Below are 114705 nucleotides of genomic sequence, written 5' to 3' on the forward strand. Positions count from 1 at the left end.
TTCTATCACTTTTTCTTAGTCATTAGGAAGGAGTAAATTCTTAACTATCAGACTTCTCAATACTTGATACTTAGATAGTCACGTTAGTCCAAACTGATAAATTCATGATTAATGGAAAAGATTCTTTGCACATTTAGAGGAAGCTGATTGCTTTAGAGGAGCCTTTACATTATTAATATATGTATTTGTGTAGAATTGTTAATAAGAATATCATGCTTAGTATAGAATGGTTATTAGGAAGATGTTACCTGCAGTATCAAAAATGTGTGAGAAGTCATTTTTTGTTAGTTGCTAGCCCTGTAAATCTAAAACTTCGGGAGTATTAAAAATACTTACCAAGCCTGTACGCATACATACAGGCATATATACACATATAATAATATACTTACAATATGGAAGTTTAAAAATAGATAACTGGCTGTAGGTAGCAGATTGCATTTGTTGAATTTAAGAAAGCATTTATTAGGCCTCAGCAGCAAACAGTCTAGGATTTGAAGAGAAAGAAAGGTACCAGACAAAAGAAACTTTGCATACAGCTTTGATCCATTCATACTACCGTATGTTATCTATCTTACGGTGATGGGTGAGTGAAAGCCTTGGAAAGAACTTAGATTTTAGTTAGGAGAAAAATAATAGGTGTTCATTGCTTTCATTTCATCATTTCTTGTTGCTGCTTGTTTTATAGAAGTGCAACACCAGTCGTTTCAGTGAGATACTCTGGTATAATCTGTAATGATGGAGAGGGTCCTCAACTGCATATTGTCTTAGAGACAGCAGTTCTGAAGGTTGAGATAATGGGTGAAGATAGGGATTTGTATGTTATTATTAGATGTTTGACTTCTTTGTATGAACTAGACAATACGAACTCATGGCAAATTTGCCAAGCAGAATTCCTCAACAGTGCCATGGTTGAGTTACTTCACAGGAACTGCTGTATCTCTTCATAATGATGGCAGCAAGGAAAACACAGTGCACAAAAGTATTTTAAAGATCTGAGAAAAGGAAATGATTCAGAACCACTTCAGAGAGAGAAATTGTAGATTGTACTATCGTGGTTCTGCAGAAGGTGCACAAAAAATAGTGAATGAGTGTTCATAAGCACCACTGCCATAGCGTAATGCCATAGCGTAGTGCATGTGGGCTCAAAAACACTCATAGTTCAAGAATAATTTGCATGTTTTAAGGATTCTAATTGAGTCATTAAAGCTATTCCAGCTTGCCAAGAGAGAGAAGACTCCTAATTTTTTACAGGAATTTGTCTGTGATTACTAAGAAAACAAATTTAGTTTGGGTGAAAACAAAATATTTTTGGAAACTGGGGGGGGGGGGGAACAGGTAAATCATATATTCTGGTGCTTAGCTTCATGTATAATGTGCAATAGGGAATGCAATAGGAAAAAGGCTGATGAAAAGTGTAGTGCTGAAGAAAAGCTGCTCAACAGACCACTTAATATTCCATGTTTTCCTTCTCTTCTATTTTTCATAACAAATTAAATTCACCAAGATAAAGGAACTGTTTGGCTCTTGCTAAAATGGCTAGAGGCATTGTTTTCTTTTAGTAACACCTCAGCCACCTTCTTGAAAGACATTACGCTATGGCAGTGGTGCTTATGAACATTCCTGGTTCTTTCTGATACTTTAAATCACAGAAACCCTTGATTACATATGATGCAAACATCCAAGAATTACAGCAACAAAGAGTGGTATGCAACTGAAAACTAACAAGTGTTTTTTCTGTAGCAAATGAAGGGTGAAGAGCATGAAAGGTAAAGGAAATAACTGAGGGAGAAGGATGCCAGAAAACAGGAAATAGATAGTGATGAGTTTGCTAGGAGGTGCATATATCCATATTATCACATGAATAGAATGTGGTGTGAAATAGAAGCTTAGTAGATTTTGCGATATACCAGTGACAAGAGATAAAAACAATGATCCAAGGAATATAATTGATGGTTATGAGAAGATACGCAGCAGCTTCTGATGAGGCTTTGAATACCCTTCAGAGTAGGAGCATCTGAATTAAAATTGATTGGAAGCAGTGACAGATGACAAATACTGGTTTGGTCAGATGCAGTATGGGACAGGTATGGAACACAAATGCTTATAGATAGATATGCCTGAACCTCTTAGTATTTAACTGTTATTTCATGGCAGCAGGTAAAGGCTCAGCGACATGTCTTCCCACATCAATAAGCAGCTATTTAGCTGCTAGTTTTCTGTAAGATGAAAGGGGCAAAGTCTCAAGACCTTTATTTTGTTGTCACTTGGTCCAGCTGACAGTGAAGCAATCTCAGTCAGAAACGTTCATCCCATCCTTCTCCTGTCACACTCAGACTGAGAAACAGCAAGCAAAGAGCAGTATCTGCAAAAGCAATCCTGGCTCACCCTAATTTCTGCAACGGAGTTCACAGGGGAGATAGATAGGAGACAATATCCTGTCTTTAACCACAGGACAACTTTGAATTATTCTTTTGAGATTGTACAGCAAACCTGAGAGCACTACAGCATACTGAGAGCACTTGCTTTTTCTTAACACAGCCACCCTAGAAAGCCCCAGTTTATAATGAGCGTATCAGTAGCAAACAACATCATCTGGTTGTGTTTTTATGACAAACTGTTAAGACCTGAATAAAAATAAGTAAGACCTATGTTACAAAACAATTTTAGCTCCAAGTCCTTCAGAGAGAAGAAAATATGTGAGGTAAGAGTTCCTTTAGGAATTTTACCACATGCAGGTTTACATACAATTGCATCCCCTTTTTTATTTCAGCACAATTAAAAACAACAGGTTGTCTCCTTTACATAAGTAATTTCCAAACGTTCTCCGTAGGGTGGCCTATGATAAAGATTCATCTGTTTTCTTAGTCTTTCCTCCATATACTAATCCTTCCCTGCCCGTTCCCTCAAAGGCCAAATGATGCTACGGCCTGTTAATTAAGGAACTTGCTGAAGCAGAGCAGTATTGTGAATTTGTTTAAGCTAAACGTAAGCTTGGCCAGCAGTGGTCTTTCTCCATTTCTGCTGCTGTCTGACAGAAGGAAGAAGGCTGCCAGCAGCCCTTTTCTGGGGATCCTGCTGTTGTAGGAGGAGGATATCAAGATTGGAAGCACTAGCCTCTTCCTGAAGGGCTCTGTGGAAGAGTCTAACAGTAGTTGTTCAGGTTCTGTTTTTATGTTTTGTAGAGTTTGAGAGCATATGGGAAGAGATAACGTCCTTTTGTACAATACCAATCCTACTTGACTGGCATCCAGCCCCTATCATACTTTGTTGTTTTTCTTAGTAGCTATAAGGACTGTGGGTGAAGACTCTCCCTCATGTTAATACAAAGCTGTGCATAATGGGGCTTTTAGATATATTAATATAATTTAGATAATTAACAACAGTAGAACAAGAGTGATCAGATCTCTTGTAACCGTGCTCTTGCCTCCCTCCCACATGGTAGCCGAACACTTGCAGGCAGTGGCTGCAGGCAGGGATGTGCTCCTGTACTCATACTGCTTTAGTGTTCCCTGCTCTGAACATGTTCCCTCATTTCAACATTTAAATGGTTTGTTGCATGCTTAACTTTAAGCACAAATTCAGTTACACTGAAGTTGATAGGCTTCTTGAGGTTTGCCATCTGCTTTCATTAGATCAGGATTTCATCCAATGCAACTATGTTTAAGTTTTGTTTTGTTTGGGCCCAGTAACCGTTTCAAGAATTCATTTAAACATTTTACTACTCAAACCTATTTCTGCAAGATGCTGAATGCCCAAAATGCTTCTGCAAATGAGGTTTTCTTTGGACAATTTGAAACTAAACAAGTAAATAAATTGCCACATGCTCAAGGAAAGAAACTTTGAATGAGCAACTAAATGGACTTGTCCTGGAAAGCTGAATTTTGTGTTTGTGTTCATCTGTGGCCAGGCAATGAAAGTAATTCATCAAAGCATCAAATGTTACATGCCCAAAGTTTTGTTACATTCAGTTTATATCAAATTGCCTATTAGAGTTATCAGTAACAGTCAGAAGAAACTTGGCCACAAAGATCTTGCAGACTAAAAAAGGAGCAAATTCAAGTTGTGTATGAGAATTCTTTTGATTACATAATTTGACTGCATTTTAAGAAGCACTTTTATAAATAAAAATCTGGGGGAAATACCATAAAGAGGTTCTGTGAAAATAGAGAAGCTGGTAACACCTGTTAACATTTGTATTTTTGCTGGTGAACTGAAAAGATTTTTTAAAGATATTTTTAATATAAAAATACATACTACTTTAACAGGATGGTGTCTTTCTGCAGCACTTGATTTGCATGTGTATATAACTGTGCACTCAGTAAAACATCACCACCTCAGCTCAAATCCTGTCCGTGAGCTGGTGGAGGTTTTTGACAACTTCCTGCTCTGTTGGTCTATATGTTATTGGAGGATCAGTTGCTTCCTGTTTGGGCACCCAAAAGATAATGGTTTGAGTAGGTCATGTGCATTACAAAAAGACTGATATACATACAGATTAAAGTAGGCAACTGCTTATAAACCATGCAGTTTATTAGGGAGACTAAATTCATAGGCAGTGTAAAAAAAAAAAAAAAAAAAGAAAAAGAAAAACAAAAAATAACAAACACACAAAGTTATTCAGAAATACAGTGCTCATGGTGGAAGAATGGCTACAACTATATAAATTAACATCACTGAGGATTAAAATGCAAAACTCCAAAATAAACAGTTCAAAAAAATCTACAGATTGAGATTTTGAAGAAAATCTATCATTTCCTCTTTTTCCCTAGCTCTCCCACGATTCTTCCAAGTAATGTAGATCTACTCTTACGTACATGTATATTTAATAAATCTTCAAACATGTCTTTCTTCTTCAGAACTGGTGACCTCTGAATATGAGAAAATGTCCCTGAAAAGTGACATGAAAACACATATAAGTAATCAATTTACAAATGGCAGAGTCTCAGTTTCCCACATTCATGCTTCCCCCATCTTTAGCTGCTACTGTCCCTATTTTATCAGCAGTAAATGTCCGTCACGGCCCCAGACCTCTTGTTTTGATGATAAGCTATGTCCTTCCATTTGCAAGTTGCCTTTCATTGACAAATACTCTGGTCTTTCCCCCCCATCACAGACCTTTTCCTTTTCCTTCAGCCGTCCTGTAAAGCTTTTCCACGTGTAATTAATGGGGTCAGAACATTTGTCTGTCAGAGTCTGCTCAGTCTTACAGACTTAGTTGCTTATCATTGTCTTTGCACAGTGAATGAGATCTCCCAAACCATTTAGCGGCATGTTGGGGATTTCCTTGAGGGAACTCTGTGGGATATTTTCTTAGCAATTCCTCTTCTCAAAAAGTAACATTTTAACATAGTGTACATTTAATTATCAAGCTAAAAAAGCTTAATACAGCAGCCTTTTCCCCACAACCCTCCTTGGCACCCTGCAACCCTAGCAGAACTGAGACAGCAAGTTGTGTCTTATCCCTGGCAGCTGGGCCATATACAAGAGCTGATTTGAGCCCAGTTCCTGCACCTGTGAGGGGAGGAGTGCACAGCTGTTAGCACTCTTAGAGGGCAGACTGCTGGGGCAGGAGAAGAGAGGTAGAAAGGAGGTAGAGGGCTTTTTGTATTTGTATTCTTCAAACACTAATGCTAGGGTTGTGGTATGTGTCTTCTGGAGGAAGACCTTCTACAATTACTCTTCAGGAAGATTTGCTGTGAGTACGAAAGTTATGTTTTTCTTGTGTTTTTTTTTTTTTTAAGTCTAATTTTGGCTCATTGAGAGTTGTTACAGTTATGATGCATCTAATTACTCTGTTGTGATATGTTAGAAGTGCTTTTTTGAAACCTGCTTTTTCACAGTGTCTAAGTTCTGGTAGGGGGAAGGAATGGATGACTAAAGATGCTTTGGTCAGGTAACTGTAAAGGAGTTTTCCCCACTTGTCTCAATCTAAAGCTGACTAGCACTTCTCTGCAGGCTGTCTAGGGGATTAAACATGTTGTTATACTGCTAGGTTAAGTGTGGTGTTAGTGAATGGAAGCAGTTTGTCAAGTAACTTGGATAGCACTTCTGATTTTGTTGTTTTTCATGGATTGTGTAGAGCTTGAAGAATATCTTTGGACCTGTTGGTAACTATAATCAAGAGCCTAGCAGGACTATATTGATTCAGAAAACAGTGTTTAAAGCTATAAGCCTGGACCTCAGATACTTCTACTGCTGTTTTGGTGTACAGTCAGACAACCTTGTTTCCTTAAAATGCCAAGTCTGAGGGAACTGTAGGAGGTGTTTCTTCAGTGTGATGGGATAGTTCTGTTCAGTACTACCTAGAAGCTTTACTAAGGACTACTGTTTTTTTGTTGCTTTTTGGTTGGTTGGTTTGGTTGGTTTTGGCTTGGAGGGTTTTTACATTTTTCTTAGGCAAGCTCAGTTTCTGCTACTTGGTTATCACAATGACCTCATGGGATTTATCCTTTAGTTCTGAAACCTGATACTGTTGTAATAAATTCTGTGTTTAAAGTATTATTATTATGTGCCATGCCTAGGTCTGTCTTGATTTTTCTATTCAGTATGTTTACGGAACTGCAGTGAATACAGCTTATAGATCACCCCTGATTCGTGACATCTTGACGTTCAAAAAAAATTGCAACTGTTGTAAACACTTGAGAGAAAAACTTGAAATAAAGACGTTATGAGCAGTTGTAAAAGTCATGATATAAAGAAAAAAAAATAATTGCTTTACTGTTTGACACCTTTAAAACAAGCCTACTGAAAGCTATTTGTACCTGCTCGTGTAGATGTGGAATAGGAATAGAGTATTAGGTCATTTAAATGCTGTTAATGTTTCTCTTTGGCCTATGAAAACAAACTTGTATGTCTCTTTATGCTTAAGGAGCAGTAATCCAATTCCTCATTATCTGCTAGGATGTGATTTCTATCTGCTATTATTAACAATTGATTTCTGCTTTTACTGACTAAACAAGGCAGTAAGGTCAAGGGTTACAAAGATTTAGCAGCTGGCTTTGTTAAGAAACTGGGAGACTTGGAGAGGAGGTTACATAGTTCCTCCAAGAAATAAAGTGTAGTCTGTCACTGCTATAAGCTGCCTGCTACCAACTGATGTTAATCAAAGGTACAGAGAAACCAGATGAGCTGATTGCAAGTCACCAAACGGATGTAAAAGAGTGTGTGTGGGGGAAGGGGGGATTGGAAATCCTTGTTTCTCTTAAAGTGAGAATAAGTAGTAGTGTCTTAAAATCTCTGCGTGTAGGAGTAAATGAAAGTCAGTATTAATCACAAAACAAAAAAAAAATGGTACTTTGAAACACATCATGTTGTGACTCTTAATCTTGACTATTAGTCTTTGAAGAGAAGTTGTTTGTTTAGGAAAATCGCTGTGTGATATGGATGTTAAGAACTAGTTGCAAACAAAAGGCTTAGAGGGAATTTAGGCAGCAACATATGAAAATATATTCTTTGGGGAGGGGCGGGAGGGGTGAAGAAAAGCGTCTGGTGCTTTAGCATGGTGGTCCTTTTAGTTTTGATATTACTTCTGGCCTGTGTGTGTAAAGCTGTGTTCTGCTTGCACCCAGAAGTTCATTAGCCTGGTCAAGACTGAGCAGTTTATTGCATTTGTGATATCTAAGGCCATTTAAAAATGCACCTGGGGTGATTTGTTCAGTTTAGAATCTGTCACTGCATGAGTTCCTTTTCAGTCTGGGAGATTGATTCAAGTACAACTCCTAGCTTAATGGCTAAAATACCCTGCAGAGAATGGGTGTAAGGACCTCTTGATCCTTCCTATCGAGTCCTGTCTTCCAGTGTACACAAAAAATCAGATATATATGGGTAATAGCTGGACTGGCCAATGATACAAAGTCCCCGGGGCAGACAAATCCTGAGTTCATGTCGCTTCTTCAGAGACACCCTAATGGGTAACTGCCCAGAGAGGTTCTTCAATATTCCATAGACACTGTCCCCTAAATCCTAGTAACTAAAGCTCTTATCTAGGAAGTAGAGATAAGGGTCTGAATCCTTCTAAGTGGAAAGGCAGTTCTACCTTTTGTCCATAGGCCCTATGCACTAAACTGTTGGTGATAGCAGCAGCACTCCTACCCTTCCATCAAAGCATAGCACCTGCCTCTTTTTGAGATAGGATATTTTCTAGGGAAGGATGCATTGCTAGTAGCAGGGTTAGGACTGAAGCCTTGGAGAAGACTAAGGCTTAGTAAAAGCTATGCTGTATCTTCCTGCTGGGAATGGGGAGGCTAAGTGACATGCTACCTTTTGTACATCCTACTGTGAAGTACCAGCTCTCACCTTACTGCGTGTGGGGATGCTTTAACCCTACGTATTCTGCTCTGGGGCAGGGAACCTGGCGGTGAGGAACTGCAGCACTTAGTTTCATAGGTCCTGTTCTTCTTCCTGAATCCGTAGCTGTCCCTGAAACCATGTTTGCACCTGAGTCCTTTGTGTGTTTGTGTGTTGGAATAAGTTAACAGAACTAGGAACCATCTAGTGGTTGACTACCAGATGGCAATTAAACGTATCCTTACTCTTCTGCTAAAAGAGTGCCACTCTCCCCTGCAGCACTGGTGTGACTGTTCCTGGGTTAATTCAGTCCTCAGAATGGAGAATTTGGAACTAGCCTGTCCATGGCACAACAGCGGTTAACTGTTAGTGTTGAAGAATATCTTTTGTATGTTCAGCTGCTGAGCTGTCATGTTTGTTTGAATCTTCCTGTGTTTTACTTTCTACTCCTGCTGCCTCTCCTGCCCTCCATCTCCCAGCCCACCCCCAAAATAAGACTTAAAAGCTGTCATTAGATTTCATGTTATTTGGAAGTCAAATTTTGAATATTAACAAGAGTCACCTTGCATATTAACGTGAGTTCTGTACTGGACTGTGTGGCACTGACTTTCAATGTTGTTACACATAGTACAATAAGCCTGTGCCTCCTTCCTTTCCTACTAGACACCATTGCCTATGAGATGTGTATTAAACAAGTAGTAACCTTGGTTTCTCCTTGTGTACTGGGAATGTAGAGTAGTGATCTTCTGTTCAGCTTCTGCAAGCTGCCTTCTTCCTAGACCGTGGGTTCTGGAAAGCACACAGTCCACATAAATATCCCAGAAGAGCTGAGCCAGGTCCCAGAACAGAGCCCCATGTTTCAAGTTCTCTGATGATTTCAGGAAGATCATGAAGTCCCAAAAGCCACTGACAGAGTCAGAAATACGAGGCTTCCTCATTTCCAGTAAGACCGCTGAGGAGGATTCCCAGCATTGAGGATCTGCTCGCCCTAGAGCCAGTGGGTCAATTTGGCTATGGCAGAGGAAAGGTGTCACACAGAACACTCCCATGATTAGCAGAGAGCAGGTGAGCCTCATGTTGTAGTGGATTCTCCTCCCTCTGTTACCAAGATCCATTGTGTTACTGAAACATAACAAAACCAATATAAGCTGAAAAACTGTTCCTGCATCACTGTTAGGTGCAGGAACAGAACCCTAGCATCTTACATTATGTAGAAGGCACTAGATGATGCCTTTTTTGATTTGCAGATTCTTGAACTTTTCCAGTAAATATCTTTTTTCTTTTTTTTTTTTTTCTTACAGAAAATTTAAGCCTTTTGAAAGTCTTGCTTTTCCCCAATTTTTATGAGCCCTTTAAAATACTCTGCATACTCCCAGGGATCTGCAGGCAGCAAAGAGAAAACTATTTGTTGAAAGTGTGTTCTAATAAATTAATGGTAGCTTGTAAAATCATCCATTTACCAGGAGTGTTTTACCTGCTAAAATGCAGAACAATTCTGAAAAGAGGCATAACAAAGCCACAGCGTAACACCTCTATTGTACATGCATATATACATGCTGTATATAGATGTATGGATGCTTATCAGAGAGAGCTGTTACGTTAACATTGTGAAACTTGATAAGTAGCTGCAGAGGGAGAAATGTGGAGAACAATAACCTTTTGGGGACAGAAAGGCTCAGTTGCCTCCATCAGACTTCATTTCTAGTACATGTTGTGTATTTTCTAGTGTTTGCAGTATATTTCTGATACGCCTTTCTGCTGTGGACCAGTTTGGGAGTTTAATTTTAGTCTAGATCATGGTGTGTGGAGAACTTCCCATTTGTAGAAATCAGAGACATCCAAAATGAGCTTTTAGGACAAACAACTCTGTTTAAAAAGCAACAGCTCAGCACACGTGTTGTGGTTGTTTTGTGTGTGTGTCCTCTTTTTGAGGAAGAAGCTACCTCTCAATTAGACTATCTTAATAAGCAACTGGCTCTTCATGTAGAAAGCCTCCTCCATAAGTGCTCATCAAGAGCAAAAGCAACGTCTCTATGTGATGGAAAAATGTCCAAGGCAGGAGGAGGTGTGTGTGCAGAGGTACTGTGTGTGAAATACAGCCCAGCCACAGCCAGTGTGTGAGACCAGGGAGCGCTAGGCTGCTTTTAGGAGTGTGTTTCATTGCAGTTCTAAAGAACTTTTAGGGATTTTAGTCCTCACAGTGATATTCTTATCTGGCCCCCTATGTGGCTACATGGTCAAGTTTTAGGAACATTTTGGAGGCTTTTGACTGTAAAGCAGTTGGAGAGTAAAGTCTATATTCAGTCTGAATTAGAATCCCATGAGGAATGGTGGCTTGACAGCCTCGGATCTGAGCCTCACATTTAATCAAGGGGGACAGCACACACTTCCCACGCTGCTCTGCTTAGTGGGCTGTCACTCACAGCAGCGGTGGTAGTAATGGGGCTGTCCTTGTGCTGCTACCAGGATCTCCAGAAGCGTCGTTCTTCTGTACCCTGCTGCTGAAGGCAGGCTTTGATTGCTCTCTGAGAGGCGAAGCTGAAGCCCTCCTGTGGGTCACTGCCCCGTTCCTCCTGCCTGGTGCATCACAGCCCAACGCTGGGCAGCAGGCGCCTGTGCATAGATGCTGGGCAATGCGCACCTACATCTGCTTACCTTGACTCTTTCAAGGGGTGTAACTAACTTTGTTCAGCAAGCTTAAAGTCTTCAAAACAACCTGGCACTCTCAGGTAGAGGATCATAGGGGTGGGAGGGAACCCAAACAAATAGTTTGAACTAAGGAGTCTTACTAAAACTGGGGTTTAAGGAGGATTCTGCCACTTGGGTAGGGGTTATTTGGTTTCCCCTGGTTAACAGCTGAACTGGTCACTTTACTTTCTCTGCCTCCCCAGCCCCCTTTTGGAAACTCCCTAAGTTACAAAACTCTGTAAGACAGGGAGGAGGGATTCCGGACCTGTCAGAGGGGTGGATGGAGGGGCTGCTCCTGCCGAGGCATTAATAAGAGACTGTCCTGCTTCAGGCACTGCTCGGGGCCAGCAGCCACGACTCCTGGTCCTTACAATCTGCTTGAACACGGGGAACACTTCGCTTCAGCCTTCTGCAAGCCACGGGCTTTGTTTCAGCGGCCAAGAGCCGGGGGAATGCCCAGGAAATCTCGGCTTGCGTTAGTGCCCTACTGGTGCTCGTGCTGAGCGCTCCCATCGAATCCCACCCCTCGCGCACCAGTTCTCAGGGTCAGTCCCCCCATAAACTGAAGTTCTCGTGTGTGTGCGCGTGTTATTTGCACCTCGTGGCTCCGACTCTTTTTCCTCGCCGCCGTTGGACCCCCCAGCATCCCTTCTCCCGTAACGAGCGCAGCGCCAACCCCAAAAGTTCACCGCCCGCTCCCCGCCGCGGCCGGCCCCAGGGGCTCCCCCTGCCCGTTCCCCCCCCCTCCGACCCCCGTCCCTTACCTCGGCGCTGTGGCGTGCGGGGCGGGCCGGGCAGGGCAGGGCGCTCTCCGCCGCCGCCGCTCTCCTTAAGAAGCCGGGGCGGGCAGCCCCGCTTAGTTTCTACGTCAGGGCTCGAGGAGCGGCCCCCACCCCCGGGCCCCGGCCGCTGCTCCCCGGCGCTCCCTGCCTCCCGCTCCGCTCCCGTGTCCCCTCCCGGGGGCTCGTCCGGCGCCGGCGGTGGCAGAGGAGCCGGCCCCTCGCGCCCTCTCCTTGCCTGCCGCTCAGAGGGGCAGGGTAAAAGCAAGTCCCCGTGCTGGAGCTCCAGGGGTCCGGGCCAGGCTCGGCCACCTGGCACCGTCCTTGCTGTGCCTGGCTGCTGGAGGCGTCTCCTTTCCATCCTCCACTCTCCCCTGGAGAAGGGGTCTGTGTGGCAAAGCTAGGGGTATTCGCTGGTCAGGCTTCAGCCCATACAGCAGCGGCAGGACCAGCTCTGCTGGCCACTGAGGTGGAGACCCGGGAAAGAATGGAAAAAAAAGGAAAGAAAGACCCAGTGAAGGAATTAACTGCGGTTGTGGGGCTGAGCTGTTAATTGCAGCTCAATTCACACAAGGCAAGGCAGAGGAGAGCCACATGCAGGCTGGCTGTGTGCCCTCCAAAAAGGCTACATTTCTCCCACAGAAAGTTGACGTGCTCTGTTACTCCTGCACTTCCTCTCTGTGAGGTTCTCCGCTGCATCTCCTTTCCACTGCCCTCCACTTGAAATGGCTGCGAAATCTTGATGCACCTGCCAGAATAGGCTGTGCTAGTAGGCAAATGGAAGGAGGGCACTGGTGAAAAGGCCTGTGCTCAGCTCTGTAAGTGGCAACTCTCCCTGTGCTCAGTGTGCCCCATGGCACGCATAAACCATGCAACCAACCCAAAGAGCCGGGGCTCCAGGAACAGGCTACTAACCAGTGTCCAGCATAACTTTTTTTAACAGTAGCTATTTGAAGCAAATAGGGCAGGTGAGACCATTCTTCATAACTCTAGTCTGCAGGCCAGATTACGTAGCACACTGCTCTGCTGAGCACCTGAAGTCAGTGCAGCTGCACCAGTTCATACCAGCTGAGAAGTAGTGTCCTCCCCCCCCCCTTTTTTTTTTTTCCTTTTCAAGACTACCTTGCTGTTCCCTTCTGTCTTTGTACTTCTATCTGTAATCCTTTCCCCTTGAGGAGGTAACCCTGCTTTGTAGTATCAAGATTTTCTTTGTTAAAGTCAGTGGGGCCACACTAGCGGGTCTGCTGACAAGTTAGCCTAAAACACTGGTTCTTCTGTTAGCCATCTGTATCTTTTTAACTTACATCTTCCTATGAGCTCGGTCCATGTAGGAAAAGAATATGCTTCTTCACTTAACTAATGATCTTAAAATGTACCCATGGCAATAAACAGTTATTCTTTTCTTCCAATGCTTTATTTCTTATTGTCTATGGCAATCCATGTAAAAGTGTTTTGTGTCTGTAGTAGTACTTTATAACAACAGGAAAAGGAACTTAGGGAGTGTGAGAGAGCATCTGACCTGAACCAATAGGTAACTCTGTTTTAGGGCTTTGGCAAGTTTGCAGATGTTCCTTTTATTCCTCAGAAAGTGTGGGGTTGGGAATGGTGAGCACCAACTGCAGACAGAGACTGCAGGAGGAGCTGAAGAGTGCAATGGCTTGCCCTTAAAACATGGCAGAGCGAAGCCTCATTCCATGTAGGAACTCCAACCTCTTTTCTTTGTACTAACAAACATGGGCTATTCCAGTACCCTGCCTTCTCCCAGGCTCTAGGACTAAAGGGATGCTGAAGCATGTTTAAGTCACCTCCTTAGGAGCTGATTTGGGGCCCTTATGCTATCTGGGGTGCCCTTAGCAAGAGGAATAGTTGAGTAACCAGCCTGCTTCTCTTAGCCTTGGTGTTTGGGGGTGGAGTGGGGTGAGAGGGAAGGGAAGGGAAGTGCTGCTGTAAGACATGGGTGTTGTGGTTTAACCCCAAGGCAGCTCGAAAGTAGAAAAGGCTCTGTGTGTCTTTCTTTTTTTTTTTTTTTTTTGGCCTGGGCACTGAAGGCCAGACCGGTGTAGGACTAAGGCGCCATAGCAGTGTTTTTTCTTAATGTTGCTGGGTCTGTATTGAAGTGCTCTAAGGAATCTGCTCTGTACTGTTAAGTGTAGAGCAAAAGGCTGCAACTGGAAAGGAAAAGGCAAAATGTTTCTTGTGAGTTGATACATGTCTGCCAAGCTGGAACATTTCTGGATTCATTGTTAAGAAGTGAGTTTATTTAATTGAGTCCCCTTCTGGGGAGCACTTTATCTGGTTTTGGATCAAGAACAACATCAGTTTCATTCCACTCAGGATCCTTCGGGTAGACCCAAGGGTGCTGGACGAGGGGTTCTCAGAGAAATGAGAGTCACTGCTCAAGGGAAATACTGCTACAGATAAAATACTCAGCTCCACAAATACTTCCTGAGCCTCTGTTCCCTCTGAACCAGAGCACTCACATTCTATTTCTGGGAAAGACGCTTTTGTTAATTGGATTCATCACCTCAGCCTTCTAGAGGAGAAGAAACATAGAAGGGTGGGCCCTCTCATTCAATTCCACGAGCTCAGTAAAGCTCTCTGTGTCCTTTTTAGGCTATGAATAATCTTTACTTCACTGTACTGCATGATGTATTCCCCTGACAGCTGATGTTCGTGTCTTCAGTGGGTCTCCGTATCTTATGAATGGATTTAATTCAGATGGGCTGTAGAACAGATCAATGGACATTTGCAAAAGCAGACTTTTATCAAGGAAAATTTATTCTTGAACTCATAGCTGCGAAAGATATTTCAAATAAAAAATAGTTGTGGGTTTTTTTGTTTGTTTGTTTTACCAGAAAAAAATACCGACAAAATATAAGCAAATGCTGAGATTGTCGGGCTATAGGAATAGGGAGTAAGAAGAGAGAAAAGTTGAATGGTATCTCATGGGTATCTCTATTTTGAATAAAGGCATAAACATCTGTGCAGAGTTGCTCGCTTGTATTTGCTTCCTCAAACTCTCCAAAGTGGTTTACCTGGTTTACATTAACAGTTAATAGGCACTGGCTTATAGTTGCTCAGCAATGCAAGCATTTTTACGGATAAAAATTAAGTTCAGCATTGAAACTGAGAGGCAGCAAGGTATGATGGTACTTGCTGCATATTGCTTGCCTGTAGATTCCATGGGCACATGAATGCAACATTAAACTTGCTAAAATTATCTGCATGATAAAGGAGCTAAAAAAAAAAAAGCTTTTAAGGAATACTCTTAGCTGAAAGTTTGTTTTGCTGAATTGGGTTCTAAATTATCCCAGCTTTGTATGAAATCAAGCCAAGTGACAGCAAAAGCAAAACTTAGGATCCTTGAGGGGGAGGGTGGGAATCCCAAAGGTCGGTTAGTTTGTAAGTCTGCTTTACATGGGAGAGACTTGATTTATTTATTTTTAATTATTTTTTTCTCCTTCAAAATCCACAAAGGTAAAATGAAGATCTAACTCCCACTTATACCTTTGCAAATTCTCTTTTAAGCAGGAGATTAAACTGCTTAAAATTGGCTCCCTGACAAATATACCTAAGAGCTTCTTGGAAATGAAATACTTACGCTCAATCCAAAGCCTGTTTGTGGATATTTTTTATTAATTTTTAAAATGGTAGTTAGAGGGCTTTGAGTCAGAACTCTGAATTTCACTACTGCCTAGTAAAGGACAGTGAAAGCCTCTGAATACAGAAAGTATATGAAGAGTACACTAACTATTTCAAAAAATTAATTTCAGCTGGCAAGTCATATGGGCTAGTGAGCAGTCTGTATCCCATCAGTAGGAACTTGATATTCTGTAAGTAGAAAGAGGGGCAAAAGTGTGTGGGGGAAAATCTTCACCAAATGCTTTGCTCGCACCTATACCTCCACCCAGGCTGGCGTGTGTAACTTGATAAATAGTCTGTGACAAAGTGCTAGTGTTGTAACAAAGCGTGGTTCTTACACTTTCAATGTCAAATGTATTTTGTTTTTTCCTCTCTCCTGTGTCTGCTTTCAAAATGTGGGCAAACATGCATGACATATGCAAACGTGGACAGCCTTTAGAGAGGACTGTGCTTGTCCTGCTTGGCTGATTACATCTGTGTGCAGCAAGATCTCTTGTTTTTGGAGGATGCAGGTATCACAAAGATGCCTTGCCTTCCAGCCCTTTTAGCTGAGGGATGGAGTACATACTGCAGTGTCCTCCTGAGCAATGTAGGTGTTTGTCCCACTATACCTATGGCATTGGATGCAGCAAGAAACCCAAAGATGAAGTGTAATAAAGTTGCGAAGACCACGTGTCTGTACTTGCCAGCAGAGTAATGAGAGCTCTAACTCTATTTCCACAGAGCAAACCTCCAAGCAGCCTGTGTTTCTCCTTTGCTACAGGTCAGTCTCCTGCACAGAGCAGTGCTTTGTTTTCCTGCTCTCAGCTTCCACTTACTGCGTCCTGGTTTCTGAGCAGTTTTTCCTGAGCCCACAGCTGTAGCATGAGTGCTCTGCCTTCCTTGCTGAGGGGTTCTTGCAAGCTGCTCACAATAAATAGTTTATGTGGCTGCTGAGGATAGATAGATAGATGTTCATATTGGCAAGTTGTGGAGGGCATTGTTGTGACTTTGTCTGGGAACCTGCCCTAGCTAAAGTCAGCAGCCAAATTCCCAGGATGGATTTTACCCCCTGTGCTGGGGTTTTTATTGGAATAACTTGAAGCTGATGGCTGAATACTGGTGGGTCTACTGAAGCACTGGTTGGGTGGTTGTGTTTAGTTAGTTTGTTTGTTTGTTTGTTTTTGTTTTTTGCTGTTGTTGTTTCCAGCTCAGTTTGCTTAGAGTTGCATCCTATCTTTGACTTCATAGTGCCATTCTTGCTGCTCAGGTGGGTCATCTGAAGGCAGCAACTCTTTCCTAGTATTGTACAGCTTTGGCAGATCACACCAGGGGCTTAGTGCCTACTCAGTGCCCTGTTTCACAAGATCATTATTTAAGCCCATTAGCGATGCTAGCCAGAGGAACTCTGGAGGCACAGCCTTGAGGTTGTCCCTGTCAGCAGATGACATGGGCTAGGATCCCCCACATCTACTTAAGCTCTCCTGTTAATGTCACACTCCTAATCAACTTCTTAGTTTCTCCTGTGACACAAGCTGGTGGGTTGAATCTGCAAAAAGTATTTGACCCTGCACTGGTCTTCATGATCCTCTGGACTTTTTACTCTGATTAAATGGCCAGCAGGAAATGTGGTGGACAATAGTTTGTGGTGGGTGGAAACTTAACCAGTTCTAACTAGTGGAGATATATTTGCTTAAATGGAGATGTCTTCAGTGTTATACGCTATTGGTGATGACCTGGAATGTCTTCGTAGAGCTAGCAGACACAATATGGGACCAGCAGGAAGCCTGCGTACTTGTAGGCCAGGAACTGGAGCCCTCTGGGACTCTCTGGGATGGCCCTGGCCTTGCTTGAGAAGTGGACTCAAGCCCCTGATGGCTTATGCAAGGTTTGTGGTGCTCTGCTTCTGCTGTTTTCCTCTACCAGCACATGGTTCTGTGCTCTGCTGGATTTGATGAAGTCTGAGAACTGTTGGTGAAAGCAGTCCTGTGGAGGTCTGTAGTTCAGACTTTGACTTCAGGCACATCTATTACCAGCACTAGATCAAGTCAGCTGTGCCTTTTTCTAGCCAACTCTTGAAGGCCTCCAGGAATGATATTTCAACAGTCTCATTGGCTACCTGTTCCAGTGCCATACCGTGCTGCTGGTGGAAATTTGTTTTCCTACTATCTAGATTGAGTTTTCCAATTTGTGACTGTTGTCCCTGTATAGCAAGAAGAATTTGGCTGTTATCTTTGCAGTTAAATGAACAGATGTTACAGACATCTATTAAATCATTCTTCAGTGTCCTCTTTGCTAGACCCAACCAGCTAAGCTACCTCAAACTGTCTTCACATGCTTTAGGCTCCTGTGTGAACGTTTAATAGTGCAGTCAACAAAGGGCTTCAGTATCTCACCTGACAGCTTGTCACCTTCTTTGGCTGCACCTTAGCCAGTTACAAGCTGCAACGCTCAGGTATTTCTTTCCTGGTGCACCCTGTATCTCTCCTTGCCTACAACTTTAGAAGGCAACATTTTCATTCCTGATAAATCCTGTCTTTAAAACTGCCTAGAATGTGAAATCTTGTAAAGGATGATTTGAATGCATGGACTTGTGGCTGTTCTGGAGTTTAGAACACAGGGGCTTGTGGTATTTGTCTGGAATACCTCTGTGTTTTGCCTGTTGCTACTAATTGGTACTTGCTTTTGAATATTCAGACAAACACGCATGCAGATCTGTGAGCCGGTGTGCAGGTAGTACTGCACGTAAGCAAATTGGGTCAAAGTCAATCTGATGTTTTATATTTCTTGATCTGCATCAATCTCATGCTAGGTGACTAGTGGAGTAGCATGCAAGCAATTCAGTCTGTTTTGTTTGTTTTCCCCATTTGTCATCAAATCGGTTTAACTCCTGTTCTGCTTTTTCCACTGTGGCAGATAAATAGATCTTAGCCCTTAGAGGTTTAATTCTTATTGCTAGATCTTCTCGTCCTGTTCCAGGAGTGTGAAGGGACTCTGGGTATTAAGGTCTTTTGAATCACTGGTAAATTTTGGACTTACTGTAAATGGGTTGAGTGTGCATTCTTCTCCGTGGGCTTCTGCTTCCACTAGAAGGAGTGAGGAACTGCCGAGGAGCTGCAGGTCACTTTATTAAAAATGATCTTTAATAAAGAGGTTGTCTTATCTCTTCTTGTCTACCAGCTGCTAAATGTGAGCAGCTCTGTCACCAGTAGCATGTTTGGGGCCTTTTCCCAAAATTAAATTAGTCATGTTTGAAGTGGCTTCATCAGTGACACTGATCTAAAATAATCTGTGAAAAAGGTAATATTTCTTGCATCAAATGTAGTTAACACAAATTTTGAAAATACATCCAGAAGAGGTATTTTTTAAGTGCAAACTCAGGTATGTTGATTAGAAAATTAGTGTATATTTTTTTGAAAATATAGTTTGGTGACATGACACTAAATGCAAATGACCTTTGTAAAGAATATGACTATAAATATCCCATATTTTATCTAGATATGCTAAAACATTCCAGGAAAATAAAAATAAACCCCTTTGGTTAAGGAACACGTTAAAAGCTCACTATTCTTGTCTTATGGGCAGGTTGTCTCCCTTTAACCATTCAGTGTAGTTTTTAGAGAAACATTCTTTAATTTTAATGACATTCAAAATAGTTATATTCATACAGCTATTAGCTTCTGAATGAAGAGATGTCCCTGTCATTGAGTGCTGCTCTGATACCTCCATGGTCAAGAATAAAGGCATTAGTTCTCCCTGATTTTCCTCTCTCCTTCCTCAAGTATTCTCAGGCACTAAAAAAACCCACAACTCCAGGAGTTGTAGTACAAGCTCTGTTAGTCAGAGTAGTTAGACCAGACAAAAAAAAAAAAACAACAAATTTTCAGTAAGGAGCAGTATGATAGAGGCAGATGAAGCGTTGTTTTTTATTTGTTATTACTTAGTAGCTCAGTTCACTCTGAGAAGGCCTTTGAAACCCCTCTTTCTTTCACAAACATCCTTTGAAACGTATTCTCAAAGAGATGTTACAAAGGTGATACTAGAGTGGAAATTCTATGTAGCGAGTTTATCTTTAAATCAGCTCTTGAGCATCTGGAGAGATTCTACTTTTATTTAACAAGGTCTTCTTCATTAAACATGCCTAAAGAGCAGCATACTCTGTGAAAAGGTATTATTTTGAATGCCTCTGTGCAGGGTTGTGAAAACCGTATTAGGCAACTGGCTCTGCCTAAAATCAGAGCTCTCTGGTCTAGGTGCTAAAGATCACGTTTGAGTAATGTGGTTCGTGTCAAAGAGATCTTGTGGTTGAAGTGGGGAACACCCAGCCAAATCAGGAAAGAAAACTGAAGCAAAATAAAATGGGACCTGAATCTTTTGCCTACCTGTCAAGCCCTCTGATCCAACAGCTTGTAGTCAGGATCCTGCTATGTAAGGGAATTGTTCCCTACTTCCCGTGAATGAGGCAGTTTTGAGTCTTTGAGTTCAGGGCCTCCTCATTAAACAAGGGAGAATTTAAAATCTTTAATTTCCTGAAGCTTTTCAGTGAATGCTGTAGGGTACTATAATAGTTCCAGTTTCTTGGAACTGCTTTCTCGTTACACAGAAATCCTAGTCAAGCATGTATTGTCTGTAAACTATGCCATTGTTAACAGTAACTTCATAATGGAGCAAGTCTTGCAATAGCAATATAGGGTTCAGATGTACCTGAAAAGAAATAGGGGAGAAATGAATGATTTCCAAACAAACAGGCTTGCTTGTGCACTATGTCTGCATCCATCTGATTTCATTGTTGTGCCACCCTTACTTTTAGAGCGGGGCACATTGACAAGGGAATAGGTCTGGGGAGGAAACAGATGGTCAGAATATGTCAAATGCCTACATAAATGTCTAAGTGGAGTACTGAGGCTTAGACTGTTGTCCTTGTATTATGAAAGTAACTTGAGCTTTCTCTTTGAAAGTGCTGATCGATACTGCTTAACACTACTGCAGGCACTGCTGTAGCAAGTTCTCTAGAGTCATTCTCTATATAGTTGTTGGTGTGTTTGGGAGGAAACTAGACTGCTCTAAACAATAATTTGGGAAGAGATTCTTGTTAGGAAGACAAACACGTCTCTGTTTACATAAGCTGCAGAGATGGCTGGAAGCATACTTTGTGTGGCTGCGCTAAGGCTGCTGTTCAGGCCTTGCCAAACATAAGTGCTGCAGACAGATGGAACTCAGTGTCCCTAATGCTGCTGCCGTGCAGCTTGGCACAAGCACCGGTGGAAAGTAAGGTGGGTGTTGTGCCAGCACAGCCCGGGCTCTTCCTTCGGCTTGATAGCAAAAGGTGTCATTCAGCACAGGCCCCGTTTCCATTGTGCAAGGGTTCTTAGGACGCTGTCCAAGGTGGGTCAAAGCTGCAGTGTCAGAAAATCAGCTGCTGCTTCTAGTGCCATTTTCTTCTGCAACCCCCTGGGCACCCCTGCAGCACTTCTGCTGGAGCAGGCCTGTAGCTCAGGTAGCCCCGAGGCTGGGGAGGAGTGTGCTCATTGCCCCAGGGAGTGTCACGTCTCCTGTCTGAGCTCCTCTGTGTCAGCTGGGTGACAAGGAGGGTTCTGGCAGTGAGCAGGGGGTCCTGCCCTCCCTCCTGCCTGGGTGAGGCCCTGGCGCTTTGCCAGCAGCACAGGAAGGTGGTCTTGCACGGGGCTGTGCCCAGCAGCCTTCTGGTGCACAGGGCTTCTTCCTCTGGGCACTCGTTGCAGGTCTGTAGCAACTGGGAGCGCCTCCGGGAGCTCTGCCCCCTGTGAGCTCACACAGTTAGCTGGGGGTAAAAGTTCTCTCTCAGTGAAGAAAATGCCTGTGCTGTTACAAGTCCTGTCACTTAGCTGTGCTGCAGCTCCACGAGGCGTCCTGCTGCTGTTGTTTGCATTGGACACTGGTGGCTGATCTGTTCTGGAATACTGGATGTATGTCTCTGGGAATACTGGAGCTTTCATGTAGTAGTTAAGAACGTTTCAATGTTCTGGAGCATCCTAATGTGTATTGAAGAGTCTCTTCTAAAGAGTGGATACATGGTGGATATTTAAAACCTCAGCCTCGATGGTCCAGAGACCAAATCAATGGGAAACAATCTTGAATTATTAAGGTCAGTGCATATTCTGTTTCTTGGAAATTCTCACAATTATACCTCGGATCTAATGTGTGAGGGCAAAATGCTTGAGGGTATGTGGAAACAAGTTTAGCACAGCTGCCATGAAGTCCTTGTTTTTCAAATTCTCCTGTATTCTCTGAAACTTAAGCAATGCAAACAGCACTAGGTTTGAGTTAGCCAGGTGCTTTTAATTCCTGAGAAGGAAGTGGTCATCATTTAAGCTGGAAATGGGAAACCAGTCAAAAATGCTGTTCGCTTGTGTCATTACTTAGCTGGACGCTGTCCAGGTTAGACTGCGGAGACTCCTCCCTGCAGGAGAGGGGAAACTGATGTTAGGGACCCACAGCACACAACTAGCCTGCAAAGTGAGGTGTGTGCCATGTGCTCATTCCTTGGTCCTCAGTTAAAAGCATGGCTTTAATAAACTGCCTTTCTCTCTGGACTTTTCTGTGTTCAGGAAGTTCTGTGCAGGACTGCAAGCAATAGACAAAACCTGCAGATTAAAACTTACTACTTCTCGGTCCCAAAAGCAGATTCAAAGTTCATAAACTTTGGTCTGATGGCTGAGGAAATCAGTAAATGTATGATATGTGAACAGTTTGGGGAATTTTTTCAAGTGGTGCAGTGTTGTGCTTGTGAAGCCTGAGAACTGGACTTGGACCAGGAGAGTTGTTCTGGTTTCTGCCTCTGCCCAGTTAAGTGTCACGTAAAGGGGACCGATTTCCCTGGGTCAGTGCATCTGGCTAAACCTGGCCTCTGGGGTTGCAGGAGACTACTGGGGGATGGGGACACCTCCCCAGGCTGTGCGATGGGAGCTGGGTACGGCTGTGCTTGTGAAATGGAGGTAAAAACCACAGAGTTGTTTCATGCTTTGAGTTACCAGGCTGGACAAGGCACGTACTACAGCACAGCTTGACATGCTACTAGTGGTAAAGTTGGGGGGCATCCTGCAACTTATGAAAAAAAACAAGCTATTTTAAAAGACAATTGTAACAGGGATTTTAAGCAGACTGGTACATGATTACTGTGTTTCTGCAATCAGAGTATTCGGAACGATGTTGCCTTCAGCAGTGCGCAGTTGCTCAGAAGTAACACATGAAGGGGATGCCTGCACTAGCCTGATAGAGTCCTTGTACTTACCCAGAAGCCATGTTATCTTCTTGCATTACATGCTTCCACTGAATAACTTTTTCCAAAAACCAAACATCTGCAGATGCGCTGCTTTGCTTGCTGAGCTCTGAACATAACTGTAGTATGTGCAGCTTTAAGATAATCTCATTGTGTGACCTTTTGCTTTCAATAGTGTTGGTTTTAGCATTATTAGTTAATAAAATTTCTAGTTATTTCATTTTTTTTCTTGAAGCTTTCTGGAGGCACTTAAACAGTCTCTATTGTATTCCTGATGAATCATGTTTAATTATTTTTTCAGCTCTTGTGGGTAGGAATCTATAATAAATGAATCTGGAATAAAAGAGGGTTTTTCTGCTTTGTACAACATGACTTGCTGCTGCGTTTTGTTGGTTTGTTCTTGACAGTAAGATCACTCTTCAATATTTCTTGGTGTATTAGTGAAAGGTTTCTAAATTTTAAAGAACAATTCATGTTTCTTGCAAAATCAAAAGCATTTATGAATCTCTGTTATTGCTTTTGTGTTTGTATGCTGCAAAGGGCTTAACTCCTATCTTAGGACTGACTGTCTACTGTAATTATAGCAAGAATGTCTGCATGGTAATATTGTTCATAGACAAATCCTTCTATGTTCAAATGACAGGAAATAAAAGTGGATGATAGATCCATTAATGATAGTTTTCCCTTGCTCTGCACTTCTAAATGAGCGTGCTTCCGTATGTAACTGTGGCAGGACTAAGACAAGAGACTAATTTGTTTCCCTGTCTGGAGCTGGAGAAAGCAGAATTAGTCAGGGGAGGGGAGATGGATGGATGGACGGAGTTTCTTTCAATAATCCATTAAAATTATGACCATAGTATCTACCGAGGCCTTTAAAACATTTTTTTTTAAATTGCTTCATTTAGACTTCAATTATTCAGATTTTTTGAAATGTGAAAGGCTCTCCTCAACTAACTAATGCATACAGCTTTCCTTCAACTCACTCACTGAAGGGGGGCCTGAAGCAGGCACAAAAACCCCCCTTCCCTGCCTGCTCAACACTGTGCTCTGAGGCTTGAGCCCCACCTGTGTCAGAAAGCGTGTGCACAACATCCTCTTGCAGAGGGACCCTTGCTGTGAGATGTGACAAAGTTTGAGATCTTCAAGTCAAAGTAAATTCCTGTCAGTTTCCACTGCTGTAACTGTAATGTTATAAAATTAAACAAAAACTGAGAGAATAAATAAGGAAAAAGTGATTGAAAATTAAAAACTCCTCCATTCCATGTTCATGATGTTTTTAATACTCATCTTGCTAAGATGCAGAACAAAGACTATTGAATTTCCATTCGTTAGCAGCCAACAAGATATGAATGAGTATTAACCGCAAACAAAAAATGATTTATAACATCAAGTTGTGCACTAAAAAAAATAATTACAAATCACTTTTAAAAAAAGAATAACCGTGGAAGCAATAATGAATATAAAACATGATTAAGTAGGCTTAAAACATAACTTCAAGTATTCTATGGCATTTCCTCAGACATTTGTCTTGAATTTGTTTGTGCAATACCCATCTTTGCATAGTAAAGAAAAATTAGTTAAATTCCAGCCTTAAGTAATCTGTTTCTTTTAACATGCACCTATACGTCTGTTAATTTGCCTAGCAGACTTCTCTTTTAGGAGGGTCAGATCAATTCAGTGAGATCATGCAGCAAACTGGAATGAGCTATAGTTACCAGTTTTTCTGTTCATCTGGAGAAGAAATAATGAAGCAAATGTACAGTGGGCAAAATGCAAACATTGCTGACCATGTCTTCTTTTGATGGCGCTGTGATGAACAAATTAAATGTGTATATACTTTCCAAAGCACAGCAAAGACATGATGTAGAAAATCAACACCTAGCTAAAACAGCTTTTATTGTCTAATACCGCAGAAAGCACTTCAACCTGGACCCACTCTGTGCCGTGTTATCACTTACATTCTGTACACACGGGGCAGAAAGCGAATGTGTTCTTCCACATACAGGCAACGGCTGGTGAGTGGAGCATAAACTAGGTCAAGAAATCATAATTCCTATGAAACTGCTGGTGTAAATTAAAAGTTACTCCAGCACTGAATATATGTACATAATATTTGGGGACCACTGTGGTCTGATTTAAAACATCACATCGCACATTTACAATGTTGTTTGTGAAATGCTCCTCAAAGGTTTATTACACAGGTAGCTTACATATATATTCAGTTGATTTATTTCATTTTTGGTAACAATTGATATTTCAATTGCGGTTACACCTACTCTGGGAGCAGAACTCTTAAAGTTGGGGATTATGTTCCCAACAAAACTAAGTTTAGAGGCCGTTAATATATTTGCAAGTATTTTTGGTTTGCCATAGAATTATTGTTACTAACTTAATTCTGCTTGAAGTCAGGCAGGAATTTTTCAGAATATGATTTATATTATATGTCAATATTGACTACCTGTGTGCAGCACCTTTAATCCATAATGTAGTAAGTGTTTAATGTGATTATGTTAAAGCTGTTTAGAAACATTTAATAATAACTGTCAACCAAAACAATACATTGTAGTTCTCTTGTGAGACTGTTGGATCCAACATCATAATAAGAAATATAACTGAAATGAGAAAGGTTTTCTTCTTTATTTTTTTTAGTAAGTCACAAGAAATCTGCAGCATTATTTCTGACTGTTAAAGCTTACTCAAGAGAGATTTTCACTGAACAAAGATGGAATATGTTGTAAAAGTGGACTTCCATAGTTACTAATATTCAATGTTTAAATAAAAAAAATACAGAAGAATCTTTAATTCTGATTATCTGTTATAGCAATTAAATTTTCAGGCCACTTCACTTACATAATTTATTTCATGTAAGTTTTAAATCAAGATAAAAAGGGTGAGCCAGACCTTACAGATCTGTGCTTTAAGGGAGTCCTAAACTAGCTCTCTTCATACCTTTCTCATGTCAGATATACCCAGGGTAGCCTGGTTACTACAGGAGCAGTACTGCTGCTCTGCAAAAATCTGTTTGTACACAAGGTATACCAAAAAAAAAATAACAATAATTACAACACAACCTCCCCCTACAATTATATGGGGTTTTTACACATTTTGTTACTAAGTATCAGTAGCAAAGTGTCAAAATGCTAATTTTGCATTATACCTGGAAAAACGGAATGCATCAAGGAGATACAGGGAGTGAGTCAGAAGCGTCAGTCATCTTTGCAAGTTGGTTTTGGTGGGCAAAAGGGAAGAGAAGAATAACTTGCTCCAAGCTGTTCATATTTTTAGTGTTTTAAGGCTTATTTAAGTTTTTATTTCACAGAATCTAGACAAAAACACACAAAGCTATAGTTTAAGAAAAAAAAAAAAAGCTTGGCACTTCTGTGATTAATTTGAGGGTGTCACTTTCTGACATGGTATTACGGAAGATCTGTCAAAAAACAGCCAAAATAAGAAGTAATCCAGACTTATAGTCAATACATAGATATGCATTTACACACTTTCATTGTTTTTGGTTTCAAGCATTCAAACATTAGACCATGTATGTTTGGTGTCACAACTCCCTGCATCTGCATGCTATTCTCTGCCTTTTTTGAGCAAGCCCAGAACACTTGCTGTACAACATGCTACAGAAAAAAGGGGGAGCAAAGAAAACAAAAACAAACCCAACATCAAAAATAGATTTACGTAAAGAATAGAACCTTTTTATACGGAAATCCTTTTTCTCTCTGTATATATATAATCTGTGAAAATGATACATCAAAATCTTATTTCCATATTTACACTTTTTCCTTCTTGGAAGAACTACATCCACCACTCAATAGCTTCTGTACCCAACAGGCTCCTGGCCCAGGAGACCAAACAAAGCAGACAGCGAGCTCATAGAGCAGGGAGCTCTGAAGTCCAGTGACAGAGCACACCGTATGGCTGTGAGGTTTGCCAGAGCCTGGTACCATCTTTCCAGTGTTTGGTATTTATCGGGCTGCAGATTCTGCTTGGGGTCAGCTTGTTATGTCAGTTGTTTGTGATGTGAGCCATGCAGGTTACCCTTTTGTAATTAGCTCCTCATGCCACTGGAGTTTGTTAAGAAAAAGGAAGTCATGCGAACTCAGGTGAAGTTAGAGTGCCAGCAGGCTGGGAAAAAAATCTTTCGCTATTTCATTATTTTGGAATAGTTCTCTTATTGTACTTGGTCTGTGTGTCTCCTCCTTTGTTTGAGAAAAGGAAAAAAAAAAAACAAACTGATTGTGAAACTGCTTGTAATGCTTATCACTTAATGTTAACAAGAGAAAGGTGAATGGAGGAATTATTTTGAACTTATCTCCAAAAAGGACAGTTTTTATCTTCTCATTTCCTAACATCCCAACATTGTGGTTGTAGCTGTTGTTTTTTTTATGTTCTTCCATATTGATTTAGTTCCTGCACAGCCACAGCAAAGATACCATACCCAAAATCCGGTAGTGCAAGAAGCAGCTTTTTGAATTACATTTCTTCAGATAGGGCCTTGTTGACTTGGATCGAACCTTCGTTTTTTGACATTTCTTCCAGGTTGCATCAAAAGGAGTAGAAAAGAGGGGTAGGAAAAAAAAAAAGCAAAACATTAGTTAGATATTACATGAACAAAGCCAACGCTAAGGTCATAGTAAAGTAAAAAGCTCACACTGTGTCAGCTTAACAAGTCACCTTTCCAAGAGGTAACAATTCAAGGAATTTGGTTGCAGGCTTCCTGTAGCACAGTATCAACTATTAATTTCCTTGTGAAGTTTGAAGATCACACTGGCATATGGAATTCAATTTTTTTTTCTGTAGCACTTCAATGCTCTAAATTTGTAGAAATGTTCAGACCATAGTAATGTTTGTCTACTAGGCCAAGAAAGCATGCATATACCTAAGTGCAATCAAGTCAATAGTAAATATGTAAGCACACAAAGACTTTAGTTCTCATAGCAGGTGCCCATCTTTGGTTATTCCAGAATTTAGTTTGCATGTTCTCATGCAAGGAAAACCTGAGAACCTCTGTGAGCATTTACCACACTATTGACCACAACTGCTGAGAATCTCAGTAAGGTGCAAAATATAGCAGACATTGCACTCGAAGGAGACTGGACAGCTTTACACATTGCACGGTCAGAATTTAATGTTAATAGTGGATAGCAGCCTGGTAGGTGATATCCAGTCTCCTACGATACTTGATATCCTATGTCAAACAGCAAGACACCACAAAGCAACAATAAAAGTTAGGTGCAACCTCCCCAGTATCTGGCTTTATGTGGGGCATCAAGCAAGGGGCTCATGCATTTAGTTCTCACATTGGGCATATGCACCACTACCGCCACCAAACTGACATGCAAAAAATATGAAACAGGAATTCATTAATTCCCTAAAAGCTACATATCATCCCCAGGATTTTCTAGTTTCTTCAGCCCGCTAGAAAGGCAATTTCAGCATCACTGCTGTCACATTAAATATACAATGCACAAAATTTTCCTAGTGGATTAAGACACTAATGCATGCTTGCAAAGGCAACTTCTTTTTGAGAAGACTGTCAAAGACTAGTAGGCATCCTTTGTTTTGTATTTTCTTTGGGTACCAGTGCCTGCATTTTTGTAAGGTGCATGCTTTGTAAGAATTGTTGGCTTTTGAGATATCACAATATTCATTTTTATTTTTTTTCAATCATTTCTCCTCTAGGAGTACTGTACTAACACTTCATTTGATTGAAGTTGACTTTACTTCAATACCTCAATCCATCCTCCTCTGTACTACAGTTAAATCTAAGGTAAGTTTTTGTTTTTATTTTTTTCAGGCCATCTTGTAGAAGCTGCATGGTAAGTAGTATGAATACAGTAACTTGGTTAAACGTGACTTAAAATGTGTTTTGCATATGCTTATCCTGCCTGTTTCAATGTGAGAAGGGTATCTGCTTCTTTTTCCCCGTCCCCCCTTTAAACACTGTCTAGGATACCCAAATTCAAACACTAGTGATGACCAACTAATTAGTCAATCCCTTAAAGCAAATAATCAATGCATGTAAAAAATCTGGATGACATAATTTGTCCTCTTACTCTAGGGAAAGTATCATGTTCTGGTTAGTTTTAAGTGCACAAGTCATTAAAACCTTGTACCAAATTACATTCTGTTATCTGAACTTATTTTAATTAAATCAAGTAAATTTTTTTTAAATTCTTAGAGCAAGCTACAGAGGCCAGATCTGTATTTCATCCATCTGAAATACACATCTCAAGGAATAAGATACTAATCAAATTATTGCCTTTCTTCACTTTGGATATTCTGCTATGAATGTTGTAAGAGGGGGAAGAAAAAAAACAACACCTGATGAACCAAAAGAACACTGAAGACATTAGCCTGAAACAGCCTCTGAAACACTGAGCATCACTTACAGTGCCTATATGGCAGCATAGTACATGTGCAAAGCATTAAGAACTTGCCACAGATCTCTGCTGCAGTCTTAGTACTTCACAGAAGTAAGCAGTCAGGTGCTTCCCTGACCTGCCTTAAAATGGCTGATGATTCAGGATGATTTTAATGCTACAATGAAGGCAGCAGTGTTTCTTAAATCAGCAAATAGAACCAGTTGCTATCTTCCCTAAGAAAATTAGAACGAACAGAAATGGAAATAGGTGATTTTCAAATCCTGGATATTTGCAGCCCACACCATTTTATAGCTATGTATTATAGTAGCAAAAGTTCTCACACAGTATTAAGCTAAACTTCAAGTAAGCTTCAGCAAAATCCTTTTGACTCTGATTCAATCACATTATCTAACTAGACACATCTCCAGGGCCTGTTTCATACACGTTGTTTTCTTGGGCCCGTGTCCATGCCCAGTCAGACAACAGGCAACTGTAGAATTTGTAGAACAGAGACTGTGAGTACTTGGCCCAGGACACAAGTGGCGCTGCTCTGCACTAGTGCGTGCTGAAAGCTGTTTCAAGCATAGTACTGATAGAGCCCAAGACACAAGTAAATGGATGTCTCCCTTAAAAAAATCAGTGGGGTATTTCAATGTATGACAGCAACTATCTGTGATACACGACTCCAACTGATTACTGAACTAAACTCCTTTTAAAATTCTTCCCTCTATCTGAAAATAAAACAAGTTTGCTGTCTTTAAACAGTGTATTCCGAGCAAACTGGGGCCATCTGTGGGGAAACCAAATAGCAGGGCAAGCAGAAGAGACCTGTAGGGAAGGCCACATAAGAGAATGATGCTGTTTCCTAGTTTGTTGTTTCATGTGGAAAATCTTTAAGCGTATTAACTACTTTTTGCATTTAACATTTTAATGCCTAGTTAAATAATGATAGTCAGACTTCCAGTCTGTAATCTGACCAGAAAAAAATCTCTAACAAAAACAAAATCATAGATGATTCTGAACCAAAAAAACATACTACACTGTAATATGATAAAGCATTACACTGCATAATATGGTTATTGTTACAAAGGAAAAAATATTTCAGAGAAGAAAAATGATTTTAAAAAAGGCTGGATATATGCAATAAATACCTTTCTGTAATCCTCTGCATTTCTTTTCCCCACTAATTAGGCATGTGGTTACACAGTCTATTACTTGCAAATCCTCTACTGAAGTATTTAAAGATTTGTCCCAAGCCAGTATTTTAATCATTTAAAATAGCCAATGCTTTCATAAGCATTCTTAAAGCATGGTTCAAATGCTGGTCAAGAAATTAAATAAATGACCCTTTTGCTATTAAAAAAAATAAAATTGAAATTAACAAAATGAGAGGCTAATATAAGTAGCTTAGAATAAAATGCTGACCTGCTGTTTATTGTACTAGTTTGGAAAAAAAATGTGAGAAAATACATAATTTGATTCTGATGCTGATGTTTATGTAGGTAGTGGCTGTATCTAGGTCATGATACATGCTTTAAGGCAGTGCTGCATGAAACCTACTTCCTCACAAGGTCTCCAATAGCATTCTTAGCACCTTACCTTGCATAAGCTTTTGGGGTCTACATGCATCTGCATGGACCAGACAAAAATATGGCATCTCTAAGGGCTAAGCAAGTTTTTAATTCAACCGTTAATGCTCCATTTAAAAAACAGAAAAACCTGGAGCTGTTTAGCTACGAAACAATTGCTGGAACTACACAGAATTGTACTTACTATCAATTCTTCTCTATCAGCCACTTACGCCTTGTGATATAACAAGAATCAGTTTTTCCAAGCACATTTACATCACTTTTACTAGCATTGATTCTTAGCACCATTACTTTATTACTAAAAACCGTCTTATTGTTAAAGTTGATAACAAAAGCATTTAATTGGCTTATATTACTGCAGTAGCTTTGCAAATGTACATGAATATATGCAATAAGCATATGTTCCTGAAACTGACATTGCAGCCAATGCAGAAGGCCCACATAAAAAATACTCTCATCATAAAATTGCCCTGTGTCGGTCCTGTATAAGATGCCATATACTGAAATCTTGCACAGACTTGCTACATCAAAATCAATGTCATGTTTCATTAATGCCTTATTTCTGTATACTGCCTAGCAGAGTTCCGACAGAAATATATAGGACTTCCTTTAATGCAGTCTAAACCCCAGCAGCTTTAAAAGTACTATGCAAAGCTCAACCGAAATAAAATCTATTTCCTAACAAGGTTTCCACTCACAGCTCTGCTTGGAGTTGCCTTTAACTCCAAACAACCAGAAAGGTTCAGTAAGGCTCTATGCACCCAAAGATGGTCAGACTTTTTTTTCCTTCCCTATTGCATCCACATGTCGACTTCATTAGAAAAACTAATCTAGAATTCATTCTTATAATTTGACTGTAAATTTTTACCTAATTTCTCTAAACTTGAATCAAGCCTATTTTTATGCTTCCCTTGCAATCCTCCCCCCCGGCCCAGTTCATGAACAAAATTTGCTTAGTTGCAGCTTACGTTTGATTTGGACTTGACACCACAGTACCGTATGTTCATATGAAAATCTGATAACCTGTGAAACAGAAATCACATCTCCCAGTTTGTAAAGCATTAGCTACCTTCTCTCATATTTGCATATCACTTGCTTAAAAAGGAAAAGTTAAAGTCCTTTATTATCCTCATCTGTCCCTCCAGATATATTTAAAGCAAAGTATCAGAGGGTCTGCATATGCAAGACCTCTTTCATATACAAGTTGAAAAGCCTCCAACCCCCAGAAGAAACATGCACTTCAAGCTGTGAGCTAGGCCAGGCCAGTGTTTTTGAGGTTCTGCTACAGAATGAATGCTTGTATTTGGTCTTTTGAGTATAGCAACTTTGAGACTTTTCCAATACAGATCCTCTATAGGTATAATGAGCTTTATATTTGGGTAAAAGATTGACAGCAGAATGCAAAGAAGAACAGGTGCTACAGTGCTGATGAAAAAGAGCTTCAGTCCAGGCCAAAGGCTGGTAAGGCACAAGACGGATAAAAAAAAAAGTTTAGAGTTTACCTAAAATTCAGAATCACCTAAAGCTTTTATGTTTTAATAGCTTGTACTGTGTTTTAAACAAATAATACATTTGTAATGCAATAAGTAATTTAGGGATAAATACTCTGTCTAGAAACTATATGACTTCTTGTTAAGCAGACATATGTCTGACGGCATAATACTAGCCCAAAAATACTTCTCAACAAACTATAGTTTGGTTAATTCCCATGGGAAGTTGCAATAGTGGTGACTCTGAGATTATCACGTTAGAAGTGCATACATTGTTGTTCTCAATTTAAAAAAAAAAATATTTTTACACAAGCCTTGCAGAAAATTTGGCTGTATTTAGTTAAAAAGGTAACTGCAGTAAAATGTAAAAATAAAAAACAATCAGTTCTTCATCTAACCTGAAAACTTTCTGCACTGCTTATATGACTTATTTAGGTAAAAGGACAACTCTATCCTATAGTTCTGCATTTTATAGGTTATGGTTGAAAAAAAATATATCTGTTAATACTACAGAGTATACTTGATATGTACAAAAAGTTTGTAAAAAGCTTAAGGTACAGACTGGACCTTTAGACATGAAATCTTTCGATCCACCAAATGGGAAGAATCCAAATTCCTTAATTTGCTAACACCGAAAAAGAATCCGAATCTGTCGCTGCATGTTCTAAAATACATACCTCATTTGCATCTCTCCTTTTGAACACAAATTTGATGTAGAAACACAATAAAAATGCATAAATACTAAAAACAATTATTTAACTATTTATAAATATGGAAAATATTTATCTGTCATAATATGAGACACAATGGTAAAGGTATGGGACTATATTAAAGCTACATTGTTCTGAGATGTCCTGTGGTAGCTTACAAATAGTGGAGACTGAACCAGGAGTATTTATTGTACACGAAAGTGGATTTAATTTATTTAACTGAGAAACTGTAAAAACAAAAAAAATAAAGCAGCTCAAGGTAAGTCTATCAGCAGGTATTAAAAAGGCTTATAAAGATCATATATATACACCCAGGGCTAAAAATTGACTGATGTTTTTATACATTTTTGTATTTAATCTTTTCTTACTGAAGTAAATGAGGAGCACCGAACACCAGCGCTCTGAGTCCTGCTAGGGACACACAGAGTTCTGCAGCTTGTGCCAGTGCCACGGGAAGCGCAGGGAGCACCAATTTCACCTGCTCCAGGCCAGCTCTGGGTGCGAGGCATGAAGCCCTGAGCAAGTGTTTAGAGAAATACTAGAATGAACGCAGCAGAGGCTGGGTCTTTCTGCAAACCCTGATACTGACAGGCAGTGCAACAGGAATGAATAATTGTCTTTTCCAGCAGTGTGTGCAAACTCTGTTTTCAGCTGGGCTGAAAGGTATTTATTTTGCTTCTATATACAGGTGTAATTAAGGTCACCAGACTCCATGCAAATGTAACAGTCAAACAGAAATAAACATTTTCAGGTGACCTCTGAAAGTGAACGAAGAGAGAAAATAATGTTCAGGTCATCTTTATGGTTTTTATATCTTTCTTCATCAACTAGGATTTTTTTTTCCTGAAGTCATACATGGAATATGAATATAGATAATATATAACATTATTTCAATTATTATAAAAAAATGATTATTGAGGAATTATGGCTTATTGTCCTATCATGACTTATTCTTAATTCATGTTACTGAAAAGCAATAGCAACTTGAATAGCATGGAAATTTACTTTTTTTTTTTGTGCTTCCCTGAATTGTAAGGTTAAAGCACTAGTTCTAAACTTAGATCTTTTTACCAAATATGGACCATGCATGCATATAGACCTGAGACTATAAAAAAAATCAGTAATTCAGTATCTTTGCACATGACTCTCTTTAATGGTCACAAGTAGAATGACTATGTTACTCTTGATAGCTATACGACACACTGAACTAGAAACAGGTGAGAACAGTTCTTACCTTTCAGGAGAGACTTTAAGGTTTCAAAGTGTTCTCTCTAAAGCTAAGCTGAAATATTATTAAAATTGTGATTCAGTAATAAAAAGCAAGCAGCCAGAAATGAAAGTTAGCTCTGGTATTTCTGAGACAACTGTTTCAGTAATGCATTTTTGTTACTCTAAACTATTTATGTACTGCCACCACTTACCGTTTTTCACTTAAAATAATATGTTATATGTTATATGTAAAAAAATAAAATAAAATAAAATAAAAATCAGTTTTAAAGTACTATTGCATTCAAAAATAAAAACTTCCCAAGAAATTTATCTTTTGGGAATTTTAACTACTGTATTCAATTGAAAGAGAACAACACTACTAACTGGAAATTTAAAAAAGAGCTTACTTGCTAATTGCTAGGATGAATTCATGAATGTTAAATTGTTTCTTTTATTGTTCTTCAACTTTGCACCCTGATGACATTGGCTGGTTTTGAATCCATTTCTTCCTCTTGTTCAGCACATGCCTAATTCTCTCTCTGTAAAACAGTTTGTTATTGTTTGTGGGAGGGAGTTACTTAAAAATCTTGTAGCAGGAACTCAAAATTTAGTGATATAAGCAAGAAATAGAAATGCCATAGCCACTGAAGAGAAGACATGCGGCATTGCTTACTTAAAGCCCCATCCTGTCCCCCCAAGGACAATAGCTGCTACCAGGATGGCACCAGCGATGGAGCCTATTATAAGATTGGTGGCACTAGGACCTGTGATAAAGGATTACGGTAAGAAAGACATAAGAACCAACCACTGTATTCACATTAAGTGAAGCAACTGAAGGGTAGTCAACAATTCAAGAAGTACAGACACCACACAAGGTGGTATCTGTAGACAATTTCAGCAGGCCCAACTTACTTTTAATAGCAAGAATGAACAAAGCTGTTGGTTTCTGCCCTGTGTGCTATGCTGACTTCTACCACAGATAGTATCTAGTATTAGACAGTAAATTCCATTGTGACTTATTCCATTATCTAGTAATAGAACTTTAACTGAGGACACTAAGAAATCTGTAAATTACCTTAACTGAAAGGTAACATTATAAATGCTATATGTTTTATGACTACAGCAAATGAAAAAAAAATCACCACCCTCCCCCATATTTTTTTTTTTTTTTAAGTAGACCCTGAAAGGTGGTAGACGTTTTAATTTGAGCTGAGAGCATCTAGCACTACTTGCTAATCAGAGTCCAGACTCCCTACCGTTAACGTCAATGCTAAATTTACAAACAATTGTTTGACAAAGGAAAGGATTATATAATAAGGAACAGAAGTTGACATAAAAGCTGTATTCCCATTAAGCTTTCCAAACATCAAAGCATCTCTTCATCATCCTCAAGAAGCTACTTAACAACAAAGTGGGGAAGGGTGGAGCAGGAAAAAAAGCAACAAAAAGCAGCAGCACAACATATATTTGTGCACTTTTCTGAAGAGGCAAGAGAACACCTAAATAAGAAATTCATAATTGACCTGTAAGTGCTCTATTTACACAGGGTGGAAGAAAACAGACAGTAGATTTGAGTATTTTACCGTTCTAATTGCTGTGCACAAAAATTACCTATTGAGTACTCTTTGATGTAAAGCTAATTGCATCTGAGCTCAAGACAAAACCAACACAACAGTTCTTTTGCAGCATATTGCACACTGTGTTTAAAAATTTAAATATCCAGGAATAGCCTTCAAAAACAGTTCTTACCTCCTATCCCAGTCTCTCAAAATCAACACTTCAACACAGCAATAAAAAAATTACTATTTTAAATGTTCTGAAGCTGAGTTTTGAAAGCTATTAGACAGCTAAAAGAAAAAAAGAAAAAGTAGCAGCCAGAGATCAGCAAAGGAAAGAGAAAGGGCAACTGCAATAGCTCAAAGTTTTAAGCTGTTAGGTCAGTATCCCAAAACCTTTTGTCCAGTTCCAGACACTGCAATAGGAAAATACCCTAAGTTTTAAAATGTAGCGGGGTCACCTAACTTCGTATCAATGCATTTGAATGTAAGATTAGCTAAAAGAAAACCATTTTTTTTCCTCAGATTGTGTTTGTAACATTCAGTGGTATGTAAGAATTACTCTGCAAACATGACATGAACTGATTCATGTCACTATACAATTCAGGAATTGAAGAGTATACAAATACTGCTGAAAGTAAGTATGATATAGCACTCTGAATTAGTATACACAAAAATCAGGTATACAAAAAAAAACCTTCCACTCAACTTTCATGGAAAACAAACAAACCAGATTTTGCCATGAACTTAAACTGAATAATTTCTTTTTTGAGCACTGTACATTTACTTCCAGAAGACTGTTTGCTACAATGAAGTGTAGCAAAATGGGGTTTAAACATTCTCCCAAATCTTTTCAAACATTTGCTTTAAAAATCATTTCCAGCAATTCATACACAGAGTATCCAGGAATATTAATAAAAGACTTACTTAGACTGAAAAGAAATAAGGTGAGCTTTACAGGTATGAGCAGTACACAGATTGGACAACAGTAATTAAAAAGGTAATTTTTCACAGTTTGGAAGAAAATATCTTATTTGGACTTACTTACCTTTAAAGTCACACCTGGCTCTAAATCAACAGGAATAAGCATGGTGGAGGGTACATGAATGCCATGTGACAGGCATTATACTCCAACTAAGACTTGCTATGAACAGTTCACAACTTAACGAGCTACTGTATTTCACTTGGATGTGCATCTTGCTTTGGATTTTAATCAGATTGCACACAACAAAAAGACTGAAAACACAGCAAGTAATTTACCTGTAAGAAATTTCAGAAGCCTTGATGCACTCTAATGCTGATTTATTTCTAGCTATAAAATGCTATCTTCCCACAAAAGAGATGCAACAATTAACTGTAATGCATTCATAACTTAGATACAGAAGTACCAAAGGGCTACTTTATAACATCTCTCTTCCTCCTGTGTTCCCTGGTTGTTAAATGTTTGGAAAAAAAAAAAAAAAAAAAAAAGTCTATTTTGTAGTGGACACTCATTCAACAACAAACAAACTTCTATTCTTTCAATACAGGAAGCCAATACTGGTTTTATTCACTTTAAATATGGAATAATTCAATGAAAATTCAAACATAAGACAACATATGAGACAATCAGGCTAAGTTAATGGAAAATTTACCAAATTGTGTTACATAATAAAGTGGAACCTAAACAGCTATTTTTCATAGAATGTTTTGGGTTGGATAGGACCTTTAAGGTCATCTTGTCCAACATCTCCCTGCCATGGGCAGAGACACCTCCCACTAGATCAGATTGCTCAAAGGAACGTCCAACCTGACTTTGAACACTTCCAATAATGAAACACCCGCAGCTTCTCTGGGCAACCTGTTCCACCGTCTCACCACCCACTGTAAAATATTTCTTCTTTAAAGCTGATCTCAATCTTCTTTCAGTTTTAAAACCATTGCTCTATGCCACTTGACTACAGGTGCCTTCAGGTAACAGAATCTTAGCAACAGGATATTTGGAAGCTTTACTGTAAAACTAGCTATATACACTATTATCAGCTTTCATTTTTCTAGCTAGATTGTGTGAACTATTATTAGACTGAAAGCCCCAAAGAGTGTAATAAACAATTTGCTTTTTATCAAGTAGTCCAGGTTACCCTGATTCTATTTTGCAAAATAGTAGCAAACTCATTTTTTCCATTACTTTTGTAATTTGGCATAATGTGAACATTCAGACATTTAATTTTACTTTGACAATGCAAAAATTCACAAACTTTTTGTTTTATGCCCCACATTATCCCAGACAGGAGAAGGTTCAACACTGCATGAGCAAATCACACGACACAGACACAGTCAAATCACACGACAAATACGGTCACCACACGACAAAGCTAAAGGGATAATACACAGAGGGCTCAGGTGCATACGGTTACCTCACACACTAGGCACCAGACATAAAACTCAAACTAAGAAAAATGCTTACTCTATTCCCCACCCTGTGCCTCCAAAAATCACCCCCAAGGCCAGAATGGTCCCTGCAACTGCACCTATTAGCCTGTTAGTGGCCATGCTCACTGTGTGGAGGGAAAAGTGAAGATTTTTTAAGGAAATGATCACATCATATATGTCTGAAATGAAAACAAAATAATTCCTCAAAGGAATATTTTACTTTATAATCCATCATCTGATAAGCAATCCAAACCTCCAACTAAACTTTTATTTACCAAATACTGTAGCTTTAAAAATTCTGAAGTAAGCTTTATGTGATTTTATTTGAACTCCTGCAAACATTTCAGTGAAAAGATTCCCTGTAAACATAAGACTATTCCTTTTAGCTTGTGATTTTATTATTTACTTAAAAAAGGAACATCTTCAGCCTGCTGCTTAGGTAATTTTAGAACAGCCAAAATGTAAATAAATCACCAATAAGAAAACTTCCTGTTGATCACCAGATAGATACTGTACCCAGAGTATAACTAAGCAAATAAAAACTGTTTATTTGGAAACAGTTCAATTGCAGGGAAAAGAAAACAAAACAACTTTTAATTAAGCCCTTTACAAGTGTGTAATGTTTTCATTTTTTACTGCATTTATCAAACAGGACCCTATTTATCTATATCACCTAAAGACAGTAACACCTTTTAAAAGGAAAAACCTACCCTAGTAATGTACTTCAGGTAACAGCTCGGAACTTCAGTATGTTCAGAGACACTCTTAAATACACTGAGGCCTTATTTTTTATTTTTGAAGGAAGCTTTTTTTTTTTGAGGAAAGAAAAAAACAACTGCACTTCCTACATGTTATAGAAGATTAAAAGTTGGATAGATCCATTGTGTCGTAACAGACCATAAACAAGCATCTGAATTCTCTAATGGGAACTTTTTCAGGGCACAAAAACTCGATAATCTTCATCAAGAAGTCTCTTTTGAAACCTTCTCTTTTTTAAAAAAATTCATAAATATACACAAACACGCACACACACTTGAGACGTAAGTTTTATATTAAAAACAAACACAATTCCGCTAGTCAAAACAGAGGCCCAATTCTGCAGTGAAATTGCAAAGAAATAATGTAACGTGCATATGGAGCCCCACAGCCTTCAAAACTATTAGCCAGCATTGTAAAATAATTCAGTTTCTGCAGTAACCAAAAACTAACAGCAAGAACTCCTTGTCTTCTCCAGTTACCATCATGAATTGCTCTCCTGTGGGTCTGCTAGTACAGGTTGCTGAGTTTAGACTAATTCAAGAGTTATGCATTAATATAAACATAATTAACATAATTAAGGATGACCGATTTTTAAATCCTGAAGTACACTATGGAGGCAAAGGCAATTGACAGATGATGCAAAGGTCTGAAAAGTACAGTAGGAGCAGTAATCAATTATCAATTATAACAATGTAAAAACAAATAGCAATACTTTTTTGCTATACTTAATCTAATTGTAGTAAGAAAAATCTTAAACCTATTATGTGAAATTTCACATCTCTGTATAAAAGATATATACTTGTGTAAGTATAGAAACTCTCCCTAAATAATTATCTGCTGTCATGCTATTTAAGTACTAGGTTTCAGCACTAAACACTACGGTAAGTAGTTGAAATAGGACGAAATTAAACCCTGAATCATGTAACATGCAGGTGATACTGACTTAAGCAAATCTTTCTGTATCAAAGCTTCTCACAATACATGAACGTGATTCTAGTTTATTTACAAAATATTTTCCTTTCCCCTTATATCAAAGTATAAGAATTCAGTTTAATGCAAAGAATTAACTCATCGTCAAGGGATTGTTCTTGTCAGAAAGAGCTGGTGTCCCTGTCTAAACATGACATAAGGTGTGAAGTAGATGGAAGTGATGGGGATTTATTTTAAATGACAGATTTGTAAATTAATTGTGTAAGCAATACAAAAACTTCCAATAGATTCTTGTAAAAATGTTACTACTACAATATAAAATCTTTTTTTTTTTTTTTATCTTCAGTCTGAATCTGTCAAATATCTGATCTCTTGACACTCAAAACAAGAAGTGTATCTGCTAGTTTGGATCTACTCTTAATGATATATATGCTTATGTAAAGAAGAAAAATCCAGTGTTTTCTAATTTGTAAAAAAAATAAAAATAAAATACATTCTCAATGTGATACTGAAACATTTTCCAATTTTCTTTACATCTGGATATGGCCACATTTAAAGAACAAATAAAACAAAAATTGCTGTATTCCAATCATGTGAACATAACTAACCACTTAAAAACTTTCATGTATAAAGTGCAGTACTCATGATCAAAACTGTAAAAATCGAAGGTTTGATATCAGTACCATGGGTATGGCTACTCACTCTGTCTAGGCTTGATTTCATGGATTTTCTCTGCCCTGGTTTTGAGAGTCAGATTATATTCATTCTAGCTTGTTCCTTAGATTACTGGTCATATCAGATGTCACTTTGTGATGCTGGATTTAGTTTAGATGCGATGTTCTCGCAGCTGAATCTGCTACACTTTTCTCAAAAACAAAACAACAACAACAAAAAAAAAAACGAATATTCTGTTTCTGAATGTTTACAGAAGTACAGAAGGTTACTTCTGTATTCTTTTGACATCTCCCAGAGGAATCCTCTATTAGCACACCAAAAGAGATTATAGTGGCTGTCAGTGTACAGGCTCCTAAATTCACTTCCAGGTGATTCAACATCAATAAATTACTGCAACAACATACACAAAAATAACTCCTCTTTTGAGATTCTTTAAGCCACCTTGTAACAAAAACATACTCTTCCTTTTTTCAGTGGAATCCACTGAAAACTGGAGTGTAAGCTATACAACTGTACCTAGCAGAAATACATACAGATACTCTTCATTTAAGATTTTCTTCCCAGAATATTTCAGCACTGATACATGAATTTTCATAAAGGTATTTCCATTCTGAAGTCATTCAAGTTAGTTTGAATTACAAGAATCTAACTAAGATAAATACACTTTCTGCGCTGCCTTTCATATAGACGTTTTTACAGATGAGGGAATTAATTCTTACCTATAGGATTTGGAAGTAAGCAATTAAAAATTTGTAAGCAGTGTTCCGAAGTTTGGAAAGTTTTATGGGAAATGGAATGACAAGTATCTTACATAGACAGCTAAATAATTAACTATGGTGGGGGTTATAAATCCAGGAAGTACCTGCAAAGATTCCCTATAATATAAATCTGGGCTGTTCTAGAGAACTTCCTTCACAGCAGGAACCTGTTGCAAGATGATCTCTTTGACACTTCTTGGGAAACAACTACTGGAACCATTCTGCTAAGGGGCAAAGGAATATGGCACACGTGACAGAAGCGGAGCCATTCTGGAGGGACACACCAAAATCCTGTCTTCCTTTCACAGAATATCCTGGGCTAGAATGGACCCACAAGGATCATTGAGTCCAACTCCCTTGAAGCCCTGGTACTTTAAAGTGTAACGAATCGCACTGTGACCTCTAAGGACTACATTTTAAAGCTTCTTTCCATCAGCTTTATAGAATGGACAGAATGCTCTAGAACTGGGATTTAGCTGAAGTCTTCTCCCTCCCCCCTCCCCACCCCCACCCCCCCAGTTTCTCATTTGTTTATTGGCAACTTTATCTGTAAATGCATACATGATTCTGAATAAATACAGTCTGATGTTGGATAATGTCCTGGTAACAGGGAAGACTTAAAAACCTTAGACATCACAATCCAAAGATGTTGTTTGGAAGAGAAGTCAGTGAGAATCTCAAGTGCTTTTCTTCCTCTCTGAAAAATTTTGACAAATTTTTGACAGTAACTCATCTTCGTATTTTTACTTCATATACATATGAAGTAGGTTGAAATACCTACTATACAGGTAAGCAATAATGGTCATAAAAATAATGTAAATCCATATGAATCTTATTTTTCTTCCCATTAAAATCTGATGCTAAGGAACCAAAGCTATTTTCAACCACGGATATTTTGACTTTTCCCTTTTTTATGTGACAACTCTCTGAATTACCTGAGAATAGCTATGGGAACTGGAAATCTCTAGTAAAACATAAATGCTCAAATAAATAAAAAGTAAGAGTTACATTTAGTCAGCTTCCAATCATAACTATTGAAAAAACTGAGAGTAGGTGACAATGGAAAAATCAGAAAATATGTACTATTACCTATTGAAATCTTCCCAAAATTTAAAATTAGAAAATTAAAAGTTTAATCAATTCTCAAAGCAGAAAAACCTACATCATCTACATGAAGCAGAATTTTACTGTCTGTCTCTAAATAGGACTGCACAGTATTTTTCTCTTACTATATGCTAATTCTACTAGCACATATCGACTGAAAAAATATCATAAATATTTGAAAGAACATTACAACTGAAATCACACAAACCCTTGGGTCCTTCATCCTTCTTGTTACCAGTATCCCTGACAGGATCGTCAATACTGCAGTCTGTCCCAGCCCAAGAGAAATTACAAATGCAAGTGGCTTCATTACTACATACCTGGAAAAGAAAATAAATAGAAACAGCTGCTTTAAACCTGTATTTTCTTAAATTTATTCAAAGTAAATAGGTAGGTAGTTCACACAGTAAAAATTCATCCACTTATAGCAACAGCACTGAATGTTCAGAAGGAGTACAAAATATCAGTAGCCTGGAAGTTTGCTGTAGCCCTCTAAATACACTCAGATGCTAGGAAAAGCAGAAAAGTTCCTAGTGGTTCCATCATCACTTGCACTACACAGCTGCATAGGATGTGAGAGAGAACAGAAATTCTCATCCACCAAGAAACTATCCAGGCTCATTATCTCTTCACCAACAAACTGTGTAGACTTTTGGCCTGGATGTTCAGAAGGAATATAAACATTTCCATTTAAAAATGTAAGAGCCAGTCATGCTTTACAACCTTTCACTTACAGTTTGTTCTCATGGAGAAAAAACTGTAAGATTGTCAGTGCTTTTGTCCTCGTTTTTCTCTAAGCAGAAACGAGGGCTGTTTCTGTTCTAAGAATAGTTCTAAGTCTACATGTAGTTGAATGACCTCTAAAGAGGATGTACTCACTAAAATTGGCAGTATATTTGTCACAGATATAGGAAAATCTATCCAACCAGGAAAACCTACAATATCACATCAATAGCACAAGTTAGTATCTATAAACTTTTCACACAAAAAAGAATATGGAATGTCTTGCTAAAAGTTACTAAAGAAAAAGCTTGACATGAGAAAAAGACACAAAACAAAGAATGAAGTTTTGATTGTGAGATTTGAAGGGAAGTCAATCATTAGGCATCAGCTGATAACACGTTTTGGATGCTGGAACAAACCCAAAGACTAATTAACCTACACACTAATAATTGGAAGAAGCACGTGTTTTTCAATTTTTTATCTCACTCTGCTTCTGGAAGTATTCACTAAAGGAACTTATCTAGAAAGATGATGATAAATGCATCTTATGACAGGTTTGATCAGCTGAAGTATTCTTTTAAAATTACCCAAAGCAAAACAGAAAATGTAGCATAATTCCCTCACCATTCATGCCACTGTTCAAAACGTACCAAGATTATATCTCTAAATCTCTTCTAGACCCTCTATTATCTGTTTTAAAAAAAGTTCTTGTTAACTTTGAACCCAGCTAACATTTCTTTGAAGGGTTCAAATTCACGTCTGATCTTCAGTTCCACATTAGCAAGAAAAAAAACACCTTAATATATAAAGTCCAGCCCCTTAGGAACATACATGCCCACTGAATCCTACAGCTTTTAACAATATTACCATTAAGACATAGAACAGTGAATATGTTCTTCAAAACATCAACATCTTAGACAAATGGACTTATGGGTATAATAACAGAATATAATGTACCTGAATATAAAATGATACAATTTGTGTGCGTTCAAGAAGAACATATCTTTGTTGAGGTCCAACATTTTACAATGTTAGTAACTTAAGTCATCAGGTGTAATTCCATGAACAGAGGGCCAACTTAATAAAGGTATAATGCATTACAGAAGTCTTTACAATAACTAGTGTCAAACTTTCTTGATAGTAGCAAAAACAACACTTTGGATATAATTGCAGAAGTAATTCGACAACTTCACTTTCTAAAATTTTATCTTTGCTTCACAGAATGTTAGTGCTCCCTAGAATCTAACATTTGCTTTTTAGATCAGCAGGCCTCAGGAACACTTTCAAGTAGAGAACCGCACAGGGTACATTAAGATCAGATGTAACAGAGATAGCTAGAGAAGCATAGCTGCTAACTCCAAGCACAGGCTCACCCCATGACCGGAACAGACTTTTCCATTAGAACCAATGGGACAGCTGCTTATGTTCAAGGACTGAATTGGCAGGCACTTTTTGTCCAGACACATCATGTGAGGACCGCATGGAGCTCCATCCTCCACATAACCTAAATCTGTATCATCATCTAAAAGAACATGAGCACCACTAGGAGAAATAAGTTTAAAGATAATATTAGTATTATGACTGCAGTCTTTTGAAAATATTAAACATGTCAGTCTAGGTAATAAAAGTTTCATACCTTTCTCACGTCCATACATACACAAACACAACAAAATTATCAAGTCTTTTTCTCCATCCACAGGATTGACAAAGTGTTTCAGTTGTCAGACTAAAAAGAGGTCTAGATAATGACCTAAATCTTTGTAAATGCTGCAGATTGCTATTACTAGAAAATATTTAATAACTTCCCAGGTGATGACATTTAAATAAAAACATCAGTGGAATAATAGAAGAGTTCAGAAACATTGTTCACTCAGGTTCTAACTATATAACAGAATATTCTTAGTGTGACAGTAATGTTTCCAATGTCTTTAAATACAAATCCAATACTGTGCACAGCAAAATAAAATCCGTTTACCTGACCCTTAACTGAACTGTAACTTAACATCCAGCCACAACTCTTCACAGATCTCTCCCTCTGAACTTTCACTTTCTCTATAAGCACTTATTTCTCTGAAGATATTATGTTTAACTCATGGGTCTTTGGTAATTACAGGTCTATTTTTTCCAGAAAAATATAATGCTGAGCTTTAAATTCTGACTGTGAAGTACTGCTAATAGAGTTGAGACAGAATAATGAGGAGGGCAACCCACATTTCACCCTCTTTAAATGTGGAATATTTTCTTTTAATCAGAAGAAACAATGCTGAGAACAGTAATTTTGCTGTAAGGTATCAATTACTTTTAAATCATGTATTTTTACATTTATTCTTATGTCCATTCATTTAGGTTTGACAGAGCAAAATTATCTTTTACCTGCAGTCCACTATTCGTCCTTGATGATAAAATGAATTTGGGATAATTTCTCCTTGAACTTGACCGACTCGTGGAACTTTAGTAAGATTAGTGCAGAGCAAAAAGCCACAGAAAACATCACTGTAATATGAAAGCAAAAATCATGAAGTTTACTGAAATAGTATGAAATAAAGTTACAAAACAGAAAGACCAGCAATGCTGCTGCTGATCACATTAAGTAACATAGGACAGTAAATCACGCGATAGACTTTCAGAGTATAAGTGTAGAAATAAAATGCTATTTGGTGTAAATGACAAGAGGCAGAAACCAGTAGTTATGCATTCTAATGTACCAGTGCACAGTATTTACATAATGTTCATATGAACAAATTTCATCTGTGCTCTAAATACAATACAATGAAAAGGAGGCGAATTGTACACGGCTTTGTCCTGTCAGACTACATTACATTTTCCTACATCTAACAGCTTGGACATCATACGTTAATGTGAAGTTTAAATTTTTCATTGCATTTTATTTCCCTTGCAGGACTGCAGACAATCAATAAGATGATGGTGTGCATGAATTTTAGGAAAGAATCTACTTTATTTGCTGTTATTTTACATGTGCATTCTTCAACAGAAGGGTCTCTGCTTAAAGCTTCATCACTTTCTATAATTGCCCAGAGACATACAAACAGCTGGATGAGTGCTAGAAACTGTATTTGTTAAAACTGCAAAGATTTTAAAAAGCTCTTCAGTTAGACCATCATCTTTCTACTGACAAAAAAAAAAAAAAAAAAAGCTTTTACGCAAATTAGGGTTTTGGTATGCATATCAGAACACCACCATTCTTCATATATACAAAAATCCATTTAACCACTTCCTCCCTTACCTGAAATATTAATTTTCCGATCTGAAATTAATCACGTAACCCAAAAGAAAAAATAACACCATGTAACTAACATCAGTCAAATAAGGAACACACTGTTTAGCCAGTACAATTTTTATGTGTATTCCAAAAAAAAAAAAAAAAAATCTAAAAAATTACAGAAGAGTTAGTAAATCAGGAGAAGGTTAAGCCTACCCATTAGAAATTATTGACTTGAAAAGGAAATTTAATCAAATATTCATCTAGCAATGTGCACATACAAATAAAATCAGCCATTTCCTATATAGCTTGTTCAAATGTCTAATGCTCCTCTCTGGTCAAAATAAAGGTTGGAACATACTTGAAAGAGCATAACCTAGTAACAGTCTTAGAGCCACTCAAGCAAGAACACACTGTTAATTTGCAGCCTAATTTATCCCCACCAATTCTAAGGCATTTGTATATTACACATAAACCTGTGACTTTTTGTTGCCTTGTACCCCATGCCGTCTGAGAGCACAAAAATTACACACTATTATCCTTAAAACCTAGAATTCTTTAGAAATATATTGCTGAGTCACCTGTGGACTTTTCAGAAACAGACATGGAACTTTCTCAAGCAGCAAACCTTGTGAGGTGAATATTCAAAATAGTGCTAAACAAACTGCTGATGCATTGATGAACAAGCAGAAATATTAAACCAATAGTTTTAAAAATTAAAAATTTAAAAATTAAACCAATATATTATAAAATACCAATTGTCTCTACTTAAACCACACTTACTGTTTGCTACACTGAATCCATCGGTCTCCATCCTTTCCACAGTTTCCTTTTTTTGTGCCTTCTGTATTAAGCTTCTCATAACAAAATTTGTCAGATCCTGAGGACTCTGTTGATGAAGAAAGGAAAAGGATTGTACTTTTTAATAGTGACACAAGTGCTTTGAAAACTTGCATAATATTCTATTGCAGTTGGATCATTATTATTTTTAACACAAAATCTAACCATTTGTATATACAGAGATAGCACTTTCCACAGTGAGAACCTACACAGACAGAACTGCAATACCTACAGATGCTTTTTTCTAAATAACCCCCTATATTCAAAATCTGCTCTGAACTTTTATAAAAGTAACTGTGTTGTTTTCTCCATTTGAATTTAACTCTATTTGTTATTTGGTTCACCTCATAACATCTACACATAGCATTAATCTGTTTGTTCTCACTGCATTTATTCCTGATCTGTTTTTCAGGAGATCAAAAATTATATCTATGACATACAACAACACCTGATAATCAACTCTAAGTGTTGTTTTTTTTTCAGTTTGTTTTAGGAGTTCACACACAAATCAAGGTTGAACAGTCAGAGTGTGATTTCTACTGCTTCTTAGGAGTGAAAATCTGAACTAACAGATTTAAAACCACAATTATTTGTGAACACACTTTTTTTTTTCTTCTGAAAATCACTGAAAAAAGCACCACAGTTATATAGAGGATGATAAAGTAAAAACAAATAAATGTTATACAATAAATCCCTCACCTCTCAGGCTCCCCCCCCCCCCAAAAAAAAAAAAAAAAAAGAAAGAAAAAACTCAAGTCTCAAGTAGGCATAAGCAGCAGTAGCAGTTATGGTTAGACAAAACTCAAGAAAACATTAAGTGCTAGAGTACAGGACATCCTGATAGGTCTGCTCTGCTGAACTGTCTCAAAGTCATTAAACTGAGTAGTTATCCCCTCTCAGCTGCAAGCAAACTCCATCACAAGTACAATTCTATTTTACTCAATCAGGTTTACATCTATGTTTAAATTTGTAATATGGATAATTAAATACATACTAATGTATGAATTTTCCTGAATATAGGATGATTCAACAAAGAGGGTAGGAGCAGCTTTAGCATGAACCAGTGCTGGGATAAGGGAATTGACAACTACCATTAAAAGCAAAGCAGCAACACCAACAACGAACAACCTAACAACCAAAACCATGTTTGAAACTATAGAACAAAATAAATCCTGAAACCCATTTTTTTCCCTGGTAATAGTAACTCAAATTTGCTAATCTCACCTAACTCCACCAGAGTCCAGCATTTGCTACCCTGTCTATATCTGCAACCACATCAGGTCAGAACAATCTCACTGTCCCCACTCCCAAACAAGCATGCAACCTGACATTCTGTTTGGCAATCAAGTCACAGTTTCACACTGTTGTCTACTGAGCAGAAACCTTTTAACTTACAGTGGGAAGAACAAAAAAGTAAAACACTAAAAATATAAAACAAAGGCAAGAATGAAGTAGAAATAAAATACATTTAAGGTAGTAGAAGTCAACCTACTAGATCCCCAGATATATTTGCACTGATTATCTCTTGTCTTGCATTCACCGTTGTAGCAACGGCCCTAAACAGAACACAATGTTAGTAATGAGAACTGACCACTGTTTCCTTTCATTCCCCTCCCCTGACAAAAGTCTCATTTTGATTCTTCATCCACATCTTGGAGTGTATAATAGTTTTCATGAATTTGGGTAGATGGACCACACATTTGGGCTTGGATTCTCAAAGTCAGTTGGTGTCTAATATGCATTGAAATTTCAGCAGCTGCTTTATATCTCTCATTTACATAGCTGTAAAGAACACGGATTATAATTTCATATCTACATGCAAAAATGTAAAGATACCAAGCAGATTTTACTCAAACTACAAATCATTACTATTCACAGAGTGCATTCAGCACAAATGACACTAATGTCCAAAAGACAATATCTATGCAGAAATACAGAAGACGGGATCTTTACAAAAATGAAAACTTGTATTGGGTCAAATTGTATTAATTGATGTGCAGAGATCTGAGAACATTACATACCTGATTAGAATCACAGGCATATCCATCCTGTTTATGAAGATTTGGTGGACACTGAAAAGGAGTACATTTTTTTTTAAATCGTGTTACTGCAATCCATCAAAAGGATCACATATGGAATATTCCTGGTTTTAAGTGACAATTGCAAAACATACAAAGGAGGTAGACAACATAATTCCTGGAGGAATCTTTATAGCTATTTATAAAAATGAAAAAATTAACATCTTCAGCCATAAAATACAAGCTTTGATTCTAACTTTCTGCATATTCCCAATGGAAATTAAGGAGGTGAAGCAAAATAAAAAGCAAAACAGGTGTGCTCAGTAACAGGATATTTCCTAACAAACACCGTGTCTGTGTTTGTTCTCATACGCAACACTGCCACTACATTCTCAGTCCCACTAAGAACGTGAGAGAACAGTTAGCTGTAGCCTACCACTCTGTTGATTACAGAGCCATATTGTATTATGATCATGTTAATTGTCATGTTCTCTTGGCATTGCAAAAATTCTTGATATGAACAATTCATTAGCCCCAGAAGTCTCAGATAATTAAAGCTAGGAGTACAGCAGCATCAGTGCTTTTCTTCAACAAAAAAGGGACTGGTGAAGATTTGGAAAGGGCATGGTGCTGCAATGTACATCATAGCCAATACTTTCTGGGCAGCCATTCCAGATAAAAAAAGCCTCTTTCCTCCACTGAGAAGTCTCCACCTACAGAATGAAAGATTTACAATAAAATCTCACCAATAGCTACTATCTGTAAGTGTAAATGTCTCGGATGACAATATTCAAAGAGGTTACTGTTAATTTATTGTGATCTACAATACAGCCAATGCCCAAAGAGAACTATGAGATCTTATTTCTTCAAAGTTAAGAACCTGATACAGTAGGCTGCAGCAGAGTTATAAAGTTCTTATATAATCTCGGCGATAAATACTCAGTATTGAAAAGGAACATGTATGACCTAACAAGTCAAAACTACTGTGAAAATGGAAGATGTGCTGAATGTTAACTATTTAAAAGAATTCAAATTAACCTTTTGTCTGCTCTTTATTCCTGTACTTTTGAGAATTATAGAAGTATTTTCAAGAGAAATGTGTACAATTTATAAAATAATCACATGTGCACTCTTAAAACCATAGCATTTTATTCCCAATTTGTTGTAATTGTCTGTATTTTCTATATCTGCATTTTAAACTTTTATTTCATGAAATCTTACTGTTATTAACTTTGAACCCATTCACATCTGCATTATATTCTTAGTAATTAAACTATAGACAAAGCAGAGAGTACAGGAGGATTTCTGACACAAATGTTATACAGATATAAAAAATAAAACGAATGAGTTTTAAAAACCAACCCCCAAAAGTGTCATATTCTGAGACCACTAGATTTTGTTTGCTTGCTTATATTAGTTTGTATTGTTATATCTAAGAAATTTTGTTAGAATAATAATAAACTCTTCCCTTCCCCGAGTACAGTTATTTGAGGGCACATGACAGAACTGATTGTCAGTCTGGGTTTTCCTCTTGAATTGGTGTGAAGCAAGTGCAAGCAAATAGCAATAGTTTGGGCAGAGAGAGCTGCCTACATACCTGGCCAGAATCTCCAGTGCAGAATTCTGCAATATCACATTCATTCACTGCATATCTACAGTCATAGCCTCGTGGAAAAAACTAGAAAATGAAGAATATAGTAAGATTATGTAACAGCAAAGGTTCCTGTTTGGAATTACTCTTCATTTTAATGCTTTTTAAACACTAAACTCACATATATTTGTTCTTCTTTTTGCTTGTCTAACCACAAAACAACACAACCTCAACAGCTATTTCAAAGCATTGAAAAAATGTTCCAGTTTCTTAATCTTTTAAAGGCTAAAATGAAGTATGTAATACTTCGAAAATATATATATATATTTTGTAATCTATGATAGATAAATAAAAATAAATGTCATTTTTACATGAACACGAATCTAATGCAACTATTATTCCCTTTATATTTGGTGCAGTAACCACTGGAATATTGTCTGGAATAATAGTCTCAGCCTATATTTGAGCTGTTTCTCTTCATTGTCCATAAATTACACTTGCAACTTTAACAAGTGCATGACTTCCACAGACAACTGAGAAGAACAATAGATACAATGCAAGAACACTCACAAGACATGATGTATTACAGCAGGGTCCATCACTACAATGAGCTCCATTAGAAAGAGAGCACTTCTTACAACAGTCTGAATAGCATTCCTGAAGAAAACAGTAAGTGATCTTTTTAATTTCCCATTTTAAATATTTTTCCCAATCTTTCCAACCAACTATAATGTACCAGCAGACAAAAGATTCACTTTAGCGCTAATGACTTGAAATTATCAGCTGAAAATATCCTTTACAATGCTCAAATTGTAAAGTAAGAGGAAAATGGTGACATACGTGCTATAGTAATAAGTAGATTCACACTTTCCAAAGCCTCTACACAGGTGGGGAATAGCCTGTACCAATGCATACTGCGTAGTCAAATTGTGTTAAATGCAGAAAAACAATTAAGAAAACTAATTATATTTGTAACTATAGTTAATTACTAGAACTAGCTCTCAAGGCTACAGGACAGATTTTTGGAAAAAAAAAAAAAAAAAAAAAGTTCCATAAATATTTCTACATTAGAGAATAAAACAAAAGCTTACTCGTTGTCTGAACAAAGACACATATTTCCAGAACACTGATGAGGAACCTAACACTCCAGACACACTACCCAGGCAAAGGAAAGGGGTAAACATTTCTACAGCGCAATGCAAAATATGCTAGAAAACAGTAACTCCTTTTCATTAAAATGACAGGAAGACTGTTCTGAGTATAGACTTTACTTTTGCACTCATTCTCACTGGAAAAAAATATTTTAACAGTCCTTTAATTAATTTGTTCCATAGCAAAAGGCAAAACAGATTAATTTCCATAACCCTTCCTCCTCTCTTACCGATCATATAAATTATCTTAATGTATTTTGTGAGGCAGACTTGCAGAATAGGATATAAGAACTCTTTACTTGCCATTCGGAAACCACAATCACATTCTTCTCCTGCTTCCACGTATCCATTTCCACACTCAGTAGTTTCAAAGAGCTGAAAGCAAAAGAGCACCCCCGAGCCCCCGGCCCCAAAAGTAAGAATAAAAATAGTATCAAATGACTTTTCTATCATACATAGCCCATCTCTGCAATGCTACAGACACACTCTCACACAGAGAATATATCCCTTACTACAGTGATAGGGCATGCTGCATGGCTTTCAAGTGCAGCTAGTCAGAATCATGCAGACATGAAATACATGAAATGTAACACAGCTAAACCACCTGTCTGCTAGCCCCCTTTAAGAGAATATTCACCCCCCAAAAAATAAATAAACTGAGACAGTAAAATAGATCACAAAGTGGTAACTTCATTCTAATTTCATGGACTTGCATAATTTGATAATTCCTTTAAGAAAACAGTAATATGATCTCTAGGATCTACTCAGGCACCCATACTTGCTCCTGCAATTACCTTCCATCTATTCCAGTGTAATGTGTTCATGCGTGAAAATAATAACACTAAGAAATACTATTAAAACTACCTGGTCTACTGTGTGTATAACTAAGTTGGAATAACACAGATAAATATAAATCGTGCTAAGCAGATACTCCCAGGACCAGATATATACAATATAGATATATTCTGTAGTTCAGGATGAAAATTAAATGAGAAAAACAATACATTCCCCAATTAATAACCAGGAAATAAACTCTTGAGTAATTCACAAATTACACCATGTTTTCTGATACTGGCAAAAAAAGAAAATCTACGAATAATTCTAAGTATAATATTTTTTAAAAGGTAAACCAAAACTATTGTCGACCTCTAAGCCTAGCATTGGACTAAAATCTCAAGTCTCTTTGTATTATTTTTGGTTCTGCTGTTCAAAGGGACAGTTAAGACATTGTACACTAAACCACCATGGGAGTCAGTATTTTTTATTTACATTTTCTTACATTACAATCTTTAACTAGTTTATTCTTATTGCATTTTTTTTGGTCATATGTCCATTTTACATCTTTCCACTCACTCCCTATTCTCTCTCTCTCAGAACACTCACTGCTAGTAACAACCTGATACTTTCTGCTGGTAAGGTCTGATTGGTAAATTCTATTATAATCAAGTCAGGCAGAGAAGAGCTTAATCGTATAAGATTGCTTTAAAACTCCTAAAAAAAAAAAAAAAAAAAAAAAAGGAAAAAAAAGAAAGAAAATAAAAAGAGGAACAACATTACCTCATTAAAAAGAAAGAAAATATTTTCTTTTTCTTGCATAAACTGCATAGATAATCAACAGCACCTGTAATTTTGGGTGCTGGATGCAAAACTAAACTGAAACAATAACCACATGTACTTTTCTTTAGTAGCAATGTCAACATGATTGAGAAAACTATTTTTTCGTTCTCTCTATAAGCCATTGTTATTTCTATGCTTCTGTGGAAACTTCAACATCTGATATTCTGAACCTGAAATTTAGTTCTCTATCAAACAGACCTGGTTATTTGACCTGCAGCTGGTAAGATAATGCAAAGGGGTCAATCAGAGAATTTCAAGAACAAAAGCAAACAAACTTCCTGTGGCATTACACAAACACCATCAAATGTTCCTATGTGTCACAGACTCAAATTAAGCTCAAATTAAAAATGACATCATGGTGACTGCTTAACACAACTACATTTTAATTATCTCAAAATTAAGTATGCTATTTTCCACCTCACTTACCTACCTCCAAATAATAAGACTCAAAATGATGTATGATTTTTTTCCCTAAAGACCTTTAATTTTGAAGTTGTGAAACACTAACACAGATAACATATAAAGATAATTCAACCATTCTCCTGGGATCACTTTCATTGAAGTAAACTGCATTTTTATTCTGTCTGCAATTTCACAATTACTTCCCATTACCTTATCATCATCCTATTTTAATCACAAAAATGAAATTTTTTCTTTCTCCCCACTTACTCTTTTCTGTAACAATTCTCCCACTCTTATTCTACAAGCAAAAACTGCTACCCTAGGAAAAGATTCAAAACACTCTAAGAAGCACATTTTTTTTTTTGTTAATTGTACAAGGTAATGGTCCCCAAAGGATACAGCACAGCAAACAGAACAGTCTGGTAGTCCATGCAGTATTAAATTCTACAAGGACAGCAAGTTTGACATTGTCATTAAATAGAGTATTAATACTTCAGATTGATCTTACATTGCAAAAAATGCCACATGGAGTATTTTTACACTACTTAGTTGCTTTAGAGGGATGTCATGTTCATATCGCCTTAGGAAGAAAGAAAAAAAAATGACCTTGATTTTTTTTGTAGAAAAAAAAGGAATGTGGATGGTACGAGGAAACTGTTATAAATTATGGACTTTGTTAGCTGTATACCTGAAATAAAATGAAATTAACTTCAACAATACTGCTACTCTCTATATGATGTAAAATCTGTTGATATGCCAATTACCACATTAGGAATTAAATTCCTTTTAACAACGTCAAGCAAAGATCCCAAGAATAGAGTAGATGTGCTATACAAACTCAATTCTGGATTTATTTTGCACTACTTTCAGATTAATAGGTAGAACATTTATTCTAAAATGGGATGCATCTAGCTACGCAAATCAACTGCAAGATTTGTCATTATTTGAGCATGAAGAATTAATGGAAAACAAGTTGCATGATTCCTCAAGACTATTTTTAAATGTTATGGATGAACATTCAGCTAATTACAAGTAACCTCAGAAAATACCCACACAGATATTTTGACAAATCTGAAACCAGATGGGTGTTAGTGGAACAATTACATTCTCATTATAATGTGTTGGTAGTCACCACCCCTGCTAAACATTTATTACCTTTGTTGGCCTGTTGAAAAGACAAGCACCTCCCCCACGAAGTAAAAATTCTTTGTATTCTGCAATGCTGCACTTGGAGAATTTCCTGGAATGATAAACCCTAAAATAGCAAAGAATTAGCTGAGTAAATGCATCAACAGTTACTGGAAGAGGGCAGAGGGGTCATAACATTTTTTACACTGTAAATCCCTGTTTCTTACAGCCACTGTGTATTGTCAGTTCAGATTTATATTTCAAACAACAAAATCAGAATGAAAGAAAAAGATTTTTAGAATTGTTTGCATTTTTGTATCTTTGTTATATAGATCTATGGTCTATCTATGGATACCATGGTCTTCAAATCTTCTTAATAATATGAAACCACATTATCATAAAAAGCTGCTATGCACCCTCTTGATTGTATGCATAATCCAATTGCTTTATGGTTTCTTTCGCTGCAACTTCAGTTTAAATAATGGATTACATTCCTGATCCCTGTTTTCATGCCAGGGTTTTAAAACTGTTCAAGTCATCTGATCCTGTTAATAAGGTTGATTTTTTAAAGCAAAAAGAATTCATAGCCATTTGTAGCTGCACAAGGTCGGAATAAATAAAAACAACAAACATTTCCCAAATCTCATCTCAGACTTTGGCCCTGAGAAAATGTCCAGGAAAGCATCCAGAACAGCAGCGTACTACTATTGACAGAATATTTTTCCATCTTTCAACAATTTTCTGCGCAAGGACTTGCTTGGGAAGCCTTGTTTAATCTTATTTAAAAATCTTCATTGTATTTTCTCCCTCATTTACTATGCTGATTATGATGGCTTCTCTCCTATCTCCTGTTCTCCATCTCTTTCCCATCCTGATGAAAACAGATTTTATTAGTCATTTATTATATAGAAAACATCAAATAATTTTAATAGCCATGTTTTGACATCTGGGAATCAGAACTATTCACATTGAAAGATGGGGGGTAACAGTGCTGTAAGGATGTTCTCCATTCCTTTCCCAAATGTTATTGGAAAAGGGTTCTTTGCTTGACTGCTATTGAGCTGACATTTCCCCAATGAATTATTGTGTTAAAATAAAAGGTATTCTGGTACTGATGGATTTAAGTTAAAGGCTTTACACTGCAGCTAATTATTTACCCATTTCACTTTTATTATTTAATATTTTAAGTGTAATATTATTTATTACGCTTATATTATTATTTTATTATTTAATATTTTAAGTGTAATATTTTACATTATGCTTCTTTTTCAGCTTCTGGGTGACTATAATCTGCTTCTAGCAATTTTTTACTGTTACTTTATCTGCAGAAGAGGTTTGTTCTACAACATCTTCTACTGACATTTCCATCTGAGACAGCTACTTTGCTGAGTTCACCATGAGAATGAAGCGAGTATCTATTCTGATCTATGCCTTACTTCGTATTACAGAAACAAACATTATGTAATTCTCTGCTGCATTCATAAGGTAGCTGGCAAACACAAGCTCACACGAAAGCCGCACAGTAATTCTACTGCAGAATCAAATTCCAGATAACGTATATGAACAAACTAAGCTCCTTCTGTCTTATTTATAACTAATTTTCTCCAGGATTTTTGCAGCGGGAAAGAATTCTGCAGGAAGGGACCTCAGGACTCAAAAACCTGTTTCAGAAGTTCTCCTTTTCTGCCAAATTGCTTACAATACAAAGAAAGAATACAATATAAAGAAAAGAATCTTTGGCAGTGTGTAGAGTGCAATGAAACTTGGTCTTGTCCTATATAGATATGCTTCCCCCTCAGACTTTAACAACTGTATAGTTAAGGATTGAGAGCACTTGCTGAAAACATGCAGCTTTCTACTTTTATTCACTTGAACAGAAGAGAGATCTGCTCGTTCAAAATTAGAATTTTGAAGGAAATGGAAAAAAATAAAATTATGAAGAAAATAGGAATACCACTTATCAAAACTGTATTGCGATGCTTTTCAACTGTATGGAAAAAGTATGGGTTTATTTAATTGAAAATTCACATTCTTTACTCTTGAATCGTTTTAAGTGTAACAAACCATTTCAGAATAACTCTCCTATGAACTCCAGAATCTAAGATTTATGAGTATCTTCCTAAAATGGCAATAACAAAGAAAAATAGAAAAGACAAAACCAATTATCCTAATGATTGGGCTACTAGATTTTCATTTATTGGTAATAAAACACATGCACATAGTCCAGTACATAAATATTTATGTCATAATGTAAACTATGAACTTATTCCAGAGCCCTCAGTTACTGATAGTTAGGACTTACCCTGTTTCCTCCATGATGCAACCACCCCAGGATTCAGTGCAGTCACACTCTTCTCAGACAAGACCAACATACAACAGAAAAGGAAAACAGTTATAAATACGCTTACAATGAAGTACTCGCTATAATAATGGACCTTGACTAATTATACAAAGATTAGCTGATCGAATTGCTGTACAGCCCTAAAAAACAGCCCACTTGAAAAACTGTTAATATACTTACAAGGAATGTGGTCATTTCACATTCCTATATGTGCACATTCTTGACTCAACACTAAGTTTCAGGCAGTATAAAAAGCTAAAAATAGCTGGCAACATTCTTCCCTACATGCTCTCAAAACAGGCAGCACAAGGCTCTGTGTAGTATACAATCCTGGTGATTAAAAATGTTGCCACTTCCTCCAACCTAAAATGCGTACAGAACACCATGAAGGAAAATTGTTACAGGACAGTCCATATATTTTTTTTTCCTCTTTGTCATATAGGTATTAATAGCAACTAACAATATGTGAATCAGCCAAACCAAAATTCATTATAAAAAGTAGTTAAGTGAAAGTGGATTTACAGCTTACTTACAGCTATAGCATGTAAGTCAACAGTGACAAAATTCATAAAATAAAACCAAAAGATCAATATATTATGGTTGGTAAACCAGAAGTTATAGACTACCCATAAAAATCATCTACCAAAGAAGGAACGTCTTAAAGATTAACGTTCTGCATTCTGGTTACTGCACTAAATCTAAACTTTTCCTCGACAGAAAATACAATTATTTCTATGGCTATTTCTCCTCTATCCAGGTCTCTCATTAATCTTCCTCTATAAAGCGTATCCAAATAAGGAAACTAAGCTAGCATTTTAAAAATGTTTATACCCTACAGACAAAAGAAATATTGATTTCCATGTTAGATAAACACTGCTTTATCTAACCAGAAAACAACAATGTAGAAAACAAAATATTTTAGCTATTTCCAAGTTTACACAGTTTAAAAGTGATGCTTTACAAAACAATACTCCCTTCACATTGCTTCCTAATTCGCAGATCTCCGAAGTGATTCCAAAACAAAGTTGCTACTATCATTCACAGTTTTACAGAAAAAAAAAAAAAACCAAAGAGATAATGTAGCCAAATTGCTTACAAGATACAAGTGAGAAGGGGGAAAAAAAAAGTTTCTTTACTCCCCAGACAGGCTTTACCATGTCAATCTAATCCAGCTGTGAAGCAGCCAGATACCAAGTTGAGCAACTTCTTTATAAATAACGTGTTTTTCCAAAAAAAAAAAAAAAAAAAAAAAAAAAAAGCAACAGTTCTGTAGGAATTGTAGATTACATTATGATAGGTAAGGAATTCTGAGTTAAACTAATGTTGTTTTTACATTACACCTTTGAATGTTGGTTATGAATCTAACCTAAATCAGGACATTGCTGAGGTCATTGCAAAATGAGTGGCTCTCACTTTGGTTAAACTGAAACGTTTTCAGTTATATTTCCAAAAATAGAATGTCTTGTTCTATGGTTAAAAGTTTGGTGTTCATTTCAAATATTACAAAGGACGAGTATTTATAGATTTAGCTAAGGAGGACAAAAGGTGACTCCATGTACATACTCGGTTTCCTGGCAGCTGGCTCCCACTGTATTCCAAGGTTCTGAGCAAGACTTTGTGCTAATTCCTGTGCCATGGCCAATGGAAGGCCATACTGTGTATGAAGAGGCAAGCAATTTAAAAAGAAAAAAAGAAAAAAAAAAGGGTAAGAGCATAAACTATTGTAATTAATATTATCCCAACTCATCCTGGTTTACCACATACCTACTACATCACAAAGTAATTATGTCCAGCCAATCACAATTCTGTGTGCATATAAAGAAAATAAACACAACTAAGTCTCTAATGGAAAAATCTTCCTCTTATTCTGAGGAAATCCCTGTCCAGTGGTCAACCTACAGAAAGGAGTCTGTTTCTTACTGTATAGGTAATACAGTTTTTGTGTAATATGATTAACCCACATCAAAATGAGATTTTCATATTAGATTTAACACTACTCTGAGGATAAAAATATTATTAAGAAAAAAAAAATCAATACTAGCTTTAATGATTTTAGCTTTTAAGCTAAAATAAATTAGTAATGGCTACATGCCATCAGCACCTCAGAAGATCAACCCTCTTATAGTGAGAAAATCCCAAAGGAGTTTCAGTGCTGTATTCAAATTCTTTAGTCTGAGATTTTTGGTCTATACTTGACAAATATGTAAAAAACAGTTTATGATACTCATGAGAGTATAATGCAGACAGAAGAAATTAATCTTAAAAAGAAAAGTATAGCAAGCAGTACTTTAGTGATGATACAAGATTGCCTGTGAGATGTCTTAACTTTTCAATAAATAAATTATCTTTAAAGCTCTGAATACTGTAACATATGAATTCTGTAGTTATAAAGTAGTTTCTATTTTACTTCATTTTAGTGGTGGTGAAAGTTTACCTCATTCACTCCTACTCCTCTGGTGACAGAGCAAACCCCTCCAAAGTAACTTAAGCTGCTCCTTTTGTAATGAAATGTCACATTCCTTATGAACAAATAAAAATAAAGTGAAAATAACTAAGATTGGGCACCAAGAACTTAATGAAAGATTAAACTTTCACACACATTACATGCACATTAATCCTCATCTAACATCAAAAGCTATTGTTTACAGAGTAAACTCATTAAAAGAGTTAATACAACCGAAGTATTGTTTATCCTGTAAAGTCGGTATTAGTCCCAACCCATAAACAAGCCAACCAGAAATAAGCCAACCACATTCCTAAGAAAATTCAGTAACAACATTTTCTTTAAAAAGATAACAATGAATATATTCCAACTTATCATCTGTCAAGAAGGAATTCTGTACTAAAATGTATAAGATAAACAAGAAAAGGAATAAATTTGACAATCTATCAGCATGTACTCATAAGGTAGAATCTTATCAGATACTCTGAGATATCTTTAGGAAAATCAGGTCCAGCCTTGGCCTATTATCCTTTCCAGACTTGATTTTATTTTGAACACTCTCCTCTTTCATTCCAAACAGCAACTATGATTTCATCTTCTTTGGAACCTCATCCTGCAGCACCACTAACTTTTATTTAACTTCTTCTAGTCATTTTTTTCAGAGATTATTTTATAAAATAACATAATAGCAATTTTAGAATTCAGTTACTCAAGTGAAGAAATTCAGGCAAGATTCCTGTAGCAGTCTTCACTCACTTATCATTGTTAGAAACAGAAATATACTTTATTTAAAAAAGAATCCTGCCTCACAGTCATGTAACACTTAGCGAGTTGGTACATCTATTCAGCAAGGGAGACAACCCATGCAAAAAATAATTAAAGAGCACATCATCAGTGCTTTGCATATCATATAAGAAGCAAAATTGGCATTGTGTTGCAATGCCTGTATTAAGACAGTGCAGCTATGGCAGAGGCTCTAGGAAATTCTTCATCCCCTATCTGTTTCTTCTGTTGCAGAAGTAGAATGATAGGATCTCATACAAAATATTTGTCATTCCATCCTCCATAGCATAGGTAGGAGAAGGCTCAAAATCTTTATGCTACACAGGAGAACTCACTTCTTCCTCCTCTTTGATTACAATGCTGTGAATTAAAGTATACTGTTACTCAAGGTTGATGATGTGTCTAATGATTCAAGTGGAATTTCCCTCAAAATGCTGTATCTCACATGACAGAAAAAAATCACTTTACCTCTAAAGGAGGAGACCTTCCATTAATAAATGTCACTGCAGCTACACATATGAACAAATACAGTAACTGGAATGCTCTTGTGGCAACACATAATACTGTCAGCTCTGCCCTCTCCTGCTCTTTACTGGAAAAGCAGTACATTATAGATGAGTAGCAAAACTAAGTGTCCTTAAGGGCGCATCAGGAGACATTACCAATATGTGACACTGTCTCCAGGTTGCAAAAACATTAACATTTTATTTTGCATATATATAATCAACAAAACCATAGTAGATTCTATACGTATTAAAAATAGACTAACACATTAAAAAATAGATTGAACCTGCTGAGGAAGACATGTATTGATGTAATGACTACCAAGCAAAAAAGTAAGCAATATGACACAGGTAGACAAAACCAGTATATACAGAAAAGTATATAAAACTGTAACAGTCTCAGTCATTGTATAATAGTACATACGAGAGGAGGTGCACAGCATCAGCATGTTGTTTGATGTAGTGTTGTCGATATTTGGAGAAATCGTGAAGCATCTGCAGTGGGTCAGGGTGAATATTAATACGATCTCTGTCTGTCCAAGTTTCCACAGCAACAAGGACCACCCTGGTGTTCAGCTGTTCCTTGTATATCTGAGGGCAGAGACAGGACAGGCACAGGAGTAGAACACTGGGTCAAACATGCACAGTCAGCCAGTAAGAGTAAAGCGGAAGGACAAGAGGGATAAATCAGGAGGGAAACATGGGAAAACAGTTAGCTGGTAATGCCTTGGATTTCCTAAAAGTTAATAATCCAATCAACCTAAAACCTTTTTTTATATTAAAAAATAAATAAATAAATAAAATAAAAATAAAATAAACGAGCAAACAAAAAAACTTGCTGCTCCTTTTTTTTTTTTTTTTTTTTTTTTGAGTTATTCCATTTTCTTTATAATTCTCTTTATAACTCTCACGTCAAATGATTTCACTATTCATTTTTGCATAAAACCTGTATAAAAATCAATAAAGTAGAAATGGAAACGTGCACAGGATAATCTCAAAGAAAAAGAAAAGATTTCAAAAAACAAAGGAAAACCAAAGCCAACTCTTCAAGTCAAGATAACTTCAAGTAACTTCTCAGTTTTCTCCAATAGATGCAAAAATTAAGACACACAAAGCTTGATTTTCATTTATATTATGATCACTTTATGCCACTTAAGCAACGTGAGAATTAAGAATATTATATTTTACATTGATTTTAATGTCACTGTAGCAGGAGGCAAGTAAATGACAACCAGGCCCTAACAATTACAATCAGGCCCTAACAATTACAAGACAGCTTTAAAATAACATTTTTAGCTTTGTGCGTGGTATTTGCTACTGAAATAAAACTGCTGCTCACTTTAGGATCAGGACATAAGATGCCAAATTTTATTAATTAAGGTTACTGCAAATCTACGAGAGATAGATTCTTTACCTATAATAGACAGCCTACCAATCTGAAGTATTTCATGGGACATGAAGAACATTTACTGGCCAAATATGCTCAGTTATGATTTGAAAAGCTTTTCATAATTAATCCATTAGCTGCTTAATCTATAAAAATATTCAAAAGTTACTTGGTCATTTCCATAAGGTACCACATTTAAAATGTTTTAATTATATTTTTTTCCAAATCATACCTACACTACACAATGTGAATTGCAAATATCCTCCTGCAGTTATGATAGACATTTATACTGAATAAATTAACACTGGCTTGCATCCTACTGTTTTGTGTCAAGGCAGCTTTATCCTTATTAAAAAAAAAAAAGTCAGTGCATAATATTCAGCTTAGAAGAAAAGGCAATAAACAGTAAAATGGGAGAACAACCAGACAAGCTCAGTTTTGTCCAAGAACTTTTAAGGAAAAAGAATACGAATATGCTTCAGTGTGAGGGAGGCAGTCTAAGAACATACCCACAGAAGTGGTTAACTACTTGAAAGAAATCAATGAAATTAAAACTCAGAAATTATATATGGCTGGATCAATAAAGCCTTTACTTATGTTTGCTGAGATGAAAACTATACTTCCTGAAGTGAACAGGAAGGAAAGGATGGCATAGAGAGCAGAGAAACTGAAAGTCCCTGAAAGCCGGTATCCTTTCTCCCATAATATTCAGTAAGAAATACAGCTACCTCCTTATGAACATAAGGGAATAATAAGGCAGAAATCCCTGCTCCTTTTCATGCTCCATTTAAAGAAAAGGCCCCTAGGACATCATTTTGCAAAATCTCTATGACTAGACTGAATTCTACACTGGAAAGAAGCTGAATATTTCTGTAAATATACACACGGCAAATAAAAATGGAAAAACAGAAGGAATAATCAGAGAAAGGAAAAATAGTTAAATAGTTGTTTAAATGCAGTAGAAATACAAAGAAATAATGATCAGATAAGAAGATGAACCTACCGCCTTTTGAAATGTGCAATATGAATTGTAGCAATATTCTTTCTATTATTTATATTTAGTATTTTCAGATGGTTACATAAAACTTGCCTAGTTCCCACTTCCAGTATTTTCTGTATTCACCTAAATTTTCAATACATGTAATACTTCTTATGTAAGACATTAAATACAAATACTTTATTGCTTCCTCCAAGCAAAACAAACTATTGACAATATTTTGCTTTGAATCTTATCACACAGTTCTATTGGTATTGATAACGTTACATGCAATGGGGACTTTGAGTCAGAATTTGGTTAGTCTGCATTCATCACTACCAGAGAATCCATCCTGCTTCTGCATTCATCACTACCAGAGAATCCATCCTGCTTTCCCCTACTGACACAGCTCTGAAAAGAGACAAGGTCAAATTTTTCCAACAAATCTTACCTGTAGTTTGTGTGCTTCACAAATAGGAGTATGGTATCTGTATTGGTGGTACCCATTTATGATGCACTACAATGGGATTTTAGTTTTAAGCTATATAGATTTATAAAAGAGAATTTTTATTTACACCTTCTATTTTTCTCTCAATAGATATGTGTATCCTTTCTGAATTACACCTGCAGCTTCAACTACTTTAGGTTAGTTTTATTTCATGAATCTAAACTTGATTGCATCTCATTCTTATGCACTGGATAATGCTGAAAGCTCATTCAAGTTTGAAATCCACCCTGCCAAAGGTAGACTCTGGAAGGTGCAAGCTTTGAGAAAAATGCCAAGGAAAAAATGTTGGTTTCTTACACATTCACCCCAGGCTACTTTTTTGCAGAGAAGCTGGAAATGAGTTTTAAAATGCAATTTTTATAGCCGCTCATTTTCTTTTTATCTGGTATCTGCTAATGTTAATTTTTTAAATACAGAACTAAACTAATGAAATTAGTGATACCATTTTCCAAAGACAAATTGATACTTACAGCATCTACAAGGTTTACCACAGATTTTGCAAAATTGTTTGTGTATGCATTTGAAGAGCGATGCTTTTTGAACTAAAAGGAGAAGAAAAAGTAGAACACAGTGAGAACTTAAATATTTATTACTAATTCATTACTTTTATAGCAAAGAAGAAAAAATAATATTTTAGGAAAGACAAAGGGACAAACTCAAAAACTTTGCAGATCACAGCCTATAACTCATATTCAAGAATCCCTGGAAAATTTTGGAAACCATGTCTGCTAGACAGCCTTTCACATCTATTAAACAAACACGTAGCCACAAAAAATATCCCATCTAGAATCGAAGTTCAGGTGTTCAAGACAAAATTCAAGGTAAACTCATTGCCTGTAGAGCTCATAAATATGACCTTATGACAGAATGCTGGCCCACCAGACCCTTCCATTCAAAGTCAATTTTTTACCAAAGACATGCTATAGTAGCTGAGTGTGAATCCATGACTTGAGAAAAACTGTAAAGTTAAAAAGGGAATTTGCATTATACTATGATTTGCAAATAGGATAAGTAAGTCTTCAAAATTTCATTAAAAGGGAACAAAAAAGATGCACAGAACAAAGAATGTAACAAATCTTCTCAAAAAATATTCTTACTAATTTCAGCTACTGGTTAAAAACAGCACATGGCATTACCTAATGAGCAATATCATCAAGTTCCATGAAAATGCCAGCTATTCCCACTTTGAAACATGGTACCTCGGAGTCCTTGAAACAAGAGGGTCTAGACTCTTCTCTGAACATCTCAGGAGTTACTCCCATCAAGAGAAGTTAGTTAGATGATCAACTACCTTCCTAAACTGGAATTACAGACAAAAACTCCCTGGTTTCCAGAATTACAATTGAAGTCAAGGTGAAATTAAACTTGAAAGACATCTATATTTTAAAAATTAAATAATCTGTATTTCTCAAATTGAAAGTCAAAAGAGTGTTACCAAGAAATTTGACGCCTCCACCACATTAGGTAACATTTTATCCACCCCTGTAAATTCCAGTTATTTTTGCACAAGCAATCTAGTTTTATACAGACAAAACGCCATAGAGACAACAAAGTTCACCAAACTCTTTAATGATGGCTGAGATTCATTCGACTACAGTATTTTCTACATTCACTGTCATTCACTGCTAAGTTCCACAATGCTGTCTTATCAGTATATGCACAGCTAATTTTAATACACAAAGCTCCCCTATTACTATTCTCAAACCTAAACACTTTTAGCTGCAGTGCTATGGGATTCTGTTTGCTCTATGGAGATCCAGGATACTTGAACAAAAATAAGGGGCGAAAAGGGTTGCTGTTTTGTTTTGAGGCAATCCTAAACTTTCACAGAGTGGAAAGGTAAAATTACAGACTTTGAACATGTTCTTGGTTTCAGAAGACTAAAGGTCAAAATCAATACCAGCATATGACATAACGTCTCTAAATGCAGCTTCTCTAACAAAAATAAAGCAGAGTTAAGTCTGTAAAAAATACAACCTAGTTAAATACATTTAGGTGCATCTTTAGTGCTACAGGAAATTAAAACTGTGTGGAAATAGGTAATATTAACCACTTAACAAGACAATGTCCAAAGAGGTTCGATACTTCTTCCAACATATAATCTCGCTGCAGGAGAAATCTGCCCTCTACCGGTAAGCAGAAAACCTTAAAAGGACACTTAAATTCCTGGACTTAAGAAGTGTGAACACTTCCTTATGTATATCCAATTTACTCATTAAAAAAAAAAAAATCATTACCTGCTTCTGAGTCACTGACAACTCTGAAGCAGATAATCTTGAGTGTTTGTGTTCTGAAGCTCTAACAAATAAAACGTGCAAGGAGACACCAGTCAGTGTCTGTAACAAGCACAGGGAAAAGGATGGTTGTCAGTTAAGCATGTCTGTAACAAGAGAGGCCAGAGGAAACAGACATAGAAATGCTATCCGTTCATAAGAAACACCAACCACAGACCTCAAACAAGATGACAAAATATCCACAAGTTCAGTTACTGTACCCTATCACTATACAACTAGCATGTGAGCACTCTTAGAATAGTTTCCTACCAGTTGGCTTTGTAAATGAAAACAGTTGAAGTTCTGTCCTAGTCTTCCTACCCATTCAAATTCCCTCCACATTGCTGATTTGACACAGATTAAATATAGGTTATTTTTAGCCCAGAGTATTTCTATAATTTATGAAACAGAAGCAGGAAGGTTATATTATCTGTCTATTCAGCACTGGAACGAGTACAAAATACTTCATCCTGCTCTGATACCAGCTATTCTTGGCTCTTTAAAATTGTCCCTCAGCACTGACAAAAGGGCCCACACTACAACAACATAAAACCACTGGGAAAATATGCAAGAGCGATAGATTTAATGAGCTCTTACAGAAATTTAAGTTTATTTTATTTGTACATAGAATAAGCTTGAACTGTTTGATCAACAGAATTTGATTTATAAAAAGGTCTTCCTCACACAGAATCAAAATAATACTAAGACTAAGCCAACTGATGACCCTTAGATGCTTCTAAGTCAAATAATCATTGAGAGAGATAAGTGATATAGAGTAACTTGCTGTTGGTTGCAGCATATTCTTCATTACTAAAAAAAACTTTTAAACCTATACTGAATATTTTCATTGCAAATATGTTCTGATTAAAATATAGCTGTTGGACTCAATGAAGAAATTACTTCAGAAAAGTTCTGTAGACCATATTTTTAGACTACCAAAGCAGTTTAGTCTACCATAGTACAAAATGACAACTACTCATCAGAATAAAGCACAGCTCAAGGGTTACATGTTCTATGACTTTTACGTATAAACACTCTACAATCCCAGCTATTTCTTTTGAACCTATGTCTACATCCTCCAGTACAAGTAAGACTTCTGTGTTGTAGTTCAGAAAAAGGGATGACATTTCCTCTTTAAAAGGAAAGACCCTGAAGAACACAGCTGGTCACTTTTTCTCCTCATAATTCTTACGGAAAAAAGGTATTTTCACCAATTTATAGAGACATCTGCATTTTACCAGAAAAATTTCAGAGAAAATTTGAGGGAAGGAAGGTTGAAGGAGAAAATAATATGTAACTTAAAAAAAATAAGACTGGTATCAACAACAATCTGATTTCTATTCAGTAGTTTACTGGTTAAAATCTTTCACTACGAAGACGTAGGATTCCTGTGATGTGGAAACTGAACAAGAATCTCACCCTTACAAAACATATTACTCTCCAGTCAGCTCTCTTCTGATTTTTACAGGGGTATCATATTGACACTTTGATAGCCTTACTTGGCATATATAGCAAGAGCAATACATTTAAATAACAAATGTCATCTGATCTCATTTTTTCCAGTTATGCCACTGGACAAAAAGGAGGAAACAAGTCATATATTAAAAAAAATACATACAGACAGTTCCTGAATGAAAGAAACCACTTATCTTCTACTTCACAAATTGTGTTTATAAGCATGGAATAGCCATGAAGAATCATGAGATAGTTTTGTCTACAGGCTTTCCTGCATTAAAATTTAAGTTAGTTAAACTAAAGTCAAAGTAACAAATTCTGACCTCTTACTTTACCTCTTTGAAAACAGGATATAATTATGGGCATACTAAATTTTCTGTGTAATACCATGGTGTTTCGGACATTATTTAAAAACAAAAGTGCCATAGAAAAACTCAAGTTACATTCAGCTTTGTTAGTTATTATGGCCTGGACTAGATCTTACACTATTATCATTAACAGATGCTCATAAATGAGATCTTTGACACAAAAGTATATATAATGTACAGTGCTGTATACCACTTTACAAATAATAATCAAAAGAAATCACTGAATTGATATACTTACCATTTTATGGTCATTGACTATCATGAGCTCCAAATATTTCATTTCTTCAAAGATACCACGAGATGCCTGATGGATTAAAGAAATTCTCTGAGAAATCATAAAGATGCAGTGATTTTCAAAAATAAGTGCAGCTGCTGATATAACAGGGTTACTTATTATGTAGGGTGTGCAAGCCTGTAAGAACTGGGTCAGACCTTTAACTACAGTAATTCATCATAGCTCCACTAACTTAGCAAGTTTTGATAATTGACACTGGCTGAAAATCTGAGTCACACCATTAGGAATAAGTTTAGAATCTACTTTTTGGTTCAGTGCAGAAGCTGCCACTGCTTCTCTGCTCTCTGATTTTCACAAAGGAGAAAAATCTCAAACACTAGAAACTCTTAGTTTACTATTCATCACAGATTTAAGGAGAAAGTTAGTAAAAATAAATAGGCCCTTAAAAAATATACCAAGATTGTATAAGACAGTGGAAAAATGCCAATTAATTTCCTTAAACTCAGTTATTTCCCAAGCTCTCACGCATATGCACACTCAGATCATTAGGACTATCAACTGGGTTCTCTCAATAACCCAGTCAAATGAGATGTCCTTATTTGGAGTTCTTCTTTGACCATACTACTTAACATGCCAAATGAAAATGAAGTCAGGTACCTTCAAATAGCAATACCTCATCCAAAATTAATCTTTATAAACAAGGAGACTCAAAACCTAAAACTCACCACTTTCTAAACTCATTTTCACTACTGAACTTCTGAGTTTTGCTTTTAGAAGAATTTTATTGTTTTATTGATAATTGTATTATATATCAATTTTAAGCTACCAAAATAATTAAATAATAAAAAATTAATTATAATAATGAAATAAAGCCCCTCTTCACTCAAGTCTGAAAATGAATGTTTCTGGCCATGTTTTTATAAATGGTCTTAACGCGGGGTCACATTTCTACTCACTGCTCTCTTTCTTCTCTTTCTCCTCAGCCACTGTAGTTCGGAGAGAAAGGGCCATTCAGAACTAGAATCAGTCTCTGTACAAATTAGAATTGAAGAATTTCATAGCATTATTTTAAACTACTGATATACAGTGTCTAAACCAAACGTGGATTAAGATCACCAAAATCAGAATAACCTTTGATATTGAAAAGTTCATTCTTTTAAAATACACATTAAATATTTCATATAAAAACACAAGCCATTCAGAAATCTAGAGTTAGAATTAAAGCATGCAAGGGGAGGTAGAAAGATTGCAAATTTGGCTTAGGACATATGTTTTCTTTCATTTTTTGTCCTCAATAGCATTAACATCACTGATTAAATTAATTGATTTGCAGAACTCTAAATACGTGTCTTTATAAGCCTTTTAATCTGCTTTTGATTCCACTACAATAATTGTGAAACAATTTTAGTATTTATTTTTCAAGTTTTTCTAAATAATCGGCAACTTTAAATAGACTCTATTAGCCTAATATTCAAATCGTTCAAGTTATACGTACAATTATATCCAATATTGAAAAACTCATAAGCAAAAACATACCAAGGTCCCGCAACTGCTTGGAGGCTTGTGTTCCATAAGTTCTCTGGATCATATGTGGCCTACTTTTGCTTTCCTGGTAAGAAAAATATATGATATTTTATTCTAATTAATAATTAGCAAGTGAAAAGTGAGGTATTTCTTTCACTATTTATATTTTTTGTTATTTTTTGCATGCAAACATAGTACTGATTTGGCATAGCACTAATTTGAAAAAATGCTTGCAATCCTAAGTAAATCATGGAGCTTCTCTGCTTCAGCCCATTCACTGTCCTGCAAAACTCAGATATCACAGTTGGTTTTGAGATTACTTGAAAAAAAGCTCCTTTAAAATCCTTGTGTTAGAGAATATAAACCATTTACTTATATAAATCAAGTTAAAGAGCATGTATACATATATATATATATATATATATATATATATTTAGATGAAATTTTCCTCTCCCAGAAGAAACGCAAGGATATGCTTACTATTTATGACAAAAATCTATCTTCCTAATTGCAGCAAAATGCAAGAAACTAATCAATATGGTATCTTTAAGAGGCTTTTTTCACCCTAATTGTTGAGTACACCAATAAAAAGAACACTTTTAATGCATGCTTTCTTTAGAAGTCTGACATGCTCCAAATTATCACATTTTGGTATCTGCTCTAGAAGATACCTGTCTTTTCTTCTATAACACCTCTTCTGCAGAGGCTGCCAAAACAAGCAATTCTTTTCAAAGGGTAAGATGCTACTGTTCTGTAATTTCTGTGAAAAATACCCAATGAACAGAAGGAAAATACAGCATATTTTTGCCTTATTTTTCCCCCCATTGGAAAAAGATGTTTTGTATAACACCTGCCACAGTTAAGGTTAATCAAGCTGACTAACCTACATGCTGAAGCCTGTGGCCCAAGATATTTATCTCACATAGTACAATCAAAGTATGAGCTACTGAAAACTTGGCAGCTGTATTATTTTGATCTTCAAAAGTTTTGAGAAAAATACTTATCTGTCCTCTTATCATTTAGAATTCTACCACTTGAATCCTCAACAAAATTGGCAGATGGTGTCTCACTTCTTTAATTTCTCCTCTGACTACTATATTTATACCATTGTATAAATAACATTTCCATTAATTTACTGTATCTGTACCATCAGTTTTTAACCTTACAACCTATGAATACATGTTACATCAAAATGCATTACATGGCTTAACACACGGCATGTAATATGTTTTTTGAGGAGACTGAGAAATGTCAGTCTTTTTAGATGTAACATTTTTTAGCATCTGTATTGTTTCCTTTAAAATCCAAGAGTTGACCATCCAAATGATACTGATTCCTCTGAATGTTGATTCCATTTCCTTGAAAGCTTCAGGAGTCAAAGATTTTGTAGATCTTACTCTGGGCTACAATTTCATCTTTATAGTCACTAAAACAAATCAGTTCTGCAGCATTATGTTACTTATCATATACTGTAAGTACTAAAACAAGGCAAATTTGAGAGATGTGATACAGCATCTAGAACAGACCCTACAGACTAAGAATGATATGAACCTTAACATTGTCTCAATGTTGCAGATTCATTCTGCTGAAAATCAGTCAAATCTTTGAACCACTCTAAAGATAGAAACCTACCTGTTTTTATTATCACCTGTGAAATGTAGTCAGTTCTATTAGCAGATAGTTCTAGGAACAGTTGTATTTAACGACTGAAGTGAATACTTGAAAAAATAATTATAGGTAATATATTTGCGTAAGTAAAATCCCAAATCACATATATGAATGTGACTATGCTGGATCAGAATAATTTAAGCTATACAGTGACTTAACACGTGTAAAGTCTAAGATACCCAGATATAATTATCTACTTCATTAAACTCTTTCTGGAAACACGATAGATCAAACAGCAGTCTGATTCAGCTTCAAATTTGGATCCAACTGCTTTAAGATAGATGATTTCCAGAGATCCCTCCTATGAATTTATAAATCCTTTATTTCAAGTACTAGAGCAAATTAATAAACACTTTTTGACATTCCATAGCCATTTGCTATGGAATGTATCTTACTACTCTACTTCCAATATCTAAACGATTAACAATAAAAGAAAGAAAAGAAAAGAAAGATCTTAAGCAGCTCATGCTTGCACATTTCTTGCCTTAAGTAAATTCCAATCAGGTATTTTACAATACTTTTGTTTTCCTTATGAACGGATAAGTCAGGTCACATGTTTACTGATTTATTCTAATACTTCTATTTACTATTTCTTGAGCACTCTCTTTAGCAAATTAAGTATAAAATCAGATCAAAATAAACTTACTGTACTGTGGGTCAAATCCATTGGTTCTATCATGTACAGATAGTTTCTATCTTCAAACATGCCACTAGAACATAGGGAAACAGAAGTGATAGTTAGGATTACATGGGAATTAACCTGACTCCAACATAAGATTTTTGACTAAATAAAACCAAACTTGGGGCTGAAAATATCATCAATATTAAAATAAATTCCATATAAATACATTTCCATTCTATACAGCAAAAACTAGTATTTTTTTTTCCCAGAAATCAGGCACATTTTCATGAAATAACACTGCATGTAGTGGTGATGTAATGATAAAATACCAGAGAGTAAATATTTGACCTTGGAAAAAGGGAGTCCTAAGACTCATATTAGCATGCAGAATGAGGTGAGTAACAAATCCTAGTAAGGACTAATATCTTACATTTTTTTCCCTGCATAATATAATAAAAAGATCAATTATTCAGTAGGCTAACAGAATCATGCATGAATACTGTGCATACTGCTGAAGTACAATTATTGTTTATCCTCCACCTTAATAAGGCATCTTGGTGAAATATTTATTGCTGCTTGCCATACTCAAAAGATTTCATGAGACAGTATCAAAAGACTTTAAATCTAATGATACTAAAAAATGTGTTAGCAGTTTGGCATAGCTGGTACTGGTAAATCAAAACCCCAAAAATCTTTGGGCCTAGAGAATTTCAGTCTATCACGCGTTAAGTGATAATATTCAAGAGCAGTAATTAGTTAATAGCCTTGTTTGAAAAATGAGAAATACACTTACTGAAGACCATTACAAGTTGAAAGAGCAACTTTGGAGTCCTTGACACCTCTGATATTTCCATGGTAGTAACAATGCTCTCCACCCTATTCATGTATTAAAAGAAAAAAAAAAAAAAAAGAAAATGGAAAACTCATGGAAAATTACTCTGATTTCCTGTCTGTTGCTTAAAACCAAGGAGAAAAAAAGTTCTAACATCTTGCATCAGATAAAATTTCAGAAAAAGCAGTGATTGCTAAACTAAATCCCAATGACAAGTTGCTAGTAAGAGAAAATTGCTAGTAAGAGAAAAACTGTGCACAGTAAAGACTAACTTAAATGTTCAAGCCATAATGTGAGTTATTCTCTTGTACTTACAATGCTCTCACAGCATTCTCCATCTTTTTTTTTAAAACACATTTTTTTTTTGCTGTAAATTGATTCCGAAAAAACGTTATGTAATGCAGGTTATATGAGTAGTGAGTTATTTCTTGATACCTTCCAGATCAGTTCAAATTACAAGTAACACAGTGTTCAACAATCAGCTGGCATGTGTTTGGCTTGGATTTAGATTCTACCAACTCAAGTTTGATTTTGATGTCTCTAAAAATTTGTTAATTAAAATGTTGTATCATTAAAATGTAGGTACCAGTATTACTGATGATGAATGAGCCAGAAGGTGAATACAGCTTATCAACACTAAAATGTACAGTTGCATTTTTACTCTGTAGATCAAAAGGGTAATAAAGGTCAACTCTTGAGTTTAACTACATAAAATTCAAAATTGATGCAAAATCCAATTATTCAAAAAAGGTAGGATTTTTGTGATTTTCTAAGCAAATTAACAGTCATATTTTAGACAAGATCCTGGCTTTGAAAAAGTAATAACATTTAAATTACCTACAAGCATGTTGAAATGTTAGAGACTTAAACAACAACAACAAAAAAATATTACGCAAACTACAACTAAAACCTCAGTTCTGAAAGGCCTTAATTATTTGAAATAAGGGAGGAAGACCCTGATGAATGCTACAGTGCAGGATTTGAACAGTCAATAGCTGCAGGGATTAGGCAGAACAGAATTTGTTCAGAAGTCCTATCAAATGGGTGTTCAATGAAACTGAATATAGTCTGCCATTTCTCCCCAGAGAGATAAGAGAAGCTGCAATACGGAGGAACAAGACAAAACAAGAAGCAAAATACCACAGGAAACATTTGGTGCATACTTAAAATCTTCAAGTTCTGATTCTCAAAAGCCTTGCTCAGATAACATATGAACTCTAGTGAATGCTACATGCTTTCCCCAAATTCAAAGTGCAACTTTGCTGGATTGAGAATTGCTACCCAATCCTCATCATAGAGTGCGCTACACTGACCACCCCTCTCCTAAAGCAATTGGCTCTTGACTAAGCTCTCCTTAAAGTGGGCAAAGAAGCAACCTAATCGTTGAAGGGGACTTCAGGCATGCTCAGAACACATCTATGAGAGTGACAAGGTTAAGTTCCTCACATAATAGAGTTGCAGTGGCTTATTAAGTATAGAGCATTACATGAAAATGCCCTTCTCAACATTTAACACAAGTTTTTCATTTCTTAACAATTTCCCAGGTCACCTTGAGGAGAGTTGACTCCCAGCTCCTCACTTTCCAGAAACGTGCTCTAGCTCCAAAGCTACTGGCTATTTTGTGTCAGAGTACCCTTTGTGAATCACACTGAGGCAGTTTCCTTTTGTAGAAAACAGAGATTCATGAAATCAGAAAGAGGAAGCACAATTTTATTCCCCAGAGGCTAGGAAGCTTCTAGGAAACATCTTAACAGCAGACTACAACAAATAAATGATTTAGATGGGAGATTCAGAAATAATTGTTTTGTCAAACCATCATCTACTCACATGCAAGAATTACTAGTGTTAAAATAACTTCATGAAGATCTTTTTTAATCTGTTTTTTGGGGGACTTTCCACAGCTTTACAAGCTATTGTTTTTCTAAATGTTCTATGTCCTAAATCTGTATGTTTAATTTTTCCATTTAATGCAGGTAGGGTTACACTGCACTATTAACAGTTTTGTATTATTTTGATCATAAATAGCTAAGTATGTATAAAAAAAAATGAACAACTCTGGCATATTTTAGGAATACTTACTATAGGCAGCCACAAATCACATTATTAAATCCTTTATCTCTATTCTCATGCAGAATTTAATTCTACCCTAATTGCTGGACAGCAGAATTACTAAACCCTAATATCACTGAGGAATAACGTGTTTAGGACTGTTAAAGGCTTACAGAACTACTTATTCTGACTAAGGATAGAATTAAACAAGTATATTTATTGTCTATCAACAAAAAGCATCAAGAACAACATTAACAGACTGTTTAGGCTTTTAGCATTTAAGAAGCAGCTACAACATTACTCTGATTTTCTAAAGCATATACGAAAGAAGAAGAATTTAGTGAATTTAGAAGCTTTTAAATAACAGAAATTCTGGTGCTACATGTCACTGAAGCTTAAATAAAGAAAACTGAATGACACTGATTTACTTCATTTTAATAGCTGGTCTTTAATGTCTATCAATGATAACACTAGCTAAACTAAAGATAAAAAACATTCTTAAAAAGTTTTATTAAAAACCTTTCAGTACAGTTGTCTTGCTCCCACACTGTTTGAAAATGTAGCATTCATAATCAAAATATTAATTCTGATATCATGTCATCCGAATTCCAATAAGCATATTGAATCCATTGCTTCTGCAATTACTATAACTTGAAGAATTAGTAAAACATGTAAATACTCTTTAACTATGCAAAGCATTATTTCGACTTTGCATCTTGTTTAATGAGTTATTCAGATACTGAATGAAATTCCCTAATAGACTCTATTGTGCACAATTTAATCAAAGTATTACACAAAAAGCAATCACTATGTATTTACTTTTCCATCAGTGAAAGAATACATATAACATGCTTTTTAACAACTAAATTGTGATCATCTTTCTTGCACAAGCAGCTTTTCAAACTTTTTAAGTTTGCTGTGCAATTGAGGAAATTACTGTTTGTTCTCTGTTGTTTTCACTCTTATAAACAAATCAACCCCTTCTAGAAAACACATTATTTTTCGCCGAGATCTCACTTCTTTGCATCCATATCAGGAAACAATCCTTTATTTATTCAAGTCTAAAGATTACAAGATACTGCAGCAGCTTAGGATGCAGTCCTTATTTGACCTCCTAAACTAACTGCATGTATAGTTTCTGAAGTTATAATTACGCCTTTATGACATTAATGTGACCTCAGGAGCAATACTGTTGTTTCTAAATAAATCAATTCAGAGAAGATCCCCTGGGAAGTTTGAATCAAGTTACTGCAGCACACAAAGGCAGTACTTTTGCTCAGTTTAAAGTTCCAGTATAATTTTCTAGTCAGATTCATGATTCAGCAACCGCAGTGCTCAATGCTAGTGCTGCAGCTAACAATTGCATGAGCTTGCCCAAATTCCAGAGGGAACTGTTTTTTTGCATCACTTAGCTTTTTTTTGCCCATTCTGCAGAGTACTGAGTCTCAATGAAATGAAACCACTTTCTTAGTATGTTACATGAAACAATTTCTTCATTTCAGTAGAATACCAAAAAGTATGTGACAATAATTATATTGCAATGTCCTTGTTTTATTTTGACCTTATCTATGACGTAGTTTTGGGATTCTCTAAAGCAAGGACAAAATAATCAATGAGACATCTAGTATTTGAACAAACAAGTCCCACTCTGCTGAAGGCATAAATGCAACTATTCAAGTTTCACTCTAAATTGAGATGTATTTCATATATAATAAACTCACAACAAATAATGCAGCATTTAGATCAGCTATGAAATAAGTCATTCCTTGAAAATGCATTTTATAATCTTCCTATGAACCTACAAGTCTTCATTTTGTTAATATAACAAAAAAATTATTCTGATTTCACTAATGCTAAACTATCTTACATAACTTTATCTTTTTGTCTTTGGATCAATAGTTTATTGGCATTGAATTCAATGTAGGAGACAGTTTGACAAATTAAATTAATTGGAAGTCAAGTAATATGCTGTTTTTGTAGTAACTCCAGAGGTTAAGGTTTCAGTTTGTTTTCCTTTTTTGTTTCCCAGCTGTATAATTCTTGCAAAGAAAAGTCACTGCAAGTTGTTTGTTTGTAAGTCTTAGATTTCCATTATCTCTTTCCCTTTCAATTTCTACTAAGGATACATAAATAATTCATGAAGACTACCCTACATTTTACAAGGCATAACTGTTCCGGAACTACCTGGATCATCTAAATTACTGCCACCTATCACTGCCCACTTCCCACCCCCACCACACAGGTCTCCTTCGTTGTACAATTCTTGTGTTACTGAGATATCTTTACATGATCAGATGAGTTTCCTCATGTGTCTGTAAAAAGGCTTCTGGTGTTTTAAGAAGTCTTGCAAATCTTTTTTTTTCTCCTTTTTTTCTTTTTTTTTTTTTTTCCCCTTTCTTTTTTAATTGTCATAATTCCCTCAGAAAGACCATTCTGACACATTTTAAGAGCACAATACCTTAGAAAACTTTGGTTTTCCATCTTCATAGTGAATCTCCACATAATTGGAAGATAACAAATCACTGTCAAAAAAAAAAAAAAAAAGAAAATAGCAAGATGAGAAAAATCCGAATAGTCTATACTGTTATGTAGATGTTTTAGTTAAAATCTTCAAACTATTTTTTCTTTCCTTGTAAATTAGTTTAAAAAATAAAACTCAGGCAGCTTGTGTCCAGCAAAGAGTCTGATTACGCACTGGGAGTCAGAGTTTTTTTCAGAAGGAGGAATTTCATTCTGCAATCCAATCCTATTTTAGATTTAGAATAATCTTATCAGCATTTAAAATATGTATTTAAAAAAAAAATGAATCCAATGACTTTAGAACTTTTCTTGCTGCCAGTAATTATTACTGACAAAACATGCGCTTAGTTCATTATTGTTTTCAAAAACATTTTATATTTGACCTAAAAATCACATACAATATATGCAAGAGTGGACAGATAAATATGTGGTTGTCCCGAAGACCTCATTTGCACATCTGCAAAAACTTTAAAAAAAATAAATAAATAACAAAAACATGTACTACCCCCTTTCTTCGTTTTACTTTTTCTAAAAAAAAAAAAATCGATACACTGTAAATAACTTACAATTTTTTATTTTTATTTTTTGGAAGTAAGATTATCTAACCTGTGAAAATCCATAAATCATTTCAATGTCCCATTCACCTCTCACCCAGTTAAAATCAGGATTGCAATACAGTAGCCTCAGGACAGCAAAACAATTAAACATGTTAACTGTGGCATCATCTTATATAGAAGATAAATATGCTACTTAATGTGGTCCAGGTTTCCCAGCACTTTTCAGGCCTCTAAGAGCAGAGCCTGTACACTTACAAATTAAAAAAAAAATCATGAAAGGGTCTGCTAGTGACACAGATATGAAAAATATTGCTGCTATGAATAAAAAATATCATCATTATGGAAGCCTGGTCTGACGAAATAGTTCTAATGGGAATTCATGACTAACAACAACTTATAATAATAGGTATCTCAAACTGAGATTAGGCTATTAGCAGTCCTGATAAGACAGTAACTCAGGGACTACTGTCTCATAAAATCGTTTCTTCGTGCTGCATTTATCAGGCATTATACTTATCAGAAAAGCTCCTGCAGAGGTCAGTTACCAGTGGTTCTCTTAAAAGCCCTTTTTGATGGCACTGAGAGACCACAGTATGGGCACTCCGTGCCTGCAACTCCAACAGCAATAGCTATGAATAATAACTGAAGTCTCATCATTTGTCTTAACCTTCACTTTGATATCAGTATTTAACAGATATACGTTTAAAGTGCTGATATAAAAATAACTTTAGCTGCATAAAATCATTTCTTACTTTCTCTATATACATCATGGTAAGCTATACATTTTCTGTGAGAAAATGAAAACACTTTATAAATAGTGCAAGTCCATAACCTCAATACAAACATTCACGACATTTAATGTGGCAAGGTTTGAAGCTTCTAAAAAGGATTACATATACAAAGCATTGAAACCAAAGAGTGTTGATAATATCCTTTTCTTCTTTGTCTTTTTCATGATTATTTAACAAATATAAGGACTGCTTTCCTCAACTACTTAACAGGGTAATTTGGACAATGCTGGAAGTAACTGACGCAGGTAGGAAAATGGAAAATTCTGACAAGACGTAAATTATATATATATATATATATATATATATATATATAATGAGGATGTTTAAACCCTAGTACTATACTCAACTAGAAACAGCCTTGATCAACTGGATTCAGCTGGACTGGACATCCCCACTCCAACCTCAGTTGTTCTGTGTTTTTAATTGTTGTGCTTTGTTCAGTCTCATCACAGCCCACTGCAATCTAATACAGCAGATGAGGTTAACCTCATGAGGTGAGGTTGAACAGACACACAAGAATAAATCTGCTATTCTTTTAAGTCGCATTCACATAGCTATACATAAGCTTTCCTCAGCTGGAAGTTGAAGTCTTAAAGCTAATTTCTTAAACTTTGATAAGCTAGTACTGCTTGAGAAGGCCAGTTACAAACCTTAAGATTACTAGCACTTTGCTTACTTAGACTCAGATTTTTACAGTCACTTCTGCCTGAATCCACAGAGGCCATTTGGCTTCTTCAAACCAATGCCAGGATCCAGTTCTATCTACCAGTTTCCAAATCAAGCACACACTCTCTCCTCTCGTTGTTTATCCTCTTCTAGCAACCTTACATGAGCGATCTCAGAACTGCTTTCAGTGCTCTCCAGTACTTTTGGCATCTTTAAGACTTCCAGTGAGTGAATTCCCACTGGGTCTACTGACTCACAACTAACTGTGGTTTAATTAGAGGATCCCTTTGATTTGTCCCACTTCACATAATGTAAGAGCTGCTCAGAAGTTCTTTTATCCACCCTTTGCAGAATCTATCCAGACTTCAGCACTCTTTTCCCAGATTTTGGTTGGGCTACTGTTGTAATTTAATTGTTTCCTTCTCCATTCTTCAGCTTCTCACTACCTTCAACTGTAAAGGTAATAAACAAACAGAGTTCTACACGATAGGGTATCCAACATGACATGCTTATGGTGGAATATTCCTATCTATATCTTACATGCATAAAGCAAAGATGCAGCAGACAGTGGCTTTTCCAGCAAACACTTCACTTTTGCCACCACTGACTTTACAACTCCACTGTCTTGTGGACCTGCTAGATACAAAGTATTATCAACAAAATTCTCTGTGCTGAGCAAATTCCCTCCAAAGAATGTTGGGGCCTGCTACTAACAACATAATTCCCAAATGCCAAGGGGGGGATACTCTGAGAAGAGGGAAGGAAAAAAAACAACAACAAAAACATCCAGTATAACTTTCAAACATTTTTCCCAACATGAAAGACAGACACACAAAAGAACACTGTAATAAAGGCCTGGAATGTATCATTTAAAAGCTCATGTGCCCTACGAATAAGATACAGAACTCATGCATAATGTAGAGGTCTCCACATAACAAAATAATTCTTCTTCTTTATCACTGACGGAATAACTAAATTTGCTTCTGAAAGGCAGCTCTGAATTTTAGAAAATATATATTGTGCCTAATCTACACTGGACTGTGTTTTGTCACCTTTCACATCCACACTGGACTGTGTTTTGTCACCTGTCAGTTGATCCATTTACATTTTGGTTCAGCAGAAATGCAACTGGTACAGCAAATTTGTTTTTTCAACATTATGAGTATTGGAAATCATGAACATAAACAAAAATAATTGTGTAAGTTGTGATCACATCAGACAAAGGCATATTTAGACTAGTACCATGTTAGTACATCTTAGTAATAAGCACTTATATCACATTACAATCCAAAATTAGACATGGTTCATGAATTCATTAAAAAAAAAAAAAAAAAAAAAAAAGAGTTGTGCCTACCATGTTGTTTTCTAGAGTTCCCTCCACCCCTCCTTGTTTGCCCTAGATTAACTGTTTTTATTGAGCTGTCCTGCATCACTACCTCTTCTACCAGAGTCATGCTGAGAGATGGCTTTAGACATAAGCAAAATAAGCTGCAAACAGAAATGCTATTCTGGCAGTTGCCTTCTTCAAAGACACAGGCCAGCTGTTAAAGCAGCATAAGCTTACTGAAGAGCTCATATCCACTTCCCTGGCACAACGTTTCACCGCTGCTGCTGCCAATAGCAGGACAACTGCAGTGTGAGAAATGCCTTACCTCAGCTGACATCTAACTATCCTAGCAGAAAAAAATAATAAATGACTGGGCTAGGTAAACACCATAAAGTTACTTTTTAAAAATTTCATACACAAATAACTAATGTTAGTTTCCAGGCAGCTAGTATGCAGCATATGGAAAAATCTGAGTACAGAGGAATTATCATTCTCACATACTTCTTAAATTTCCTTTATACTAACCTACTACCGATCAATGATTTTCTGAAGTATTGTGACATGCTTCAAGCTCAGAAGCAGCATCTCAGCAATCCAGTTTAGAAACATCTTGTGAACTATGTAACAGAATACACATCAAATGTTTTTGACCATTTATTTGACAGATACAGGTTAGTAGCACGTACATATGTGAAAAGAAACTTGGAGCTTTCTACAGCATTTGGTTACATCATCAAGATGCTGTCATCAAATGAACTGGCCATCTACAGCCTTGTTTCAGTTATCAGTTTCAATTATATCTACAAGCTTTGTTGAAAAAAAACACAACACCTGTTCTTATGTGAATGTATTATTAACATAAGTGCCTAGTATCTATTTACAATAAACTTCATTGGCTGCTGCCTTTGAAACTCCTGTGACCGCACTATCTTCAAGGAATAATTATATTGGAAATATTATTTTTTTTTTAATGCAAAAAAGGATTCACTACTTTTTTTTTACATCATCTTGAAGGAGGTGAAAAATCAAAATATGACACCATAGACTAAACATGTCTGCTTAAAAACAATTAGAAGTAACACCTGATGATTCAGGCATATAGGTCAATTTCTTCACAGTTATGGAATGAAAGGAAGTCTCCACTCTACTACTAACATCATAATGATTCTGTAACAGTAAATAGCACACGTTTAAAAATCACTTCATGCACAGTCTGGCTCTATGTTCTGTGTGTGTTTTTGTTTGGCTTGTCTTTCAGATAAAAAATTAAAAACTAACAAATATGGTAAGCTGAAATTCCCTAGGTAATATTTTAGGTGTTCAGTTTTGCTGTTTTGTTTTGAAGTCCTCAAGTGGGGAAATATCTCCTGAACGTACTAACAGAAAAGCAGCATGTTCTGAACTCTTATAGAAAAGTACAGAAAATGCTACATACTATTTTACTAGATCAATCTGCCTCCCCCAGTTAAAGAAACCCTGAATCTGTTCAAAGGAGTTCAGAAAACAATTTACGATCCTCTAGTTAGGAACTTCTAGTGAAACCTTCTGTCCTAAAACCTTCCAGCTCAGAACGGAGCATGCTATATTTTAATGGCTACCTCAATAAGCGTTTTTAAAGTAGGAGCTTGAAGAATTCTTCAGAATATTAAGACCAGTATCTTGCTCAGTTTCTACCAGGATCTCCCTTTACCACAGCACCAACGATCATACCACTTTAAAAAGTGCTACTTGAAAGGATCTGAATAAATGAAATGCTAGACAACATTACAGAAGGTATGAGGACTGTGTTACGGAAAATACTTCAATGTAATTCACTACGACAGTCTTCCTAGAAGAGCAATTGACAAAATAAAGATTTTATTTAAACAACTGTTCAAGTTCATTCAATACTGCATTTTAATTGATCCCTTTCTTCCATAGCCAGCTGGGAATCAGGTAATTTTGAATTATCAATATGAATTTTATTATCCTGTAACATAACGCTGAGGGATGCCATCTTTGCCAGAATGACCTCATTCAATGGTAATTGGATTTGTCAAAGCCTCCTTCAATTTAAAACAAGCTTTTTCTGCACACAATACAAACTTGGGTTTCTTTTCCTCTTACTGAATTCACTAAAGGATCTACATGCTCTATTCCTTTGTATCCAATGAAAACACTCTGATTTAAACCAACTCTCATTACAAAGGAAAAATCCAACTGGATGCCAAGCATGAATTTTAAATTTATTTTAGTTCTACTACTAAAACTAGCAAAGTAAGTTTATTTATAGAGGTTGACTTGACTGCCTTCAGATTAGATAAATGACTACAGCAGAATCAGAGATTCCTTCTAGTACTCCAGCAAACTAAAAGTTTATTTTGGTTCCCTTAATCCATGCTCCCATATTGAACTACTTTGTGTAACTTTAGCTTTGTCTTTGGATCAAGTCGGGTAAGAGCCTGCGGTACAGGCTCTTAGGAGCTAGTGTGACAAACCAGACGTAGAGCATAGGCAGGCTTTACACTAGCTCCAAAGGCAAAGATTTCAGCCTGATTATAGAAAAATTGGAGATCCCAGTAATTCACTTCAGCATAGAGAGCTAGCTGACAAGTCTGGACCACCCCACAAAACAGTGAAAAATTTGCAAGGCTAGAAAGATAATTCTTCAGCACTGCCACACTACAGTGGTTACAAGTAAGCAAAGAGTACAAGGACATAGCTTTTTCCCCCTAAAACACAACAAGATAGGCAAAGGCACAGTAAGTTGTTTGACAGCAAAAACACACGTGTAGCGATTTTGGGGTGTGTTTTCTCAGCATGTAGTGTCTGTGACGCTAGGGTTTCCTAAACCAGAGTTAGTATAATTGTTTTTAATGGCTCTCAGTAGACGTCTTCTCTGTCTTTGTAATTCTTTAAAACTCACGTAAACTGTTTAATATGTCACATTAGTCTACAATATTTTAATTTTATGTTTTGTGAAAAGCACCTGCTTTATTTGATGTCTGTAGGTGTTACACTGGAAGAGGCAATAAACATCCTCCTCCTGCCAGGTAGAATTTTAACATTAAGTAACATTGTCTTATTTCCTCATACGTACACTTCCAATGCCCTGAGCTTCTTGACCCTAACAATCCACCAGTCCAATGGCTGTGGTCACATCTCAGCTGACAGCTATTTGATACCCTGCTTAGAAGGGTGTGATATCCACACTTGATTAATTCCAGAATAAAGAACACACATAAAAAAGTCTTTTCACTCTTAAAATGTCAGACAAGAAGGATAACATTTACAACACCAATGTCTGCATTTTAATAAGACAAACAGCATGCATGTCCTCTCAGATTTTTGTTTCTTTAAACCAAATTCTTTAAGGTATCTCTTCTCAGAAGCTTCCACTATGTTCCATGCATGAACATACTTCCCAGGAGCACTTAAAATAAAGTGGAACTTCTAACAGAAATGAGCCTATCCTGAGTTTCCTATAGTTCTGTTGAAACAAGCTATACTGTCTGTGAATTTATTGATAGACTTTCATTGCACAGCAAGCACAGGGGCATTAATTACTCCAGGGAAATCTAAAACTTGAGTGCTTGTAAGTCAGGCACTCTAACATTAATTTATATGGCTGCAGTTATAAGTCCTCTTCTGTAAAACTCATACAGAAACAAATGCACACACACATTTTCATTTTATAGATATTGGCCAAAGAGAAAGGGATGAGATAAAGAAAAATGAGATAAGGAAAATATTTAAAAGACTGATCTGGAAAGTTCTAGAAGGAATGAAAGAAGAGCTGAAAATACTGCTGATAAACATTTGAGAAATTGAGCTAAGAGTGCAGCCTCTTGGTATGTGGCAGGATTGGTACTACCTCCCACTGAACTTCTGGAATAGTGATTAAGTAAAACACAAGACTGTGCACATTAGTGAACATATAAATGCTCATGCATGCATAATATTATAAATACACATTTTTATCATAGCCTTAATGACTGGATGGAACAGAATAGCTGAAGAGAATCATGCTAAACATACACAAAATTAGAGAAACAAAATATTAAGAGGAGAGAATAACTGAAATATTGCTTACAATTTATGTTTCTAGTCTGCAGCTGAATACAATAATTGAAAACTAAGTTTCTCCACATTATCAGGCATTTCTAACTCTTGCAAAGACAGCAGAAACTTTTTTTCACATTATTGTGTGTTGAAAAACATGGAGAGTTTCTAGCGTCAGCCTTCAACACTTTTTACATGCGGAATACCCACTGAAGCAACTAACTGAATAGGTTGCCTCCTGTTCTGGGAGTTGGAAATGAGGCAGTAAAGCTGCTACCTGCAGCTCAGACTCAAGACCACAGATACTCACAGGAGCACACACACTTTGTTTTAAAATCCTAACACTGATTTATTTGCACCTCATCTGTAACAGAAATTTGTTAAAAGCAGGCTAAACTTGCCACAGTAATACTATCATATTTAATTTATGCAGCTCATGTATCTCATAGGATCCATTTAGCACCCTAAGCCTTTAAGAAAATGTTATAAATATTTGAAGTTTCCTTCTGGAAAAGTTATGAATAGTTTTCAAATTTCCAATTTAAAAAACAAACAAAAAAAAGAACAGAATAGATTCACAAAAAATGCAGTTACTGGCTTTCTTTTTGAAATTCTGCTAACAATGTTATCTGCTCTGTGACTATTCTCCAATGTCATTCAGCCTTTCAGAAACACACACAAAAGACAACACACCATTTACAAGCGTAAAACTGGTGGATAATATTGGCTGCAACATGTTGGCTGTAATGCTGCTTCTCACATAATAAGGAATGACTGCTCACACAAATCATCATATTTTAATGTCTCAAATATTTAAGTCATATTACAGTCAGATGTTTTTTTTCAGTTCATGCCAAAGATGCCAGTTTTTTTTTTCATATAATCTCTTCATTAGGAAAAAAAAATGGAAATTTAGATGGACTTCTAGAGAAAAAAGAAAGCAAAGCTGAAAAATATGACCTACTCCCCCATCCCACCCCTAAATCTTGAAGGAAGTTAGTTTTCAATGGGAAAGGTGGGAAGTCTTTGTTTTTAACATTCTGTTTCTGTCAGCTCTGGTACTGAATTTCCCATTTCTTTTTTGTGCCACAGCCGTTAGAATGAATCCCTGTAGGTGAAGGCTCCCAGAGCAGGAGACTCCATTATTCAGAGGCTTGTGCTAGACCGTGAGACAAAAACCCGTGTTTCTGTGACAAAGACAATATAGCCAACTGCCCTCATCACTAAAAAACAGGAAGCAGACATTTTTAACTCAAAAAATGAGAAATTGCTCAGATATACCAGAAACATTGATTACACAAATGCATTGTTTAAACTAATTGACAGTACTGTGGATAAAAATGTTGTGTGTTTTTTTCAACTACTGAACATATTTTTAAAGTGTTTTGTTTTGTTGTTGTTGCTTTTTCCTTTAAGACAGCAGAAAAGTTCAATGCCAGCAGAAGCTGCAAATATACTTTCATAGAATAGTTTGGGTTAGAAGGGACCTTACAGATCATCTAATTCCACTCCCCTACCATGGGCAGGGATACCTTGCCCTAGACCAGGCTGCCCAGTGCCCCATCCAACCTGGCCTTGAACACCTCCAGGGATGGGACATCCACAGCTTTCCTGGGCAACCCCTGTGCCTCGCCACACTCTTGAGTGAAGAATTTCTTCCTTGTATCTAATCTAAATGTACCCTCTTTCAGTTTAAATCTATTACCCATTGTCCTATCGCTACATGTCCTTGTAAAGAGTTCCTCTCCAGCAGGCCCCCTTTAGGTACTAGAAAGCTGCTTTAAGGTCTACCTGTAGCCTTTTCTTCTCCAGCTCCCTCAGCCTGCCTTCATGGGGAGGTGCTCCAGCCCTCTGATCATCCTTGTGGCCCTCCTCTGGACTTGTTCTAATTTGTCCATGCCCTTCTTGTGCTGGGGGTCTCAGAGCTGAACACAGTGCTCCAGTGGGGTCTCACAAGAGCAGGGGACATGCATCTCCCTCGACCTAATGGCCATATTTCTATACAGCCCAAAATACAGTTGACTTTTATGCAATACTATAGATAATTTTATCTGTCTGGCATTTAGTACTGATTTTATGTTTCTACTTTATTCGTAAACTTAATGGGTGCAAATTTTCAGTAGCACAAAAACTTTCTTACATTTTTTAGAGAAACATAGCTCTCCATCTTCAGCTGGGGATATAAACAGAGGCAATACAAACAACTAAACCAACAACGATCTGCATTACAAGTCAGATCTTCCAGACTGGAGAATTATCTGAAATTGGTGTTTACCTTACAAGTAAACAAACTCTAGGCTGTACCTTTCAGTACAGCCAAACCACTAAGATTCCCACATCATTAGGAACTTCATGATGATAGCATCAACAGTATGGTTTCCAAATCATTAAAGATGAGCCAGTCATATAAATACTTACAATATTCCTACATGCCTTGAACAACTGAAGTAATATTTACATTACAGTTCATTGATATAAAAAACAAAGCAAAAAATCCACACCTTTCAAACACTAATTCTACCAGAATCTCTCTATAAGTAGATTTATAAATAGTACATAAGTCACTCACATCTACACACATCTGGTCTTTGCCCTTTCAAGTAAACGCTTTGCTGTCCTAAATCAATCTGAGAAGACAAGCAAGTAAAACAGCAAAAATGATGGCAAACATCTCCAGTCACTGTCCAATATACTGAACTATGTTTTACCATGGTATAAATAGAAATGATGTAGACCAACTTGCATCACTTTCTGTAACATTATTCACGGTAATCTCTCTTCTACAACATTTCCATGCTTACTGCATTTACAATATGGGAACTAAATTACTGATAGCTATCATCATTTCTCTACTACATATGAAGCATGTTCACTGTATTTTACTGTGATTTATGATGTTACTACACACCGGTTCAGAAACAGTAGGTAGCAAAAGTCAATCATTCTGCAATTGTTTCTGTTGCCTCGAAGTATGAAGAAAAATACCATAGACAGAATACACAGAAAATGCTAGTCCTTTATTATTAATCATCGGGGTGTTTTTTTTATTACTGGAAATTAAATTTTAACAGCTGGCAATGTAATTATAGTTGAACTATACATTTTAAATTCATAGTTATAACAATACATTTTAAATTCATAGTTATAACAATATATTAATACATACTTAGTAATCATAAAGATCATTTACAAATGTAAGAGTAAATATAAGTTTCAAATGCTTTGCATTTTCACTGTCAGGTTTAGGCTTCTGAAGCCCAAGACACTGCTTTATATATTTCATCTTTAGGTACCTTTATTCTTTCTGAGAGATAAAAGTTTAAAGGTACAGTACGGATGTCAGTAAGGGTAACATCTACCTTGCTTAAAATACACTAATTGTTATTTTGTATTAATAAACTTGGACAACAGCATAATTTTCCATAGATCTTGGAATTTCATGTGCTATGACCTTGTATCATAAGCTGAAGACAATTAGAACAGGAAAGAAAGAAACCTGAAATTGTGCACTTACTTATTCAAAGTGAGGTCAAGGATGAATTTGGAGCCAAAGGCCTCAATCTGGAAACTTGCCTGGGACAGATGTACAGCCTGTAAACATGAACACATAACAGTATTAAAAATATATAAAATATATTTTTATTAAAAATATAAAGTTATTAAAATAATCACTGCAACAAGTATTTTTAAGAAACAACTGCAAAAAGCAAAGTTATGGAAAAAAATGCTTATTTTCATGAATTGCATCACTAAAACTTTTGCCCTTGCACCAAATTCACATTCAAAAGGATTTGCCTTTTTAGACAGTACAGGAAAAAAGAGAAGTACCTGAAATAGTACCTGAAAAGAGTACTTTCAAATATACACACCCATTCCTCACAAAAACAAACAAAAATGTAGCTTCATATAAATGTCTGTATTTTGCCATAGCCAGATGGCTATGTAACAAAATAATAAGTAACAGAGTACACTGTTCATTTAATTATGTTATTGCATTCATTCACTTTAAAAGGCCTGAAATAATTAAAGCATTTGTGATACAAAGCTGCAAGTAAGAAAATCAGAGCAAAGCTTGTATTACATGTTATGAAAGACTTCTTTCAAAGTAATCCCTTCACAATTAAAGGCTTTATATTTGGCATTGTAACCAAGCCAACGTATAGAAGACTGATGCTGCTCAACATAAAAAAAAATAAATAAATAAAGTTAGCTAGTCTCATATAGGCAGTTAACTTGAAGGACATTCATTTTTTCTCAAATATATTAATCACGTACTTTATTCTTTTCTATACTGTTGTAAATGAAAGCAAAGACATTTAAAACGTGTTCAGCTGTTTTCCAGAAAAAAAAGAAAAAAAAGAGATAGTCCAAGAGTTTATTTTTGTGAAGACAGTGTTTCATCAGGGTAGAAGAGGTCAGATTATCATTAACATGCTTTATGAAGTGCTTTAGAACTGATACTACCAGTGATCCCAAACACTCTACTTACAGAAGTTGCACAAAACAATAATATCAAAAGTGACTATATTCCTTTTCCAGAGTTAGCTTAGAAAAAAATATATACTCTTGTTCTTTTCAGTTTGATCCTGGTGCAGCGTTTCTTTCACCTCCCCTAACAGACTTAGTATGACTTGAAATACCTTTTTTATTTTTTTTCCCCAAACACTTTTTAGGACAGTAGCAGTATCAAGACTAAACAATTACCTGTAAGTAACAGATACCAAGTAATTTGTTTACCTAAGTATCTTTTCTGGTTTTGTCACTACTATTGTTCTGACAGCCAATTACAAACCAAGTAACTAAACGAAACTCTTGAATATATTTCCTTCCAGAAAGATTAACCAATGTTTCAACATACTTCACTGATTAAGGATGCTGAAGCATCAAGAATTGACATTATCACCTAAAAAAATAAAACACATTTCAAAAGTACTCATGGCATGTTGGTAATAATGTCTTCAGCTCCTGAAACATGAAAATCCTTAAACTTCAGCACAAGACATCACAGATACCAAAAATTGCATGTACATAAAAGAAACTACATAACCTAAAGATTGGGAACTCTTATCAAGGGCTACGAAATCCAAACAATGAGTTCTGGTTCCCAAAAGACCTTGGCCCAGCAACTGGAGGCTAGGAGACCAGTCTAGGAAGTAGCACTCCATGAATGTTACACCCATACATCCATCCCTGCCTAGGCATCTGCTACTGATTGTTCTTAGGGACAGCTAGGTGGATGTCCAGTCTGATCTGCTATAGCTTTTCTTTGGTCCAATCAAGCCCATTTGGTGACACGTGTATAATATCCTTTCTTGTCATTTCTAAACCATCAAATATTTTTTTATGTTTCCAAAATTTAAAGTTACTTAAAGGAACTTGTATTCTCAGTTTATAGTAATACCAGAAAAAGATCATCCTGTAGTATGAGATGTAATAATAATGTTATTTCTGAAAACAATTGCTTCTGTATAAAAACACACCCTTGCTATCTATTACTGTATGTCACTTACAATAGATGTAGTTTCTTACATATAAGCAATTACTGAAAAGCAACTGACGGTAATTTGCTACTCTGCCGTAGGGCACGTCCTCCACCAAACTCAGCTCAAATCATTGGTTATAAAAAGAACACGAGATTTTAAATCCTTGCTGTTTAGCAAAAACACTGTTTTGAATTCAGGTGAACATGATACTCTACTGCTGCAGTGAAATAGAGACCTTGTTAATCCAGTTTAATAATGTATACCCACCCATGAAAGCCATAAGCCTAAAATCAGATAAAAATAATGAAACTAAAATGTTTCATCCTGAAACTGACATTTTTTCCTGTAACAAGTTAGCAGAAAGCCACCAGTGAGTTGTCACCAGGTGTTTTAGCTATTACTATTGCCATGTATCATCATGATGGCAAGAAATATTTCAAAAAATTATCAATGGAATTCTGCTACACATCCTGATCATTTCACAGTATTCTCTTATCAGCTACCTTGTAATGCAATGACTAAAAGTATAATCTGAAATATGGGCTTCTTCTGACTTACACAGAAACATAAATTCAAACAAGAATATAAAGTAGATTAGTATACACTTTGAAGAATATACAGACTAGATATTACGCCATGTGTACTCATATGAAAGATACTACTCATCACCTTTCTGTACCACTTCCATACACGCAGCTGCGCACACCTGCATGAGCATTCTTTACTTATGTATGCAGGAGACCAAGTACCTTTGTACATGTTTATTATATAAAAACCTCTGCAGAGGTTCCTGCTTTGACAGCTGTGGGCTGCTCCAACTGCAAAGCAGCAAAATTACATGAAGTTTTTCTGCAGCAAAGACTTACTAATCAAGTATAGCAGAGCAAGTTAAGGAAGGGCGTGAATCTTTAAACATCTTCCTGCACTCAAATCCAAATTTAAAAAAAAAAGACAAACACTGTTCTTCACTGTTCCAGATGCTAGGATTACTAGTGTTGCCACTAGTAATATATAAAAACATATTCGATATAGTATCAAAAGACAAAGCACACAAAATCATCAATTTGCAAGTACTGTAAATGGAAGCCGCACCATAGAAAATTCAGAAAAAAAAAATGCAAATGTCAGCTGAAATACTACAAGGACTCTCCAACAGTCTATTAAACTCATAGACATAATCTACATGAAGTTCATTCACTAATTTGATCAGTTTTCATTACACGAGGAATAAAAGTGAAGACTTATCCTAAAATAGGAAAAGGGAATAAAATTAATGCATAGGACTTCTCTCCGTATTTCATTAAGACCTCACATGATCACTCAGAGGTTATTAACCACACATAATCTTTCATCTTTCACAAAACAGGCCTGCTTTTTCTTCAATACCACCTCTTTTACTATGTTCTTTTCATTTCATCTTAAGAATGCTTTCCCTCTCAATTTGAGCATGCTACATACTAAAGTTGCATAAGAAGCTCTGAGACCCACTAGTCTTCAAAACCTTTAAAACAAGGTAACATAGAATTAAGCCTGGCAGGAATATCATCGTAATTTGAGCGACGAACAGCTAAGCTGAACAGAACCACAAGTGGAGTGTTCACCCCAAGGAAAATAGCACAAAATGAACTTGGGGGGGAAGGAAGGTATAACTGTCTTGTCTTTGCAGTCAAAACTACTATAACACATTTATTTCAGTTGTTAGGGTCTTAAAAACCCTTTCCTTCTGAAAATTACACTAACAGCTTAGAATTATTAAGACAAAATACATTGCTTCCTTATGAATTATGAGAACTTACAATTTCCAGTAATTTAAGAAGTTAGAAGCTGCCCAGCAGATACAGCTTTCCTTCATAAGTGTATCATTCAAGCTATTTTCCACTCAAAATTTGGTATGATTGCCCTGAGTTGTTTTTCTCTACCAATTCCATTTTTGTGAGATCATATCCGATGTTGTGAGATTTCTCCCTCTGCTGGCCACCATAAGGGTTTGCTCCTGGCATTCTGTGACAAATCATGACCCATGTAGTCTTCCCAATGGGTCCTAGCAATCTGGTACATGCAGACTATGAAAACGTATGAAAGCAGTCCTCTGGTTCAATTAAGAGCTTATCAAAAGGCTACATCCATCTGCAAAAGTTGACAAAGGAGTAGAATGCAGATAGCTCTTCAGCAAGTTTCAGGATTCTTGCAAGCTTCTTTAGCGGATTATTATAAGCAGGTGCTCATTTATTTTATTTTATTTTGAGCATTTCACACTAAAAATAACTTCAGAAGAAATCAAAGAAAACAGCTAACTTTAACTATGAGGAAACTGAGGTGCATAGATTTTAGTGTCTTCAAGTACCAAGTATCCAAAATATATTTTAGAGCATAAAGAGAAAAGAGTTTATACACTAGAACTCTGTCTGCCTTGGAGAGACACCATTTCACACAGTCAAAACTATGCTGAATGTTCATTCTTGTTAACACCAGGAAAAATCTTGGAAGACCAAGAAGGAATGAGAGAGGTTCTACCCACGGTTTAGATCACATATGCCCTCTTATAATGGTATTTCACCAAATTCAAAAGTAGAAAGTGGATAAAGAAGATCAGCATTAAAAAAAAAAATAAAATAAAAATTAAATTTTGGATTCTCCAGTGTACTGTTTTATTCTCCAGCCCTTCAATTCTCCATATGTAAAGAAGGTTGCAGATCCTTACTTTTAGGAAGAGGCTTTTAAAGAAAAACAAATTTTATTTCAATCATTCTCATATTTTTATAGCTTTCCTTCTTTCTTCACGTGCATACATAACTTCTTGTACCACTCTGCTCTCCATAGTGATTCAGCATTTCTGAGGCATTCAAGCCTAATCCCACAAACTATCCACATGGTTTATATTCTTCTGGCCACAATAATGAGGTGCCACTGAAAGGGGGTCCACTGAATAATATACATAGTTAGGGAGTATATCCACATCATGTGCCTATAAATGAGACCATTAAGGTTGATAAGAAAATTCATCTTAAAGGATGTATGGTTCCAAAAATATTAGTATTTTAATTCCACTTCTGCCCAATGTATATAAGGTCATCAAATTTGTCTTTACGTTTTCCCCCCACGTGCAAACAATGAATCCTAAATATAGATTTATTTCTTTACCCAGCTACAAAGGTATTTCTGCTATTTCCTTTCATTAGCAGTGTGGGAGGCAGCAAAATCTCACATCAGGATTTACTACAATATAGCATTTATTTCAATCCTGGGAAAGGATAAAAGCAAGTACTAAGAAGTCCATCCCCTATTCACGTCTGTCCTCTTCCCCCAAATCATCAATTCCCCCGCCATGCACATTTTTCACAAGCCAATTGCTTTGTATTTTCTTTGAGGGTTGTCTTCCTTTGTAATCAGGGAAATAAAACTCTGCCTAGGATGTAAGAGGTGATTAGAGTGAATGTTCAACAGAACAAAATAAACAAAATATTGATTAGCATCTTATTATTGGTGAAACAGATGGAAGAGCAAAGACTTCATTGCAAAGAAAGACATGAGCTGGGGGCAGAGAGGTGAAGGGGAAGCCCCTTGTGGTGCTCTGAGAGCAGAAGATAAAACAAAAACAAAAAAAAAATCCAGGCAAGGAATATAAACAACCCTCTCCTTCAATTAAATGGATCAAAGCAATGTAAGTTTCATGCCAGAAGAATGAAGTCAACATAATGTCAGTTTCCATGAAGACCCAACTTTAAGAACCCTTCTCTGGGAAAACTGCAGTGTTAGCAATGCCTAGGCTTAAAATGGACACTGAGTGGAAAGATCCACTTTATACAAGGCTCAGCACCATGCATACTCAGGGAAATCAATACCAATTCTGTCAGCACTGATTTCTGCAGAGCTTTACCCCAACAGGTAGAGAGATATGGTAGGACGCAGGAAGGATAGGCAACGGCAGCAATGTTCTTGTGGAAATGCTGGGCAAGTTAAGAGACTGGCAGGCATTCCCCTCTGTGGATTTCCAAGAAAATCCTCACATATAAACATGGAAAAAGCACTGTTCCCAAAACCAGGTCTCCAACCATTAGTAAATCGCTTTCTTCCCGTATCGCTCTCCAAAGAAGTGACAAAGAAAATCCCCAGTGTACAAGTTTATTGAAAAGAATGGTCTTGCTTCACAGGCAACTCCCCAGGGGTCAGGGGATAAGTCTATACTTTCCTCCAAAGAAAGGAAATACTAACACCATTATAGTGAACAGCTTTAGGAGAGAAGATACAATTTCAAAGAACTTACGCTTTTCCCATTTTTCTAATGTTTGTATAAACAGCACATTCTCTCAGCATGAGCAATGAGAGGGTAAGGAAGGAAAGAAGGTTGTTTTGTTTTATGTATCACTGATGTTGCTTATTCCTTCCTAAATAACATCTGAGACCTTTTCAACTGCTCTGCAAGCCAAAAGCATGCATGCTTCAAAAAGGTTAGGGTGCTATTTCTGAAGGTAGTACTCTTTTAAGTAACTTCATTTTCCAACAATGGGACAGCTTTTCTGTTCCATCCATAGCAGACTGGTATATTTAGATGTACCCAAAGGCACATCTGAATAAGTTAGAAAGCAATCTTTCTTCTCATTAAAATATTGAAACTATACAACAACAGCTTATTTCAAAGACTATACAGTAACTCCATGTTAATTTCACATAATCAATATCAACAAAAGCATACATGATGCATAATAAATCCTCTTCTGAGGATTTCAAAAGAAATGTAATTTTCTTCGTAAGAGTTTCCCTATAGTTAAGTCTTTCCGTAATATCTTACACATTTATCTGCTTTGCTGTCTCTCTTTTCTACCATGGCAGCCTCTTCCTATACAAATCTTCTTTACCTTCACTTTGCTTTTTTTTTTTTTTTTAAACCTGCTGTAAGAAATTATTTTTTAAAACATAAATTTATAAAAATATAATGGAATAATTTTAGGGGGCACCTCTTAAGTAACATAGGTTAGAAAAGGTTTACCTCTTCAACAAGTTATCACACAAAACCAAAATCATTTAGTCCATACAATTTCAGAAAATATGTTTTGCTATTTATTATCTGTATCTGTACAAAATAAAACACTAGCTCTCCCCCCTCAAAAACAAACAAACAAACAGCAATGGGTATTCAGATTTTGACACAAACTGTTAACACTTTACAGTGGTCTTCACCGGCCATACAATGGCAGAAAATCAATACTGCATTTATTAGGTAGTGCATGATGCACTCAATGTCAAGTAACTCATGCTTTAAGATCAGGATTCTAAAGAAAATCCCTATACAAACATTTCTCCAGAATGGAGTTATTTTGGAAGAAGTATTTTGCTGATGATAGTATAACGTAAGTCAAGCCACTGGAATATACACTGGTAAGACAAGCCAGCCTTGCATAAATCCCATTCATTTTTATCTACAGCTCAGGTTCTGAACCATTCTGAAATCTAAAATAACTTTTTAATTAAAACAAGGGAAATGGCATTCCTGTTTAATTACATATCCTATTTTAATGCCTAAAAATGGTGGTGAGGACCAACATTAAGTCTTGAAAATCTGCAAAATTCAAACACAGTTGCACATCACTTTTTTTTTTTTTCCCTGAATTCTGCAGATAAGGCTCTTTTTATCCTACCTTATTGTGTTTCTGCTGGTGCCTTGCCCTAGTATCCAGGATGTGGTAAGGGGTTTCAGAGTCCTTGTTGATGTAATAGATTAGTCTTGAAGGCAGTGTAATTTCTTTCTGGATTGCACTGCTGTAGCTGTTATTTTTACTGCTGCTGCTTTTATTGTGTTGAAATGTACTCTCTTCATCTGCCAGGACTCCCTCTATACTGCCTGCTGTTTCATTCCAATGCAGGTCTGAGAAAGAAAGATATGCCAGCCATAAATTATACGGCAGAATATGTTTATTTCCATAAAAAAGCAACATACTTAGCTTGCAGTATTCTAATATTTCATTAATAACTCAAGCAAACAAAAAGACAGCTTATTCACGGAGAGAGATCTGATTCATTTTTCACACACAAAATGGTTTCAGAAATAACATTACTTATTTAAGCGCATGTATATTTTCACATACAGTCATGGATTATAAATATTTTAATGCCTTTCAATCACCAAGAGGAAAAAACCTTAATGGATATGTAGTTAGCTAGCAAAGAAAGATGTAGGGGATAAGTTCTCTTCCCTCTCAGGAGACGTATACGCACAGAAAAAAATACATATACATACACACACGCCTGTAGAAACGCTAAGGATACTTCCTATATTCCCAAGACAAACTGAATTGCAACTTCATGCACTCTGAATGCTAATCCATTCTCTTTACATAATGGGAAGTTTCCTACTCTTAACTTTGACAAGAGCCCTTTTCTTCAGTGGCACCTTGTCAGTTGAAATCCTGCATCCTTCCTCGTTAAAATGTCGAAACGCGCCCAACCAACGTGCAATGTAAAATTGACAGCAACGATTCGCAAAACGACAATATCCAGCATTCCACGTTATCATTATCGCTCAAAAGTGAATAAGCGAAACGCACACACAAAATCCGGCCCCAAACAAGTTAGCTTCCCAGCCAGACGCGCACCCCGCGGCACACCAAGCCCACCTATGCTCGCCTGCTTTTTGTCGCATACCTCACCGGCCTGTTTCTCCTCACGCCACCCTCCACCTAAACCACTGCAGCACCAGCCCCAGAAGAGCGGAGGCAGGGAAATCTGACATTTTTCTTTCTTTTTTTTTTTTTTTTTTTTTTTTTTTTTTTTTTTTTTAAATAAGCAAGCGAAGGAAACCTTATCCGAGCCCCGGGCTTCCAGACGCCGGAGCGGGCACGTACACAAAGCTGGAAGGGGCGGAGGAAGAAAGGGCTCGGCGGCAGCGCGCTTCACAGGGGCTCAGTGGCCGGGGGAGAGGCAGGGGGGTCGGTAGGGGCGCGGGGGGGCCGCAGACAGACACACGGACGGACAGACGCCCCGCCATACCCACCGGCGGCGGCCGGGGGGCACGAGGAGCCGCGGAGCAGCAGCAGGAGCAGCAGCAGCCGGACGAGGCGGCCGAGGAGCGGCAGGAGCGCGGGGCGGCAGGCGGCGGCAGGGAGGCGGCGGCCGCAGCAGCGGAGCTGCCGCGGGGCGATGCTGCCGGGCGGCTTCATGGCTCATAGCGCCCCGGGGGGCGGCCGGCCGGGGCGGGGCGGGGGGCAGCGCGGAGCTCCGGCCCCCGGCGGGCAGCGCCTGAGGGGCTGAGGGGAGGGGGGGGGGGGCAGAGGCGGCTCCCGCCCGTCTGGCTCCTCGCGCCGCCGTTACGGGCAGCCGTTACCCGTTACCTCAGCGCGAGGGCGGGCGGCGCGCGCGCACCTTCGCCGCTTCTCCCCCCCTCTCCCATACCCGCCCTTTCCCCCACGCGCGCGCGCCGCCAACCGCCAAGCCCAGGGCGGGCGCACGCGCGCCGCGCGGTCGCTGTCCGTTGTGCTGCTGCCCCCCCCGCCCCGGGAGCCACCGCCATGAGGCAGAAATAACGGCGCCGACACGCCCAGGGCGCTGCTGCGTGCGCGCCCCGCGGCTTCAGGAGGCTGGAGGAAAGCTAAGCTGCGTGTTCAGCCTCGCTGTTGATTTCTCCTCAAAGCAGTTTAGAGACCGAGCTCTTAGCACGCGTTTTGCCCACAGACTTCTCCAATGGCCCAGAATAGATGCGTTTTATTTTGGTGCAGGTCTCCCTGCTGAGGAAACAAAGATGTTTCTCTTTTTTTTGCCTGGCTGTTCCTTTGTATTTCTGTCATTCCTTCAAAGCAGAGCCATCTGAGTACCACACCGCTTTACAAAAAGACAAGCTTTCTCTGCTTCACCTAATTTTTCTTTAGAGCCCAGCCAGCACTAACCGTGGCTTTGTATCACTAAATTAATTATCATTATTGCTAGTTTAGAAAGAATAAGCAGTTTGACAAATCATCGATTGCTATGCAGATGAGTTTATAGCAGTATTTTGTTTGTTTGTTTGTTTTAGAAAATCGTTCTGCATCTGCACATGCTGCTTACCTCACGCTGGTCAGCCAGGTGCTACTTTTGGAAGCTCAGAATCCAGGCACGTAATGGCGGAGAGCAGCAAGCCACGGGATGACCTGGGGTGAGAAATGACAGGAAACTCCTTAGGGTTTCTGCTGGCTGGGCCTAGGGAGAAACCTATACCCATTTTCTGTATAAAATTGGCATTCCTCAACGCCCATTTTCCCCAGACACTTTTCATGCAGTCCATCTAGCCCAGATATTCATCGTTAAATATCACTGGAACCTTTCAACCAACAGCAGCTCCTCATTTATCCCCATAAACATGTAAACATACCAAAGGACCAGTTATGTCAGTGTACCTAGATCCAAAATAAGTACAGTCGAAACATATCTTAGAATCGAAGAGTAGGCCATACAGTTAAAAATTTAAATCCAGAAACTAACTTTAACCGCAAGACAACAAAAAAACATAAGTCTAACAACAGCGAATGCTATTCTTCAAACTATCATTTCTTATTTTTACTATCCAAATTCAGTGGTGAAAATGGGGTGAAAAAGCAACGATTACCTCTTCCTACAAAGGTCCGTTACCACAAATACTTTCTAGAGCCCTTTTGACTCAAGCAGAAGTCTGCAGCAGAAGCAATCACGTAGCACCATTTCAAGCAGGCATGCTCAGTCTCCCAGGTGCTGATCATGATGTAGCTCAAGCTGCATTTTATAAAACTTAAAAAGCTTCAGGTGGGCATGTTCAGTTCAGGAGCATAATCAGCTCCAGATGAAATACTCCACTAAGTGCCTCCACAGGTGCCTTTTTTATTTAACCTGCTTTCATCTTTGAAAGACCTTATGAAGTAATCTCAAATAGATTGCACTGCAAATGTCCAAAAGCAAAATATCAAAAGCATGGATTATCGTGGTAACATCTGTTTCCAATGAAATAAATTGGAACCTCTGAGTCAGCGACATGCAGAAAAATGCTGATAGCCAGTGCTTCTGAGAAAAATGTGTATTACGCAAGGTACACACATACTTGCAATCTGGGTGATAAATAAATCTTACATCACAGCTGCAGACTGTTGTCCAGAGCTTTTATATTAATTGCTTTTTTATCAGGATGGGGGTCAGGGAACGTGTGGAATGAAACTGTGTAATGTTGCAATTCAAATCATAAGGCTTCAGATGCAAAACTGCTGATAGTAGTCTTGGCTATTTGTACTTGTCAGCTAGTCTGGAAATATCAGTCTAGGCTCTGTTACCTCAGTGGTAAAAGACACAGCTTTTCAACGCAATCTAATCTCTTTTTCCAGCATCTCCTGAAATAAAAGAAAAAAAAAAAAAAGTAAAGTGTCACTGTATCGCTTGACTTGGAAAAGTCTCTATATAGAATATGTTTTTAATGAACTTGCTCCTTACCCAAGGCATAAATAATATTGGTCTTCCTGACTGAGTATTCCAGGAGTGTGTCTTACTGGGATATGAAGAAAATTTCTGGATTTCAACATCAGTGAAACAACCTACTTTCAAATATGTAACACTTATTTCAAGAATCCTGTTAGGTCCTGTAACAAAGGGGTCTGCGGAGTATTCCTGGATATTGCTCACAGACACAAACTATTTCCTGGTTTAATAGAAACAGAAATATTTCTCTTGTAGATGGAATATGAAGGAGAGAAGTTCAGGAGATACAAACATAGATGACTGATTTATCAAGCAGTAAGCCTTAGCCAGTGTTCTCACACCATTCTTGCAATCAAGTTAATGATAGCGATGATCATTACAGAAGAGGAAACTGGAATCTCAAATATTCAGCTCAATGGGGAGCTTCCAAGCAAAGAAGAACTTCAGAAGTTACTTCTGTAATAGCAATGATACCAACCAGCAGTTTAAGACTGTCCTTGGGTGACTGAAGGGTATAGCACCACAGGATGCAGGCAGTACAAGCAGCAGAATAGAAGCAGCCATTGCTGAACTGTGCCATCAGGCGAGTGCAGTTCTCAGGTGTGGTTATGTCTTACTTGTACGTGCCTGCAGCACTACCAGGCGCAGCCACAGGCTGCACAAAAACTGGACAACGTGATAGATCTGTGAAAGAGATTTCCTTTTGATTGGCAGGAGCACATAAATCAGCCAGTGCTGTAAACGATACAACAAATATAAGAGTCCTGAGCAGGAGGGGTACCAAGCACACTGCAGGCCTAAAAAGCAATATTTACACATGGGCACTGAGTAACAGTAGAACCTCATGGCTGACAAATAACTAATCCACACAAACCTCTAATGTGCACGCAAAAGAAGGCAGTAGCCAGTCTCTGTTTCCCAGCATGGGACTAACAGCTAAGACAAAGCTGTGCTGAAACTTCATGCAGCTCATGTTTCATTACTTTCATAAAATACACTACAGCACATATAAAAATATCGTGTGCAGTGTAAGTATGAATAATTTATATTTAGAAGAAACCTGGTAATTACAATGAACAATGCAATGCATTAGTATAACCTTTTTTAAAATCGTACATTTGAATACTCACTGATTCTCAGTGTTCAGCTATTCTCAAATAGCTCCTCAGTCATTAGTGTGAAAGAATATTTCTGTAATAATGGCTGTTATTTTTTTTCCTTTTACATATAATGTAACCATCTCTTGCTACACACCCCACCACCTAACTGCTCTGCAGCAACCCAGCATTTGGTCAGAAAAAAAATACATTCCACTTTTACTGTTCCACTTAGTTTCATTAAATAAATTCAGCAACCCTGCAAAACAGCATAAGAGGTTCAGGAAATGGAGTACTTGCTCTAGATTCTTCTGAAGCAAGCATCGGTTTCCAAGTTGTAGATCTAGCAGAACACGGTTTCTGCTGTTCTTCACTTTGCCATCTTCTTTATTTCAACCACAGACTCTTCAGAGGAAGAGCTTTCTCCTGTTGGTCAGTAGTTCAACAGAGCCCTAAATCCAGCTTTACCCTGTGTGCTATTGGGCACAATACTATCTTAGATTAATATTATAAAATATAGTACAGTTGAAATGCCACTTTTTCATTCCCAGTGTCACTCATTTACCAAGCTATGCATGCTTAGCATTACTGCTAGCTATTCCTCTCACCAGTGCTACTACACAAATGAAATCTTTTATGAGTACCATATATGTTCCAGCACTACAGGTTAGAATATACATGGTAGTTAGGATATACTTTCCATCCCCTTCCCTTCAATATTGTGAAATATTAATGGTAAGGTCAAATGAAGTAAAATGATAAATAGAATATAACTTAGCAATATGTGGCAAGGAAGAGAGAAGAACACAACTGTGCCACTAATAACAAGTGAGTCAGATGTTTTATTAAGTACAGTTCAATTTGTATTCAGGTGAAATGTAGCATCAGTAAGCTACTTTTGATTGCAGTAAAGATTTATTTTGAATAAACCACACCAGACTAATTTCAGACTGCACTCGCTGTGTACTCTTGTGTAATTACCTGTGCATTCATAACCAAAGGATTTTACAAGCTGTTCAGTAGGATTCCTCAGCAATTTTGAAACTACTGCATGTAAGTCACTGAATGCAAGATACTGCAATGAGGTATTTTTGCCACCAGTGGAAACATTCAAATTCTAAAGGCTTCAATTATTCACCACATTGACCAATTTGTTAATAAGAAACAGAGCAGCAGCAGAAACACATTGGTCAATGAGGCTATCTAGAACACACTTGTCATCTATTCCAATACAGATAAACTTAGCAAGTAAAACATATGCTGCCAGCAGAAAAAGTGCTGCTCTTTTAATAAGCAAGCAGTTCAGCAGTTCTAACTGTGGCTGTGACATCAGGCCCGCTCCCTGCTAGTTCCTTTCACTCTTGCGCATTAACATGAAAAACAGTGTCAGGGAAAAAGGACAGGGTGTTAGGCGAAATCTTACTTAAATGCGTACTTTTATTTATACTTTCTTAAAACTAAATAAATACAGTTCACACCCCAAGGACTTGCTACAGCTGATCAAATACTTCCAAACGGTAGGTTGTGAAAAAGCCAGACTGCAGCTGCTCCAGTGTGACTTTGCAAAGGAGAGGGAAGGTATCATTGCTTTCCTTGACCCACATACGCATGCACATGGGAGAAAAGGACTGCAAGGGACCTCCTAAGGCATCCTGTCCAGCCCCCAGCTACCACTAACAATTCCTCTCATACATTGCATTTAAAAGTAATTGGGGGTTTTGCCCTTTCCAATACCACTGGAAAGCTGCTCCAGAAGCTCACTGTTTGAATCACTACGTAAATCCTCCTACTTCCCAGCCTAAATTTATTCATGCTTAACAGAAATCTGTTTGTTCTTGTGCCAGGGCTACCAGTAACAGCTCATTCCCCCTGCTGGTAGAAATGACCAGGCTGTCGATGCTTACAGCATCTAAACCCTAGAAGAGATGGGTGAAAATATGAAACTGTAGATGAAAACATTAAGGATGTTATCTCCAGCAGAGAGATGCCCAGAATAGCAAGGACTGCATTAGCTTGAGAAGCAGAAGGAATATGGCCACACCAATATAATGCATGCTTGAACTACTAAAGCTCACTGAAAACAGGCACTAGTTACTGGGAAGCTGTCTCTCTGGATATGGACATGCAGCATTTAGAAAGGTACAATAACTGATTTTCTCATGTTCCCGCCCAAAAATCTAAAAAACACTTTCTCCAGTATTTGCAGGTGCTGTGGCTGCTGCTCAGGTAACACACTTTTACAGACTGGATTTCTGTGTGCATTCAGCAGTGACCAGTTCTGATGCTGCAGCCATCAGTGCTGTAATCCTGTGTTATGAGAGGTAGGTAAAAATGCTGAGGAACAGCTGTGTTAGTCAGGAGAGGAAAATCCTGGAATTTCCATAAAATGCAGCTCTACAAAAATAGGAAAAAAATAGAAACTGCTCCACCCAATTAGGCATCCTGCCTTTTCTCCATAGATAAACTTGGACCGGTTTCCGTGCTCCTTTCCTAATTAGGCATAGGGATGAATCATCAGACACGAAACACGCTACCCTGAAAGATTCCTATTTGAGGACACATCTAGGATTTAGGACTGACTCCTCTAGAGACCCTAAAACAATATCTAACCATCACTTCTCGAGAGAGGAAAGTCTGAAATTTTAAGAAAAATCTGTGCAAAGTGATATCAAAGTATTGCATGAGAGGCCTAGGGTGTCCCCTATATTCGAGTTACTAGAAGATAGGGTTTGTCATGAAAACAAGTTTCAGCATCAGATATGGATCCCAGATTGGCATTATCATCCTTCCTGCCCTGTCTCCCTGCCCTGGCCTTCTAAGCTCATTTCCTTACAATCTTGAGATGCAAATAAAGAACATAGTCTCTCAGCTTTCCCCCACCAATCAGTCTGGACCTACGGGTCCCCAAATTTTGATGATTTGGTGATTCTCAGCACCTACCTGCCAAAGACAGTATCCTTTAATGTCAACATAGTTTTGCAACATCACAATAAAATAATTCAGAGATCCCAGTGAATGCTTTTTATGACTTCTGCTGTTAATTCCTTGAGCAGATTCTTGATTCCTAAGGAAGCTGCAGTAAGCTTTTCTATTTCCCAAAGATCAGAAATAATCTGAACTCAATAATATTTATTAGTTTACTAGACTCAAGCTGTCAGCACAATAATACAGTGGATACTTTTAGGGGATTATGTCTTCCATTTTGTCACTTTGGCACATAGGTAAATGAAGCCCAACAGTCTTTCCCAATGCAGTACACAACCCTCAAGCGTCTTGCTAATTTTCTTGACAAAAATCTCAGCCACAAACCTTTAGAACACACGTATAAAAAAAAAAAAAAAAAAAAAGCAAACAGCATAAAAACCCACCTAGCCCTCACAACTATGGAAGGAGATACTCCCTTCTCTCCCCCACAAGAGCCACACACAATCTGACCACGTGGATTGTCACATCAAGAACCCACACTTGGGGATTTGAAATTATGCCCTTCACCCTGCTCCTTCCATTCTTCCTTTCGCCCACATGAACTTACACTCAGTCACCTTTCAAAGGTCTTATTATTTCTCTACATGCGTATGTTCCCCATGATTGTTTGGGGTTGCTTATCCTACTGGTTAACCATAAGTTTAAACACGCATTATTATGGGTTGTTATTATGGAAACATAGTGGGTTTTGAAGACTTTGTGGAAATTAAGACAGCATTATTGTATTCTACATGGAGTTTCTTTGCAGCGTACATGAAGGAAAAAGTGACAGTTTTCCTATGACACGTCCCCCCAAAGTCCCAGCTGGGGGGTGGGAGAGGGACATTTATGATTCAAAACCTATACTTCAAAATACATTTTTCAATGATTATTTGCAAAACTACTTCTTACAGGGAATTCATGAATTTGCTTTTCTCTCAAATTCCATCCACATCTTATGGATGAGATCCAAACTTTAACCATCTTTCAACTTCTCTTGCATTATCTTGCTGAAGAAATTAAAAATCAAAAGGAATTGCACCTGACTAAATTGGATTTCAGAGCAAGCCCTCTCCATAACAAAGGCACACCCCAAACTTCCTAGGGCTACAAAAATCAAGACCTTAGTCACAGAAACTTGAATTATTCTTAGCTTTTATAACTGTTCCTATATGCTGATGCTGCACACAGGCTTGAAGCGCAGAAGAATTTCTTAAATAAATCTTCTTACACTTCAACTGGTAGAGCTTGGTGGATTGAAGCATAAAACAGCAGGGGAACATGACCAAAGATACAAAGCAGATTAATTGCACAGTCTAAAGTACTATCTGACCTCTGCAGACCAAAGGTAGTTCAAGGCTCTTCCCACTGGACAGTGCTTTCCTACTTTTATATTGTCTTGGCCCTATCCCAAAATTGTTGCTCTCAAACACAGTTGCATAATAAATGAAACTTCCATTTACCAAAGAGATCTTGCTGAGCACAAAATGTCTTTTTCTTCATTCTGCCTATTGATAAATGGAGTTTATTTTTTTCCCTTTTCTTTACAGAAAACAGCAACAACCATGTATTGATTGGACCACTGTTCAAACAATACAATAGTCTTTCACAACATTATACCACCTACATTTTTTATAGGGGAAATACAGATAGATGAATTAATATAGGCATGAAGTATCACTGTAATAATAATAATAAAAAAAGAAATCATGCTTAGAATGAAAACAATGTAGCCAGAGCTATGTAATCTCTTTTGCATTATTTTGCAAGTAACAACCACAAGAAACCTGTGTAATTCTACTTCTGCTTCAGGATTCTCTGTGGCCCTATCCTCAGCTGCACGGCAATCCTAGATTTGCCTTCACTGCTATTTTAAGGTTTCCATTTAAAGAGGGAAAATGCTGGACAGAACTCCCATGGTACTTCCTCTTTGCTGCTGTGCTGCTGGGGAAGCTGTGCTTAGCAATTGCTAGTGGCCTTATAGATGTGGCCAGATGGTAACAGTCCTCAGTGTAGGCTTAGATTAGAATACAAACAGGCTTAAGGTAACGTTTAAATGCTAGTTTCTAGAACCCTTTCCTTCCCAGACATATGTGCAAAGGTAACGAGTTGCAGAGCCAAAACTAGAACCTGTCCTGGAATCACTAATGTGCTTATCCAGTCAGCGTATAAAATGTAACTTGGTCTATATGAGCTGTCATGCAGCTGAACTGCAGAGCTCAAATTTAAAATATTCATGATCATCCTCACAGTATTTTTTTCTCTTCCCCTCCAAGAGAGCAATGAAGAAACAGTCTTACATTTTCAGATGTAACTATTTGTTTTACAGACGGAACATCTTTTGTTGGGCTGCCAAGCCTGAGTCATCCCTACAGACTCATTTCTAGAAGAAGCATGCACATAGGACTGACAACTGATCACAAGCTATTTCCTAACATCCATAAGATGTTATAGGTTTTAAAGCAACCTAGTAAAATTAAGACACTGTAACCTTTATACTAGCAAACATTAATAAAATTCTTGGCTGCTGTAGTCATGAAGAAAATTTTTTTAATTCACAAAACTACGTCACTGAGGAAGCAATGTGCTCAAACAGCAGGGGAGCATTCTGAATGTACAGTTAGAATATCTCCCAGCTGGCTACCGCAGCTGGAACTGCCCTGCTTGCCTCTCAGCTTCTTTCACCATGATTGCAGTGACAAACGTCACAGGGCCCTGACCAGCAGCAACATGACCCAGCAGTGATGAACTCTAAGAGCTTCTCCACTGGTGTCACCAGGAGTAGAAATGTAACCTACTGGTGTCAAGAGAGAACATAAGCAGCAAAGGTCTTGCAGCGTGGTCAGATACACTACAGTATTAAGATCTAAAATACCAGGTGGTAACAACTTGAACTTCTAAAAAGACCAAATATTGGGGAAAAAATGATCTTCACTTCAGAATTTTTCTTTCACTGGAGATAAAAACATGGTGTTTAGTGTAGATTTTTCAAGGTAACTACCAATTTGAACAGTTGAACACATTTCCTTCTGAGAAAAGCCTTCGGTCTTTGATCATCTGCTGAATGTTTAATTAAGCAAGCAGGGTAAACACATCACTTAATCTGTATCCAATGGGGAATGTGTTCTCTTCCATTCCCTTTGAGATAAAATTACACTACTTGAAACCAGGTTCACACTAAGTCTTATAAGACTAATTTTCCTTCCTGCTATTCCCGTCAATTGCAGTATAATGAATCAGATAAAGCAGCCAGACCATCCTGACTTTTGTCAGATTTTCCAGTCACTTAGGGGGAAAAAAAAAAAAAAAAAAGCCTGTGATGTTTACATCACTATTTTCAGATGTGAAGGTTGATATTCATAGTGGCCTTTAAACATGGAACCATCTCCTTTGGATTCTGGCTTGGAGATAAAAATATATTTGATTTACAATTCAGGATGTGCTAGAGCAAAATTTGAATATAGAAGCACCATTAATTATATCTAATCTTTTGGTCTACAACAACATTGAAGGATATCCAAAACTTGATCACACCTGAAAGCTCAGTGACCACAGCAATTGTGCAAGGGCACTCAGGTCTCCTGCAGGTGCCAGGACAAGCACAGGGTACTTTTGTCTTCACCATCCCTCAGCTTACTGTCCTCATCTCTCTGTTGGAACTGAGGCACCTGTGAATGAGGACTTTGGAACAGTATTAGAATTGCCACTCCTCTGAACAGCTCTGGAAGAATGGGAATTCTCTGGGTTCATGGAGGAGTGTCTCAGGTTTCAAACAATTTTCCTTTGTTAGCTTTTTTCCTGGCCTCCTTCTGGCACTTCTGCTGTGATATTACATAGTCACTCCAATATAAAAATAATGAGACAAGAAGTGCCAAATGCCCATCCAGCGAGCCTCATACCATGTCTTTCACAGGTCTCAGATGACTGTATCAGGAGACACAGAGATTCTTTGCTGCATTCCCTGAAAATCAACACTGTTTTGATGGAAGATGCTGTAATCTCTTCCCACTTATCCTGCCAAACTCAACTTCCACACAGTACAAATCCCTGGTGGGATTTGAATTGGGCTGACAGCAAGCCTTGTTACTTTTCCAATTAACTCTTGGAGATATCAGATTTATTTTCTTCCTCCCTCTCATTTTTACAGTATAGTTTTCTTCAGCTACACACAGGAATCTTTCCGTCATCTTCCTCATCAGGTATTTCTATCCAAATATAAAAGGTGGCTGAAATATCCAGAAGATTCTCTACTCAGGGCACATAGTAATTAGCATACCTTGTGCCAGGAGAAAAAGGATTAAGCCTTCCTTGCCCAGCCATCTGCTGAATATGCTCTGCCAATGCAAGAAGAGCATTTTACTATACAAACTGCAAGAATAATACATCTACCTTCCATGCTGAAATTCTGTAGATTTCCATTGAAAATAAAATACGGGCCTAGTACAAAAAGTGGAAATGCACCACAGCACAACAAGACCAGAGAATGACGTTATTGAATCATAAATTTTAAATTTGGGCATCCTGACACTAGGAGAAAAAATGGCCATGCAATGCAAGTTTTCAGCGATTTCACAAATCACCTTCAAGACATCCGTATTTGCTCAGCAAACACTCCTGATAACTAGCTGAATAGGAAAATTGGAACTTTGGAACTGGCTTGTTAGATGGAGGAAAAAAGAAGAGAGACTGAAATTGATTTGGAGAAAATAATGCTCTATGCCTTAAGAGGAAGAGACATCCACGTTCCCTCAACTCCCATTTGTCACACCGTCCTTCACCAAAGTATTTTCAGTTAAGACATCAGGTAAGTTCTACTCTACAGAAAGGTAATTCAATTTGCTGCTGTATTTTGATAATATTCTTACATTATGTTTCTTTGCAGTCTGGAGCAAGACAGGCCTGTTTTGTTTCCAGTTTCCTACCAAGGAGAATGGAGCTTCGGCTCTAGCTGAGCCTATGTCTCTCCTTTACATAAGAGCTGCTCAGAAGCTGGCAGACATCATTATTTGGATTTATCCATGACTGATGCTGCTTAGCTTACCCAGAATTTGGAATTGCTAGAGACCAGGTACACTGGTGTATCCCCCAGGCAAGTCATGGAGAGCTTGGGAGGTAGGCCCTGCTGCAACCCGCCAGCTCTGCTGCCCCTATGCAGGAGCTCTGCAGGTGGGACTTCCTCCTGTCAGGCCTCCAGCCAAAACAGGACCTCAATGTTTGTCTACCTGCAGCTCCTAAAGCAAATAACAAAATAATCTGGATAAGAGAGAGATGAAGATATATAACCTACTGCCAACCCCATGTCTTAAGTCAGGACAGAAAATGCTTCCCAGTAAATTAAGCCTCATATACCATTTTTCCCCTTCCTTCAGTATTTATAGTCTACTAGCTGGATCCTGAAATATGATTAAAAAGAAAGCAACAAAAACCCCCTTCCAAGAGCTGCTGAGCAGACTCAGCATCAAAGGATTTCAGAAGCAGAACATTAAAATACACTGTAGGAATCAAGCTTGGACAGAGCTTTATGCCTAAAACAAGTTTTCCCTATCTCTGATTTCTGTAATTCCTTTAAAATCCATACAACAGCAGCTCTGTTGCACTTCATGAGCCTTGTCACAAGTACAAGCCTTCAAGTTGACACATTTTAAAAATAACCCATGAGTAAGATCTTGTTCTCATTTCTGTATAAACTCCCCTACTGATGATAAAAACTGGTTAATAATTTAACAAAGTAATCTGAGTGTTCTAAAAATGGCACAGAGCCATTTATATTTAAAGAAAGTGCTTAGTTATAGGAGATTAATCTGTGAGAGAGGACTATTATTTAGTAAAGTAAACGCTTTCAAACCATCTGCATAGATTCCTAATATTACCTGCCTATAGTTGCCTATGGGTAACTATAGACCATTCATTCCTTAACCAGATTGCTCTCATGTTAGAGAATGAATGGTTCCATTGAGAAAAGAGTGGCTACTTACAAGATGAAATATTAATCTACAAGAGGTTAATGCACTTTGATCCATGCAATTAAGATCTCAACTCCAACATCCTACCAAGGCCCCAACAAAATCATGAGAAACGTTGGCTCCCTACAATCCAGTTTATTGATCTGAAAATAATAATCTGAAGAACTGGAGGGTTTGTGTTTCTTCAGCAGATTCTGAAAGGTTGATAATCCCCAAATTTTCAAGGACTTCCAGTTATTTTGGAATGCCAATTTTTATATATACATTTCACATCACCGAGGGCCCAATCCTCATAAACACCTAGCAAAGTCTGGGAATGACAACCAGACTCTAAAAGTCAGTGTGTATGTTGATTTGAAAGTGAAGAAGGTCAAAGGTAATGAGCATTTTCACATTTAAAAGCATGTTGCTTTTAAACAAGTTACCTCACTTTTCCCACCTTTAAAACATGAATGTCACCAGTTTATCATGAAGAAATAATGTCAAGAATAACTAACTGGAAATGGAAAATGGAAAAACATCAATATGTGTTTTCACTGTCTGGTTAGTACATCCCAACACCCTTTACATTCACCTTGCAGGTAAAAGCACAAATATATTTTAAAATGTTTTGTGACTGATATCTGTGTTCCAAAATGTTAATAATTGAACAGTTTTATTACTATTCAGACAAGTTAAATTTTATAACCAAATTTATGAATGTAGCGTACTGAGCTTCTGGATAGCTGAAAGTGAAGCCTGAAAGAAAAAAAACATGGTTCCAAGGCATTTTCTGATTTGGTTTATAAATAGATGGTTTTGACATACCACACACAAAAATAAAGCTATAGTTAGCTTGCCTGAGGCAGCTGTGCAGCTGGGAGAAGCACGTACACTGGCAGCCTATCTGTGCAGTTGCCTGTGTTGTGATACACGCTATCAAAACACCCGTTAAGAATACAGCAAGAATTAGCATTTTGGTTCAAGGCACAGCGACAGGAAGTGGTCTTTGATTTTGTTACCCAACATGTAAACCATTGAACAAAAGCAAACAAGACAGATTCCTAACTGGAAGCAGCAGATAAGAAACTCTAAGGCAATTAACTTTCTTGGCTGGTTTGGTGCAAAACAGGTAAAAATAATGCTTGGTTTTGTTATTATCATTATTTTTTAGTTTTAAAGCACTTTCACTGTGATAAATATATAAATTACTTTGCTAGACAGTTGCATCAAATGAACAAGCAGAAACATTACTGGAATTACAAACAGTGCTATGAACACCCCCCATAGAACAGGGAATCCTATTTAGGGACAGATGGGCTCATTTCTGCCACTGGAGGTTTCTGCACTGACAGTTGATTTCAGACCAACCATGTGGATGAATATTGTGCCACAACTGGAGCATTCTGGCTCTAAAACAGTAAAAAGCCTTAAAGAGTTCAGTTGAACCTTAGAATCAGGTCCCCCAGAACTGACATAAAGCTGCTGGTAATCTCTAATTAGATTTGGACTCTTATTTGCTGTATTCATGTCATATTAACCTCTGCTGAACAAGGCATTCACAGCAATTCCAAAGCAATTTAATACATATAAAAAAAAAAAACAAAATATATTCAAACTGCAAAATTAGGATCCACGTCCAAACTTTCCCAAAACTCTGTTACTTCAGTGTAATTTGTTTCAGATCCATCTTTAAATGAAACACATTCTAGCTGACAAATAAGCCCAGTGTATGCTCAAATACAAATGGATGAAGGCTTGATAACAGCAAAAACCATGAAGGGCTTCTATGCTATATCCAAAAATTTCTAATCAAGAACCATGTTTCCTGCCCCTTTACTTAATGCCTCTTCAAGCATTAATTTTCAGAATAATAGACATATATTTTGCAATCACAAGAGGAAAAAATTCCATGTGTGCCAAGTGATAGAACGCTAAACAGCTGAAAAAGAGCAGGTACACTCCCACACACTGCTTACAAAATCATCTCCTGAAGTCTGAGATGCTATGTGACCTTCACTTACATCAATTGCATAAAGTTTCACAGAATCACAGAATAGTTGAGGTTGGAAAAGAACCTCTAAAGATCATTTAGTCTAAAACCCCTGCCAAGCAGGATCACTTAGAGCATGTTGTGCAGGATGGCATCCAGGCAGGTTTTGAGTATCTCCAGAGAAGGAGACTCCACAACCTCTCTGGGCAGTGCTCTGTCACCCTCAAACATTTATATGTTTACTTAAAAATTAAAAAAAAAAAAAAAAAAAAAAAAAAAACTTTTCCCCAGAAAAGCATCCACACTTAGTATATAAATACATCAGAATTCATCATTTAGAAACAAAACTGTGAGCTTTCCTTGAAAGTACAAACATGAGAATGTGATATAAGTGATAGTCCTCTTCACTTCAAAGTGTTAGAAACATGAAAAAGTTAACCATGTCTAAACTTGTGCTGAATTTCAGCACTCAGTCCTTTCAAATCCATTTATAACCTGAGCATTTTGACTGTCGAGACATCGATAATTGCACAATGTAGCTCTTTAAAAGTGTTGAAGGAAAATAAATTAAAAAAAAAAAACAATAATAAATAATAAAACACAGAAACAATCAAAACCCAACCAGCCAAAAAAAAAAAAAACCACACAACTTAAATACTTTGCAAAAAATTTCCACGTCACTCATACTCCTCTGGTAGCTGATGTCTTTTCACCTTCTCCAGATGTTATTCAAGAATTTAGTAAGAGTCATACAGCCTGATGACAATGGAGCTCAGATCCACAAGCCAGCTTTTGGCAAATGTTAATTCTTTCCCCTTGTAAACTTGAGAGAAATTAATACAAAGAAAAAATAAAGCACTACCACACTACTGAAAACAGACTAGGAGGTTGAACTGATGATACAGACATGCCATGGTACACAAACAAGAAAATGAAAACAAAACCCCATGTTAAAGTAAACTTAAATAAGAAAAGACAAACGATGTGAACACATGCTAGAAATATTTGCAATTTCAGCTCTCCAATAGGAATTTATCAAGGTTTTACCAATAGCAAATTTAGTAGAATGCAATAGAAAAATGCACTAATCTGTCTGGTATTACTGGCCTAGCTGTTCTATATTTTATTTATTTTACACACATCCCTATGCTTTACAGGCTAGACATCGCTGAAGTTTAACAAATGAGATAAAGTGATAAAGTATAAAAATCCCCCTTACAGCAGCCTGCCTTTTTGCACAACTCCACCGATCTGCTTTGGAGAAAGCAATGGCAGCACAAGTCAGCAAAGGAACCCCATTTTAAATCCTGTTCCGCAACCCATTCTCATAAGAAGCTATTTCATTTAATTATCAGCAATAGGAAGCCAAAATACAATCTCCTTACAAACACAGGCAAGTGAGAACATACAAAAGAAATATGCAAGCAAATACAATAATAATAATAAGCTCAAACCCCAAACAAGCCCCAAAGAAATAAGCCACAGCATATTACCCTGAATACTACATTTGCAAAATACTCATTAAATCTAATTAACACTAAGCTAGTTAGAACAAATTACTGAACACATGGCAAAGCTAACCAATACAGAAATCTCACGCAACAACAAATGGCTCTGTGAACTTAGAGGAGATGATGGGAACACATGGTTTGCCAGGATACAACTGAGAGATATTTATGATGAAATCTCTGTTAAATAAAATGCTTCATAGGCCACAATATTTCTGTCCCCCCACCTTCCCTGAATGAAAATCTATAAAGAAAAAATTGTGGATGAATTACAGAAAAAAACTGTAAATTACAGTTTTGCACACTCCACAGTTAAATGAAATAAAGGAAAACAGAGGACTTGACCCACTAGCTGCACCAAGGAGATGAAAAGGATATGGTAGCCAACAGAATGCTTTAACCAGAGACATATGTGGATACTTGGCTCCCTTTAAAAATTTTCTTGAAAATTCAGATGTATGAAGGCATGAGCAATAGCTACATAATTACTATATTCATGTTAGAGCCAAATGACACTCATCACACCCTAATCTCAGAGAAAGTAAAGATGGAGAACTCTGCATTGCAGATGGAATTCTTATTTTAAAAGGGAGGAGCATGAGGGAGAAAAATATTTTACATGCAGAAAAAATGAACACTAATATTCATTGTAAAAGTCTCTATAAACTTGGAAGTAAAAAAAAAAACACCATGTAATACACAATTCTGTTACTGCGCTATCTTCTAAGCTCTTAAAAAAAGAAGTACATATGCTTACCAATGCATTTCACAAAAAACAAACACTGACATCTAAAGTAAGATTACTGAAGATAATTCTGGGTAATATTGAACACTGAAGAGTTCTTTACATCCACAGAAAGTGCTGTATGAACATTAACTAATTGTTGTAGGTGAAAATATGTTGACTTTGACTCCAACATTATCCTGACCCCAAATTCCATCATATATATGATATGTTGGCAGTAACTCAGAAAATGATGATTTGCTAGAATAGCGTGGAAAACGAAAGCATTAGATATTTAAAAATCCAAGGCCATGAAATATCTGTTGCCAAAAACTCAGCATGCTTACTTTTTGTTGTATGCAGACTGAGTCTAATGCTATTGAAAAGAAGAAAAGAAAAGCCCAAGCATTTCCATCATTTTTTGGACAACTGACTGATTAGTCATCATTAGGGCAGAATTACAACAGATGCTTCCAGTGTTTGGAGAAACCCACTGGTAGCCACATACAGCCTTTGAACTTCTAGCTTTTATTTATTAAACTGTTTCTTCTAAAAGAAATAGGTGCACAACTTTTGCTATAATCTTTTTTCCCCTCTAAAAGTTGCTGAAAGGAAAAAGAAGATCACTACCAAAGAGCTATTATTTATGTATTAAGCAAATAAATGTAAAATACCAGAAGAATGATAGAATCTGAACTAAATCACCACAGAAAGTAAATGGATTTTTATAACTGTTTGCAAAGGTTCAGACAAAACAGAGATTAACGTATAAGGAAGACAAAGACAGAAAACTGCGTATTCATTGGTTTTGTTTCATTTTATCCCTGCTACAACT

At 37.1% G+C, this 114705-nt stretch overlaps 2 protein-coding genes across 7 annotated transcripts; both read right to left on the reverse strand.

Moving 5' to 3' along the window:
- Nucleotides 1–4302: 4302 nt before the first annotated feature.
- FAM237A (family with sequence similarity 237 member A) lies at nt 4303–9401 on the reverse strand (the record flags this gene model as incomplete). Its single annotated transcript, XM_082763022.1, has 2 exons — nt 4303–4888; nt 8990–9401. 2 exons carry the CDS (start codon nt 9399–9401, stop codon nt 4749–4751), a joined length of 552 nt encoding a protein of 183 aa, XP_082619148.1. The 3' UTR covers nt 4303–4748.
- Nucleotides 9402–23918: 14517 nt separating this feature from the next.
- On the reverse strand, nt 23919–97461 carry ADAM23 (ADAM metallopeptidase domain 23). Of its 6 annotated transcripts, XM_082763440.1 has the most exons (27): nt 97226–97461; nt 95874–96100; nt 88269–88345; nt 77311–77374; nt 72765–72847; nt 71996–72059; nt 69694–69766; nt 69114–69187; nt 68161–68226; nt 64297–64368; nt 61380–61546; nt 59661–59745; nt 58790–58880; nt 57188–57236; nt 54913–55012; nt 52042–52113; nt 51158–51244; nt 50594–50674; nt 49000–49050; nt 48471–48534; nt 46922–47027; nt 45292–45411; nt 44292–44460; nt 42404–42515; nt 34675–34765; nt 31561–31615; nt 23919–27170 (listed from the first exon to the last, which is right to left on the reverse strand). In XM_082763440.1, exons 1-27 carry the CDS (start codon nt 97389–97391, stop codon nt 27042–27044), a joined length of 2595 nt encoding a protein of 864 aa, XP_082619566.1. In that variant the 5' UTR covers nt 97392–97461; the 3' UTR covers nt 23919–27041. The 6 variants fall into 6 exon arrangements, with proteins under 6 accessions (XP_082619566.1, XP_082619562.1, XP_082619564.1 ...); XM_082763437.1 differs by lacking the exon at nt 34675–34765 and having other exon boundaries at nt 27104–27170; XM_082763436.1 differs by lacking the exons at nt 31561–31615; nt 34675–34765.
- Nucleotides 97462–114705: the final 17244 nt, after the last annotated feature.

The sequence above is a fragment of the Aythya marila genome (assembly GCF_965140915.1).
Source record: "Aythya marila genome assembly, chromosome: 6".
Classification (NCBI taxonomy): Eukaryota; Metazoa; Chordata; class Aves; order Anseriformes; family Anatidae; genus Aythya; species Aythya marila.

Excerpts from the sequence above, each read along its gene's own strand:
- ADAM23 (XM_082763440.1), bottom strand. The coding sequence starts at position 97,391 with ATGAAGCCGCCCGGCAGCATCGCCCCGCGGCAGCTCCGCTGCTGCGGC. Across the intron at positions 96,101-97,225 it reads GTGCCCCCCGGCCGCCGCCG|ACCTGCATTGGAATGAAACA; the intron begins GTGGGTATGGCG and ends TTTCTTTCTCAG. Across the intron at positions 77,375-88,268 it reads CTTGACCTCACTTTGAATAA|TGATTTGTTATCTTCCAATT; the intron begins GTAAGTGCACAA and ends TTTTTTTGACAG.